Source organism: Cnephaeus nilssonii, assembly GCF_951640355.1.
Source record: "Cnephaeus nilssonii genome assembly, chromosome: 4".
Lineage (NCBI taxonomy): Eukaryota > Metazoa > Chordata > Mammalia > Chiroptera > Vespertilionidae > Cnephaeus > Cnephaeus nilssonii.
In genome coordinates this window covers 72,683,778-72,806,170 of record NC_137075.1, presented here as the reverse complement: position 1 = coordinate 72,806,170, position 122,393 = coordinate 72,683,778, and the positions used below count along the sequence as shown (strand labels likewise).

The 122,393-nt window shown below is 41.1% G+C and overlaps 2 protein-coding genes and 1 pseudogene across 4 annotated transcripts; 1 reads left to right on the top strand and 2 right to left on the bottom strand.

The window, feature by feature from the left end:
• Positions 1-47,052: 47,052 nt before the first annotated feature.
• DLGAP5 (DLG associated protein 5) lies at positions 47,053-92,703 on the top strand. 2 transcript variants are annotated; one of them, XM_079767828.1, is made up of 19 exons: positions 47,053-47,167; positions 48,932-49,170; positions 54,999-55,192; positions 56,050-56,112; positions 58,115-58,199; positions 58,292-58,414; positions 59,719-59,789; positions 62,441-62,703; positions 63,454-63,581; positions 63,963-64,086; positions 66,835-66,920; positions 67,635-67,795; positions 71,306-71,401; positions 74,377-74,596; positions 76,810-77,002; positions 82,899-82,959; positions 83,698-83,944; positions 85,288-85,337; positions 90,689-92,703. In XM_079767828.1, exons 2-19 carry the CDS (start codon positions 48,933-48,935, stop codon positions 90,827-90,829), a joined length of 2,544 nt encoding a protein of 847 aa, XP_079623954.1. In that variant the 5' UTR covers positions 47,053-47,167; position 48,932; the 3' UTR covers positions 90,830-92,703. The 2 variants fall into 2 exon arrangements, with proteins under 2 accessions (XP_079623954.1, XP_079623955.1); XM_079767829.1 differs by lacking the exon at positions 85,288-85,337 and having other exon boundaries at positions 90,689-90,846.
• LOC307097725 (E3 ubiquitin-protein ligase RNF212B-like) lies at positions 79,300-82,072 on the bottom strand (annotated as a pseudogene). The gene has a single exon. The product of its transcript is annotated as an E3 ubiquitin-protein ligase RNF212B-like (transcript).
• A 146-nt stretch (positions 92,704-92,849) lies between the features above and the next one.
• On the bottom strand, positions 92,850-106,836 carry LGALS3 (galectin 3). The gene is made up of 6 exons (XM_079767830.1): positions 106,700-106,836; positions 100,405-100,426; positions 99,423-99,767; positions 97,287-97,375; positions 94,525-94,690; positions 92,850-93,158 (listed from the first exon to the last, which is right to left on the bottom strand). The coding sequence occupies exons 2-6, from the start codon at positions 100,420-100,422 to the stop codon at positions 93,003-93,005; spliced, it is 774 nt and encodes a 257-aa protein (XP_079623956.1). The 5' UTR covers positions 100,423-100,426; positions 106,700-106,836; the 3' UTR covers positions 92,850-93,002.
• Between the last annotated feature and the right edge of the window lie 15,557 nt (positions 106,837-122,393).

Sequence of the window (122,393 nt, the reverse complement as noted above, 5' to 3'; positions counted from 1 at the left end):
AGATTGACAACAGACTTGCTCTACAGCTGGCCAGCAGGTCACTCTTAGAATAGCACTGGTCTTTGAGAAGATAAGACTATAAGGCAGTGAAACCACTTTAGGCAAGTCCTTCCCTTGATTCTATTTCTCCATTCATACATTGGGAATGATCCCAAGAAATGATGCCAGGAGGACCCATGCAGTGTGCATCAGGCCACAGGCCCTCAGGAGGGAGTCCTGGGTGGGGATGGTGTGCCACAGTGAGACCATAAGACTCTTAAGGAGCTGGAAGAGGGACGAGATTAAGGTGGCCTGCTCCTAGAGGAAGAGTCTTTCTAGTGGGATTTTCCCCAGGAGATGGTTTCTCCATGGTCAGTGGAGTAAGACCAAATGTGACAGTCCAGAAGAGGCCACAGACCCTGTAGCCTGAAGCCACTCGTGTGGGAACACAAGGTCTAAGCTAGAGGTTGCAGCTTCTTAGAGGACTAGGAGGGCTAAGAGCTGTGCTTAAGAGACTTGAAGCCAAGACAGCAATACTACCTTAAGAAACAAGGCGTGGGGGGGGGGGGGGGTGGATCACAAAAGGAGAACGCAGGTTTGCATACCCCACTAACTGTTATAGCACAAAAGGAATTAAATCCAGCTGAGAATCTTACTGCATTCCAAGTACTAAAATATAACAGGCAAAGGAAAGCAGCTCATCACACACCATCCCCAAGCCCACCAATCCTTCTTCTTGTTCTTATCATAAAATCAGAACTCTTTACTATGACCCATTATAATCAGACATGTCCTCTTCTTTAATTTCTCCATTCTCCCCCTTGTCTTGGCCAAAATGTTATCTCCTCAGAGAGCTTTCTGCAACTCTCCAATGTAGTATTTCAGCCTTGTCACTTTCCTTAGTCACCTAATTGGCACCCAATAAATACCTATTGAATTAAAAATATGCATACTTTTTCTCGCCAGACAATTTAAGCCAGGATGCAAGTGTTCATCACCAGTGAATTGCTAATAAAAGTGACAAGAGTAGAATGTATATATTAGTACATTAGAAATAGGACATGAATAATGGGGGAATCTAAGGTATTGCTGCAAGAATATGACCAAAAGTAGGAACATCTGAACTCAGTCATTCATGATTTTGGTGCTTCAACACAAATTACGCTTGATTAAATGTCCTAAATTACCAATTGGTTGTAAGGATACTTATACTATCCATTTGGCATTTAGGCAGGAATTAGATTTCACTGAGTAATACCAAGTAACTCATTCTTATATTTTTTATATTTTTAATAAAGCCCTGGACTGTTTGTTGAGAAATGGCAAGAAAGAAAATGAAGGGAGGGTAGGGAATGGTGGGGGTAAAGGGGAGAGATCAACCAAAGGACTTGTGTGCAAGCATATGAGCCTAACCAGTGGTTAAGGACAACAGGGGGGTGGGGGCATGTGTGGGGAGGGGGGTGGGATGGGAATGGGGGGATGGGGACAAATATGTGATACCTTAATCAATAAAGAAATTTAAAAAATAAATAAATAATTTAAAAAATAAGAAAATGAAGTGGGGGTGTTACTACCCACTGGCTGTACATCAAATAGCAATTTCATGGAGTGAATGCATAATGACCTAAGCCAGTGGTTCTCAAAAGGGTGATTGATTGGTTTTGTCCCCAAGGGGTAAGTGCTATTGGCATCAAATAAGGAGAGGCCAGGGATACTGCTCAATATCCTACAAGGTACATTTCAGCCCCCACAGCAAAAAATTATCCCTCCCCAAATGCCAATAGTGCCAAGGTTCAGAAACCTGGCCAATCAGTGTGGTCTTATTCTCCTCGTCAGTGATTGGTTTAGGCACAGGTGTGTGATGTAAATCTAGCCAATAAAATGCAATGGAAGTCTACTGAGATACTTCTAGGAAAGGTTTTTTTCTACCCTAAAGAAAGAAATTCATTTTCTGTTAAAATGCAGCACTTTTCTAAATAAAATATTTACCAACAATGAGAAAGAAACACACAAGAAGAGACAATCCCACATCTGCTGCTAGATGTCCGTGTGTCTGTGTGTGGTGTCCAGTGCTGCGACTGCCATCTTGGGACATGAGAGTTGTTAGCTGAGGAGAGCATAAAAGGATGGTTAAGCAGAGAGATGGAAGTAACCTGCATCTTTGATGATATCATCAAACCTCTGATTTAACCAATCCATGAGATTTCTTGTTATATGGGATAATAAATTATATTTCTATTTAAGTCATTTATAGGACTTTAAAAAATTAGAAAGTAACTGAAAACATCCTGGTGTGTGTGTGTGTGTGTGTGTGTGTGTGTGTGTGTGTGTGTGTGTGTTTGGGAGGCTGTTGAATAGGAAATAAAATGGGAGGGCAGATACTAACCTACTCTGTTGGAGGCAAGCTCTACAATAGTTTAAATAATAAAATAATTTTGTTTTGCTATGCTTCCAGAATCATCTTTAACTAATGATACCAGAAGCTGATAAAATCAGTGGGAAAAGAATCGTTGTCTATAAATGCATAAATGAGTAGGAACTCATGTGACACTTGAAATATTTCAGGAAATGACATTTTCCAGCCATTAAAATTTAATGTGAGGGAGCCTGCAGCATTAGAATGAGACTAGCAAGTCTACCCTTATTCTTCCTAAGCTCTAGCACACCTAATTCACAGGCACTTGCTATAGCAAAGGAGAGGCTGCATGGCTAAAATAACCTAGTTACAACATCTTGCTAAAATAGTCCAGAGGGATAGATTTTGCTCAGAACTGAGTTCTGTAAAAAAAAAAAAAAAAAAGCCACCCACGTATTCTACAGTTTTAGGATTTGCTGACATTTTCTACAAGGCATAACTATGCTTTTAATGCCAAATCCAGCTTGGAAATACCAAAATCACTTTTCAAAAAAGTACAGAGCTTAACTACCAGCATTTCCTTGCAAAAATCACTTGTGTTATTGATTAACGATGAACCCAAACAATATTTTCCTTGGGAGAGTGAACAATAAAAGTGTTTAGGACGCAGCACCCTCTGGACACTCACGCCACTGTATTAGTTTAATGTTACTCTAGCGGAGAGTCCCAGGGATCTTTCACCACACCTCACCTCTTGCCCCTTCCTACGACTGCTCAGCTACATGTAATTTTTGTGTGCCTTCAGCAAGAAAACATCTGTGAATTAGTAAAGTAAATTGAGCCTGTTTTGCTCTTCCTCTAGACCAGCGATTTTCAACCGGTGTGCCGCAAGAAGTTTTAGAACATGCAATACCTATTTACTAATAGTCAGGGACACTGATCTCTTTTCCCTTAGATTGTCAAATAAAAATATGGCAACAGCCAACACAATAGCCGTATGGCATGAACTAATCAAAGTTATACCTTTTTTTTTTTTTTTTTGGCAGATTGACAAAAAGTTTGGTTTTTTTTCCAGTGTGCTGCTGAATTTTAGTAATTACTTTATATGTGCCATGAGATGAAAAAGGTTGAAAATGGCTGCTCTAGATGCTCACTCCTCAACAAAGCCAAAGTGTGCCTCCAAAGTGGCAGAATGATGAACTTGTAAAAGGGTGAGGGCATCTGATTGCCTCTCCTTGTTGAGAGCTACTCTGGTTTCCTTATATCTCAGAGCCAACATTTGCACACATTATATGCTCCTTAGCCTCATGATTCCTGTGGCTTTGCGGTCTGTAACTTTTACTGTAGTTGCACTTTCCTAGCTTTCTGTATGCTTTCCTTCTCTCTTTGGGTTCTGTCCCTACTACATCTACCATATTTCTTTTTAAAAATATATTTTTTAATATGTGTGAACTCTGACCTGGGATCAAACCCAAAACCTTGTTATGTGCCCTCTTGGGAATCGAACCTTGAACCCTTCAGTACACTGGATGACTCTCAACCAACTGAGCCATACCGGCCAGGGCTCCCATATCTCTTGACTTTCTTGACAAATGGCTTGAATTTCATAGCCAAGAAGAAGACTCATTTTGGTTCATTCATGGCATCCCTGGAGTCTCCACCTATGAGTGTATGGTTTGAATCCTCTCCTCTTCTCAGTATTCCCTTCATTCCCTGATGCTGAAGGGCTACTTTTCATGGCTGCACGCATTTTCTTTTTTTACATTTCCAGTATTAGCAAAACTCCAGAGCTCCACTCTCTGAATAAAACCAATGTGTAATTAACATGTGTGGTAAGAGCCCCACATGTTAAATTCATTAAGTACTTCTTTAAATTGTCCTAAATATGTTTTCACATATGTGTTATTATGTATATTGGCACATCTGATTCCTAATTTCCTGCTTTGAGGAAGAAGTTGTGTTCTGATCATTAAAGCCCTATTAAAATATCACACACACACACACACACACACACACACACACACACACACACAAACCACCATATTTTTCAAGCTCCAAAATTACTGGCTAAACCATTCTTCCTTCAAAAGGCTATGTAAAGCATGAGATGATTAAATTAGCATTCTTCATTTTTTACCCTTTGCCATTGCTCTTACATTTGGGTGGTGATCAAGCTGCCCAGAAAAGAGACAAGAACTGTCGTACACACACGTTATCTACCTACCGCCATATCTTTGCCCTTGAATCCCTATACAGTGAGTCATCCCCATGATCTATGATCTCATGGTACTTTGTCCCACATTGGCTATTTTACTTACTACATTTCAATATAATTTATCTATGCACTGTCCCTTTGAGAGCTCTTTAAGGACGTATGCTACTGATTTGTTGAATCAGTGAATAGATGAATGATTTATGAGAACAATTTCATTGAATACATCAAAATATTCAGTGGAAAAAATACCTTTCTATTAAGTACAATATTTAAGTTGCCAAGTTTGTTGATTTTACCTAAGTGGAACTACGGGCAAAGTTTTGTGTTTCTTCCCTGGGTAGTTAACTAGTTTTCATGACTGGAATGCTGCTGGAGTGAATCGTGTGGGCCTTTCCAGAGGCCCATGTTTTCTTTAGTGCTTCCTCAAGGGTAAAATGACTGACATGTTCTCTCAGAGAGTTGGATGCCAACAGGTAACAGTTTGGGCCTTATCCTGGGTGGGACCACAATTTGTACATGGTTGTCAAAGGAAATGATGTCAATCTCCCTAAAAATTATTAAATTGCATTTAAATAAGTTTGTAGCAATGGTTATTTTATTTGTTGTTAAAGTACAATTTAATTGATTTAGGCAGCAATTGAACCAGAAAATTTAAAATTTTATTTCCTCTCCCTCTTTTCCCTGTCATTCTCATAAAATTGTCAGTCAAGTTTAAATCCATTGCAGAACTGGGAAGTAGAAGAAGGAGGAGGAGGAGGAGGAGGAGGAGGAGGAGGAGGAGGAGGAGGAGGAGGAGAAGCCGAAATCGGTTTGGCTCAGTGGATAGAGCATCGGCCTGCGGACTGCAAGGTCCCAGGTTCGATTCCGGTCAAGGGCATGTACCTTGGTTGCTGACACATCCTCAGTAGGGGTGTGCAGGAGGCAGCTGATCGATGTTTCTCTCTCATCGATGTTTCTAACTCTCTATCCCTCTCCCTTCCTTTCTGTAAAAATCAATAAAATATATTAGAAAAAAAAAAGAGGGGAAAAGAAGAAGAAGAAGAAGAAGAAGAAGACAAAGGAGGAAGTGGGGGAGGGATATGGGGAAAAGGAGGATCTGGACAAATAGGGGATAGATGACTACATGGAGTTATATTCGTGCAATGGAATAAGAAACAACATTTAAAATGAATCATCTAAGTGGTCGGCAAACCGCGGCTCGTGAGCCACATGCAGCTCTTTGGCCCCTTGAGTGTGGCTCTTCCACAAAATACCACGTGCGGGCGTGCACGTACAGTGCGATTGAAACTTCGTGGCCCATGCAGAAGTCGAGTCGGCATTCGGTCTGGGCGAGTCTATTTTGAAGAAATAGCATTAGAACACTCAAGGGGCCAAAGAGCCGCATGTGGTTCGCGAGCCGCGGTTTGCCGACCACTGATCTAGATCCATAAACAACATAGATGATCTCAGAAAATATTTGGTTCAGTGTAAAAGAAAGTTGTAGGTGAATACACACTATGTTACCATTTACACAAGTCTTAACACCCAAACAAAACAGACATGCAACAATGCCAGGTCTTGCTTATGGACAGCCTAAATGACAATAAATATAATGAAGACATGGGTGAGCAGGGTCCAAAACAACTTCAGAGTAACAGTTAACTTCTGGGGAGAAAGGGAGAATACTTGAGTAGAAAAAGGCACAGAGAAGAACTTCAATCATATTGGTAACTGTTAACATGTTTTAAAATCTAAGTGGTGAATACATAGGTATTTGTAAAATTACTCTGAAATTTTTTTGCATCTTAGCTGTATTTCATAAATATAACAATTTCAATTCACTTGAAAATTTTAGAAGCAGTTGTGATGTGAAGAATACCCTTGGGAAGAAAACCAATTATTATTATTTATTAATAATTGAATAATGTAGGAAGTTGGCTCTGTGATCCATCTTCAGCATATTCAGCTTTTAATGGAAATGGTTACTGAATTTCCCCAGGGCAAACAGAATGAAGGGAGGAGGGAAGAGGATATAAGAACAAAGAACTGTGCCCTAGCCAATTTGGCTCCATGGATAGAGCATTGGCCAGTGGACTGAAAGGTCCTGGGTTTGATTCCGGCCAAGAGCACATGCCCAGGTTGTGGGCTCGATCCCCAGTAGGGAGTGGGCAGAAGACAAGCGATCAATGATTCTCTCTCATCATTGATGTTTCTTTCTCTTTCTTCCTCTCTGAAATCAATAAAAAAAATTTTTTTTTTTTTTTAAAGAACAAAGAACTGAGCCAGTATCTTGGTGGAAACCCCTCCCCCCAGGCACCTGCTTCAACTAGACTGGAGAAAATGGAGACAACTAGAAAAGGCCTCAGCCCATTTTTTAAATGGCCCAATAGGAGACAAGACCTAGACAACATATGAGGAAACTATTAACCCCATAGTACTCAGGCAATGAGGAACTGGAAGAGGGACTCTCACACCTGGGGGGATAAATAGGCTGTGATTGCTACTCCATGTATGCCTATGGAAACCCACTCTCAAGAATGTATTAAAAGTCTCATTTTTGCCATACTTCTGTCTCTGAGTTTGATATCTGAATTCGGACAGGTTAGCCTTTCTCACAAATAGTTAAGCTTATTACCTGTAAGAAATATTGATGCAAAGCAACAAAAAAAACCACAACAAAAAAACAAAAAAAACAAAACCACCTTAGATTCTACTTTTTCCTCTTATCTGAAAGCATTTAGGAAACATAGACTCTATTAGCTAATCATGAAAAAGTCTTACTGTACAAAAATGATACTTCTTTGTGAGTGGAGGAAGTGAAGCTAAAATTTCTGTCTCTCTTTGTCTGGAATTACTGCTCTAATTTTTCCAGTGAGAAGACAATAACAAATCCCAGGCATTTATAAGCCACCTGGAATTTGAACTCTAGGGGCAAATGCTTCCATAATGCTGTTAAATGCATACACAGAACTGGCAGGGAGACAATATCAAAGTTCTCATCCCTAAATCATCCTCCTATCAGATTTTTTTCTCTGGTTGGTTCCATACCCTCCAGAGCTATACACAAAGAAAGCACAAGAATATCTGGCTAACCTAGTACAAAGCAGGACCACTCAACGGCTAAGCACAGTGAAAGATGTGTCTATGGCCACCACCCCCCCATTCAAGTGCCCAAAACCTCAACTCCTGTGCTTCATGCAAAATATGTTTCCAATATATTGTTAAGGATAATGACACCTCTGCAAACTCTAAACAGAAAGCTGAATAATCATTAAACCTTTTACTTTTGCCAAAAGGTCTTTTGAACAAAAGGAAAAGGCGCCAGTTACTTAAAATGTGTGAGTGCCAGAGACCTATGTGAAAAGCAGCATAAAGAAACCATTTTGTGATAATGTTAGATACCTGGTGGGAAGGAGAGCTAGCAACATCCAAGTATTCTCAGGAGGGATTTCCAGCCGAGAAGAGCCTTAGGCTCCACGCAGTCTTTTCACAAACCATTCTTTACGTGCCTCAGGGGAGAGAGGTCCCAGGGGCTGAGAACTCAGAACTTGAAAAGATAGATTTGTTTTTCCTTAAAGAAAGTACTAGGGAAACATCTAAAGGTCTCCTTCACAATAAACAGATCAAAGGCTGGTTGAAAGCCCGCACTTACACACATTGTTTCTGAACCTTGCCGACACATTAAAGTCATCTAGGGAGCTTTTGAAAAGTAGGATGCCAAAATGTCATCCCAGAACAATTGAATCAGAATCTCTGGGAGGAGGAGCCCAGGCATTTGTGATTCTGATGCACAGGGTTGGTTAACAATTACTGCCTTGCCCTGGCCAGTGTTTCTCAATGGTAAGAGCATCGGACTGCACGCCAAAGGGTCAATTCCGGGTCAAGGGCACGTACCAGGGTTATGGGTTCACTCCCCATCCCTGGTCAGGGTGCCTGTGGGCGGCAACCAATCTGATGTGTCTCCCTCACATTGAAGTCTCTCTCTTTCTCTCTCCCCCTCTCTCCCTCCTTTCCACTCTCTCTGAGAAGCAACAGAAAAAAATATCCTCAGGTGAGGATTAACAACAACAACAAAAAGTACTGCCTATGGCTGTCACGTATGGGACTTAATTATTCCTGGGAGCTCTGATTTATAGTGTGTGACTATTTCTTGGTGTAAATATTCCCACCATGGCCAAGTTTAAGCTACTGATGTGCAGACACTGAGTGAGGGATTGGCAAGAGATGTGCATAAGCAGCATTCACGAGTTTCTGGGCTAACTCCAGCACCCCACCTTTAGGGCCCTTTGATGATGAAGTTATATACGGGGCAAGAAAGCAATGTATTGTTTGTTTGGTCCTTTTTACATAACACAGAACTTTGTCCGAGTTCAAGCTCTCTCAGTTTAAAGAATATAAGGGGAAACTAGTATTAGATGAAATAATGATATAGCGACCATACCATCAGTTTTTGCTTGTTCCACTCTATTTTTAAAGCCAAAACATATTTGAAAATATTACTGTTATAAACACAATTATTTTTTCCCACTTTACCAATAATTAATATTTGAAATTAGCTTATTCATGCACTTATTTATGCACTCATTGGTTATTTCTTTTATGTATCCTGGCTGGGAATAGAACCCACTATTGGGAACTGAGCTAGCTGGGAACTGAGCTAGCTGGCCAGGGCCTGAAAGTCAATTTTATTTTTTTTTATTTTTTATTTTTAAATTACTTTATTGATTAAGGTATCACATATTTGTCCTCAACACCCCCACATTCCCATCCCAAATGAAAGTCAATTTTAAATAAACTACAGTTATAAAACATTATCCTGTGAACTACAATCCTATCAAGCTTATATGTTAGCAATTGTATAATCACTTAACTAAAAGAGAGTATTCAAAATCACTTCATAAAAGTGATTTAAAAATGCTGTTTCTAGATCAATAGAAGAGACTTGTTAAATAGCAATACAAAAACATGATACACTATCTAGAAATTAAATAAGATGGGAATGATTTACTAATAGGATTCACATTATGTAGGGTACAGTTAGAAAACCTATTTAAGAATTATAGTCCTACTAAGTTTCCATTTGAGCTATTGTATAATCAGTTAAACAACAAAACCAAAAGAGGGGGGAAAAATTATTTTAGAAGACAAAAAAAAATGTGTTTTTGAATTATTTTGATGAACTTATTAACAAAAATACTCTTATTATACTATCTATACTAATAAAAGGGTAATATGCTAGTTAGACCGGGTTGACCAGACATCTTCCTGACATCCGACTTCCTTCCAGGCAGTTAGGGGGCGGCCAGGCTGGCAGGAGGCCAGTTAGGGGGCGACCAGGCCGGCAAGCAGAGGCAGTTAGGGTGATCAGGCAGGTAGAATGGTTAGGAGCGATCAGGCAGGCAGGTGGAGTGGTTAGGGGTAATCAGGAAGGCAGACAAGCAAGCAGTTAGGATCCAGCAGTCCCAGATTGTGAGAGGGATGTCCGACTGCCAGTTTAGGCCCCATCCCTGTCCCGGCAGTTGGACATCCCCCGAGGGGTCCTGGATTGGAGAGGGTGCTCGGCCGGGCTGAGGGACCCCCACCCAATGCACGAATTTCGTGCACCGGGCCTCCAGTCTACAAATAAAATAGAAGCAATTAGTTTTCAAGGTTCACATTTTAAAAATCTACTGTTGGAAAATTGGACAGATACATGCAAAAAATAAATGAGACTAGACCACCAACTTACACCATACACAATAAACTCAAAATGACAAAAGACTTAAATGTAAGTCATGAAACCATAAAAATCCTAGAAGAAACCATAGGCAGCACAATCTCAGACATCTCTCATAGAAATATGTTTATGGATACATTTCCTAGGACCGTGGTTGGCAAACTGCGGCTTGTGAGCCACATGCGGCTCTTTGGCCCCTTGAGTGTGGCTCTTCCACAAAATACTACGGCCTGGGAGAGTCTATTTTGAAGAAGTGGCGTTAGAAGAAGTTTAAAAATTTGGCTCTCAAAAGAAATTTCAATCGTTGTACTGTTGATATTTGGCTCTGTTGACTAATGAGTTTGCTGACCACTGTCCTAGGACAAAGGAAACTAAGGAGAAAATAAACAAATGGAACTACATAAAAAAAAAAAGCTTCTGCACAGCAAAAGAAACCATCAACAAAATGAAAAGGGACCCCACCCTATGGTACATCTGGTAAAGAGTTAATATCCAAAATATATAAGGAACTCATACAACTTAACAAAAGGAAGACAAATAATCCAATTAAAAAATGGGCAAAGGACCTAAATAGACACTTCTCTAAAGAGGACATATAGATGGCCAAGAGACATATGAAAAAATGCTCAAAGTCACTGGTTATCAGAGAGATGCAAATTAAAATGACAATGAGGTATCACCTCACACCTGTGAGAATGGCTACCATCAACAAATCAACAAATGACAAGTCCTGGTGAGGATGTGGAGAAAAGGGAACCCTAGTACACAGCTGGTGGGAATGCAGACTGCTGCAACCATTATGGAAAACAGTTTGGAGTTTCCTCAAAATATTAAATATGGAACTGCCATTTGACCCAGTGATCCCACTTCTAGGAATATATCTTAAGAAACCCAAAGCACCAATCAGAAAGAATGTATGCACCTCTATGTTCATAGCAACACAATTTACAATAGCTTAGATCTGGAAACAGCCCATGTGCCCATCAGTAGATGGGTGGATAAAAAAAGCTGTGGTGCATTTATACCATGAAATACTGTGCAGCAGTAAAAAAGAAGACTCTCTTACCCTTTGAGACAGCATGGAGGGACCTGGAAAGTATCATGCTAAGTGGAATAAGTCAGTCAGAGAAAGATAAGTATCACATGATCTCACTCATATGTGGAATCTAAGTAACAAAATAAACTGATGAACGGAGTGGATCCAGAGACATGGAAGCATGGAACAGAGTGCGGAATCTCAGAGGGAAGGCAGGGGAGGGTTTGTAGGTGGGAGGTAATCAACCAAAGATCTTGTATGCATATATACATAACCCATGGACACAAGACACTAGGGTGCTGAAGGCCTGGGGTGGGAGGGAGCAGGGAGGTGGGGGGGGGGGACAGGTGGTCTGGAGGGAAAAGGGGGACATATTAGTATGTAATACTTTCAACAATAAATAATTATAAAAAAATTAAAAAGAAAAAATCTACTGTTGTAAAACATTATCCTAAAAGTTTATAATCCTATCAAGCTTCCATGTGAGTCATTGTATAATCACTTAGTAGCAATAAAACTAAAAGCAAAAAAATCTAATTTACTCTAGTAGCAAAGGAAAAAAATAACCTGCTGTGGTCTTGGATCTTCAGAAATAGAATCATTGAAAGGAGAGATCAACTGGAAACGTAATACACTGTTTTTAGGCTGTGTGGACTGGGACAGAGTCCAGCCTTGGGGTGCAGATACTTTTTGTTGCCAGTGGAGGATGTGCGGGGGTCAAGGAAGTGTCCCAGGGAAGGGAGGAAAGGACTCCTGGGAGCTTCAGCCAGAATAATGGAAGACTCGAGGGACCTACTTCTCAGAAATTGTTCTCGGTCTCCTCTGCAACATCTCACCCCTGACAGGACAATGAGAGAGGAATTACTTGGGTCAGAGGCTCCCGGTTCATGTGGGAAGTTGAACCAAAAAAGATCTTAAGTGATGGTCAGTGTGAGACAAACTCTGTGTTGTTCATGTAGAGAAGGTCCACATCAAGATGGAATTAGCCTGTTGGAGGGATCCTTTTTCTGGGATCCTATACCTGTGGAAATGGCACTTGGTCCATATGGGACATTGGATCCTAGGGCTCCATGACATCTTAGGCTTCTGTCAAATATCCCATTTGGAATGTCAGGAGCACGAGAATCTTTTCCTAAAACCTCCCAATGAATGTATTTTTTTAAATTATAAAAGTTTCTCTCAACGAACAGTGCTCTCAACCTATTTTCATGAGCCTATCTTTCAATGGGAATGAACTAGCTTTGATAATAACCAGCAGTTCCTTTGAATTTTTCTGAAAGAATTTAGGTTTCTATCTTAGAGGAGGATGTTCAGTTCTTCACATGCATAGCTAATCTTCATATCTGTTCTGGACAGGTCTCCTCTATCTTCACAGGGTAAATTCTCTCCAAATTGGTTATTAGGTGAAAATTCATTTTTTTATTGCAATTCAGAAAGAAGTTGAAGTTTCTGCCAGAACTCTGACCTCTCGCTTTATGTGTTTTTTTCTAACTGCAATGACACTCATTTGGACACTTTTATTACGGTCTATAAGTGTATCAATTACCTTCTTCACTTAATTTAGTGGGCATTTGGTTTCTTTTTCTTTGAGAGGTTTTAGGTAAGTATTTAACTCAACTGTATCAATCCATTTCTTTAAAATTCCTGTTATTCATTTTCTAAGACAGTGGTCGGCAAACTCATTAGTCAACAGAGCCAAATATCAACAGTACAACGATTGAAATGTCTTTTGAGAGCCGAAAACCAACTTCTGCGCACGGGCCACGAAGTTTCAGTCGCACTGTACGTGCACGCCCACACGTGGTATTTTCTGGAAGAGCCACACTCAAGGGGCCAAAGAGCCACATGTGGCTCGCAAGCCGCAGTTTGCCGACCACTGGTCTAAGAGATGGCCTTTTTCTAAAGCATTTGTCATATCCACTTCCAAGTTCCCACCTTCTTTGTTGTCTTCTCTAAGAATAGCAACCCTATCTCTTATCTTTAGCTCATGCTCACCTGAGGCTTGCACTGACTTTATCATTTACCAGTAGAACTTGTTCCATGTGTGCTTTAGCATCTCTTAACTTTTTTTTTTTCTGTTGGATTTATTTGGTCACTCTTGTTGTACAGTTTCTTGTGAGTACAGCTTTACATTTCCCCTAAAAATCAGAATTCTCATTCAAAGTATTGTTTAGTGCTTTTGAAGTTGGTTTTGATTTTTGTCATGTATTTTGAAGGCTGTTTGGGTTGTAGCTACTTGAAATATTATGTGTTTTGATGTTTCTTCTAAAGACTGAATCTTTTTTAGACTGTCAATCATCAGCTCAAGTTGTTTTAATGTTTAGCTTTCCCTATTTTCAGTCCTTTCTCTGGGAACCCCTTTCACGTCCAGCGTGGTTCAGGGTTCGGGTTCTGGAGAAGGCCGCACACAAATGAAAGAGACTAGAAAAGTATTAATTTGGGAGTATTGGGGGCCAGGCGGGAGCCCACCTCTAGTGGGAGGACTACCACCTTGCTTTGGCCTTGCCATCCCTTTTATTCAGGTTTGGGATACACCCATTGTCCTTATCTTATCAGTAAGGATTTACATGATTATTTGGCGGGGAAGTTGCCTCAGTTACCATTGTCTTAATTAGATAGGGAGTGGTTGGCTCTGACCTTTCAGAGCTTAAAGGTTGACCAGCCTTCCAGGTTCCTTGTCCACATATTTCTATTAGTGAGACAATGATTGATTTCTGGCATCTCCCTCATTTCTTTTCTTTAAAAAATCTTGCATCTGCTGACTAGAAATAAATATATAAGAACAAAAAATGTTTGAGTCCCAATTTCAATGTCCAACAGTTCTGAGTCCCAGTTTCAATGTCAAACAGTTCCTTATGTGTACATGTCAGCAATGATATCTGGATGGTGGACAAATGGTGGCAATGCAAGTCCGACCCTCTCTGGTTTGGTCCTGGGCAACCTGCAGCGACGCACAGCTGCTGACTGCTAGTATGGCAAGGCGTCTTCACCATCTTCCATCTCTGGACTGTTTCTCCTCTTGTCTTCATGGCTGGAGCATTCCTGTCAATTCCTCTCTGTTACAGGAATCCGCATGGTCTTGGAGTTGTTTTCTTAAAATATACAAACATATTCTCGACCAAAAGTTAATAAAGAAATCTTTTCTATAAATTTGACTTGGGATCCTTTTTATTTTTGCCCAAACAATTTTCCTTTGGCTTATTTTGACACCATGTGTGTTTTTCTAACTTGCTGTTAGCATTACAAATGAAAATTAATTTTCAAAGTAAAATTTTTTCTAGATGTAATTTACTTACAGGATATTTTTCCTTACATAACATTACTCCACTATCCCCCCCCCCCCTTTTTTGATTTAATTATTAGGAGGCTTTTGAAAATTTTTTATAATGCAGTCTTGATAACTTTAAATTTTAATTTTTTGCACAAAAATATGACTGCTTTAAGTTCATTGCATGTTAAACAATTTTACCATGAGATGGACTACCAATAGAAATTTTAGTTAATACTTTAGGAACAGCTTTTTGTCCAGTACAATGAAATTTTCTTGAATATTCAGTTATTTCAATTAGCCAATTTAAATTAATCTGAAAACTTGACTACTATTTTACTGTCAAATTTAATACTCTAAAAATAATCTTAGTTTACCCTATAAATATTAGTGGAAAGATTATTTGCATTCTTGAGTAGGCTCTGAGCATTCCTGGTACTAGGTTGGATTTAGATATAGGGCAGCTGCTGTCGGCCAAGTCTCTGTCTGTTACCTGGGTCCTGATCTGAGCTGGGCGTGGGAAGGGAAGCAGCCATGGGGGCAGGAGACCTCCCTCAGAAGGGGTGAGGGTTCAAGCCCCTGCAATGTTGGGGGGGTGAGGGTCTGTGCCCCACCTCTGTTGATCCCCAAGTTCACTCCTGATGGCCCCTCTGTGGCTGTGCCTGTCTTAGGTTGTTCCTTCCCTGAGGAATCTTACCCGTCTCTGTCTAACCAGCCATCCTCCGGGGCCAAGCAGGGTGATGTGAGGTTCAGTTCTGTCTCCATGGTAGCCTATGCCCCCATGGCCTCCATGCCCAGCACCTGCCTTGCGATCCCCTTGTCTGCTGGTGGGGCCCTGGCACTGATCACATATCTTGGGGAACCCAGGTTTCTTCTCCAGGGAGGACCCAGTTCACACCATTGGGCAAGAGACAGATCCATGGTACCAGCCACCACGAGGCTTCAACCTCAGCATGAACAGAAGGCTCAGGCAACAGCTGTGGGCAATTGGATTGTGAGAAGAGGGTTCCTCTTGGCAAAAAGGGCAAGAGGGGCCAATATAGAATGCTCAAGTGCCTTCCCAGGGGGCTCTCTACACAGTGGAAGGGATTAAATCCTTTCATGTTCTTTTTAAATTGCTGCCAAACATTCAAATAATTAGTTTGTAAGTTTGTTTGGGATAATTGTACAATATGCTGTTGTAAAATATCAAAAATTATAATGACATTGTAGAATAATATCAAGTAAGGATATTCTTTGCTCTAGGCCATGGCAATTCAATTTCAAACTGGCTGTCAATTTCTTTTTGTAACTTTATATAAACTTTGTCATTTCTCCTGTAGAGATCTTCAGATAAGGTCTTAACCAGTTAATGTCCCCTAATAATTTCTGAAAGTCATTTAAAGTTTTAAGACAATCTTTTCTTATCTCCACCTTCTGAGGCCTAATGCATTGGTTATCAGTTACAATCCTTACAATATTTGAAGGAAATCTCTCTTTATTTCCTTCCCAAATAATTTTCAGGTTACAGAGAGTTTCATTTAAAAATCTTTGTCACATGAAACAATTTCTCTTAAAGTTATGGTGACCACTAGTATGGATTAGATTTAATATTTTAATAACAATCTTTAGTTTATCCTGTAAATACCAGTGAAAGAAATTTCAAAATTTTCAAATTTCTCCTTTTTATTAAGCTAGAATTTTATTTTTTAAAGACTATCCCCTTAGGCTTATTTGCATCCACAAAGGGACCATAGGAGGCCTTCAGTAACTTTCTTAGAATACTTAATCAAATTGCTTACAAAGACATTGGCTTATTCAAAGGGAAGAGGTTGGCCCCTACGGCTTCCAAGATGGCGGCCCCCAGGGGACCAGCAAGCCATGTGGCCATCATGGTGGCTGTCTGATCCGTTCTTTTAAAAGACAGTCAAATTTATATTGCAGACAAACAAAAATCTCACTAGCTGTTTCTGGTCTTTATTAGAATTGTTTATAAAAATATTGGCTATTCATTTAGCTGAAAACCTTGATTATAATCTAAAAAGCTAATTTATTTATGTAATTAAAGTAGGTATCTTCATTTAAAAAGCAAAGCAAATTTAGTAACTGTTTACATCTGATTCACAAGTTGCAAATGTTGCCCTGCCTCTAGCTTAATTAAGAATGCAGGCGGCTACGGGCTTTTTGTCATTTTAAATTCTGCTGTTGGATTATAAGAAATATTTAGTTACTTTATTTTGCCCTTCTTAGAGGTCAAAACCTTCATAACATTTAAAACATATTTATTAATTTTTATTTGATAAGGCTTTCCATGCAATTTCATGTATATTAGATCTGTTAAACTTAAAAAGATTTCCTTTAAGAAGAGAGAATAAATTTCTTGTATTACTCCGGGCCCTTGGAGCTTTCCAAGAATCATCTGTTAAGGCCTTGAAATTTTAACATGGTAAAAACCATCAAACAAATATCTATATATAATTTAAATATTATAATACTTTTTATAATTATCTCAAGATATCAATTAGATTTTAAACTAGTTTTTGCATAGAAAAATTTTGGTTGGGATCACAGAATTAATCCTCTTTTTTAATTAGACCAATAATAAGCAATTTATTTTGAATTCCTAATTATTAGAAAAAAACACAACATTTTATTTTCTCAAAAATAAGTTCTTAGACTTTAGACATTTAATTACCACAACTATATAATTTCTCCCAATTTAATTTGCACTTTGAACTTTTAAAGCTGGCAAGTCAAATATATTTAGCATTTCCTAGATTAATAACACTTTAGATTTTTAAGAAAAATACAAGACATAATCAATTAATAGCTTTAATTCTGTCCTCTAGGTTTTTTATGAGGCAAATTTAAACTTTACTTTTTATTTGCCAGTAGCTCTGGAAAACCAGGTTTGGTTTATTCAAATGTAAATTACCACATTTTTCAAAGATTGTTCCTGGCAGGAAACTAGATTACCTGTCTGCTGGGGGAAGGGCGTCTACCCCTTCCTCCATTAATCAAAGGGCGTAGCCAGTTACCTGGGCTATTTAGATCTTTATAATTAATACATTATCCTATCTAATAATAGAGTAACATGTAAATTACCATCACTCCGCTACGCCCACGATTGGGCGGCGGGAGGCTGGGGGGTGGGACTCCCGGTGGCCTATCCAGCCATTGAGAGGCACGGATCTGCTGCCACTGAGGGGGGCTACCCTGCTGTTGAGAGGCACAGGGGGAGGGACTCCCGCCCCCTGTGCCTCTCAATGGCCAAATCCGCGGCCGCTGAGGGGGCCTGCCGCGGACACCCAGCTGCGCCTCTCAATGGCAGGGTAGCCAGGTGTCCGTGGCAGCCCTCCTCAGCGGCCGTTGAGAGGCGCAGGGAGTCCCGCCCCCTGCGCCTCTCAACAGCAGGGTAGCCCCCCTCAGCGGCCGCAGACCATCAAAAGTGGGGGAGCTGGGTGCCTGTCTGCTCCGGCACCAGGCCTCAGGCACCCAGCTCCACTGCGAAAAGCGAAAGCATGTAGGGGACCCCACACGTGCATGATTCAATCATGCACTGGGCCTCTAGTTTATCTATATTTCAACAATTTTTGAGATTCAAATCCAATTCCAATTATTTTAAGGCATTTACTTTGGATAAATTCTATAACAGAGACAAATTTACTTATTTTCTTGAAGGCCTTAAAAGTTAACTTTGACTGCGGTTCATTAGCATTTTAAAAACTACTCTTTATTATAGAAATGCGAATCCTGTTGCTGGAATTAGCTTGAATTTCATTCTGGGTTTTTCATTTTCTATAGCTTTTGCAGAGAGATTCCAGCTGAAGACAATCTAAATGTCCGAAATTGGACCATGCGCACATTCTGTCTTACAGCTAGGTTCTCTCCCCACAAGCACAGAAATTCCAGACACATTTCTAAATTTTTAAGACTTTTTCATGGCGAGAAAGGAAACTTTAAATTAGCACACTGGGAGAGTGGGCTTCCATATTGGATTGCCACGTGTCTCCCTTCTCCCACATCCTGCTTACTTCGGGGGAAGCATCAGCAACAGATCTGGCCACACATTTTTTCATGCTTAATAGATAAAGACAGATCTCAATTTTTTTCTTTTTCACTTTCCGAAGTAATAACTAGCACCCAATTTGGCAAGATTTGCATTTCCCTGCAAGTTCTTTTATATTTTTAAATGAAATCTTAAGTAATCTCATTGCAGGAGAGCAGATAGCCCTGCCTTCTCCTGCCATCTTTGAATTTCTCCACACCAGAGGCGGTTTCAGCAGTGGAGTTTCACTTCTTATTACAGATTTTAAATTCCAAATACCAATTAAGATTTTAATTTGAACAAGAAACCACATTCTTTTTTTTTTCTTTTTTTTTATTTTATTGATTTCTTACAGAGAGGAAGAGAGAGGGATAGAGAGTTAGAAACATCGATGAGAGAGAAACATCGATCAGCTGCCTCTTGCACACCCCCTACTGGGGATGTGCCCGCAACCAAGATACATGCCCTTGACCGGAATCGAACCTGGGACCCTTGAGTCCACAGGCCGACGCTCTATCCACTGAGCCAAACCGGTTTCGGCTGAAACCACATTCTTTAAGCATGCAAACCAAAAGTTTATAATAAAGTTTACTTTATATTTATAACCTAATTCTTCCCCATTAGCCTGGCTGAAAAAGACGTTCCCACCCTACTTACAGATCTCGACTCTGACCGTGGGCTTTGGGTGCGGTGAATTTCCCTCACCTTTTTTCGGTGAATTTTCCACTCCTTTTCTTGTTGTAATTTTTTCCTTCCTTCGCTCTAGGCATAAAATATCATCTCCTCCAGATGTCCCACGTTCAGGCGCCAGATGTGGGAACCCTTTCACTTCCCGTGTGGTTCAGGGTTCCGGTTCAGGGTTCGGGTTCTGGAGAAGGCTGCACACAAATGAAAGAGACTAGAAAAGTATTAATTTGGGAATATTGGGGGCCAGGCGGGAGCCCACCTCTACTGGGAGGACTACCGCCTTGCTTTGGCCTTGCCATCCCTTTTATTCAGGTTTGGGATACACCCATTGTCCTTAGGCAGGTAATTCCAGTAACAGGCAGATTATCTTATCAGTAAGGATTTACATGATTATTTGGCGGGGAAGTTGCCTCAGTTACCATTGTCTTAATTAGATAGGGAGTGGTTGGTTCTGACCTTTCAGAGCTTAAAGGTTGACCAGCCTTCCAGGTTCCTTGTCCACATATTTCTATTAGTGAGACAATGATCGGTTTCCAGCACCTTTCCTCAAACTCTATTTTAAACCCATGAAAAGAGTTGGAAGTTTCCAGCTCTTCATTAATGGCTTCCAGTGTTTATCTGATCATTTGTTCTCAATTGTGGCATCCATTAAAGATGGTTCAAGTCTCTAAATTATTTTCCTCTTCCTGAATTGTATCCATTATTTTGCCATAAATGATATTACTGGGACAACTAAATTTAATGGTGCCTCAGGAGTAGGTGGTATTATCAGTGTTAATTTTCTGGTCTTGGTGATTATATTGCAATTATGTAAGAGAATATCCTACATACAACCTCTAAAGTATTTTGGGGTGTTTGGGGCATCAGGTTGGTAACTTACTCTCAAATGTGTTCACGATTACCATTATCTGTACTGTACTTGTAACTTTTCTGTACCTTTCAGATTGTTTTTCTTAATTAATAAACTTTATATTTAGAGCAATATTATTTTATTTTTAATAAGATGAGCTTATTTATTTATTTTTATGTATTTATTTCAGAGAGGAAGAAAGAGGGAGATACAGAAACATCAATGATGAGAGAGAATCATTGATTAGTTGCCTCCTGCATGCCCCCCAATGGGGACCAAGCCCACAACCAGGGCATGTGCCCTGATCAGGAATCAAACCACCACCTCCTGGTTCATAGGTCAATGCTCAACCAGTGAACCATGCTGGCCAGGCTATTTTTTAGAACAATTTTAGGTTCACAGCCAAACTGAGCAGAAGATACAGAAAGTTCCTATATATCCCCTGTTCTCTTACACACATAACCACCCCCCACACCCCACTCATTATCAACCACCTTCACCAAAATGGTACGTTAGTTATAATTGATGAATCTACATCAACACATCATTATCACTAGAGTCCAGAGTTTACATTAGGGTTCACTCTTGGTGTTATGTATTCTAGGGTTTGGACAAATGGGTAAGGACACGTATCCGCCATTGTAGTATCATACAGAATAGTTTCATAGCTTTAAAAATCCTCTGTGCTCCACTGACTCATCCCTTCCTCTCCCCACCCTGGCAACCACAATCTATCGTATCCATAGTTTTGCCTTTTCCAGAATGTCATGTGCTTGGAAGCATACAGCATGTAGTCTTTTCTAAATTATTTTCAACCAGGTGAAGCTTGTAAAAAAACGTGATATTAAATCCCACAAGCTGGGGCCTCCATGATCTGCCCACCTTCCTTCCCAACCTCATCTCATACCCTCCCTTTCTCCCCACCTCCCTGCCCATAAGACACTGAATCACGGGTAGCTCCTCCTGAGTACACCAGGCATCCTTTCACCTGAGCCTTTACTCTTTTCTCTGCCCAAAACACCCTTCCCAGTCCCCTTGAAAAAAAAGAAAAAACAAAAACAAAAACAAAAAAACGTGATATTTTTCTCCAGAAGGGCAGTTCCTTGTCTCTATGTACATAAAGTAGGCTTTTAATAATTAAAAATATGACTATGGATATAATTACATCATTTTCCCAACAATCTATAAGGATCTGGTCCTGGCTTGCTCTCTGCTGTCTGTGCCTCCACCACCTGGCAGTGTCTCCAGGACAGATGTGACACAGAGCATCACAGCCATCACTCTGAACCCTTCACGTTGCCAGGGCTCTCTGTGCTGCCCAGCTATGTATGTGTTGGGCTCTGCCCTGTCTCTCATCTTCCTCCTGGAAGAGCAGGAAAGCCCAGTCATGTCTTCCCTTGGCAAAGGCAGAGGCACAAGCGAACCTTTGCATGTTAAAGCCTCCCTCAGCTGTGAGGCATTAACAATTGTTGTTTTTTTAAAAAATATATTTTATTGATTTTTTACAGAGAGGAAGAGAGAGGGATAGAGAGCTAGAAACATCAATGAGAGAGAAACATCGATCAGCTGCCTCCTGCACACCCCCTACTGGGGATGTGCCAGCAACCAAGGTACATGCCCTTGACCGGAATCGAACCTGGGACCTTTCAGTCTGCAGGCCAACGCTCTATCCACTGAGCCAAACCGGCTCCGGCAACAATTGTTTTTTTAAAATATATTTTTATTGATTTCAGAGAGGAAGGGAGAGGGAGAGAGAGATAGAAACATCAATGATGAGAGAGAATCATTGATCGGCTGTCATCTGCACGCCCCCCACTGGGGACTGAACCTGCAACCTGGGCATGTGCCCTTGACCAGAATTGAACCTGGGACCCTTCAGTTCCCAGGCCAACACTCTATCCACTGAGCCAAACTGGCTAGGGCATTAACAACTGTTTTTGATGGCCTTTTCTTTCCTTTCCATAAAGTCCTCATCCTCAGGAAGACTAAAGGCTGTTTGGACCTGGGAGATAGAGAAAGAGCAATGTGGATGCCCATTTCTTCTGTTGTTGCTCCAGAACCACCCCATCTTTGTTTGCCAGCAAAATGCATCCCCTGCACTCTCTTCTTTCCCCATGTGACTCCATTCTGAAACAAAGTCTTGAATTTGATTAGCAGAATCTACATTACATGTCTGCACCCTACCAAGAAGGGAAGCTGGAAAAGGGAAATGGTTCAGAAGACTTGAGGCAGCCATGAATGGCAGATGCTCACTACAGTGGCTCTACTTGTATCATGTGACCTGGCTTCTTAAGACATAACTTTTCATCTATAGACTAACCATAAGGGAAATGTTCACCCTTTGAGGTGGCTTGTGGGAGAACTCTTTCCAATAAGAACAGAGAAGAACAAACTGACCCAATTGAACCCTCTCTCAGGACATCTGGGAGACATATACAGAGGCAGCAGTTAGACAGCAAAAAGAGGGGTTACAAGGATGGAGAGAGACAAGAGCAGGAAGCAGAAAGCCACAATCACCAGATTTCTTCATCTTGTAAAAGCCACTGTGGTGTCACTAGATTTACCACAGTGTCTGGACTAACGTCCTACTTTTATATGGAGCCTGACATAGAACTCACATGACAAGAGAGGACCCGAACATATCTGCTCCTGCAATCCGAAACATGAAACCCGCTGCACCCACCAAAAGTATCGCAAAGTCCGAGTGTCCAGTGGTGGACCACTAGATTTGAGCTCACAAAGGAACCAATGTTTAATCAATTTACGTTTCATTCCAAAGCATCTAGTACTTACAGAAAACACTCAGGATTCGTCTGTTGAAGTGGAAATGAGGGTATACGCAGTAAGAGCTATGGGATTCAGAACAGAGAACAATCGCTGTTACAACCCCAGTATGCTAGGTGTTCTGGGTTTGCCCCCTCCCCACAGATTCACTATCTGCTCTTCTCTGCCTTGCTCTGTGTCTTGGAGGGTGACTTCCAAGGACTGCATGACCTATGCTCCCTTATCTTGTGGCTTTCCCCTGGGGATAGCCAAAGAGAAGTACTGCTCCTGAGAATGGATGGGAGGGAGACAGATGGGAATTTTGTCCCTACCACCCTATGTTCTCTTGCAAGGGCTGTGGTACCATACTATGGCCACAGCTACTGCCAGGCGTCTCTCTCCCACCGTTTTGGCTCTCAGGTTTTTGGTGGCAATGCTCACTTCCCTTGCCTCTTCAGGCCTTTGTTGTGTTCCTAAACCCTGCCCACACCTCTGAAAATAGTCCCTTTTTAAACCCTTCATATTCTAAAAAGATATTCATATTCAAGAAAAAGGAGATAGTATTATCCTTGTCCCCAAGTAGTCTTACCACTTCGAGACAGGTCAAGTTCACAAAGTCAGAAACAATATACAAAACAGTCTTTTACTTCTAGCATTGAAGATACAGGAGTGACTCCTCTGTTTTCTTCTATCAGTTCTACTCCCCAAATTCTCTCACTGGGCCCAGATCTCAACCTCTCTCTCCCTCACCCCCCTTAATCAGGGAAGCCTCCTTCTCTGTAGCTATAGATTTCTTTGTTTAGTTTTTAATCTCCCTTTCTCCTGGCTCCTGGCACCCATTGCTTCTTCTTCAGTTTGTCAGTCTTTTGACCTAGTCAAGCTCTTTGCCAGATGGTGTTGGGGTTTCTGACCCTGGAGGCTCATGATCGAAAGAGGAAAAAAAGGCCTTTTTAATGGTCTGCCCTCACGTTGTGCAGTCTGTAAAATGTCAGATCGCTCACGAATTAGGTAAACTATCCTACTGTCTTTAGTGTTTCCTGCACTTGCTGGGAGGTTTGCTAAAAGGCCAGACATCTTCTGTTAGGCTGGCCTGACATGGATCTGACTCTACAGTAAAATCAAATTTTCAAAATCATAATAAATTATATAAAGCAGTCCAAATTTCAAATATAGAGTTTTGCATAAAGAATGGAATAAGTTCAAAAGAAAATATCTCATCTGCTTTATGTTGTTTCCTTCTGTTTTGTACTGGAATTCAGTATCAACAGCTGTGAACATTAAAAATAAAAAACAGTGAAAACCAGACTTTCTTTAAAAAGAACACAAAGGGATTGAATCTGAGCCTGATAAAGCCTCTGGATTCAGCTGCCAGTTTCTAGGAAACGCGGAGGGCTCAGGGACATGCTGAACTAGATCAGGAGTGTGCAGTCGGCAAAGTCCACACTGCAAGGTACTCTGTGTGCCAACCAGACTGAGTTCCACAACAAATAAAGTACAAGAAAGGATGGGGGAGACCCTACATTAAAAGACATAACAAGGTTTGCTTTTATTTTTAAACAGGCAAGAGTAAACTACAGTGTAAAGCAGCAATTTTGGACCTTTTTCATCTCATGGCACACATAAACTAATTACTAGAACTCTGTGACACTCCAAAAGAGATTCGTTTTGCTAATCTGACAAAATCCTATATAATAAAAGGCTAATATGCAAATCTACCAAATGGCTGAACAACCGGTTGCTATGACATGCACCGACCACCAGGGGACAGATGCTCAGCGCAGGAGCTGCCCCCCTGGTGGTCAGTGCACTCCCCCTGTGGCTCACGGCTGGTGAGCACAGTGGCGGTGGCAGGACCCTCTCCCTCCTACTCCACAGTGCTAAGGACTCCTTGGGGGATGTCCGACTATTGGCTTAGGCTGGCAGTCGGACATCCCCCAAGGGGTCCCAGACTGCGAGAGGACACAGGCCAGGCTGAGGGATTCCCCCCCCCCTCCCGCCCCAGTGCATGAATGTCGTGCACTGGGCCTCTAGTAATAGATATAATGTTGATTCATTTACATCAGACGGTTGTTGTTGTGTTGGCTGTTGTGTTTCTTTTTTTTTTTTTAATAAGAAAACATCAGAGGACATCTTTTTCATTGATTTTCAAAGTGGAAAGCAGTGGGGTGGGGAGGAGAGAGAGGAAGAAGAGAGAGAGACACACCTATTGGTTGCCTGAAGCACATACCCCGACAGAGGCCGAGAATTGAACCAAGACCCTTTGATGCAAGGCCCAAGCTTCAATCACTGAGCCATACCAGCCAGGGCGCTGTTGTCATTTTTTTTATTTGACTGTCTAAGGGAAAAGAGGTCAGTGCGCTGACTAAACAGTCAGATATTGCACGTTTTAAAATTTTCAATGGGGCACACCCATTGAAAATCGTTGGTCTAAACATTTGCCTTTGACCTCACACATCTGGGGAGGCAGTTAACTCATAATTAAGATCACAGGCTTTGGGGTTAGGCAGTGTCACCCCATTCTCCTCATTTCCTTCTATTCTTATAAGAGGAAAATCTTTTTTAAAAACAGAAAAAAATTTTAACTAAATTTTATTGCTTTATTAAGAACACTCTTTTTAAAAAAATATATACTTTTATTGATTTCAAAGAGGAAGGGAGAGGGAGAGATAGAAACAACGATGGGAGAGAATCATTGATTGGCTGCCTCCTGCACACCTCACACTGGGAATCGAGCTCGCAATCCAGGCATATGCCCTGACTGGGAACCTGGTTCATAGGTTGATGCTCAACCACTGAGCCACACTGGCCAGGCTAGGAGGAAATTTTAATACCACAACACACTATGACATCATATTAGGAAAAGAACCAGAGAATGTCAGTTGAGTTAGCATGTGAACCAGAGACTCTCCCACAGGGGCTGTATTTCCATGGTGTCTCACTTTTCTGTTTATTTCAGTTTGACATTTTAACAGAAATTGTGATCTCGTGCCCGGGTGGTATGGCTCAGTAGTTGAGTGTTGATCCATGAACCTGGAGGTCACATTCAATTTCAGGTCAGGGCACATGATTGGTTTGCAGGCTTAATCCCCAGTAGGGGGCATGCAGGAGGCAGACAATGGATGATCCTCTCTTATGATTGATGTTTCTATCTCTCTCTCTCCCTCTCCCTTCCTCTCTCTGAAATCAATTTTTAAAAATCTTAAAAAAAAAAAAGTGATCTCATGAGTACAGCCTTGAACTAAAATTAGGGTACTATTTTTCATTTCCAGTACAACCTCTGATAAGCACTATTACCACAGGCAAACTATTTAACTTAAATGCACTTATTTCTTCATCTATAGCAACAGCAAAATTCTGATTTTCAAGGAAGCAGATATGATGATAAAAATAGCATAATAGGCTATTTTTATCTCAGCATATGAAGGAAGCAGCAGGGTGTGGAGGAAAGTGCAGTGGGCTAAAAGAAAATTTGTATTCTAGTTCTGATACATCGCTAGATGACTGGGTAGTCTTGTACACATTACTTAACCTCTGTGGGTGAGAATCTAGCTGCTAAATAATCTCTAGGATACTTTCCAACTTTTAAAAAAAGTTTAAGATTCTAATCATTACTTTGTGAATGACTATTGTGCATGTCTAAAACGTTTCTGTAAATTGTTTATTTTATTGCCTCATGCTGGGGCCTGTGAGGGGGACAATAACTATCACCCCTCTTTCCTGCCCTAATTCTGAACCAAATGAGATGTAATATAGAGTATAAGGCAGTAGGGGCTAGAAAAAGGCAAAATATCACCTTTATCCTATATAATAAAAGGCTAATATGCAACTTGTCCCCTCGACCGGGAGTTTGACCAGGAGTTCAACCAACCACCCACGGTCCCTTCCCCTGGCTGGCCCGGCCAGATCGGCCCCAATCAGGGCAGGCTGGCTGGACCCCACCTGTGCACAAATTCGTGACTGGGCCTCTAGCTAATAATAAAGATTAGAGTGGAAAATATGGCATATACCTGTGTGCAAGTGGACTTCTTAAAACTGAACCCCACACTTAGAAGACAGTCTCAAGCATCCAGGCTCCAGGCAGTGTACTATCCCAGACTGCCCTACATGGAATCAGTTATAAACAAAATTTTTGGAATGGAAGAACAAAGTAAAGTATAGGCTCCCCAGAGAAAATTTTTGTATATGTCCTTTAGTAGGTTGAGGAAGTTCCCTTCCATTCCTGGTTTATTGATTGTTTTTATCATAATTGAATATTATCAAATGCTTTCTCTGCATCTATTGAAATAATTATGTGGGTTTCATCCTTTATTCTATTGATATAGTGTGTTACATTAATTCATTTCAGGTATTAAACCAACCTTGCATTTGGGATAAGTTTCTCTTGGTTATAGTGTATAGGCCCAGTGCACGAGTTTGTACACCAGTGGGGTCCCTCAGCCTGGCCTGTGGGATCAGGCTGAAACCGGCTCTCTGGCATTTCCCGAGGGGTCCGGATTGCAAGAGGGTGCAGGCCAGGCTGAGGGACCCCACTGGTGCATGATCGGGTCCGGGGAGGGACGCGGGAGGTTGGCCAGCTGGAGAGGGGCCGCAGGAGGGCTCCAGGGCATGGCTGGCCCATCTAGCTCAGTCCCGATCGGCAGGACCCCAGCAGCAAGCTAACCTACCGGTTGGAGCATCTGCCCCCTGGTGATCAGTGCACGTCATAGCGAGCGGTTGAGCGGCCTTAGCATATCATTAGCATATTACGCTTTGATTGGTTGAATGGATGACTGGACACAGCATATTAGGCTTTTATTATATAGGATAATCCTTTTACATGCAGCTGGATTCAGTTTGCCAATATTTTGTTGAAAATTTTTATGTCTATATTCGTAAGAGATATTATTCTCTAATTTTCTTTTTTTCTGTTGCCTTCAATTTTGGCATGGCCATATAGAATAAGTTGAGAATTGTTCACTCCTCTTCTATATTTTAGAAGATTTTGTGAAGAATTGGTGTTAATTCTTCTTTAAATGTTTGATAGAATTCATCAGTGAAGGCAGCTGGGCCTAGACTCAGCCCTCTTTTAAAAGTCTTCCAATTGATTAAGTCAGGGCCACCCAGGATCATCTCCCTTTTGATTAACTTACAGTCAACTGTTGAGACACCTTAATTACAACTATAAAATCTTTACATAGGCCCAGCCGGTGTGGCTAAGTGGCTGAACATCGACTTATGAGCCAGGAGGTCATGGTTCAATTCCCGGTCTGGGCATATGCAAATGCCCAGTGTGGGGCATGCAGGAGGCAGCCAATGAATGATTCTCTCTCATCATTGATGTTTCTATCTCTCCCCCTTCTTCCTTCCTCTCTGAAATCAATAAAAAATATTTAAATATATATATATTTATTTAAAAATCTTTGCACAGTAACATTGAAATTGTTTGATTAAATACCTAGGAAAAGGTGTGTGCATACTATAACATCCCTGCTGCATCCTTTTTCTTTTCTTTTATTATTATTATTTTTCTTTATTGATTAAGGTATTACATATGTGTCCTTATCCCCACATTGCCCCCCCCCCCCCGCCCCACTCATGCCCTCACCCCCCCCCCCCCACCTTCCCCGCATCGGTGTCTGTGTCCATTGGTTAGGCTTATATGCATGCATACAAGTCCTTTTGTTGATCTCTCCCCCTTACCCCCACCCTCCTGTACCTTCCCTCTGAGATTTGACGGTCTAATCCAGGCGTCCTCAAACTACGGCCCGTGGGCCACATGCGGGTGTTTTTGCCGTTTTGTTTTTTTACTTCAAAATAAGATATGTGCAGTGTGCATAGGAATTTGTTCATAGTTTGTTTTTTTTAAAAAACTATAGTCCGGCCCTCCAACGGTCTGAGGGACAGTGAACTGGCCCCCTGTTTAAAAAGTTTGAGGACCCCTGGTGCTTCTCTGTCTATGGATCTGTTTTTGTTCATCAGTTTATGTTGTTCATTATATTCCACAAATGAGTGAGATCATGTGATATTTATCTTTCTCTGACTGGCTTATTTCACTTAGCATAATGCTCTCCAGTTCCATCCATGCTGTTGCAAATGGTAAGAATTCCTTCTTTTTTACTGCCGTGTAGTATTCCGTTGAGTAGATGTACCACAATTTTTAATCCACTCATCTGCTGATGGGCACTTAGGCTGTTTCCAAATCTTAACTATGGTAAATTGTTCTGGTATGAACAAATTGTGCTAGCCTGGCATATATCCTTTCTGATTGGTGTTTCTAGTTTCTTGGGATATATTCTTAGAAGTGGAATCACTGGGTCAAATGGGAGTTCCATTTTTAGTTTTTTGAGAAAATCCATACTGTTCTCCACAGTGGCTGCACCTGCATTCCCACCAGCAGTGCACAAGGGTTCCTTTTTCCCCGCATCCTCGCCAGCACTTGTCATTTATTTGCCAATGTTATAACCAATAAGGGTTTAATCTCCAACATTTACAGGAAACTCGTACAACGTAACAAAAGAAAGATAAACAACCCAATCAAAAAATGGGCAACGGACCTAAATAGATACTTTTCGAAAGAGGATATAAGGAAGGCCAAGAGACATATGAAAACATGCTCAAAGTCACTAATTATCTGAGAGATGCAAATCAAAATGACAATGCGGTACCATCTCACACCTGTCAGAATGCCTCCTTTTTCTTCTCCAATAATAACAAGAGAAGATCTCTTGTCTTCCATCTGAACAGGAAGCATACTGGAAAGGAAATACTGGGGACTAGCCAAGTTGACACATCATAAAGCCATCAGTTTCCAAACTTATAACTGCATCATTATGATGAAGAACTTATTACAAATGTAGATTTTTGATATCATATTCCAAAAGGGTGTGGTTTCCATTCCTGGTCAGAGCACATACCTAGGTTGCAGGTTTGATCCCCCATCAGGATGCATTTGGGAGGCAACCAATGTTTCTCACATCGATGTTTCTCTCTCTCTCCCTCTCTCCCTCTTTCTCCCTCCCCCCCCTCACTCTCTCTTTCTCATCTATAATAATAAAAGCGTAATATGCAAATAGACCGAACGGCTGAACAGAGGAACGACTGTCCAGAGGACCATGCTTCAGGCACCAGGCCAGCCAAAGTGGGTGAGATGCAATTGGTTGGGGCCCAGCCATTGCCCCATGATCACCCCGGCCAGTGGGGCAATCAATCGTGGGGCTCCATGATCGCCCCAAAGAGGGAGCCCAGGCTACCTGGCCGGCGGCACTGAGGCGGGTAGGTGGGGCCTCCTTTTGCAAGGTGATCAATCACAGGGCTCCCAGACTGTGAGAGGGCACAGGCCAGGCTGAGGGACCTCCCTGACCCCCTGCCAATGAACAATTTTTGTGCACTGGGCCTCTAGTCAATAATAAATCAAAATACATACCAGCCAAATGCTATGTGTAGATCTTATTTAGATCCTGAGTCAAACAAAATAATTACAAAAATTTTTATTACATACTCCAGAGGATAGAGCATTAACCCATAGGTGGACTGAAGGGTCCTGGGTTCGATTCCAGTCAAGGGCATATGCCCAGGTTGTGGGCTCGATCCCCAGTAGGGGGCATTCAGGAGGCAGCTAATCAATGATTCTCTCTCACCATCGATGTTTCTGTCTCTCTCTCTCCCTCTCCCTTCCCCTCTGAAATAAATAAAAATATATTTTTTAAAAAATTTATGGGACAATTGGGGATATGAACACTGACTGGATATTTATTAAATTTTTTAAGTATGATCATGGTTTTATAGTTATTCTTTTAAAATATATTTTACTTTTAGAGATACATACTAAAATAATTAAGGATGAGAACTACATAATATCTGGAATTGGTTTTAAAATATTTCTTTTGGAGGAAGAGGGGACATTGAATGGAGTGTAGTGAACATCACTGACCATGAGTGGATGATTGTTGAAGCTAGGTAACAGGTACATAGAATATTACCCTCTTCTCCCAACTTTAGAATATGATTGAAATTTTCAATAATTAAAAGTTTTAAAAAGGTATTTTTGTAATGCTATCCCCCCATGTATTATCTCATTTAATCATCATAACTGTCTTGTGAGGTAACAGGAATGACTCTGTTTTACAGATGAAGAATTTGAGGCTCAGAGAGATTCGGTATCATGCCTGACACAGCTAATTAGAGGCCCGGACCCAAATCCAAGCAGTATACCTTCAAATACGTTGTTATGCTATCACTCCAAACTCTGTATGAAAAACTGAATAATCATTATGGGTTGTTTGATGAACAATAAAGGGAGAAGGAGCAGAGAAACAGATTAAACATCATTACTCTTATTCAGAATGATGAATTCGTAGCATGTTCTTCTCTAATTAGGGGAGAGATTAATAACAACCATCAGCTGCTATGAGTTTACTAGTGAGCGCAAAGAGACGCAAGCTACTAAATAGGATTGATTTATAGTTCCAGATGTGAAAGAGAGGATCTATTAACTTTTTTTTTAACAAACCATCAAAGATGATAATAAAAGCAATTTAAGACATTAAATACATGAACTGACACTGCTCTTCTCAGGACTCAAAGGTTATATTATGCTCCTTTCCTTCAAAATATAGTCAATATGTGCTGAGAAAAACAAAATTTCTCAGGGTAATATCTGAAACAGGGACAAGTAATTAAATCATATTTGGATCTTGTTAATGCATCTATTGTCATATTAAATGATTTTTGTCTATGATCTCTCACAACTTTCTAGAAGGCCAGGTGCCTATTGGCATATGATGGTATGTTTACATATATAAAATTTTTACAGCAGGAATACAGCTCAGCCAATGTTTTTATTTTTAAATATATTTTTATTGATTTCAGAGAGGAAGGGAGAGGAAGAGAGAGAGATAGAAACATCAATGATGAGAGAGAATCACTGATCAACTATCTCCTACACACCTCCTACTGGGGATGGAGCCCACAACCCAGACATGTACCCTGACCAGGAATTGAACCCTGACCTCTTAGTTCATAGGTCAATGCTCAACCACTGAGCCACGCTGGCCGGGCTCAGCCAATGCTTTTAGCCAATATTTTCACTTCTTGACAATTTACAATACAGTGAAGTATCTTTCTTAAGCTGATAAATTGACCACTTCATATCTAGTAGGAACCACAAAAAGAGGTATTAACATACGAATTACTACTGTGTATCTAAATGCTTCCCTACATATAGATTGATCTTATGATAGTAGTGACTCACCAATGAATAATTTCATGTAGCTTCATCCCCTCTAAAAAGATTTGCACACCTTTGACTAATGCTGTCAAAATGTCCTAAAAGGAACAAAAAACAATGGGTTAATAGTGATGGGATTTAAACATTCAGGAAAAAAAGAGTTATGAAGTCAATCTTGAAAGAATTAAACTAAGTGTCCTACAGATACTTATTTCTGGGTTGTGTGACGACCTTGAAGAACTTTAGACTTCTTGCTCAGATCAAATGCCTGCTTCCCAAGCAGCGGTTCTAAATCCAATACCTCTATCATCTGCAGCAGCAGTCACTTCCCCCTTCAGGTCTGAATTTACCCATTTCACCTGAGAGCTGAAGGCAATGAAAGGTAGAAATGAGGAGGAACCAGGAAGGCAGACAGAAGGTAAATGGCAAGCACCAATTTATGAAACAGTGAGTTCCAATAACTACATTACCAAAAAACGGTACAGTAATCCCTCCTTATCCACAGGGAATATATTCCAACACCTCTAGTGGATGCCTGAAACTGTAGATAGTGCTGAATCCTATATATGGGCATACTATGTTTTTTCTTATACATACATAACTATGATGAAGTTTAATTTATAAATCAGGCACAGTAAGAAATGAACAACAATAACTAATAATAAAATATAGTAATTATAACAGTGTACTGTAATAAATGTTATGTGAATGTGGCCACTCATTACAGAGGACGCTTGCTGAAAGGATCATCTTCGTGTAGGCCAGTGGTCGGCAAACTCATTAGTCAACAGAGCCAAATATCAACAGTACAACGATTGAAATTTCTTTTGAGAGCCAAATTTTTTAAACTTAAACTTCTTCTAATGCCACTTCTTCAAAATAGACTCTCCCAGGCCGTGGTATTTTGTAGAAGAGCCACACTCAAGGGGCCAAAGAGCCGCAGTTTGCCAACCACGGGTGTAGGCTCAGTGCTTTTGGCGCAACACATTGCCCTCATTCAGAACACTTTTTCTGTTCATGTCTCCCACCCACAAACTTAGTGCCTTTTCCCTCTTAAGTTAGCCCTTACCGCACCCTGTGGCTGCAACCTTTGCCGTTTGAGGTCCAACAGCAACACTAGCATGGGTCTCTTTCCTTTCTTTTCTTTTCTTTTCTTTTCTTTTCTTTTCTTTTCTTTTCTTTTCTTTTCTTTTCTTTTCTTTTCTTTTCTTTCCTTTCCTTTCCTTTCCTTTTCTTTTCTTTTCTCTTTAATATATTTTTATTGATTTCAGAGAGGAAGGGAGAAGGAGAGAGAGACAGAAACATCAGTGATGAGAGAGAATCATTGATTGGCTGCCTCCTGCACACCCACCACTGGAGATTGAACCCACAGCCAGGCATGTGCCCTTGACCAGAATCCAAACAGGACCCTTCAGTACACAGGCCAACGCTCTATCCACTGAGCCAAACCAGCTAGAGCTATCATGGGTTTCTTTGTCCTTCTTCACAGTTTTATGGGTAGAAGATTCATTCTTACTGTAGATCTTAGCAGCCGCAGCATATGATTTTTTTTCTTTCCCTGTTAAGTCAAGAACTCTTGCCTTTTCACTTAAGGGAAGAACTTTATGGCTTCTCTTCTGCATATCCAGATTGCCAGCATCACCACGCTGCGCTTTGGGGCCGTTACTAAGTAAAATAAGGGTGACTTGGACACAAGCACTGCAATACCGTGCCAGTCAATCTGATAAACGAGATGGCTACTGAGTGACTAACAGGCAGGCAGCGTGTACAGTGTGGACACGCAGGACAAAGGGATGATTCACGTAAGAGTGGGGCAGAGCGGGGCAGCATGAGATTTCATCACGCTGCTCAGGACAGCGCACAATTTAAAACTTACAAATTACTTATTTCTGGAATTTTCTATTTAATATTTTCGGACCATCAGGGTCTGAGAAGGCTTGTAAATTAGTGATATCTTTCCATGTGTCTTGAGCAAAGACTTATTTGTTTTCTTTAAATTAAAAAAAACAAAACAAAAAACCCCCACAAAAACCCGCAGGTCTGTCCAAAAAGGGTGTAAAGACTTTGTCACCTTCTAAAAATCATGAATATTGAAAACAACATGACTTTCCATATGCAGGTTTTAAACTTTTCTAAAATAATTGGGCTCTCTTCAAGGGAGGTTTCCCACATACTTTGAGGGAATGCACATCTTGGGGCAAAAATTCTTCATTTAGGGACATTTAGATGGTGAAAGAAAGTACCCCTCCCCCCCACACACAGATAGTGTAATAAACAGTTGCTAGATTTTATACTATCATAAAACAATGTTTCATAAAAAAAAGATTGGACATGTAATAAAAAAGAAAATACTCCTGATTGCTCTGCATTAAGTAAAAATTATCAGTTCATGTCAAAAAGCCATTCCTGATTACCATACCTGCTCCATGCCTTGCTCACTCTGTAATGTATTGCTTGTTTTTACAGGACAGCTCAGCAGATGTGACATCTGGTTATCCTGCAGGTTTGGAGCTCTAGTTTATTTTTAGTTGGGATGGCATGAGAAAGTTTAATACCTTGGGGAAGCTTACACTGCAAAAAATTTTAGCTTGAACTTTGTTACATCTAGGACTTTCCTGAATCTTTAAGGTTGACCTGATAAGAAAGAGAAAGTGAGCACTATTCAACAGAAGTAGGACAAGGAAGATAGGGGGAAAGAAAGGTCAGTACTGAACCCCTCCAGATTCACTCACTATTCACCCTGGACCCGATACAGTTATGAATGCTGCCTCAGATAACCCCGTTATGAGCAGTGAGCAGAAACCTTTCAATGAAAAATGTCTGGCTATTCCATACAGTGTTTGGCCCAGTTTTCTGAGTTTAATTTAACTTTATTGTTAGTCCTTCTTACTCTTTGGCAGGCAAAGTGCTGTCCAACCCAATAGAATCCTGCTGCGGAATTACCAGACTTCTGGCCTATTAGCACTGTTCTCTTTTCGTTTCACTTTTGCAAAACAAAATGAGCAACAAAACTTTATGTGCACATTAAGCTGCAATAACTATTTACTACCAAAACTAAACATGACAAAAACCCTCTAAACATGACAACACACACACACGCGCGCACACACATATAACATAACATATACAGGCTAGAAGCCTAAGACAATGGTTTGGTAAATTATACTACTATCAAAATCATACACCTCCAAAACAAAAATTTGAGACAGAAAGGATATGGGTAAACAGGAACCCTCATTTACTGCTGGGAAAAGTATAAGTTGTATGATACAACGCTTTTGAAGAGCAATTTGGCAATATCCAGTAAAGAAGTGTGCAGGAATCACAACATGCAGTCTCACTTGTACATCGATACACTAGAGAAATTCTCAGACGTGTGCACAAGGAGATATGCTTGGTGCAGCATTATTTTGACTAAAAGAAACAAGGGGAATAACCTAATGTTTATTAATTTTCAAATAGAGTTTCCAAAAAGGAATACTATTCAGTAGTTAAAATGACACTCAACTTACATGTATCAACATGGATAAATTTTGAAGACACGCTGAATAACAATGATGAATTGCAGAACGATATTGTATTGCAGAATTAAATTATATTATACACATTTTTTTGTTAATCCTCACCTGAGGATATTTTTCTATTGATTTTTAGAGAGGGTGGAAGGGAGGGGAAGAGACAAAGAGAGAGAAACATCGATATGAGAGAGAGACATTGATTGGTTGCCTCCTGCTCACACTCCAACCCAGGCCAGGATCGAGCCTCCAACTGAGGTACATGCCCTTAACTAGAATTGAACCTTTGGATTGATGCTCTATTCACCAGCTAGGGCATTATACACATTTTAAAAAGACACCTAGGTCTGTGAAAAAGTATGAAGACATAGAAGTATACTGCTTAAGATGCTTGTCAAAAACCACAGGGGACTCCCTTGTTTAGACTAAGTCTAATTTGGGTTCATTAAAAAATGAGGAATGAGCCCTGGCCACTGTGGCTCAGTTGGTTGGGTGTCCTCTCATGCACCAAAAGGTTGTTGGTTCAATTCCTGGTCAGGGGACATGCCTGGGTTGCAGGCTCGATCCCTGGTAGGAGGTGTGCAGGAGGCATCCCATTGATGTTTCACTCTCACATCCATGGTTCTCTATCTCTCTCCCTCTTTCTCTAAAAGCCAATAAATTTTTTTAAATTAAATTAAAATAAGCAATAAGGTAGAAGTTTCAGAATACCAAAACACTAGAGATTACTCAAAGATTTTCATGTCTTTTAAGTCTTTCTGCAAAAATGTTCAGGCATGACCACACTGGTTTCATCACTCTGCTTATGAAATTTCTTCATTTTTTAATATGTCCAGGCATATCTGAACATCCCTAGCCCCCATGACCATCTCCTTTTATAGAGGCAGACAAGAGGGTTTTGACCCCAAGTAATGTATGCTTCAAAGTACAGAAAAAGGTATTATGGCCTTATAAAAATTACCTTCCCCTGGGGTCAAAAGAAATTATAGTATAATATCTAATACAGATCTGATTATAACTCAGTGACCTCATTTGAAGCAAGTTTGATGGGCAGATTTTTCTCTGTTCTTCATTAGCAAAATTAATCTGAAGGCTGACACCGTTTGTGAATAGCTTCTCTCGGGAACTTTACAAGCCTCACTATTGCAATAACCTGAAATTAATCTCTCTTAGAAAGATGCTTGCGGATCCTGGTGAGACTCCCTCAGGAACAACTGTTGACAGTCAATTTGTTATTGCTGTCTTTTCTTTTCCTCTGAAAGACATAGGAAAATATTTAAACCTTTGGCTGGAGGGGGTTTCCAGGGATATAGAAAGGTCTCCAAAAAGAGATGCACATCCACCTTCAAGGTGGTGTTCACCTAGAGAGAGATGGAGACCAATGGGACCAGTGAAAGCATAAAAGAAGCTGCAATTGTATCTTTAACATTGTAGTCTTTTTTAATTAAAAATGTGAAGCAAATATTGAGAAATGGTAATATTTTTAAAACCGGATGGCAGACATATACCGGATGGTATGTCCTCATTACATAATTATCTCCCGTTTTCTGTATTCTTGAATGTTTTAAAAGAAAAGAAATAAAACAATGCTGTCAGTGTGGCTCAGTGGTTGAGCATTGACTGTGAACCAGGAGGTCATGGTTCGATTCCCAGTCAGGGCACATGCCCAGGTTGTGGGCTTGATCCCCAGTGTGGGGTGTTCAGGAGGCAGCCAATCAATGATTCTCTATCAGCAGCATTGATGTTTCTATCTCTCTCTCTCTCTCCTTCTCCCTATTTCTCTGAAATCAATAAAAATATATTTAAAAAAATGAAGAGCAATTCCATTTCTAAGATGTTTTCTGTTGGATAGAGTTGCATAAACGCACAAAGATATATGTATAAAAGTATTGCTAATCATAGTAAAAAATGAAGAAAGATCACTTCTATCTAAGAAAGACAGATTAAATTGATGATGCTATGTCCAATTTACAGAATACTATGCATCAACAAATGAAGATGATCACAATATAACCTAAGTTCAAAAATGAGCAAGTGGTGGAACCTCATATACAATACAATTCTATTTGCACAAAAAGGCATGCTTTATGCCTATATGTGCAAACAAGTGTCTGAAAGAAATGTACAGTTATTATCTCTAGGAGATGAGAATGGAGCCTGGGAATGGGAAAGAAACATGTTATTTCTTCTGTGACTTTTATTACATCAGCTAGGACTCTGCTGCCAATGACAGAAAACAGAAACTCTAACTGCCCGAAGAAATGAGTGAATTCATTGCCTCAATTTAACGGAAAAATCTGTGGGGGGTTTCAGGTTAATCAATTTATTTCCTGTTGCTACCTACAAGGTAGCCCTGTGCCTAAATTTTTGGACACAGGCCTCATACAGCGCTACATGATACTGGTTTTGGGGCTTTTGGCTGCCACCACGTGGTGAGTATGCTGTACTGCTTCTAGGTTCCATTAAAGAAGGACTCAAGTAATTCAATTTCCAAAATGAAAAGTGGTAATACTACAGACTCTGATGCGACTAACAAAGTAGATGAATTAATGTTTCTATTCAAAGATAAAAAAGGATTTATCTTCCAAAAAAAGGGTTTAAGATCAGGTATATAATGACTTCATATACATTTATAGTTAAATTGAATATATTACTTTCTGCTTGTATGTTTAGCATATAAAGAAAAAATGAAGAAAAAAATGACATTGCAAATATTATGAGCCACTAACTGTAAAATGCCTTAAAACTAGTAATGCATAGAAAGTATATGAATAAAATTACATGCCAGCGATTTATTCAAACCTTTAAACCTACTAATATATTTTTTATTATTGTGCTTTATTCTGAGTACAGATTGCTGTAATTTTCTTTGGAATGATGCCATTATACAATGGCTACATAACAGTAATATCTCCTAAATTACACTGAAATTTTGAATGCTCGGTAGAGACACATCATTCAAATAGGTCTTTCCAGCGTTTTACATTTGGGGAATGGGGAGAAAAGAGAACACGAGCACTGAACATTTTAATGAAAATTAGAGGAAAAGTGTAAATTAATGAGAAATGCAATGCACACACGCAATGCACACAAAAGAGAGGGGAGCCAAAAAATGGATGGACTCTAAACGATGTTTTATTCCGCTAAATGTAAAGCTTATTATTAAGAATATCTTATAGGAAAGGCTTCAGATCAAGGTGTAGACTGTGACACGTAACTAATTCCACACCCTCCCACCGACATTCCAACATAGATATTTTTTTTAAAGTACAAACACTTTTAGAGTATCATCAGTGTACCAGAAATTTTGAAGACTACCTGGAAAATAGAAAGCAAATGGGGTTGGATTTCCTGAGAAAAATAAAAAGAGGAGAAATTGCATCTCAGGACACAAAGGCTACATAGGTTTTTTCTAAGAAGTCTCAGATTAGCTCCAGGCTCTTAGCAAATTCAAGAGAGGAGCTGACTGTGGAGCAACCATCAGTGTAGTTCATTAAAGATGCTTCCTGGTGAGAGTGTTGGGGCCTGAGAGAAAAATCAAAGCCAGACTTTAGTAACTTCATAATTTGACCCCCCCCTCAAAAAAAATTAAACAAGAGACTTTGTAATATTAAAAGCAGAATTCACAATGAAGGCATAAAATCTATGCACCAAATAACATAGCATCAATATTCATAAAGCAAAAACTCTAGAAGATACAAGGAAAATCAGAAACACAATAAAGAAAGAGACCTCAATTCACTTCCCTTAATCTATGTTGGAGCAAATAAAAAACAAGAATATGGAAGAAAAGGGAGTAATGTCTTCAAAGGCTTAAGAAAAAATTGTTGGGCTTAGCTTTATTATTAACTAATCACGAAGACAAAATAAAGGCATCTGGGAATTTAAAAGTTTACCTACATGAAAAAAATTACCTGAAGAGTTCAGCATAAAAAAAAAAAAAAGGAATCCAAGGCATCACATTTTACAATAATGGTGTCAAGTAAGTGAACCAGAACGGTGGTTGGCAAACTCATTAGTCAACAGAGCCAAATATCAACAGCACAACAATTAAAATTTCTTTTGAGAGCCAAATTTTTTAAACTTAAACTTCTTCTAACGCCATTTCTTCAAAATAGACTTGCCCAGGCCGTGATATTTTGTGGAAGAGCCACACTCAAGGGACCAAAGAGCTGCATGTGGCTCGTGAGCCGCAGTTTGCCAACCACTGAACCAGAACAAGCAAAGGAAAGATTTAAGCAGCACAGTTTTAATGTCATGGGATTCCGTTTCCTTCTAAATCCAATCATAATATTTGGTTACAGTGAATAACACTTATCTATATATATAAAAGCCCAGTGACCGAACAGCAGAATGACCAGTCACTATGATGCACACTGACCACCAGGGGGCAGACGCTCAACACAGGAGCTGCCTCGTAGTGGTGAGTGCGCTCCCACAGTGGGAGTACCACTTGCTGACCGGGATGGCAGGAGCAGCTATTCAGAGGGCGGGTCCACAGCCACTCAGCTGACCAGGATGAGTGGTGCTCCCACAGTGGGCCGATCCCACAGGCCACGCCCCCACCAGTGTACGAATCCGTGCACCAGGCCTCTATTATAATTTTAATAACTGCCATACATTTGGTTTTCACCTTTGAGTGTCAAATAATGCCCAAAGCATAGAAGAGTTAATAATTATATTACAGAGTAGCATGTAAATGTCATAAACCTTGAGAATTAAAAAAATTACATGGCAGGGTATAAATGTCAGCCAACAAACTGAAGTGTAGAAGAAATATCACTTTGTTTTCTACACTTCAATTTAATTTCTGCCTCTGATAAATGTCCCCTATCTCCTTCCACCACCCCCATACAATCTGCTGGATGGGAAATATAACCACAGACATTCTTGGGGTTTCTCTGCTCTCCCTGGGTCCCATCAAGGTACACAATTGCCAAAGCTTCAGAGAGAAGAGGGACCCTCCAGGTAACAGAGAGACTCGACAAATGATTGTTCCCAATGCAGCAGATCTCTGCTCTTTTGGGGTCCCATGAAGCAGGGGAGTCTTAGCCAAGGTTGGAAATCCTGTGCTAGGGTCCCGCCTTTCCCAGGTGTCTGACATTGCTATCTCTTCTGGGGGTTGCTCCCTTCTCAGGGCTCCTCCATGGAGCAGTGTTTGGGTCTCACATAGCTTCTCACCACCACCCAACCCTCATGGAATTTCTGGGGGAGAAGGCTCTCCCCAATTTCTGCTTCTCCTGGTCACCATGCTTCCCTCCCTCAAATCCTGTGCTCCTCAATGAGTTTAGCTCATGGAAAGCAAAAGCCAAGAAACATTTTACAGGCTAGTTTTGTTTTCCTCCCCATCCTGAGGTGATAAAATTCAGAGCCTGTTATTTGCTTGAATGGAGAAATGGAACAGAAAAATAAAAATCAATATCATACAATGTTATTCAAACACATAGTAATGTAATTAAGGAAATATTGGGATGTAGATAGAAGTAGAAAGATTAGTATTCTCATTTTTCATTGTGGGTACTTAGTCCATATTAATTGGATAAATCAAGAATTAAACATTTAAATATATTATTTAAAGTCAATAAGGCAACCATTAGAAAATAAAATAATTAGATAATAGTAAAAAAGATAAATATAATAAAATAAAATGTAAGCAGAGATGGGAGGATAGTTCACAACAATTATTAATCTTTCACAGTGGGATATTAATAGATTCTGTATTAAATTTATAAAACTTGAAATGAAAGAATGTGATATTAAATTAAAAGCAGAATCTGTTTAACAGGGGTGATTTCTGGGAAATGAATTAGGGCTGGGGAGAAACGGAGAGTTAGGAAGGAGAGGGAGAATTTTATTTTTCATTTTAAGCGTTCTTATTCTAATTTTTTATTATGTGCATGGAATTTATTTCTAACAAAAATTATATTAATTCAAAATAAATAAAACTATTTTAGCATATTGCTTCATTAATATTAATAAGATATATTTAATAAAGAACTAATTAAAATATTCATATGGCATTAGACCTTTACTTTAAAAATTGACTATTAAATTCCTCACAATATTATGAACAGCTGCTAAAAAATACACCAAAAAGACAAAAGCAAACAAAATATGAGAAAAACATCAAAATTAAATTTTTTTAATTTTAAAAGTATATATACATATATTATTAAATTGAAAATTCACATCAAAAAACAAATTTCTTTAGCCTTATATAGATAAACAAATAATTTACCCAAAAAGAAACACTTGGAAACAACTAGAAGGGAAGAAACACTAACAAAAATGATCAAGAGTGGCAAAGCAATGTTTATGAGCATGCAGTCTTTCACTCAAAACATTTCATTATTGCCCTGGTTGGTGTGGCTCAGTGGCTAGGCATCATTTCATGCACCAAAAGATTGCTGGTTCAATTCCCCGTCAAGGGCCATGCCCGGGTTATGGGCGCCATCCCTGTAGGGGCCCTGCAGGAAGCAGCCAATCAATGTTATGCTTTCACATCAGTATTTCTCTCTCTCTCTCCCTCTCTCTTCTACTCTCTCTAAAAATCAATAAACTATTCTTTTTAAAATATATATATTTTTATTGATTTCAGAGAGGAAGGGAGAGGGAGAGAGAGATATAGAAACATCAATGATGAGAGAGAATCATTGATTGGCTGCCTCTTGCGTGCCCCCCCCCACTGTGGACCGAGTCCACAACCCAGGCATGTGTCCTGGACCAGAATCAAACCGTGACCTCCTAGTTCATGGATTCATGAGTTGCTGTTCAACCACTGAGCCACAGCAGCTGACAAGATGTGTTTTTTAAATAACAAAAATCTAACATTTGATTAGATCCTCAGGGACATATAGTTAGATTCAGCTATTTGCAAGAATTTTTAAGCTATTTAGTGTACAAAAACCATTATTACAATGCTGACAGATATTAAAACACAAGAAAGTCTCAACAATTTTGCTATATCAAACAGTTCTTTCCAGGCTTTGTCAATATGTATGCATAACTTAAATAATTGTAATTTGTCAACTCTTACACATATTCAGAGATGATTTTGGAGGTATATACTTAAATTTTACAGAGATTTTTAAAAAGTGTTTTCAATCATATTTTATGAATTCATAACACCATAAAAAATGAAACAGTTGTCACTTCATATAAAACCTCTATGTCATAAAAATGTCAATCAACATATTTATTGCATAACTGCTATATTTTCTCAGACAGTTCTGAGAGAAGAATCATAAACAAATTTTAATTATTCCTAGAAGAGAGCAGCAATAAGTGGATAAGAAAAGTTTGAATAAGTTCTACATTCTTTAAATTTCAAAATGAACCTTGGGGTAGGGGTAGGATGTGGAATGCTGTAAGCAATGGCTTACAGAGTTATGAATTGTGTGAAACCTTAACCACCTTTTACACAAGTAAGACTGATTGGGGCATGAGCGGGGGTGGGTGAGTGGGTAGGGGGACAATAGGGAGATAAGGACACATATGTAATACCTTAATCAACAAAGAAAAAAATCAGAGAAGAAAAAAAGAGACTGATTGGGAAACATCTCATGTTTATTTGCTAGAAAGATTCTGCCAGTTTATAGCGGTGACCAACTAATGTTAAATTTGGTCATTATTACTAATTTTTTATAGTAATATCTCTTGCCCTTTATTTCTCAATATTTTAATTAAAAATGCACTTGGTTTCTATTGGTAAATTCAAGGATTTTGTTATTGTTGTATTTTAAAGTACCATTTATTGAAAATTATTATTTACCAGATACTTTTATATAATTTATCTTTAGCTTAAAATCCATGGGAAAGATACTGTTATCAAACTGGAGGCTCGCTGCTCTAAAATGGCTCAACAGAGGACTGGAGGATCCTCTTTCAAGACAGCTCACTTGGCCCTGGATGGTGTGTTCAGTGGTTAGAGCTTGGCTCACACACTAAAGGGTTTTTGATTTCTGGTCAGGGGCATGTATCTGGGCTGCAGGTTGGATCCCTGGCATGGTCCGGTTGGGGTGTGTGCAGGAGGCCATATGTGGTCTTTAACCTATGGATTCAGAAAATGGCAATTTGGGGATTTAAACTCAAGTCTGTGGGGCCCGAACCCACATTCTTTCCCTACTACTTTAAATTCTCATCTTGGTAGCCTGCAAATCCAAGTCCTGGTTTAAACGGATTCTGTCCCCTGGGCATTAAACGTTTATTAGGCATATAAAGTAAGAGCATCTTTAAAACATGGGAAAAAAGATATGTGATTCCTTCATCCTTTAATTGCCATGGAGAATTTAGAGCCCTTTCACCCTCCTTTCAGCTTTAACTGTTAAAGGCAAATGGATTTATTACATAATTAATTTGCCACCCAATCCCCACTCCCTGCTTTGCTGGAAATAGAGCCAGTCCAGAGAACAGAGGAATGCCCACGGGATTTGGGCTTCATCCTAACTTTCCCCCTTTTGTGGTCATCTAATGGTAATCACCATCTTTAAAGTGCTCACTCTATGCCAGCGTCTATGCTAAGCTCTTTAGGTAGGGTATTTAATTCTCGCAACAACCTTAAGAAGCAGGTATTGATATTATCCCTGTCAATGGCGATTTAAAATGGTTGGCGATTTAAAAACAGAAATGGAGCAGCTCCAGGACTAGAGCCCAGGTGGGTTGGACTCTAAAACTGCTCTCCACTCTTTACATTATAAACTTTTCTTGAATCAATCAATGATTCCACTTGTTCCTTTTTGGTAATCCATCAAGAATTTGTATATTACATTTGCTCTTTCTACCTGTGAATTGCCTACTTTCCCTTTGAAATTCCAGACCCCTGTCCCCCTTCTCCTTAATCCAGAATGGTTTTAAACTTCAATGACCCAATGCATCCTGAAGTCTCATATTCATGTATATATTTTTTATTGATTTCAAAGAGAGGATGGGAGAAGGAGAGATAGAAATATCAATGCTGAGAGAGAATCATTGATTGGCTGCGTGCCGTGACCAGGAATCGAACTGTGACCTCCTGGTTCATGGGCCAATGCTCAACCACTGAGCAAAATGGTCAGGCTTTGGGTCTCATATCCTAATGGCATTCCTGAATGTGTATCTGTAATAAGTCTTTGACATTTTCTTCTGTTAATCTAACTCATGTTGATGTAATTATTAGCCCTACCAAAAGAACTTTGAAAAGTGGGAGGAAAGTTATTTTTTGACCCTCACATCTCTTATCTGAAGTTCTGGGTTGGCAGCTGAGGGTGCTTCTGTGTGCTCAGATCTTTTGAGGAGGGGTGAGATGGTCCCTTCTCCCTGATATTTCAAATAGCAAAATTTCTTATAAACTATGACAGCATTTTCTAATAGAAGTGTAATGTGAATTACACATGTAACTTAAAATTTCCTAATAGCCACAGTAAAAAGTGACAGGAAAAAATTCTGAGATATCCTAAATTAAAATACAACTAGGGGCCCGATGCACGAAATTCATGCAAGGGGCTCAGCCCTGGCTGCCTCATCCCTCACAGCCTGGCCACGGCCCAGCTGCCTGGTCTAATTAGCATATTAGCTCTTTATTATATAGGATAGGCCAAAGAATGAAAAGAAGAGACAAGAGCGGTTGATCAGTTAACAACTGCAGGGCAAAACCAACAAAAGACTGCTCACATTCTTTTCTTTTTTTTAATATATTTTTTTGATTTTTCTACAGAGAGGAAGGGAGAGGGATAGAGAGTTAGAAACATCAATGAGAGAGAAACATCAATCAACTGCCTCCTGCACACCCCCTACTGGGGATGTGCCCGCAACCAAGGTACATGCCCTTGACTGGAATCAAACATGGGACCCTTATAGTCCGCAGACCAATTCTCTATCCACTGAGCCAAACCAGTCAGGGCTGCTCACATTCCTGAATGTTACAATAACTTGGAGTTTTTTTCATTCTGAGGCTCCTCTGAAGTTGATACTTTTCAGCATCTTGGTGGGCAGCAGAACTGGAACTGATCATTTCATTTCATCCTCCCAACATTCCTAAGAGATAGATAAGGAAAAGGATATTCAGAGAAGTACAGAAAATTTGCCCCATATAAAGTGGCAATTTAAAATCACATCTATTTGGGGTAATCGCCGCCAGGCCCCCCCTCCCCCGCCCCCACTACCTCTTCCTCTAAACAAAATTTAAAAAAATATTTAAAACAAACCAGATACTATTTCACACCTACTAGAGGGGTTTACTGTTACAACCACTTTGGAAAACTGCTCGGCAATTTCTTATAAAGTTAAGCATATACAGAATGACCCAGAAATTCCACATCTCTATTTCCCCAAGATAAAGTAAACATGCCCACAAGAATATTTACAGCAACTTGATTCATAACAGCTAAAAGCTGGAACAATCCAATGTCCATCATCAGGTGAACGGATAAAGTATTCAATAGAATACTTTTCATCAAATAACTGCTGCTTCATGCAACAGTAGGGATGAGTCTTAAAAACAATATGCTGTGAGAAAAAAGACAGACACTAATGAGTACCTACCACCTTTATTTTTGAGATGATAGGAATCAGAGGAATGGTTGCTTAAGGCATATTGGAAAGGGGTCTGTTGGGTGATGGAATTGCTCTATATCCTGATTGGCTGGCAGTCACACAGCTGTTTACATTTAGCAAAACTGATCAAATCGTGTATTAAAAAACTATGCTTTTTCACTGTATTTAAATGTTACCTCAATAAAAAAAAAAATGGACGGGGGTAAGAAAAGACTGGTGGCTTTAAAAAGTAACACTAACTCATGTAAGGAGAAATTTGGTATGGGAAGCCCTTTTTAAAACAGACTGTTGAACCTCAGAGGGAAGGCAGGGGAGGGAGTGGGAAGAGATCAACCAATGAACTTATATGCATATATGCATAACCCGTGGACACAGACAATGGGGTGGTGAGGGACTGGGGGGAGGAGGGAGGACCGACGGGACTGGAAGAGGTTAATGGGGGGGGGGGGGGGAGAGAAAGACCTATGTAATACTTTCAACAATAAAGATTTTTTTTTTAAAAAAAGGAAAACGAAACAGTCCAATAAGCTCTGCTGGATTTATGCAACCAAATAAGGACATTAAAAATCCCTGCAAACTTTCTGAGTGCCCTCTCCGTCAGAGTTCCTACATCTTTTCTTGGCTACCCGCGGGCCCCTGGGAGGTCGGGGCGGATGCAGACCCGACCTCACCCGCCCGGGTTCCCGCTCCTCTCCCACTGCCCCGCCCCCAGTCCACAGCGCGTCGCGGACCTGTCAACAACAGCGCGTCGCGGGCCCGCCCATTGATCCCGCTCACACCCATCTCAACAGTCCGCTCACCTGTCAATCAATTCAAATATCGCAAGGAGCAAACCAATCGCAAGCTTCTTCGAAGGGAAGAGGCGGGCGCGTTTCCCCGGAAGTGTTGGTTAAAATCCCTCCAATCAGAGGCTGGGTGTGGGAAGTTTGAATTTAGTTGGGGCCCGTGTTGTAGACGTTCCTGCTTTAGGGGCAGCGTTGGTTTCCAGACCGAGAGAGTTCTTTGCTCTTTGCTTGAGGTTTCACGCTGGACCTGCCTCAGGTAGGGGGGTGCTGGGGTGCCGGAGGGAGAGCGCTGGCCTGCTTCCTTCTAGAAGGTCTAGAAGGTCTAGAAGGATCTGAGGACCTGCAGCTGCGAGCTGGACGCGCCGCGGACAGGGGGAGGGTCCGCTGGCACCACGTTACCTGTCCTTCCTGAAGCTGAAAACACAGTCCTCCGGATTAAATATTTGTTTGCTTGATCTAGGTAGCTGTCAGCGTTTCACCACCGGGGCGTAATCGGCCTGTGGAGCAGGAGGATACTTAGCATCCTTGGCTCTGACAGCAGATTTCAGTAGCTCCTCTCCTCTCCTGGGACAACTGTAAACACCCGGGGTGAGAACGTGCAGGCAAGCAGGAATAAGGCATTGTAGACTGTGAAGCTGGAAGGAACCCCAGGCAGCCAGAGGCGAGAATTTACATGTATGTGAAGAGCCAGACTGCCCGGCTTGGGGTCCCAGCTGCAGCACTTGTTAGCTGTGCTCACGCGGGCAGTTAATTTACCTCATTTGTATAATGGCGAGAATACCTAATGACCCTTTAGGGTTTAGGAGAGAATAAGTAAATATGCCTTTAGTACTAGTTCTCTCTCTCTGCTGTGTATAGTGCTACGTTGTATTTCAAAATAACTAATATATGTTTTATTTCTTCTTTAATATTTAGCAAGTTAATGCTTGTGGGAGGTGGCATATCATATAGGGGAGAGTTCTTGATGAAAAGCACAGCCTTTTGTTACTTCCCCGGGGCTCCTAAAGGAGAATGTTATTAGCATCCAGGTTAGAAGAATTCTCATTTTTTTACCCTCTTGTTGATTGCTTAAAAATCATGTAACATTTGAATTTGTTGCATTTCTTGTGCGGATGTTTCTTTTATTTGGAGTTTTCTAATGGACTTCCTTAGTTGTTATTGTTGAAGAACATAGTGTGCTTATAACTTTTTAAACTTCCTAATTGCAGACCCTCCCTCTTTCCCCCACCCCCTTTTTCTTTTAAGCTGGCAATAATTTTCTCTGGAAAACCAGTCCTTTTTCTCCAGTTTGTCTTGGTTGTTCTCTATACCAGAGGCACAGGTAACTCCCTTAGACTTTCCACTTGCCTTTATTCTTTTTGTCAGTTTGGTCCATAGTTTCTTGGAACCCATGGCATCCTCTTTCTTGTCCTTCTCCCTTGTATTGCTTTAATACATTCTCCGAGGATCTTTCTATGAAAAGGGTATATGCCAACTAAACTATATAATGTCTTACATGGCCGAAAATAATTTTATTCTGCCCCCACCCCCTGGGGGGGCAAACTGATTCGATTATCCTTCTATGGCACCATGGTAATTCTTCTGAAAACCCTCCTTTTTCGTAGTCTCATATATTCAGTGCCTTCCTTACTTGTCTACTAGGCATCTCATATGTTTTTTGTTTGTTTGTTTTGGCTTGGTTTTGGCTTGAGAAAAATATAGCAGGTTGCCTGCATTCATCACTAGGGGACGGTTAAGAAACTATCCTATATTATTATTATGGACTGTAGCTTCCTGAGCTTCACTTTATCTGTCAAACAAGGTCCTATGTAGAACCCCAAAATAGGTCGTACTGTCTTATCTTTTGATTACCTCCTTCCCACTCTTCAGTGTCACATTCCATTTTGTATTTGAACATTTTTATTTCAGAAGGCGCTGAGGTTGGGACAGGAGGTAAACTGGAATCTTATTATTATTATTTTTTTACATAATAAAATGAAAAACCATGTAAGTTGGTCTCTCTCTCTCTTTTCCCTGACAGGATGGCTTCATCACATTTTGCCAGTCGACGCAGAAAGGATTTAAGTACTGATATGATTAGAACTAAAATTGCTCATAGAAAATCTCTGTCTCAAAAAGAACACAGACATAAGGAATATGAACGAAATAGACACTTTGGCTTGAAAGATGTCAACATTCCAACCTTAGAAGGTAGACATCTTCTTGAATTAGACGAGACATCTCAAGAGCTTGTTCCAGAAAAGGCCAGTGTCAAGCCAAGTAAGTAAAGGTTTATTGTAATTTTAAGTGCTTGGAAGAGCGAAGAAAAATTGATTTAATAAGTGAGGTTAAAAAAAAAAAATCCCTGACCAGAAGAATGGAGTTTTGTAATACCATTTTTGAATAACTTGATGTTTTCTACTGTCTATTTAAGGTAAAGGCTAGGCTAAAGCTATTTTAGCTAGGTTGGAGCCATTCACCTATGGAATATTATAAAACTTTATTTTCTGTATTGCCTTATAGGAATTCTAAAGTTCTTATTTCTGGAGCTTGGGTAGGATAAGTGTTGACAAGATAAATTGAAAAGGGACATAAAATAGAACTGATTGAAGAATCTATGAAATGAGATACTTTGCCAATGAAAACATTTCTTAGAAAGACAAGGAATTCTTCCTTGCAGTTTGCCTAAAAGGGTCATCAGGAAGGAAAAAAAATCAACTGATAAAAGAAATGATCTCAACAAATGATAGTGTCTTAGAAGGCAAGGGATGCTATAGAGAAGAAAGAGAACTGGGAATTAACTTTTGCATTTAACCAGAGGAGTCACTGGACTCCTATTTAGTTGTGTTCATATAGTAGGCACTAGGAGCTAGATTACAGTGAAATAAAGCAAGGATAAGGGAAGAAATGGCAGAAAGATATAAAGTCTTCTTAGATGAATTATAGAGAAAGAAATGAGATGTAAAGTTGTTTAAATGTTCACTGCTCCAATTCTATCATTTTCCAGGACCAGTGTAAAATGTGGCACTTACAAGGCATTCAACATAGAGCATTTGAGATCTTGCTTCTTGGCATATGTCATCAATTTGGCTCAAATAAACTTATAAAAATAAAAAGACATTCAACATAATTGAGCGTAATTGATTCTATAAAAGAGGGGGTTAGGCTAAAACATTTCAGATTTTTTTTTTTTTATGATTCTATCGGAAAGAGTAAAAATTGGATAAATGTGTTCAGCCAGAAGAGAGTGGCATCTTAGAAACCAAGTGAAACAAGCATGTCAAAGAGGATAGCCTGATTAATTATGTCAGTGCTTCTTGTTAGGCCAAGAAATATTAGAAATGTGAATTTGAACTTCACTGAGGAGGTCACAGGTGATCTTGGTAAGTAGTTTTTGTAGAGTGAAGTTCAGGAAGTGAAAGCCAGATTGACATGGATCAAGAGAGATTGGCAGTACCACCTAGGATGTATTCTTGCCCCCAAAGTTGAACTTGACGCTAACCAAATCCTTAGATATAATTTCCAGTTTATAGAAAACTTACCAGGGCTAGAGGAATGAGCAAGAAATAGGAGAAATCAAACAAACAAATGCAGAGTGTAGGACATTCTCTAGGACTTAACTTTTATTAACAGGATAATTGCATGAAAAGAAGGACAAGGAGGAATATCTTGATGAAGAGACTTAAAAGACAAACAGATACAATATATAGGTCTTGTTTGGTTCCTGACTTGAACAAATCAATGGTTAAAAAAAAAATAGACTTATTTGAAACAAATAGGAGTTCTAAATCTGCTCTCTGTAATAGGTGGAATTACTGCTAATTTTGTTAGGCATGTTAATGATATTGTGACTCTGAAAGAAAATGTCTTTAATTTTAGAGGTGCATACTGAAATATTTATGGATAAAGTTTTTTGAGTAGAATTTGTTTTCAAATACTTCAGAAACAAAGCAAGTGCAGCAAGTATTCGTACTTGTTGAATCTGGATGATAGGTATCCTACATAATAAAATGGTAATATGTAAATTACCATCACTCCGCTACGCCCACGATTGGGCCAGCAGGAGGCGCAGGGGGCGGGACTCAGGGTGGCCGGGGTAGCTGATTGGGCCAGCAGGACGCTGAGCTTGCCTCGAGCTCAGCGTCTGTGTCATGGCTGCGCCGGAGGCTTTCGGAAGGCCTGGGGCACCAGCGGACAGACAGACAGCCGGCTCCCCCGCGATCAAAAGCCAAAGCGGGGGAGCTGTCTGTCTGTCTGCGCCGGCGCAAGGCCTTTCGAAAGCCTCCACCGCGCTGGAGGCTTTCAGAAGGCCTGGGGCACCAGCGGACAGACAGCCAGCTGGTGCACCAGGTGCATGATTAAATCATGCACTGGGCCTCTAGTATTATTATAGTCTACTGTGTGTATATTTGAATTTTTTCATAATTTTGAAAAAAGTGAGGGGGATGGAAGGAGAAGAATTGGAAATATGGATATAAATAATTCTCTTGAAGAATTTTACCTTAAACTGAAATAGAGATATGAGGCAAGTAGCTAGGTGAGGATGTGTGTTGGGAAGAATTACTGCATGTTTGTAACTTCATGAGGGCAACAACCCAGTATAAAGAGAAAAATAGATGAGTGAGAAGGTAAATTACTGGAAGAATGTCCTTGAGTAGGTGAGAAGAAACAGAATCGAGGGGTATGTGGAGGGGGTGGCTTTTAATAGGGGCATACCTAGCTTATCTAGAAAAGAAGGTGAAGTGTGTGGGCTCGGATACCAAGGTGGGAGCTTTGAATGCAGATGGGAGAGGAGCCATTTCAAATTTGAGGAGAGGATAATGTATGAAATAGTAATTGAGGAGAATAAGAATAATGAGATGGGAAATGTAGGGTCCAGCTGAGTTTTATAGTCACAAATAGAGATGAGGTAGCATGCTTTTGTCTATTTTTCCAACCCCATTCAGTTATGCATTGCCAAGTGGAAGATAAGCAGTTGGAATTTTGCCAGGGTACAGCATAGTGAGAGAGGGGTCAAAAGTTGAAGTAGTGATTGTGATGATGAATCATGGAATCTAAATTGGTTAAGAAGAAACTTGAAAACACAAGAGAGGTAAGAGACAGTAAAAGGATGATTGTAGAGCAGTAGAGTGTAGGTCTTGGTGGGACCCAAGGATTGTTGGAAAGGTAAGATATGGTAATCAGAGTGGATTGCTTGAAATTGGGCTCATGAAGGACATATAGTTATTCATTGATAATAATGAAGTCTCAAGGGCCTAGCTGTCTCATAAATGAATACAGGTATGGCAATATATGGGTCTTCTCAGCCCTTGAAGTTTCAGGCAGGGCCTGGGTTGGTCAGAGCTCTCTCTCTTCGACTAGTTGCATTTGATCACAAGCAGCCTCTCTCTGTTCTCCAGTGTGCTGTGTAAATGTTATTTTTTATGTTTGCTATAACATGAAAAAGGTTGAAATACTGGTATGGATGTGACCCAGCTGAGGTATAGTAGAAGCAAGATCCTTGGAAGAAAGGAAGCCTAAGAATTGAGAGGCCAGGGTATTGGAGGGTTCATTAAGATTTGTACAAGAACAGTGATGGAGACAGTGACAGTGAACTAGGAGCTAAAGCTTTTGAGGAACAAGGGTGACACCTGGAGGGTCTATAGATGACTAATTGTGGTACTTGATAGTATGACCTGTGAAGCTGGCATCTTTTAGGGAAGAGGAAGAAATAGTGGGAGGCAGAGATGAGACACCTCCCCTCTTTAGGCCCAGTGATATTACCAGTGTGGGAGGAAAAAATAGTCAAACACTGGAGAGGACAACTAGGGAAGCAGGGTCTTCAAGGGAGAGCCAGTTTTACTGAGATCAAAAGATGAAGGGAACAGTCAGAGAAGTTGAGGATATAGGGGTTTTGTTGTTGATTGACCACTTCATCATCTGACCTTTTGTACGTTCTATTCTCTGTCTGGATTATCTTTTTAAAGCAACTTTATGAAGTCTGATTTCCAGCATAAAATTCACCTATTTAAATATATGCTTTTTTAAAAGTAAATTTACTGAGTTGTGCAGGTATCTTTCAGGAATTTTTTTAACCCTTAGCCAGTGGCAAACATGTACTTATTCTTCAGAACCCTTCTCAGGTAATCTCTCTTCTGAGAAACCTTTCCTGATCTCCTCAGACAGGTTTGTACCGAGTCTCTATTGAGCGTGTATTCTCCTACTATTTGATCTGTGCTAAACCAAATTGAAATTGTGTTCATTTCCCTACAATACTGTGTGAGCCCTTCAAGGGCAGAAATTCTCTTACTTATTCTTACTGCCTAAAAATGTCTGGCACATAGTAGCCACTCATATTTTTCAAACCAGTTTAAATAACATGAGAATACCTTAAGTTAAGAATAACAAGTGGGAAGACTCATACAACTTAACAATAGGAAAATAAACAACCCAATCAAAAAATGGACAACAGACTTAAATAGATACTTTTTGAAAGAGGACATAAGGAAGGCCAAGAGACATGAAAACATGCTCAAAGTCTCTAACCATCTTTAGAAAGGATATATGCACCCCTATGTTCATAGCAGCACAATTTACCATAGCTAAGATTTGGAAACAGCCTAAGTGCCCATCAGCAGATGAGTGGATTAAAAACCCGTGTTACATCTACACAATGGAATATGACATTGCACTAAAAAAGCAGGCATTCTTATCATTTGCAACAGCATGGATGGAACTGGAGAGAATTATGCTAAGCGAAATAAGCCAGTCAGAGAAAGATAAATATATCACATGATCTCACTCATTTGTGGAATATAATGAACAACATAAACTGATGAACAAAAACAGATCCAGAGACAGAGAAGCATCAATCAGACCGTCAAACATCAGAGGGAAGGTAGGGGAGGGTGGGGGTAAGAGGGAGAGATGAACCAAAGGACTTGTTTGCATACATACAAGCCTAACCAATGGACACAGACAACAGGGGGGTGAGGGCAAGAGTAGGGGAGTGGTAATGAGGGGATAAGGATACATATGTAATACCTTAATCAATAAAGAAGAAAAAAAAGAATAAGTGGGAGCTAGAGAAACTGACAAGTAGTTTTAATATCAAAGGAAAAAAATTGTAGCCCTAGCTGTTTTGCTCAGTGGATAGAGCATTGGCCTGCAGACTGAAGGGTCCCAGTTTTGATTCTGTTCAAGGGCACATGCCTGGGTTGTGGGCTCAATCCCCAGGGAGGTCGTGCAGGAGGCAGCCAATCAATCAATGATCCTCTCTCATCATTGATGTTTCTATCTCTCTCTCCCTCTCCCTTCCTCTCTGAAATCAATAAAAATATTTTTTAAAAAAGAAAACATTGTATTAGTTACCCCAAAACTTAGTGGCTTAAAACAACAAAGAATGTTATTATTTCACACAGTTTTTGTGGGTCAGGAATTTAGGGGCAGCTCAGTCGGGTATGGTAGTTCTGGAGGTTGCAGTCAAGATGTCACCCAGTAGTGCATCTGAAGGCTTGACTAAGACAGGAGAATCTGCTCTAAGATACTCACAGACTGGCAAGTTGATGCTAGCTTTTGGCAGGCAGCCTTAGTTTTTTGTCAGGTAGACATCTCCATAGGGCTGCCTAATTCTCTTTCTGGCTCCACATAGCCACTGGCTTCCCCCAAAGCAAGTGATCCAAGAGAGAGCAAGGCAAAGGCTGGAATGTCTTCCATGATCTAGTCTTGGAAGTCATACTCCTTTTCCATAGTACTTTTTTTTGTTATAGCCCTGTTCATTGATGGAGGGGACGGCAACACAGGGGCATGACTTCACCAGGAGGTTAGAATCACGGGAGGTCAGCTTAGACACTGACTGTTATAGAATTTAATTAAGTGAAAAAGGTAGTAATACACATCTTGGTACATAGCAAGCAGTTAATAAATATTTGAACAATTAAAAGCAAAAGAAATAGAAATTTTAAAAGAATAGGGATTGAAATAACTTGTGATTAGAGTGCTAAGGAGTTAAGTTTCTCAAAGCATTTCTTAGTTGCTGTTGAAATTAGACAAAATGATTTTTTTGACATTTGCATAACTTTGATCTGAAATTTTCTATATACTGTGTTTGGTTTGTTATTCCTGCTTAGAGTCAGTGAAAACTCTTCTACATGAGCAACGGAAACAAATGCTTCAGAAATACAAAGAAGAAAAGCAACTTCAAAAATTGAAAGAGCAAAGAGAGAAAGCTAAACGAGGAGTGTTTAAAGTGGGTCTTTATAGACCTGATGTGCCTTCATTTCTTTTTTCAAACCGGAATACTACGAAAGCTGAGCCAATAAAGGTAAATTTAGTATCCTAAGTAGATATAGAGGAATAGTTTCTTTTAACAGTTCCTTTTTCTTTAAGAGATTATACTCGATTTTAGCCAAAAGGCTGAGAAACAATTCTTTTAAGAGATTAAGTGACTAAAATTACCCATTCCCCTTAGTCCCTTTATTCACTCAGCTAATTACTAGGAGGTGGGAATGACAGTAGTAGCTCAAAAGATGAAAATCAGGTCTCTCATTGTAACTGTAGGTAGATTGCAATAGGATAAAACAAGGAAAGCAAGTAGATCCAGGCTGGACAATGAATGTTATGCCAGAGAACTTGGCATTTATCCTGTGAGATATGGAGAGTCAAGGGAGGCTTTTAAATGATGTTGTACCATTATCAAATTAATAATACAGGTCCAGCGGGTGTGGCTCAGTGGTGAGCGTCTCCCTATTAACCAAGAGGTCACAGTTTGATTTCCAGTCAGGGGACATGCCCAGGTTTTGGGCTTGATCACCAGGAGAGGGTGTGCAGGAGGCAGCCAATCAATGATTGATGTTTCTATGTCTCCCTCTTCCTTCCTCTCGAAATCAATAAAAAAATATATTTTTAAATTAATAATGCAGAAAGAGCCCTGGCCAGTGTGGCTCCGTTGGAACATTGTCCTGTATACCAAAAGTTGGCAGGTTCAGTTAACTTAAAGATAATTTAAATCAGGTCAGAACCAGAAAAAAATAGTAATTTATGTTAGCAAGTATCTTTTTGACATAAATGACTACAGATAAAGTTTAACTTTAAAATGAGAACTTTATTTCATAATGAAACATGGAGGTAATTTTGCAAGTTCATTTTTAAATTTTTTAATCTTGTTTTGATTGTTTTAAGGCTGTTCCATCTTTTGTACGGATGACAAGGTCAAAGACCAAAGACCAAATGGAGCAAACTAAGGTATAGTTGATAATAGATAATTGTTACTAAAATGACACATTATACTTTATTTTCTCAGAATAAGTAAATTTATTTTTAATTTGCCAGCTTCAAGTATAGTGATTATTTTACTAGAGTTAATATTACCGGAATCACTGTTATTAGTATGGTGACATAGAACAGTTTTTACTAAATGCTAAGGAAATATTCTTTTAAAATAGTCTTTGCCCACCCAGTGTGGTGTATGCAGGAGGCAGCTGATCAATGATTCTCTGTCATCACTGATGTTTCTCTCACTCCCTCACCCTTCCTCTCTGAAATCAATAAAAATTTTTTAGCCGAAACCGGTTTGGCTCAGTGGATAGAGCGTCGGTCTGCGGACTGAAGGGTCCCAGGTTCGATTCCGGTCAAGGGCATGTACATTGGTTGCGGGCACATCCCTGGTAGGGGGTGTGCAGGAGGCAGCTGGTCGATGTTTCTCTCTCATCGATGTTTCTAGCTCTCTATCCCTCTCCCTTCCTCTCTGTAAAAAATCAATAAAATATATTAAAAAAATAAAATAAATAAAAATTTTTTAAAAAGTAGTCTTTGCCAAGTCATCCCTTATGAGATCTATACCAAACTTTGTCTTTGAGTCACACCCTTTTTTGTTTGTTTGTTAGTTTACTGCTATTCTATTATGTAGTTCATGACACCATAAAATGCAGATAGGAATATATAGCATATAGGGTGGGTGTTATAAGTTATAGATTTTCAAAGCACTCTGATGGATAAAGTTACTAGGAAGATTACTAAAAGTAAAGTGAGGAAGGGGCAAGTAGCATGCCTCTTTATCAGGTGAGGAAGCTAACGTTCATGTATCTAATACATTTTGAGTCACTACCATGTTCTTCTAGGCTCTAGGTACGATATAATAGGGAACAAAATAATTCTCTTTTTATCTGAGATAGGCAATAAGAAAATAAGTACATATTATGTCAGATGGAATAAAAAAGAAGGGAGATGATGGTTACTGAATTAGGTAGAATTTTGATTGGGCCTCACTGAGATGGTAGCATCCTATCTAATAAAAAAGTAATATGCAAATTGACCATCACTCCAACACACAAGATTGCTGCCCCCATCTGGTCAAATATGGCTGCCCCCATGTGGACACAAGATGGCCACCACAAGATGGCTGGAAGGGGAGGGCAGTTGGGAGGGACCAGGCCTGCAAGGGAGGGCAGTTGGGCGGTACCAGGCCTGCAGGGGAGGACAGTTGGGGGGGGGACCAGGCCTGCAGGGGAGGACAGTTGGGGGGGACCAGGCCTGCAGGGGAGGGCAGTTGGGGATGATCAGGCCTGCAGGGGAGGACAGTTAGGGGTGACCAGGCTGGCAGAAGTGGTTAGCGGCAATCAGGCAGGCAGGCAGGCGAGTGGTTGGGAGCCAGCAGTCCTGGATTGTGAGAGGGATGTCTGACTGCCCGTTTAGGCCCAATCCCATGGTTCAGGCCTAAACGGGCAGTCTGACATCCCTCAAGGTGTCCCAGATTGGAGAGGGTGCAGGCTGGGCTGAGGGACACACACCCCCTCCTTGCACGAATTTCGTGCACTGGGCCTCTAGTTTTTAATAAAGTCTTTAAGGAAATACAAGAGAGAACTCTGGCAGAGTTTTCTATCTAGGAGAATGATTTTCTAGACAAAATTCAAAAGTCCTGAAGTAAAGACATGCCTGGTATGTTTAAGGACTCTCAGATGATTATAGTCAGTTCTTTTTAATAACTTTGATTATGTTTAAAATTTAGAATTTAGAAAAATGCTGAATTATTAGCATTTTCTAAATTTTAGGAATCTAAAAAAAGGTGGTAAGAAAATTTATAATGGAAAACTTTTTTCCTTATCTCATTTTATTTGATATAGTGGATATTTTGCTGGGTTATTTACAATAGTCAGATTTCAGATGAGGGGGTCAGTTTACAGATTAGAAATGTGGTGGTTTGATTCATTATGCAATTAAATCACATAGCACCTAATCTTTTAAATAGATTACTATTGGGAATGATGTTCAAACAACTCGGCCTGGTCAAAGACCAACTTCTGAAAAGAAAGTGTTGAACAAAGAGAAAAAAGGTAGGAATATTAGCAATTATAAGCTCTGATGTTGCCATAGCAATAATTTAATAATTACAAAAAGCATTTGATTTGATTATTTTTCCCCACAGTTGAACAGCCTGAAATGCCCACATCAATAAGAATGACTCGATCAGCTACTCTAGCAGCAAAGCAGATGGCTAGAACAGTCTCATCTACTACAACAAGAAAGCCAGTGACAAGAGCTACTAATGGTAAGAACTGCTTCTTGGTCAATGACTAAACTAGAATGTTTTGGTCCTTGAGGTATTCATCATGTACTCCCTTGAGTAAGAGAGGAGGAAATGAGAGATTCCAGTTACCTGAAGATAGGTTCTGTGCCCCAACATCGAGTTAGCAGTGGGTGCTTGAACATGGAAATACCTCAATTGGTATAAGCAGTGCTTCAAAGTGAAGAATTAATAGCCCCAATAAATTACAATCCATCTATTTGGAAAATGGGGTGGTGTAACATTTAAGAACAATGTGGAAAAATGCTTAATAACATGGTTCATGGTATATTAAGTGGGGAAAGAAAAACAGGTTAAAAGGTGAACAGTATGAGCACAGTTCTAAAATATGTATGTGAATATGTGAACATAGGAAACAACTGGAAAAATGTACCTGAGGTCAACAGTGATTATTACTGTTGGGTGATTATTTTTTATTGTTGTTTTGTGCTTTTTAAAAATTTTCCTAATTTTCTACCATATATATTTGATATTCAGAGGCAAAAGGTAAAGTACTTTAACACCTTTTTTTTCTTAAATATATTTTTATTGATTTCAGAGAGGAAGGGAGAGGGAGAGAGAGATAGAAACATCAATGATGACAAAGAACCATTGATTGGCTGCCTCCTGAACACCCCCTACTGGGTATCGAACCCACAACCCCGGGCATGTCCCCTGACCTGAATCAAACCCAGGACCCTTCAGTCTGCAGGCTGATGCTCTGTCCACTGAACCAAACCAGCTAGGGCTTGTTTTGTTTTTTAAAACAGATGGTCTATACTTGGCATGAAATTTAATTTGTTTTTACCTTATTTTATAATAAGACTTTTAATCATTAAATTCTTTAAGATATACATTCCTATTGTTACCTTTTTTTTGTTCCCTTTCCCAAATTACCTACTGCTTTTAAAAAATATATATTTTTTGGGGGAAGGTCAATGGGGGAAGAAAAGGAGACATATGTACTACTATTTGTAATACTTTAAACAATAAAATAAAATTTAAAAAAATATATATTTTTTTATTGATTTCAGAGAGGAAGGGAGAGGGAGAGAGGGTTAGAAACATTAATGATGAAAAAAGAATCATTGTTTGGCTGCCTCCTACACGCCCCCTACTGGGGATTGCAGCCACAACCTGGGCATGTGCTCTGACTTGGAATCGAACTGTGACCTCCTGGTTCATAGGTCAACACTCAACCACTGTGCTACGTTGGCCAGGCCCTAGTGCTTTAAATGAAGCATTTTCTGTCTAGTCAAAATGGATGACTTATTTTATTTTTATTTTAGCTAATGAAGCAGAAAGAAAAGCAACAAATCAAGGAAGGCCTGCGAAAAATGTAGAAACTAAACCTGACAAGGTAGTCTATAAACATCTGTTTATTTCTAGATACTTTGGAAACCTTATTGCTGCTTTCATAAGGTTGAAATTAAACATACAGAACTGCTCAAGAAGTTAGTCTACATGAGTTTTAAAAACTCTTGAATCATAAAGAAGCGTAAGAGGATTTACTGTTGTTTTCAGGTATCTTATCCTCAGAGCTTTATAGGTAGAAAAAACATAATTTTGTTAACTGGACATAGAAAAGAAAATAAGAACACGGTTGACAGAAACCTTCCTATGAGAATTAGCTTTGATGGGGAAGGGTGAAATGCATTGACTTTGGATTTAATTAAGCCTGAATTTGAATATTGTCTCCATTCCCCAATTAATTATATAACCTTGGACAAGATATGCATTTCTTTTCCCATGTCTAACATGTAATATCTATATAGACTAGTATGAAGAATTAAATAACCTAACATTTCTGGTAACATCTAGCATAGGGACTAGTAGAGTCTTCAAAAAAGCCACAGTTTTGAAGACCAATCCCTTGGTTTATAATACATACTACAATTCCATAACCTTAAAGACAAAACAAAAAAAAAACACATTATGTCAAAGTATAAAAATCTGACTAGATTCTACTGAAAATCAAACAGATCCTCCAGGAAGGCAATATAGGGTGAATCTTCACAGACAAGCAACTGTACCTCAGAGCTCCTCCCTTCAGACTGATTTTCTTCTTAAGGATTATCACTAGTTTTCTTTTGTTATTGTCTATTTTTTTTAATGAAATGTATTGGGGTGACATTGGTTTAATTGGTTTAATAAGATTACATAGGTTTCAAGTGTACATTTCTATGACACATGATCTGTATATCACTAGTTTTTACTTTCATTCTCATGCTGGCCTCAGGGATAGTGTTACCGTGAAACTCGTGTCCAGATTGAAAAAAAAAATCTGGTTTCAGTTCATAATTCATTAAGCATCAGACACATAGAAACCTCTAAAAATTATGTTTAAGTGGGTGAGTAAAAGTGGTCAAAGGTATAAACTACTAGTTATTAAATAAGTAAGTCCTGGGGATATAATGTACAGCATGGTAACTATAGTTAACTAGAGGCCTGATGCACAGATTTGTGCACCGGTGGGGTCCCTTGGCCTGAACTGCACCCTCTTGCAATCCGGGACCCTTCGGGGGATGTCGGACTGCCGGTTTCGGCCCAATCCCTGCAGGCCAGGCCCAGGGACCCCACTGATGCATGAATCTGTGCACCAGGCCTCTAGTCTATACTAATAAAAGGGTAATAAGCTAATTAGACCAGACATCTTCTGGATATCCATCCGGATGTCCTTCCAGACAAAGCCACGGTGGCGGGGGCCGAGGCAAAGTCAGTTAGGGGTGACCAGGCCAGCAGGGGAGGGCAGTTAGGGGCAACCAGGCCGGCAGGCAGAGAGGTTAGGGGCGATCAGCCAGGCAGGCAGAGGTGGTTAGGGGTGATAAGGCTGGCAGGGGAGCAGTTAGGGGTGATCAGGCCGGCAAGCAGAGGTGGTTAGGGTGATCAGGCAGGCAGGCAGAGGTGGTTAGGAATGATCAGGCAGGCAGGGGAGCAGTTACAGGCATCAGGAAGGCAGAGTAATTAAGGGCGATCAGGCAGGCAGGCAGGTGAGCAGTTAGGAGTCAGCAGTCCCGGATTGTGAGAGGGATCGGGCCTAAACTAGTAGTCAGACATCCCCCAAGGGGTCCCGGATTGGAGAGGGTGCAGGCCGGGCTGAGGGACCCCCCCCCATGCATGAATTTCATGCACCGGGCCTCTAGTATTCATATAAAATCTTTGGTTAATTTCTTTCCACCTTCCCCCTTCCCTCTGAGATTCATCAGTCTGTTCTATGTTTCCATGCCTGTGCATTGAGCGTCTGCCCCCTGGTAGTCAGTGTGCATCATAGCTACCAGTCGAACGGTCACTTAGGCTTTTTTATATAGATAGATAGATAGATATAGATTATACTGCATTATATATTTGAAAATTACCAAGGCAATAAATCTTAAAAGTTCTCATCACAAGAAAAAAAATTGTAACTATGTGTGGTGATTATTTTGCAAAATACACAAATATAGAATCATTATTCTGTACACCTGAAACTAGTATAATATTAAATGTCAATTATATTACCAGTAAAAAAATCAAGTAGCATTTAAATTGACTTGAAAAAGAAAATATGCTTCACATTTTATATGGTTAATCTTATTGTGTCACATAGAAAAATATTTTCGATGATGTGATAAAGGATTTAGTCCTTGACAATAGTAGTCATCCAATAAATTTTGGATTTATGATTCTCACACCATTGTAATGATCACTATAATTAAAGTAAAAAGATATGTGTTTGTTAGGTGAGTAAATTTTTCCACCTTAGTTTTCATATATTTCAATTTGTTGTAATACCTAAAACTTATTATTTAGTTCTTTTCATAGGATTGGTCCTCTCTCTTTCTGGATCAGAGCAATGGTTTAGTGTAGCTGATTCTCTGATTCCTTGTATACATTTAGATGTATTTGTTTTTCACTCCTAAATTATGTACATGGCACATATATCTCAACTTGCACATTTTCAGGCCTGTAAAAATTGGCCAAATATATCCTCAGAAGAGAAATTCTCACTTTATTTTGTTTATTCACATCTAGGTCATTTCTTTTCAAGTTGATAGTGAAGAAGATAATTTGGATTCGAAAACCACTGCAACAAATGATGGAGTCTTATCAAAAATGGGAAACTTACCTAACACAAATACTGCAAAAATGAAAGGAAAGAATTCCTTCGCACCTAAAGATTTTATGTTTCAGCCACTAGATGGTCTGAAGACCTATCAAGTCACACCTATGACTCCAAGAAGCGCCAATGCTTTCTTGACACCCAGTTACACCTGGACCCCTTTAAAAACAGAAGTGTAAGAATGTAATATTAATAGCAGGTTCCTTGCTAAGATGGATAACAAATGCCTTTCTTGGATTTGTCTTGTGCTTTTTAAAGTTGTTATTTAGTTAGTAAATGATGTAATTACAAATCATGAAAATTTGGTCTTTTAAAAAAATTCTTCAGAAGGCTACAATAATGTTTGACAGTTTTGACATTTCCTATGTGTTCTTATTATCATTTTTATGATACTATTTGTAGTTTTTTGCATTTAATAAATGACTTTATTATAATACTTAGAAATAATTTTTGGAAAGAAGAAGCTGCTATAATACTGTAGTTTAGACATCGTTTGGGTTTTTGTTTGTGTATTTTGCTGAGTATTACTTTAGAAAAACTATAGAGACAAAAATGCTTGGCTTGCAAAGGGGATGGGTGGGAGGAAATGAGTTGTAATCTTTAAAAGAAAGGAAAAGGTTGTTTTGCAAAGACTGGCTGGCAGCAAATTTACTAGATACTGCCCAGCAGCATCCAAGACTACTAAGTGCTTATGTTTTATTAAGAGATCCTCAGAATCTTTGGGTCTCATTACATTTAGTAAAGATGGACATTCTCGCTGTGATCTTTAAATTTTTTCCCTTATAGTTTAGACACATTTTTAAAAAAAATAGAAACTAATTTCTATTTTATCACAGGTTTTTAAAAAGCAACATATTTTTGAGATCCTTTAATCAGATATATAGGGTTCATGTTTCATGAAGTATATTTTTGCTATTGTTTTTAGTGATAAGACTCAAGACACAACAAAAGAAATCTTGGCACAAAAATGTAAAATTGACTCTGCCAAGACAGTACATCAAGATTCAAATAAATTACAGTATCCTCTGGATTCTCTAACAGTTTGGAATAAAGGTATGTGTGGTATTTCAATTAAATTTTTACTTCTCTGGATTTTTATTTACTACAGATTTGTTTTAGAGCCCCTCTTCACCATATAGTTCAGGGATGTGATCTCAGGGTCAGTAGAGGTTAGAAAGCATAGGAAAAGGTCCAGGGAGAGGGACAGTTCATATAAGGAATACAGACTGAGAAGAGCGGGCATAAATTTTAATTTGAAGAGATGAAAATATTGAAAGACACTTTAGAGATGTGTTGAATGAAATTGAAGCAGAAATAAAGCTTTGAAATTCAACTGAAAAAAATTGAAGAATTAAAAAATTTTGTCTTGTGGGGGATGTCATTTTAGGAGTTGCTGCTTTGAAATTTATATGTAATATTTTCTTTAACCTATAGAAAATGTCTTAAATACAAATGATACTACTAAAAATTCAAGTGGCTTTCCAATAAAAGAAGTCCCATCACTTGAAATAAATGAAGATCAGTTATCTCAGCCACAGCATGATGTGCCATATTTCAGGTTTGTCCATTTGTTCCTACTGTAAGAAATTTGTAATGTCTAGACATTTAAGACCAAAATTAAACTGCTTTCACCTTAATGTAATAGTTGATTTGGGAGAAACTGATTTTGGGTGATTTTCAAAAGGTAGAAAAAGGTACACATGAGAAGTCTCCTTTCCCAACTCTATCTCCCAACCCCATAGTTAAAACTTCCATGGAGGCAAATGTTATTTCTTCTGAATATTTCCAGAGATGGATAATGCATATGTAGACAAACAGAAACATGTTTTTTTGGTGTGTTTTTTTTTCCCCAAATTATAAGAGAAAGTGTCTTTAGAAAGTTACAGAGGTAGTAGAAGTGAGCCAGCTGGGCTGCGCAGGCTCAGGAAACAAGTTATAGAAACAAAAGAAGGGCCCTTGGAGCTTAGGAGAAGGAAAGGCAAAGGTAACGAGCCTGTAGAGAAGAAGAGGGGGAACAGAAAGGCGAGGGTGTGCTTCAAAGAACAACCTTGTGTTTTTCAGTTCTTTCACATAAAGATCTTTATTGACATTCCCTCCAGCAAGGTATGGGAATTTCTGTTTTCTCCACTGCCCCCCCCCCAAGAAACCAAGTTAATGTTTACTTTATAAAAGACTAGTAGCCCTGCGCATGAATCTGTGCGCCAGTAGCTTGCCAGTAGCTTGCTGCTGCCCTCCTGTAGCTCTCCACCCGCTGCCCCGCCCTCCTGTAGCTCCCTCTGTCCACCCCCACCGCTGCTCCCCATAGCCTGCCTCCTCCTGTAGCTCTCCGCCTGCTGCCCTGCCCTCCTGTAGTTCCCTCCACCCCCCTGTCCCCCCCCATAGCTTGCTCCCCTGCCCCCTCCTGTAGCTCGCCGCCGCCCACTTATAGCTCACTGCCCCACCCTCCTGCTGATCCGTCATCCAGTCATTATGCGGTTGGTCGTTACTCTTCACGGCGTAATGACCATTTGCATATTACATCTTTATTACATAGGATGGACAGTGGGAGATGGTAGGAGGCTCTTTGGCTCACTAAATAATGAGATGGGATTGTTTCTCCAACTGGGAAGAGTGAAAATTAACAGAATTCATGTCACCTAAATCTCTTGGAAACAAATCAGAGTGCTGCAATTGGAGAAAGACCCTAACACATCACATAGGAAGTGGTTACATACTATTATTCTTGAGTGAATGTAGCAGGAAAATTCTAATACCTTTTCTAATGCGATATTAATAAATTTTTGAGCTTTGCCAATCAAATAGGAATAATATCTTGCTGTAGTTTTAATATTCATTTGCTGTATGATGAATGAGTCATCTTTTTTATATGTTTGAGAGCCACTTTAATTGTTTTTATAACATAAGGTTTTAGAATTGTAAGTGATTTTAGAGATTACCTAGTCCATTGTGTTGTTCAACTGAGATGATAAGCAATGCCTCCAGACATTGCCAACTAAATAATGTCAAATCTAAGCCAAGTCTCCTTCCTCATTAATTAACCTTTTGCACTCGAATGTCGAGTGTGACTCGACACGGTTAGCATCGAGATTAAAATTACTCTTTGAATGTATCAATAATTTGAAATATTAAAAAATCCAAATAAATAAGTTTGTATGAAAAGAAACTCCAGTTTTTTATTCTACTGCCGCGCTTTGTAAAATCTGGGGTATTTAAAAAATTAAATCCCGAGTAAAATAAAGGAATCGAGAAAAAAGCAAGCGAGTGCAAAGGGTTAAATTGTTTTCTTTTATATCACATTCAGTTTACCTTAGGCCAGGGTTTCTCAACCTTGGCTTGTTGACATTTTAGACTGGATAATTCTCTTTGGGTGTGGGTATGGGGAGGGGTCCTCTACACATGTCTTGTAGCTTCCCTGGCCAGTAGCACTCCTTTAGTTCAAAACAAAACAAAACAAAACAAAAGTCTCCTAAACACACACACACACACACACACACACACACACAAACACAAACAACAAAAAATGTCTCTAGACATTGTCAGATGTCAGTGGTAAGGGGGATGAAGGTACAAATTAACTCCAATTGAGAACCACTGCCTTTGGACAGGCAAAGTTTAATAATCAGAGAATCTATAAGGCCCTATCACTGAAATTCCAGACTTAACAGTTTTTATCTTCAACTTAGTCTTGGTAGTTGGATTAGTCTTTATTCCATAGACTAGGAGCCCGTTTGCAGGAAGATTCCTGCAAGCGGCCGCTGCCGCCACTCGCGCTGCCGCTGTAGCTGCCGCCCTCCCCGCCCCACCCACGCTTTCCCTCTGGCAGCCACCTTGCTTTCCGCTTTTCCTCCCTCTTCTAAGTTGTCTTCAGTCTTCACTCCTCCCTCCCTCCCTCAGCGTATGCAAATTAACTGCCACCTTTGTTATAGGTTAATTTGCATACTCGCTCTGATTGGCTGTGGGCGTAGCGAAGGTACGGTCAATTAGCATTTTTCTCTTTTATTAGTGTAGATGGTAACAGAGAACTAAGAACTATAGGATGTCTGATTCTTTCTGTTCAGCTTCTGAAAAATAAGAATAGAAAGATTAGCGTGAAAAGTGGGTTCTTGGCATTAATCATCCACATAAGTTTTAGATGTAGAAGGATGGACATATATGTAGGATATGCACTTGTATTGTTTGGGTTTTAATATATCACAGTTCCTAAAATATCTCTGGGAAATTAACATTTTATAAGTGTCATACTGTTAATGCTTAGATATTAGTGTCAGAAACATTTGTACAACTGAAATGTATGTCATAATTTTAGAAATATTCTCCAGTCAGAAACTGAGAAATTAACTTCACACTGCCTCGAATGGGACAGGAAGCTTGAATTGGACATCCCAGATGATGGTGAGGGAAAATTTATGTATTTTTTACATTTTAGCTTTGTTCATCTTAATTTGGTTACATTGATCTGAAACTTTAAAAATCTAGTTTTGTCCAACTTTATACTTTATTCAAAAAAGCAAGAATTTTTTCATTTCTCAATATATGTTCACTAACATCTCTGTACTAAAATGATACATGATTTAAAAGATGTAAATAATTAGAATATTTTTAAACATTATATTTTATTGATTTCAGAGAGGAAGGGAGAGGAAGAGAGAGATAGAAACATCAATAATGAGAGAGAATCATTGATGGCTGCCTTTTGCATGCCCTACACTGGGGATTGAGCCCACAACCCAGGCTGACATCCTGGTTCATAGGTCGACACTCAGTCACTGAGCCACACCAGCTGGGCTAGAATATTGTCATTCCTGAGAATTAGACATTTGCCTTTTTTATTATCAGATTTCTTCATATGACTCAATGAGTGACATCCATATCTGGTATTGTTTAATTATATAAAAATATTTTCTGAATGAAAATTACTTAAATCAATATGGAACAGTATTTGTATGACAACACTTTGTAGAAGAAATTTTTGTTTTGCTTTAAGGTAAGAATTTGATTCTGCAAGCCCTAGGGTATTTGGGGTAAGGTCTTCTCATCAGTTGGTTGGCTTTGCAATAAAGGTCATGTTTTGTCCTTTAACTTTAAAAAACCTCCTATTTCCTTTAGCTAAAGATCTTATTCGCACAACAGTTGGTCAAACAAGACTCCTTATGAAAGAAAGGTTCAAACAGTTTGAAGGCCTAGTGGATGATTGTGAATATAAACGAGGTGAAAAGGAGACTACCTGTACAGATCTGGATGGATTTTGGGACATGGTTAGTTTCCAGGTAAGTGGTCAAGTGTTTTGAATACACTAACTTTGAGTCTGGCCTTTTCTTTTTTTCTTTAAGTGAGGTAACAGTAGTAAAATAGAGGTATTAGTAGTTGCTTAGATACCTATAATAGTAAATGAGATATTACATAGCACCTTTATAAACTGTAAAGCACTGTCTATATTTTTTAACTGATGTCCCCCTCCCCATATTGTCAAGATAATTTCTATATGAGTTGGAAGTTGAAATTAGTCAACTGTTGAATAGTCTATAATGATTATACATGTGAGAAAATGAGTAACTCTAGTCTTTAGTATTTCAGTTCATCTAGCCGTTGTCGAGTCCCTACTGTGCCAGGCATTGTACTAGGAGTTGTTAATAAGGCACATTAGTGAGTCAGATACAACATGCAATTCCAATCTAATGTAAAAAATGCTGCGATAGAGGGAATTACTAGGAAGATCAGTAAAGGTGTGGAGAGGATGGCACTTTCTAGCTTTTTGAGCTTATTTCAGAAACTAGAGGCCCGGTGCACAAAATTCGTGCACGGGGGTGCGGGGGAGGGGGTCCCTCAGCCCTATCTTGGTCTGCAAATACACCAGCATCCCTCACCCTGGCCTATAGCTAGAGGTACCTCCCCTCCTTCTGCACAGCCTCTGGGAAGATGCTTGTCCTGGGGCCTCCTCAAGGCCCTGGCCCACGACGCCCTGCAGTTCGGGTACCCGGGGGCTTGGGCTTTCAGGTCTGGCTTCCTCACCTGGCATAGTGAGCATCAGCTGCCATGGGAGCCTTGCCTTAGGAGTCACCCCCTTGGACCATACTACTTGCGAGTGTGTGTGTGTGTGTGTGTGTGTGTGTGTGTGTGTGGCCTCAGTGGCAGTGATTTGATGCCTGTAGCATGCCCGCTGACACCCACTACTGCGGCGCAACACTGGTCCCGTCTGGCTTCCAGTCTGTGACCTGGGCTGATGGGCTGCGACGGGGCTGCGGGTGGAGGACCCCGGCACCCATAGGGCTGTCAGCATCAGGAACTGGAAAGATTCATTTTTCTGGTTCCTCCTCTGCCATGCAGATGCTGAGCTCCGGGCCCCACAGGCCCGTTCACTCCCGCCGCAAGGCTGGCCAGGGCCGGGGCATGGGCTCGCTGCTCCAGAGGCCCCTTCTGTGCCCCAGCACAGCCATGGCGCAGACACTGAGCTCGCGCCCCCGCTGGCGATGCGAGCTCAGCATCCGGCCGGCCCCATTCGGCCACGCCCGGCCTTTGCCTCCGTTTGCCTCCGCCGCTCAGCGGCGCAGGGGGGCTCCGATCGCGTCCGGAGGGAGGCAAGGGCGGGGGGCGGGGACCCTCCGTCCCCGCCGCCAGGCCTTTGCCTCCTGCCAGCCCAATCGGCTGCCCCGGCCACCCTGAGTCCCGCCCCCTGCGCCTCTCACCGGCCCAATCGTGAGCGTAGCGGAGTGATGGTAATTTACATATTACCTTTTTATTAGGTAGGATAAGCAGATAAAATACTCTTTCAATAACTAGTAGCTAACAATCATTACTCATCATAATGCATTACTTTATACCAGTTTTAATATATTTATCAGTTTTCATAATAGTTTACTAGCATCCTTTAGTGATGACTATTTACATTTGTTTTTAAGTATCATTATTTCTGAATTTAAAGGTATTTGATGTGTTTGCATTGTTTATCCTTTTAATCGTGTTTTTTTTCAAATATTATTTTTATTGTTGACACTATTATAGATATCTCCATTGTTTCCACCCCCCCCCCCCCCTTAGCCTGTCCCCACCCAGCCCCCTATAATTATTATCTTTACTGATGCTCATTTTTCAGCTTTGGCCAGTGGGGGACCTCTTCAAGTTGGCTCCTGGGGCATTTATTTATTTATGTATGTATGTATGTATGTATGTATGTATGTATGTATGTATATACGTATGTATGTATGTTTAAAGAGCTGTATTGAGGTACCATCTACATATTATACAATTTTTTAAGGAGAGATTGTGAGTAGCTATGTGTATAGATGCATAGTAAGGGGATTCAAAACATGTTTACCAAGCTGTTGACAGTGACTACCACTTTGGAGGAGACTGGAAATACCAGAAGAATGGGGATCATATATTCTCATCCTGCTGCTAATACATTATTTGAATCTTTTAAAATGAGCTTGTGTCAAGAGAATGAGAAGGCAAGCCACAGATTGGGAGAAAATCTTTATAAAAGACATTTGATTATGGACTGGTTTCCAAAATGTACAAAGACCTCTTAAAACTCAACAATAAGAAAACAAACAACCTGATTTAAAAACAGGCAAAAGACCTGAACAGACACTTTACCAAAGAAGGTATATATGGCAGGTCAGCATATCATTACAGAATTGCCAATTATAACTACAGTGAGATACCACTACATACCTACTAGAGTTACAAAAATCTACCCCACTACTAGCTGGTTTGGCTCAGTGGATAGAGCATTGGCCTGCGGACTGAAGGGTCCTGGGTTCGATTCTGGTCAAGGGCCCATGCCCGGGTTGTGGGCTCGATCCCCAGTAGGGGGTATGCAGGAGGCAGCCGATCAATGATTCTCTCTCATCATTGATGTTTCTATCTCTCTCTCCCTCTCCCTCTCTGAAATCAGTAAAAATATATTTTAAAAAAAATCTAAACCACTGATAGCACCAAATGCTGGTGAGGATGGAGAGCAATAGGAACTCTCATTCATTGCTGGTGGGAACACAAAACAGTACGGCCCCTTTGGAAGACAGCTTGGCAGTTTCTTACAAAACTAAACATACTCTTACCATAGGATTCAGCAATTATACTTCTTCGTATTTACCCATAAGAGTTGAAAACATATGTCCACACGAAAACATGTACACAGATGTTTATAACAGCTTTAGTCTTAATTGCCCAAACTGGAAAGCAACCAATATATATCCTTGAGTAGGAGAATAGATGAACTGTTTAAAAAGAGACAGTTATTTTGTTCATCTTGCATAACTTAGAATATATCTCTTACCGTTTTAGTGATCAAAAATAATTTAGGGGAGCCCTGACCGGTTTGGCTCAGTGGATAGAGCGTCGGCCTGCGGACTCAAGGGTCCCAGGTTCGATTCCAGTCAAGGGCATGTACCTTGGTTGCGGGCACATACCCAGTAGGGAGTGTGCAGGAGGCAGCTGATCGATGTTTCTCTCTCATCTACGTTTCTAACTCTCTATCCCTCTCCCTTCCTCTCTGTAAAAAATCAATAAAATATATTTTAAAAAATAATAATTTAGGGGAGTTATTCATATATGACATGATTTTTGTAGATTGTGGAGGTTTATAAGACCAAAAGTAATGAACAATTTTACCATAAGAATTCTTCATTTGAATACTAAATTGAGAATGATTTAATCTAATTTTATATGTCACCAATCCAAGTCACTCTCAATTTTTTTTTGAAGTCTCAGTTCATTAGTTTGTTATATATAATATGGTTAGCATTAAACTGATAAGCTTGTGCTTTGTTTATTAACAGATAGAAGATGTAAACCAGAAGTTCAATAATCTGACCAAACTTGAGGACTCTGGGTGGCAAAATAATAATAATAATATAAGCAAAAAGGTCTTTCGGGTGAGTTTGTGATTTTCTAATATAGACTCTTCTACTTTAATGAATTTTTATTTTCAAGCTTTAAAAACATTTCGCTTCAGATTTTTCATCATTTTACAAAATGAGTTCCATACATTACTTACAATATACTGATGGTCTTTGAAGAAAGAATAAGGAAATGATCAACACAAAATTCAGGAAGGTTATCTTTGCAGGGGGAGAAGGAGGGGTTGTGATTGAATTAGGGCCCCCTGAGAGCTTCTAAGTTGCTAAGTAGTGAATATGTGCACTTTGTTTTACTCTTTAAACTATTCTTATGTATTTTCTGTACTACTAGTAGTAGTAGGTAATTTATATTGTACCAAATATTGTTCCAAGTACCTTACATGTATTAACTCATTTAACTTCACAACAATCCTATGAGATGTGTACTATTATCCCCATTTTACAGTTGAGGGATCTGAGGCCAGAAAGATTAAATCACTTGTCCAGGTTAGAGCTGGGTTTCTGGCCACATTTTCTCAGTCCAGAATCCTTGTTCTTAACCAGTAGGCTATGCCGCCTCTCTGTTATATATACCCTTTTGAGTAATATATTTCAAAATGGAAATAAGTTTTTAAATAGAAAAGAGGAACATCTACTTTCTTTCATTTACTTTCTTATAAAATTTCCTGTTACTTTTCTCTGAAAAATTCTCTTTGTTAACATGATAGAGTCTGTTCTTAATCTATTTGTAGTAATTTCTTTTTTCTAGTAGTGTTTTAACTCAGAATTTTTGGTTCAAATGGAAACTTCTCAAACTACCCTGGAGCATTGCCAGTTTTTCTTTTAGATTTTAGAAAAATGCCTTTGTTTATAACAGTGGTCGGCAAACTCATTAGTCAACAGAGCCAAATATCAACAGTACAACGATTGAAATTTCTTTTGAGAGCCAAATTTTTTAAACTTAAACTTCTAACGCCACTTCTTCAAAATAGACTCTCCCAGGCTGTGGTATTTTGTGGAAGAGCCACACTCAAGGGGCCAAAGAGCCGCATGTGGTTCGCGAGCCGCAGTTTGCCGACCACGGGTTTATAAAATCAGGTTTCTAGGTTGGTTTTTTTATTATGCTATGTAATCTAAATAAAAACTCTGTTTTGAATCTGTTAAAGATGTTAAAGTATTGAGAGAACCTTATTATAAAATTATTGTAGTAATTAAGTCTCATGACAAATATTCTGAGGACAGTAATGAAATAGATTGAATGAATTTCAAATCTGCTAAAGAGTGAAGGATGCTTGAATTCTTTGAAGCTACTGTGGGTATTTCTTATTGAGTCATGGAAACATTAATATCAGGGATGTAGATAATAGCTGTATGAGTATAGTATTATTTCAGAGCCTTGTAATTCTGCCCCTTATCACCAGATGTCTCTCTCCTTCTACTTTATTTTTTAGGCCACTGTTAAGATTATCAAATCAAATAAAATGAATCTTTTATCTGTACTTTGATACCATTCCCTCCTACTTCTTATTCATTGACTTCTTATTCCATCAGTTAGTTAGCTTTGTTTTCTCTCTTTCCCTTTTTCCACATCAGTTTTTAGACATGTTTAGGATCTTATATTTGTTCCAATAAAAAAAGAAAAAGAAAATTGTGTTGTCCACACCTCCCTCTAGTTATCTGTACCCCTTTTCCCATTTTTCTTGCAATGACAGACAAGCTTCCTAAAAAACTTGTCCATACTATTTGGGTTCCCATTTATTTATCCAGCTCACTGCAATTCAGCTTGACCCCTCTTTATGCCTCTAGAACAGATATCACCAAGGTTATTGATCCAGTAGTTGCTGATGTTACCAGACACTTAGTTATAAAATGATCCTTCTGCAGTATTAAACACAGTGTACTTGCTTTCTTAAAATTATATTCTACTGATTTTCTTCCTACCTCTTTAGTTATGTTTGCAAGTTTTTTTTCCTTTTTCATTTATCTCTTCAAAGTTTGTCATATTCAGAATTCCTACCTCAATTCTCTTCTCTCCTTCCATATTCTTCCTGTGAAATCCTATCCACCCTGTCATGATTCCCAAAATCAGACCATACTTAGTGCTAAGTTTCATGTATCCTGATTCACTATACCTTAAATCAGTGTATCTCAAACTGAAATCACCTCCACACACACTGATGTTTCCCTGTCTCACAGAATGCTATTACAGTCCCACCAAGATAGAAACCTGATATGTTCTTTGTTCTTTCCTTTCTCTATTGCACTATCTCCACTCCACACCCATCTAATACACTAAGTCCTCTCAGTTGGGCCTCTAAATATCTCTTCACATTTTCCCCTTTCTTCCTCAATTTAACTACCCTCATCTTTTCCCAGTATCATTGTAGCAGTTTCCTTTCTTCCTTGCTTGTAACCTTCAAGTCTATTCTCTAGGCTATAGCCAGAGTGACCTTTTTAAAATACAAATGCAATAATCTTAATCTCATGATTAAAAATCATCAGTAATCTCTATTCCTTTGTTCTCTGTATAAATGTGGCTCCGTAACATGTAAGGGATTTTATAATCTAGCTGTTGTGGGTCTCTTGCCAACTCCTCTGTGCTTTCTTTTGCTTCTGGTTTTGCAAACATACTATTTTCTCTATCTAGCCCTTCCCTCACGTCACTTTTTAGCCTGGCTAACTGTGATTTTAGCCTAGGTGCTACTTCCTGCAAGCCTTTCTTGATGCCTCTGAGATTGATTTAAGTGTTATCCCTATGTTCTACAGCCCTCTGAATTTGTCTCTAACATGACATTTGTCCCGCTCAGTGTCCTTACTTAGCTCTTCCACCGTGAAGTTATGAACTCCTTGAGAGCAAGAACTTTGTCCTTTACCTTTTGACCCCCAGCATTTTTAGCACACAGGAACTTGATAAGTATATGATGAATGTGCAAAATATTTTATGTATGCTTTATTTTTCGTATAAGGTAATAATGAGTAGCTTTAATAAATTCCATCATTTCTTTTTGCAGAAAAAAGTCATCTCGGGTATAGCAAGTAAACCAAAACAGGACGATGGTGGAAGAATTGCAGCTAGGAATCGCCTAGCTGCCATAAAAAATGCCATGAGAGAGAGAATTAAGCAGGAAGAGCATGCTGAGGCAGCAGCCTCTGTAGTGCCAAAGGAAGTTGATAAAATTGTGTTTGATGCTGGCTTTTTCAGAGTTGAAAGTCCCGTTAAATCATTCTCAGGTTGGTTTTTCTGCTGAGACTAAAGAGAAATAATTTGGGTTGGATGAGACGTTGTAAAGGAAGTGAAAGATAGTTTTCACATGAAGGGATATAAGCTCTCTGTGATTTCTGGAAAATAGAGTACATACTCACAGACACATGCAAATCTTATTTGGATGGGTACTTTAAGTGTGATATATCTTCTGAAATTGCTTTTATGTTTTCTAAGTGATTTCACAACTGTTAATATTAACCCCCACAATCCTGTGAGGTAGGTTAAGGATCCCCAGAGGTAAGAAACATAATGGGAGCATGAGAAATTAGGGATTTTCTTAGTTTGGAAGTTGGATTAGAATTTAAATGCCACGAGCTATCACATCACAGCACTAGCTGTGCTTTAAAATGAAACTTATGGGTGGTTTTGGTTTTATTTTCATTTGTATGAAAATTTTCATCTTTTGGGGACAAATAAGTATACTAATTTCCTAACTTTAAAAAATTCCAGTGAAACCAGTTTTTAGTATTTCAGGAAACAATTCTTAAAATTTTCTAACTTGGGGTATATTTTTCAATAGCAATTTTTCATAGACTATCTTTATTAGATTGGATTTATTTATCTTGATTGAATTTATTTCTATTAGTTTCAGGTGTACAGCATAGTGATTAGTAATTCTTCACAGAGTTTCGGAGTCTTGTTTACAGCCCTCTCTAAACAAGTGTAGTTTTTTTCCTTCTTGAATTATTTCTTTGATTTACTCGCCTCTGTGTTCTCTCTGATCTTTTTCTTCAGAAATACATATTTTTCCTCCTGGTAAAGAGATTACATTTATATTTCTTTCCTGTGCTTGTTTTCTCCTACTTTCTGGATTTCCTCAACTTCATGTTAGCTATCGTGTTTTTAATTCCCAATAGTTCTTTCTCATTCTTTGGATGTTTCATTTTATTACAGTCTGTACTTGTTTCGTAACTGCACTATCTTATCTTTCTGTGGGCATTAATGATAGCTTTTATGTTTCCTCCCCCTGCGTCGTCAGTGTTTGTTCCAAGATACTTTCACCTGTGTGGTTTTGGTTTCTCTCTCACATTAGAGGCTTTCCTCGGATGCTGGTGGTTCACAGCCTGCTCATGGTTGCGGGCAGGGTCCTTACTGTGGGTGGTTTAGCTGTGCCCTCATGCTGGGAACCTGCATATCACTGTTTTTGTCTTTTCTCTTGGGCTAGATTCCCCAGAGAACGTTCTTTTAGTCTGTTGCCTGGAGGGTATAATTCTGGCTGCCAGTCTTTCAGGAACCATGTGGGGAAGTAACCTGAGTGTCTCAACAGCTTATTTGCAAATGCTCACTTAATCCCCTTGTTTTCCATATAGTACCCATCTTTTAGCCTTACCTGTTATCCCTAAGCCAGAGATCCTCTGTTTCCTTTTTTGGGATAATAGGCCTCCAGTATTCTGATACTGGTGGTGGGAGGGGATGGTGACAGTTGCCCAGCTGTGCAGAATGAGGAAAGAAACCTGGGCTCTAATTGTTCTTTGAAGTGACTTTGAACCAGTCTTGTTTTAGCTCCATCTTCATCTCCACTTCCAGAGAAACTTGAGGCTACCAGCTTTTTTGAGGGGTGCTGTGGGATAAATTGGGTTCTCATCCTTCCTGACTAGTTCCTTAGGATTTCTTTTCTTGAGTCTAAGTTCTACTCACCCATCTACACCTCAGCTTCCAAAATTTTCTGGTTATTGTCTTTTTTTTAGTTTCCTAGGTCTTTGTAGCATTCTGCCTTTTAAGTTGATCTCTTTCTGCTTACAGTAGTGCAGTGGTCGGCAAACTCATTAGTCAACAGAGCCAAATATCAACAGTGCAACGATTGAAATTTCTTTTGAGAGCCAAAAACTGAATTCTGCGCATGGGCCACAAAGTTTCAATCGCACAGTACGTGCGCGCCCGCACGTGGTATTTTGTGGAAGAGCCACACTCAAGGGGCCAAAGAGCCGCATGTGGCTCACAAGCCACAGTTTGCCGACCACTGCAGTAGTGGGATGTCGAGATGAAGCAGAGTGTAATGTGCGTGTTCAATACTGTCTTTAACTGAAGGTCCTGGGCATTTGACTTTAACAAACATTATTTTACAGGAGAAAGAGAGTACTTGGTAGGGGAGTTGGAAGAATTCTCACTGCCTTTCTAGTTATAATGAAACGTAAATGAAAGAACTTTTGATATTGAGGTGATTTCTCTCATCTTCTAGGACTTTCTATCTCTTCTGAACATCTTTCTCAAAGACTTAGGACACCTACGTCTGTCAGCAAAGCTGTGTCTGGCGGCAGGGCTGATCTGGGCCTTCTAAGCCAAACTGCGTCACCAGACAATCCTGGTCCTCAGAGTACCCGAAGGGAACACGCTGATGAGAAGACTTTGCTTTCAGATATTCCTGAAAACAGGTAGTTCTTTAATGTGTTATTAAGAGTTTAATAGATATTGACATTAAATACTATTTCAGATTGTTAACCTGGTAAAATATACGAGACATATTTTTAATTTAATTTCACAATGTCCATATTACTTTGAAATAGGGGAAACAAATGAAAATTACTGTTTTGTTTTGTTTTTAATACTCACCCGAGGATATTTTTTTTCCCATTGATTTCTAGAGAGAGTAGAAGGGGAGGAAGGAGGGTGGGGAGAGAGAGAGAAAGAAAGAAACAGAAACACATCAACATGAGAGAGACACATGGATGGTTGCCTCTCGAGCGAGCCTGTACGGGGGCTGAGGAAGCTGTAACCAAGGTATGTGCCCTTGACTGGGAATTGAACCCTCTACCCTTTGGTCTGTCGGCCGATGCTCTAACCACTGAGAAAAATCGTCCAGGGCAAAAGTTGTTGTTCTTAAATAATTCATGGAGTAGGTTTTAGAATTTTTTTAAAAAAGCACATCCTCTTTCTTTTATTATCTATGTATTTTAGTCAGCTGAACATCTTGTCTCCAACTATTATCAGACAGAAAGGAAAATAAAACATTTAATAATAACTAGGCATAGAGGAAATGATGGGCAAACAGAAAAAAGTATACCAAATTAGGACAGGGAACAGAATTGTTGCTTGCTAACATTGGCAATGGGAGAATATATCCAAAACTAGAAAATGAAATGTAGAACTGAAACATGGTTGATGAGCATATTACCCTCACCCCCAAGGTTGACAAGAAATGTTTCTATAACCTTTGTTTCAAGTTGTAGGAAATAAGAGAACTACATGTCTTGTGGGAGAAATGTAATCTTCCTGAAGCACTAGCCTTACATAAGACCTAACCACTTTTCAAGGAGAGTGTACATTAAGCATGTCAAACTCAAAGGCTAACATAGGCCAAATTAAGTTTATGTGGGCCACAAAAAACCAAAAGCTTCAATTTTCATAGAAACATAGGTTTATTTCAATAGAAACATGCTGAATACAAAGGGCTGAAATAAATAAGTAATCATTAACATAAAATAATAGAATATTTTAATAAAAATTAATATTTTTTCTTGAACATTAACTTACCAGACACTGAATAACTGCACAAATTAATAAGTGTAACGCAAATAAACTTATTTTTCTTGTTCTCCAAAAGCGAAATATTTCCTGTTGTGCACACCAACAAGTCAGTCCAAGATTAATGACGTGGCATTTGGCTGCTAAAATATTCGCTGCTAGTATTAGTGGAGTGAAATGGTATGTCTGTGTGTAAGGCACATAAGAGAAATGAATGCAACATGATTATAGTAATTAGTCATTAGCGAACATTGTAGTTTGTTAATAGTAACTAGAGGCTCAGTGCACAAAATTTGTGCACAGGTAGGGTCCCTAGGCCTGGCCTGCGATCAGGACCTAGTGGGGCCTTCCTTCATCTGCGCTGCCCCCTGGTGGTCAGCACAAGTCATAGCGAGCGAGCGAACTCCTGGTCTCTCAGTCGATCTCCCAAGGGGATAATTTGCATATTAGGCTTTTATATATATACTAGAAGCCCAGTGCATGATTTAATCATGCACGTGTAAGCTGTCTGTCCGCTGGTCGGCAGCTCTGAAGTCCCTGGGCCCCTAGGGCGAGGCGGGGCGGGGGCGTGGTCCTCCTGCGGCAGGAGCCCAGGCCGGGGTCTTGCCTTTGCCTCCTGCCCAGGAAGGCTGGGGCCGCTGCCATGTGCTCCTGCGGCCCAACTGCCTCCAGACTCCTCCCCGGGGAGCCGCGCCGCCCGCCCACCGCCCGCTGCCTCCAAACCTCCAAAACGCCGGCTCGGCTCGCTGCCCCAGAGGCCTGTCTGTGCCGCAGCACAGCCATGGCGCAGACGCTGAGCTCGCGTTGCTCAGCGTCCTGCCGGCCCAATCACCACCCCAGCCACCCGAGTCCCGCCCCCTGTGTCACCCGCTGGCCCAATCATGGGCGTAGCGGAGTGATGGTAATTTATTTTTTTTTTTAATTTTTTAATGAATCTTTATTGTTCAGATTACAATTGTTTCTCCTTTTTCCCCCCATATCTCCCCACCACCCAGTTCCCACCCCCCCTCTGCCCTTACCTCCCCCCGCACTGTCCTTATCCATAGGTGTATGATTTTTGTCCAGTCTCTTCCCATACTCCCCACACAGACACCCCTTTCCCCCTGAGAATTATCAATCCACTCCCATTCTATGCCTCTCATTCTATTAAGTTCACCAGTTTATTCTGTTCCTCAGATTTTTAATTCACTTGACTTTTAGATTCACTTGTTGATAGATATGTATTTGTTGTTCATAATTTTTATCTTTCTTCTTCTTTTTCCTCTTTTTAAAGAATACCTTTCAGCATTTCATATAATACTGGTTTGGTGGTTATGAACTCCTTTAGCTTTTTCTTATCTGTGAAGCTCTTTATCTGCCCTTCAATTCTGAATGATAGCTTTGCTGGGTAGAGTAGTCTTGGTTGTAGGTTCCTGCTATTCATCACTTTGAATATTTCTTGCCACTCCCGTCTGGCCTGCATGGTTTCTGTTGAGAAATTAGCTGATAATCGTATGGGAGCTCCCTTGTAGGTAACTAACTGTTTTTCTCTTGCTGCTTGTAAGATTCTCTCTTTGTCTTTTGCCCTTGGCATTTTAATTATGATGTGTCTTGGTGTGGTCCTCTTTGGATTCCTTTTGTTTGGGGTTCTGTGTGCTTCCTGGACTTGTAAGTCTATTTCTTTCATCAGGTGGGGGAAGTTTTCATTCATTATTTCTTCAAATAGGTTTTCAGCATCTTGCTCTCTCTCTTCTTCTGGTACCCCCATAATTCTGATGTTGGTTCGCTTGAAGTTGTCCCAGAGGCTTCTTACACTATCTTCAACTTTCTGAATTCTCTTCTCTTCATGTTTCTCTGGAGGAGTGTCCTTGGCCTCTTTGTATTCCAAATCTTTGAGTTGATGCTTGCGATCCTCTAGTCTGCCGTTGGGTCTCTGTATAATATTTTTTATCTCAGTCAGTGTATGTTTAATTTCTAGTTGGTCCTTTTTCATATCCTCGAGGGTCTCATTGAATTTATCGGCCTTTTCCATGAAATTCTTGAAAAACCTTATAACCGTGGTTTTGAACTCTATGTCCAGTCGCTTGTTCTCCTCCATTTCTTTGGTTTGTGATCTGTTTCCTTGCCTCCTCATTTCGCTGCTTCCCTGAATTGGTAGAGTAGCTTTGTGTACTAGATGTCCTATTGGTTCAATGGGTCAGCCTCTCAGTTACTTGAGGTGGACACTCTTGGTGTACCCTTGTGTACTGTGTGTCCCCCAGCAGGAGCTACAGCAAGAACTAGTTTTCTCCTCCTTTGCTTGGGCGGTTTTGGAGCAGTCTGACTGGAGCTGCAGTTTATTTGGTTAAGCTGCCACAGAACAGGCCATTTATATGCAAAAGCCGCTGTGTGGAGCCTGGGCGGGTTTGTAGAATGTGCGGGGCGGGCCTCAGGGCGGGGCGGGATCTCAGGGCGTCCCTAGGCTAGGGCGTGGCCAACGGAGATGGCTGGCGTCAGCCGTCTCTGCCTTTCCACGTTTCCAAGTCCCTGCGCCCCACGTTCCAGCGCAGTAAAACAATGATTGCTGGGCGCACCTCTGCAAAAAAGTCACTCTCACTTTCTGACCCCATGGCCGAGAGTCCAGCTTCTCCCCGTAGGTGTCTGGGTCCCCCGCGAGTCCCCAGAAACTGGGTTTCAGAGTGATCGGGAGCTTGTCTCCCTGCGGGTTGAAGAAAAACCGCGCGCCCAGTCGCCCGCCGCCAGCCTGATTCGCGCGCCTCCGTACCTCAGCTTTTCAGCGTTTGTGCTCCTTTCTCTCCTTAGTTGTAAATCTTCCACTCAGCCAGCTTTCCCGTGGTTCTGGGTGGTAGACGTTTTGTCTTTTAGTTGTATTTTTGAAATTGTTGTGCGAGGCAGCAGATTAGTTGTTTAACCATGCCGCCATCTTGGTTCCTCTCCGAGTGATGGTAATTTAAATATTACCTTTTTATTATGTAAGATATAGGTTATGTATAATAGGATATTGTAAAAATTAAGTTACGAAATTTTTATTAAAACTTTCTTGTATACCATTATATCGGCTGAGCCGCAAAAATATTTGTTGTGGGCTGCATGTGGCCCATGGGCTGCAAATTTGACATGCTTGGTGTACATGGTAAAGATTGATAGGAAGCACAGAATGAAAACAGCCAGGGGCACATTTTCTAAGGCCAGCATGCCTAATGGATATTGGGTGCTACTGTCTGTCCTTCAGCAGTATGTGTAGATCAGACCTTGAAGGTGATCTGTCTGGGAGTGGCCCATGCTTCTCTCCCCCTGGCTAATCCCATCTGCTTTTGTTGGTAGAGTCTGCAGGGCTGGTAGCTGGAAACCAGGAAGCCTCTCTAGTGGGCTTCTACTTTCCCTCTGACCTGAATTGTTGGGGGTGAGTACTTGTATGTGGCCTGAATCCCTGCTATTTGGGGATGGTCTGAAAGAAAAAATCCCCAGTCCAGAGGAGGCAAATGAAGTTCTGTAAGATAGGCCGTGAGTGGAAGCTGGTGAAGGGGTTTCAGTATGAGCCTCTGGGAGAGCTCCGTCCCTGAAGGCCTCTGGCTCCTTGTCCCACGCTACTAAAGCCAGCCACCCTATAAGAGATAGACGCCACTGAGGAGGATGGACTGACCACTTGACTGCTATGCTGAGAACTGACTGTGTTCGGGAAGTAATGCCCACTGGTTGAGGTGTGGTCGGCCTGCTTCTTTGGTACCAACTTGTGATTCCTTCAGGATGGCTAGAAGTTTCTTTAGTTCTCTGTTCTCTTTCCTTAAGACTGACAGCTCTTTGTTCTGGCTGGTCAGTCCTGCATGGCTGCGCCTCTGCATGGCTGCTTCTAACTTTGTAATCTGTGTTTACAAAAGTCAGTGAGATCTGTTTGTATTCTGGAAACTCCACACCTGAGAGATGTGACTAAAATGCTGCAAAGCTGTCTCCACAGGGTTTTTGAAGTATATCTTCTCCTGAGGTTTCAGATTATCAGAAAGAGCCAGTCATGGAGCAGGTTTTAGAGTTTTTAATTTTTGATATAAATCAAAGTATATTTAGCCTTTGTGGGGACTAAAATATTTCAGATGTTCTAGAAATCTATGGATTATAAAATACCAATTTATTGTCATTTCTTAAATGCAAGTTATATTACTTTGTTTGTATGTCCTGTAGTTTATTATCTTGTTGTAAGAAGATCCATAATTGTATTTAAGTGATTAGTACAGGTACTCTTTAAAAATTTTTTTGCTTAATTCCCAAAAATAGTCTTGAAAGAAAGTATCTTGCAAATAAATGACTTTTTGCAATGAAGGCAAAATGAAGTCGAAGACTAGAAAAATTGAGTATATTAAAAAAAACACACACAAAAAAACCCACAACTTGCATGAGGTTGAGACAGATATTTTAAATAAAATTGCAAGTTAAGAACTTCAGTATTATGTACTATGTATTCTATAACTAACAAGTAAATGTAGCCAACTCCAGCTATACAATAATTGAGTTGTCGCTTTACCCCTTCTCCTTACCCCCCAGAAGTCAGCTTTCTCCTAACCTTTCTCTAGTATGTAGCTCTGGATTTTCATGAGGTTCAGAGAGTTGCTGGTGAACTGACCAGCATGGAAACAAGCTCATGAGCTTTCTGGGGAAGAATGCATTTGGTTTGTAAGACCATCCTGTAGTAGCTATAGTCCTAAACTAATCTATTTGGATCAGGCCTGATCTTGGACCAGGCGCCATCTTTGACCATAAAGGATAGTCTCAAACACAAAAGCTTGCAATATGTTTGATTATCTGAGTACAATGCTATATTTTTCTTTTTTTCAGGAACAGCATAGTAGAAGATGCTCAGTGTCCTAGATTACCGGATTTAATTGAAGTAAACCATGTAAGTCCTGTTCTAGTGTACTAGACAGCCCAGCATGTTACTTACTTATACAATTACACATAGTAACTCCATAAAAAGCCCCCAAAATTTCCATTAGAAATCTAAAGTCAGGCCTGGCCGGTGTGGCTCAGGTTGCAGGCTCGATCCCCAGTGGAGGGCGTAAAAGAGGCAGCTGATCAATGATTCTCTCTCATCATTGATGTTTCTATCCCTCTCCCTTCCTCTTTCTGAAATCAATAAAAACATATTTATAAAACGAAATCAGTAATGTTAAATGATAGTTCTTGCTTTAGCTTCTTTGAGACCATAGTGCCATTTTGTATTTTCCAACTCACATCAAGATTATTTTTGTAAATTGTTTCCTTATAGCAGAGCCACACTTGTTTGTTTATGTCTTTATGTGGTTGCTTTTGCAATAGAATAGGGTTGAATAGTTGTGGCAGAGACCCTATGGCTCAAAAAGCCTTAAAAAGATGTACTCTTTGGCCCTTCACAGAAAATGTTTGCCAGTCTCTGAAGTGAATACAGATACTTGGTGAGAAACTTCCCTTCAATCATACCGCTGCTATAATATTATCTGAACTCATTATTTAAGAAGAAAATAGTAGGATTTACAGTGTTCTTTAGCCTGTGTTCAGAATGTTATCTTTCTGTTTTTATTATTTTTAATAGCAAAATGATTTTTTATAATTGTTTCAATGTTTGATAATTAAATATAATAATCATTTTTCTTTCCAGGTTGTAAGTAAGATAAACTTTGAGATGGATTGTTTACCCAGTGAAAGAATGAGCTTGCCTCTACTTACTGGTGAAGTGGCATGTGATATTAATACTAACAAAACAGAAGGAATTTCAGATGTTGTGGAAGGAATGGAACTAAATTCTTCAATGACAACACAAGATGTTTTGATGAGTAGCCCTGAAAAAGATATACCATCACAACATAACATCTCACAGGAAGAAGAGACTAAAATTTTCCAGTCAGGTGAGGTCTTTTTAATATATTTAATGAGGCTTTGTTAAATAAATGAAATTGCACTAATGCATAGATTATTGTAAATAGCTCTGGGTACCAGTTTCTAAGAATAAAGGTTGAAAAATTGGACAAAGTCGATATTTTATGAGAATTAGTTTGTGTTGTAGTGCCCCATTCTTCACCCAGACCTTCTGAGGTAAACCTGTTAAAAATCAGCAGCAGATACTAGTCCACATTGGACATAAGTAGCATTTTACATTAGACCTAACTTTTTTTTAAAGTATATTTTTATTTGATGTCAGAGAGGAAGGGTGAAGAAGAGAGAGAGATAGGAACATCAATGATGAAAGGGAATCATTGATCAGCTGCCTCTTACATGCCTTCCATTGGGGATCGAACCTGCAACCTGGGCATGTGTCCTCACCGGGAATCGAACCATGACCTCCTGGTTCATAGGTAGATGCTCAACCACTGAGCACACTGGCCGGGCTAGACCTAACTTTTTGGGATCCTTCATTATTTATGAAAACTCAGAATTAGAAAAATTCCCTGAAGTGATTTTTAGTTCCCCTTTCAATGCACATACATCCTCAAGCCTTTCTTCAAAATGCCCTATTTTTCTTCCCTAATGTTTTTATTCCTACCTACTTTGTTGTGATTGTTCTGCAGTAGGAAACGGCTCTTGTATTTTTGGTCCTGGGAGCATGTCTGTGTAGTATCCACTTTCTCCGCCGCCATTTATAATCCTGGTTCTTGTATTTTTGTTATAATATATGACAGTTTCACCTACTGTTTACATCTGCTACTCTGTGGTGATGTCTTGGCTGGGGCCTAAGGCAAAACATCATTACTTTGGCCAGGCATTTAATACACTCCAGCTATGTTCTTCTTCTAGCATCTTTTACCTATCTTTACTATCACAAGCATGAGATTTGTTTATAGAAGACTCTTTAAAATACTAAAATTAAGGATAAGAATTTTATTAAGAAAGTCTAACATATTTTTTAAAAATATGTTTTTACTGATTTTGGAGAGAGGAAGGGAGAGAGAGAAATATCAATGATGAGAGAGAATCATTGATTGGCTGCCTCCTGCACATCCCCTACCGATCGGCATGTGCCCTGACCAGGATTCGAACAGTGATCTCCTGGTTCATGGGTCAATGCTCAGCCATTGAGCCACACCGGCTGGGCGAAAGTCAAACACATTTTTAAAAACCTTATAACATAAGATAGCCTATATTTTTGTCTTAGCATTTGATAATATGGAACTTTTCATATTTTTCAGCGCTCTATTTCTAACTGCAAGAACATTATTTAAAAAGTTAAAAATAATTCTTTTTTGTTTTTCAGTATTATTTGATAATAAAGGTCTTACTACTGAATGCCATCTTCTTGAGTCAGTAAGTTTTTCAACTTAATTTGAAAAGTGTCTTTATGTATTAGATTTGTTTTATAAAAAGAATATTACTCACTTTTTAATTTGTGTACAAAGTTTAAAATTTACATCTTTTCATTGTTTTCTTTACTGTGACATCCATTTGCTAATTTTACCAAAATGGAAACAAAGTTTTCATGTTTATATACTTTAAAATATAGTAATTTTTAGTATTAAACTCTGAAGATTTATTTTGCCATGTGATTTATGTGTCAAATTTGTTATGACAGATTGATTGAATATTTTAATATCTAATATGTGACTTGGATTATGACAGGTATTTCTAAGTGATACAGGAAAAATGTAATGCAAGGTTTCTGCCCATCTGAACTTGGGGAGATAATGTCTCTGTTACCTTCAGTCATTGGTTATTTTCATCCCATTCCTTTTAGATTACTGTGTTTGGAAGCTATTTTATTTGAAAGCTCCATTGGCTTTACTTTTGGTGATCTCTTGCCTCTAAGTCTAGTTCAGACACTAGCCTTTCTGTGAAAAGGCTTCCTATAAAACCTCTCATCTCTCCATGTTAATTAATGTATAGGCACAGGTGCATACAGTTGGACACATTTAATCTCTTCTTTTTTTAAAAAAAATTCTTTATTGTTGAAAGTATTACATGGGTCTCCTTTTCTCCCCATTGACCTCTCCCAGCCCGTTCCTGCCCCCCAGCACAGGCCCTCACTCTCCTATTGTCTGTGTCCATTGGTTATGCTTATATCCATGCATACAAGTCTTTTGGTTGCTCTCTTAACCCTCCTTCTACCTTTCCCTTCCTTCCTTCTGAGGTTTGATGGTCTGTTCGATGCTTCTGTGTCTTTGAATCTATTTTTGTTCATCAGTTTATGTTCATTATATTCCACAAATGAGTGAGATCATGTGATACTTATCTTTCTCTAACTGGCTTATTTTGCTTAGCATAATGCTCTCCAGGTCCATCCATGCTGTTACAAATGGTAAGAGTTCTTTCTTTTTTACAGCAGCATAGTATTTCATTGTGTAGGTGTACCACAGGTTTTTTAATCCACTCACCTGCTTATGGGCACTTAGGCTGTTTCCAAATCTTAGCTATTGTAAATTGTGCTGCTATGAACATAGGAGTGCATATATCCTTCCTGATTGGTATTTCTGATTTCTTGGGATATATTCCTAGAAATGGGGTTACTGAGTCAAATGAGAGTTCCATTTTTTTATTTTTGAGGAAACTCCACTGTTTTCCACAGTGGCTGCACCAGTCTTCATTCCCATTAGCCGTATAAAAGGGTTCCTTTTTCTCCACATCCTCGCCAGCAGTTGTCGTTTGTTGATTTGTTAATGATAACCATTCTGACAAGTGTGAGGCGGTACTTCATTATTGTTTTGACTAGAGGCCCGGTGCACGAAATTTGTGCACGGCGGGGAGGCGGGGTAGCGGGGGGTGTTGTCCCTCAGCCCAGCCTGCAGTCTCTCCAATCTGGGACCCCTCAAGGGACCTTCATTTTTTCCTTCAAGAGTGTGGTGGAAAAACCCTAGATTACCTTCTTGGATTCTTATAACCCAAATTACCAAGAACACTGCAATTGGTGGCCTACAGGGAGCTTAGCCAATGAGTTGTCAGAAAAGGTATTTACTCTCAAAATGGTTTGGCTCAGTGGATAGACCGTGGGCCTGCAGACAGAAGGGTCCCAGGTTTGATTCCTGTTAAGGGCATGTACCTTGGTTGGAGGCATATCCCCAGTGGGGAGTGTGCAGGAGGCAGCTAATGGATGTTTCTCTCTCATTGATATTTCTGACTGTCTATCCCTCTCCCCTCTTCTCTGTAAAAAAAAAAAAAAAAAATCAATAAAAATTTTTGTAAAAAGGTGTATCCTCTGCAGCTCATGCAGCCCCTGGGTTGTGTCCACTGGGCTAGGGGCGTGTCCCTGCCACCTGGTGGTGGCTGCCGGGGTCTCCGCACACCCCAGAGGCCAGCGGCAGCCCCAGTCCTGGGAGCCTGGCTGGGGGCGTGGCCCCAAACAGCTTGCAAAGGCTCCTGCACAAAGTGGCGGTTTGGGGCCACCCCCCCAGCCAGGCGCTCAGGCTGGGGGCTTGCAGGGACCCCGGGCAGCACACAGCAGTGGCCGCCAGGGTCTCGGCACACCCCGGAGGCCAGCGGCAGCCCCCGGTCCTGGGCGCCTGGCTGGGGGCGTGGCCCCAAACCGCCACTTTGTGCAGGAGCCTTTGCAAGCCGCTGGGGACGGGGTGGAACATCCCCGCATCGCTATAGGATGTTCCGCCCGCCAGGTTGCTTGGCGCCTACACCCATAGGCTCTGAGTGGCCAGGGGGCGTTCTGGGACCCCTGCCGCTCAGGACCTAAGCACGGGCCTACAGGCTAGGAGCGGCCTGGGTCCGGAGGATGTTTCCTGGACCCAGGCCGCTCAGCGCCCGCATATGCAAATTAACCGCCATCTTGTTCGCTCTGATTGGCTGTGGGCGTAGCGAAGGTGTGGTCAATTTGCATGTTTCTCTATTATTATTGTTTTGATTTGTATCTCTTGGATGATTAGTGACTTTGAGCATGTTTTATGTGCCTTTTGGCCTTCTGTATGTCCACTTTCGAAAAGTGTCTGTTTAGGTCCGTTGCCCATTTTTTGATTGGGTTGTTTATCTTACTTTTGTTAAGTTGTATGAGTTCCCAGTAAATTTTGGAGATTAAACCCTTATCGGAGATAACATTGGCAAATATGTTCTCCCACTCAGTGGGCTCTCTTGTTGTTTTGTTGATGGTTTCTTTTGCTGTGCAGAAGCTTTTTATTTTGATGTAGTCCCATTTGTTTATTTTCTCCTTAGTTTCCGTTGTCCATATTGCTGCAAGATATGTATGATATTTTGCTGCCTATGGATTCTTCCAAGATTTTTATGGTTTCCCGTCTTACATTTAAGTCTTTTATCTATTTTGAGTTTATTTTTGTATGTGGTATAAGTTGGTCTGGTTTCATTTTTTTTGCACATATTTGACCAATTTTCCCAGCACCATTTACTGAAGAGACTGTCTTAACTCCATTGTATGCTCTTGCTTCATTTGTCAAATATTAATTGAACATAATGTCTTGGGTCAATTTCTGGGTTCTCTGTTCTGTTCCACTGGTCTATATGTCTGTTCTTGTGCCAGTACAAGGCAGTTTTGAGAACAGTGGCTTTGTAATATAAGTTGATAGCTGGTATTGTGATCCCTCCAACTTTGTTCTTCTTTCTCAAGATTGCTGTCACTATTTGGGGTCTTTTTTTTATTCCATATGAATTTTTGGAGAGTTTGTTCTAGATCTGTGAAATATGCCGTTGGTATTTTAATGGGGATTGTATTGAATCTATAGATTGCTTTGGATAGTATGGACATTTTAGTGATGTTGATTCTACCAATCCATGAACATGGTATATTCTTCCACTTGTTTATATCTTCCTTTATCTCTTTTTTCAACGTCCTGTAGTTTTCCAAGTACAGGTCTTTTACCTCCTTAGTTATGTTTATTCCTAGGTATCCTAATTTTTTTATTGCAATGATAAATGGGGTTTTTTTTTTAGTTTCTCTTTCTGTGAGTTCATTATTGGTATATATAATCTCTTCTTAAGAGAATAATATGAATATATTATATTCTGAACTTATTATCATTTTAGGAATCTATTTCCCTTATTGACTATAAATTCCTCTATAGGCAGAGCTGATTTATATTCACTGTGGCACAAATGAAAAAGTGCTCTGTTGCCTACTCAGTGTTTACAACATTGTTTTTCAGCCCTACACCAGAGATTTTTATTTCAATGAACTGTAGTAGGTCCTTCATCAAGTGATTTTACTGGGTAGCCAGGGTTGACAACTCTGGTTTACAGCCTTACCTTGAAATTTTCCAGTGCCCACTGCCAAATGGGTCAGGGACCTTAATTAAACAGAACTGAGCAGCCTACCTGAGAAAGAGTTCAAAGTAATTTCATAAAGATGCTCACCAATCTTGCAAGAAGAATTGATTAATTCAGTGAGAACTTCCACAAGGAGATAAAAAGTGCCAAACAGCAATTATAATTGAAATGAAAAATATACTAGAGGGATTCAACAGGAGACCGGATAAAAATTAACCACAAATCAACAAGCTGAAAGACAAAGCAATGAGACAGAGCAATAAAATGAAAAGGAATTTTTAAAAGTAAAGACACTTTCAGCAACCTCTGGAACAACATCAAGCAGAATGACATCTGCATTGTAAGGGTCCCAAAAGGAGAAGAGAGGATCAGAAAAAATTATTTGAAGAAATAATAGCTGTAATCGTCTTATCTGGGAAAGAAAACATATCCAGGTCCAAGAAGCTTAGAGAATTCCAAATAAGATGAATCCAAAGAGAACCACACTAAGACATATTATAATTAAAATGGCAAAAGTTAAGGAAAAAGAGAATCTTTAGTGCAGACAGAGAAAAACAACTTATTATGTACAAGGGAATTCAGCAGAAACTTTATAAGCCTGATGGTTCTGATATATTCATAATATGATTCAAATTGTTTCATAATTATACATTATCTTATTGGTAAATCTTAGTACCTTATACTTTTTTTCTCCTTGTGAATTCTTTTCTACTTTCATAAATATTAGAAATTATATTTAAATGTTTTTATATGTTCATCTATTTTAGACCAAAATTATTACTTCAGCCTTAGCTGGTTTTGCTCAGTAGATAGAGCATTGGCCTGCGGACTGAAGGGTCCTGGGTTGGATTCCAGTCAGGGGCACATACCTCGGTTGCAGGCTCGATCCCCATCCCTAGTTAGGCCGGCGTCTGGCTGTGTGCAGGAGTCAAGTGATTGATGTGTCTCACATGAATGTTTTTCTCTCTGTCTCTCTCTCCTTTCCTCTCTAAAAAATCAATGGAAAAATATCCTCGGAGGAGGATTAACAAAAAAATATAAAAATAGGCCTTCAAGTAAAAGGCCTATTAAGTGCTGTTATATGGTTAGAGTAGGTTTGTGAAATCTGCATATGATGTAAGATATGGCCTCAATTGTATTCCTCATGCAGATGCTACTGAAGTGCATTTGCATATTACTAATCACCCTTTTAGGCATGTATTGTTAATATACCTTTTCAATGAAAAACTATTTGAAATTAGATCTACTAGTTGGTCCGACGGTTGTGGGTTATTGTTAAGCTGAAATTAGATCTACTGGAAAGTTGCACAATCATTATGTTATTAACTTATTGTTATGTGGAAATGTTATTTATGTTATTAATTTACTATTAACTTGCAATGTTGAAGTCAGTTGGTGAAACTCTTAATGGTTCCTTAAGTGACTTCTCTGAATTTATTCTCTAGACGGACCTAAACTGCAGTAATCCATTTACTCCTGTGGAGAGGAGACGTCGAGAACATGCCAGACACATTTCCTTTGGTGGTAACCTGATTACCTTTTCACCGCTAAGGGCCCTCAGTGGGGAACAACCAGAAGAACTCTGAATGTAAAAATAATTCCAAACATTTTCCTTCTTAATATCAATGCTGTGGGGTATATTCTTAGAATACCGAAAGGTTGAAGACTGTACTTTTGTTCGCTTCTATTCAACCCATTTATATGGTGTCATGTAATATTTTAATACTCAGTGTTCATCCAAGTGTGTTTTAGATATGATACTGTTTCTAAGGGAAGTGGGGATATTTTGTACAACAGCCATGCAGAATAAAAGATATACCATGCCTTGCCTCTCTTCTTTAAGATGTATAAGCTTAAAGCTAAGAACACTTACTCAGCTTATGAGTACTCTTCAGCTTAATCAAAATATAATACTAAACTTTGACAGAAATATTTGTATCCTTTCATACTTTATTTTTAGTTTGAACTTTAAATTTGTCAATGTTGAACAGCTTTGCATATTGATTTTCCAGGGTATACTGAGTTTCTTTGGATGAGCTTTCTGGCTCATCTGATGTCAGTTTACATGTTACAGTTTCAAATGGTTAACTAGGTGCCCATTAAATTCCTGCCTTTCCCATTTTCCCCTTGACATGAATGACAGGCTTTGAAGGAAATGCCTTCTTCCTTTGAAGAAAATTATGTCGATCACTTAATCTCTTTTATAAAAATCTTAGCTATAGATTTGTAGAAGGCAGGGCTGTCAGAATAACAGAGCAGCAAGAAGATTCAGAGTAGCTAAAGCTTGTACCCAGACCCAGGCCCAGTTATTTTTGCCTTCCAATGAGTTGAACAATAAGCAAGAACTTTATGGATAAACTGCCCCCCCACCCCAAGATTAGGGGTTTTCAAACAAGAAAACACATGTTGTTTTGTTGTCAGAGGAAGGGTATTAGGCTTGTGGGAAAGACAGTATTTATTAAATACATGCAAGCAATTGGGAAGCTGTGTGGGGTGCTGACTTAGAAGAATGTTCTCTAAATGCCTAAAGTCTTAGCAAAAGATGAAAATAGCTTTTATTCATTAACAGCCTGTAATTGAACAATTCAAGCAAGACAGGCAGAACAAAGTAGCATATATAAAAGTTAGGGTTTTCTAAGGGCTTAGGAATGAATATGTAAAAGATGTTGGTGCAAAGTAACCCAAGACTTAGAATCTATGGTGGTAAGTTTAGTAAGGTGTACTAGTGAATCATTTAGAAATCTTTTGCTGCTATATAATAGTAAAATGAACTCAAACTGGCTTAGCAATAAGGAAATGTATTTCATAAGTTGTCAGGGTGATTCTAGGCACTTTATAATTAACAGTTCAATGTTGGCATCAAGGTCCAACACTCTATTGTCCTTGGCACATGTCTGAGGCTGGGTCCTTTGGGGTCATAATGTGGCTGCTAGTGGTAATCAGAGCTATGTCCTTCCCTGTGGTCTAGTTAGACCAGCTAATGCCACATGTCTGTCTGCAGTAAGACTGAGGGAGTGGGGGATTGGCTTAAACTAATGATTCCCTACTGAATCTGGGATCATACCTGAATAAAATCACAATTATTAGGACATCGGGAATGGATTTTTGTGTTGGCAGCTAGCAGTGTCCCCTACAACTAGATAGTGTTCTTGGGCTATTGGACTCCAGAATTATGAGGTATTAGGAAAATCCTTAAAGACTAAATGAAAGAAAACTGCTTGGGTAGAACAAGACCCTTTCCAAAATCAAAAGGGAATTTTCATTTATTGAGGACCTATTATATCATAGCCCCTTGGCTACCTATTTCTTTTTCTTTTTTAATATATTTTATTGATTTTTTACAGAGAGGAAGGGAGAGGGATAGAGTTAGAAACATCGATGAGAGAGAAACACTGATCAGCTGCCTCCTACACACCCACAACTGGGGATGTGCCTACAACCAAGGTACATGCCCTTGACCGGAATCGAACCTGGGACCCCTCAGTCCGCAGGACGACGCTCTATTCACTGAGCCAAACCAGTTAGGGCACTACATATTTCTTTTACCCTTGAGTCCATTGTTCATTATCAAGAATAGACTGCCCCAGATAAATGATAAATAAACAGTTAACTCTTAGAATATTTATTAAATGGATGATTTATAAGAAGGATGTTGTTGAATAAAGGCAAAATTTTTTACTTACAGTGAGCATGAAACTTTTAAATGGGTAAGGTTTACATTCGTTTTTATTTTTTAAAAGATTATCTGCCCCTTTAAGATTATATCATAGTGTGTGAAACACTATTGAGACTGATGTCACCACTAACTCCCAATACTTTGATTTCACTGAGATTTTTCACCCGGTGATTGTACTGCAACAAGTGAGCATCATTGACCGCAACCTTGAAGTGGTCGGATTCAACCAGTACTTGGATCTGAAATGGCACATACACAAAACTGTTAGAAATGCCCATTGATTTTAAAACCAGTCTGTCCTGAGCTCAGGGTGTCCACATTTCATCTTTTGTGGAACAGATTAAAATCCTGAAAAAGTAACTTTACAGCAAAAATAAACTCCAGACTATTCAAAGATTTACACAAAATAAAAATGACAAAATTTTTAGAAGATATATAGTTGAAGCCACAAAGGAATAAATAAATGTCTACATAAATGATGTATCTACATAAAATAATGTGTCTACATAAAAAGTTTTCATATGGCCTACAGCATCTAAAAGTAAAAATAAACACTAAAGTAGGAATCCCCTAACAGAGCAGCAAATGCTATGAAGTTGGATAATAACCACTTTGGGCAGGAAGAGGGAAAACATAGCCTCCCAATAGTGGATGTGTTTAACCCTTACATCCTTTTGGAAGTAGCACTTTGGCAATATCTCAGTTTTAAACATGTATATTTTAATAAAATTATTCTTCTAGAAACCAAAGAAGAATAAGCAAAGTTAGTACAGTATTGTAGTAAAATAAATAAAACCTTCCCAGATTTTATTGGTAATATTTCCAAAGTTTCATCAATAGAGTACTGGTTGAATTATCACATATCTAAACAATGTAACATATCTATGTTCTGATACTGAAAGATGTCCATTAAATGTAGAATATGGTCCCTATTTGTCTCTGCCCTTAAGGAGCTTATAGTCTAGTTGCGTTATTACCCAGTCTACAGTCAATCCAACTAGTACTGTGAACCTACTAAATATGGGGTGAAGCAGTGCTTAAAAATCAAAAGTGCTGTATGTCATAGAAAATACTGGAAAGATATTCACTAAGTTGCAACCTTTAGGATGTAAAGGATAGAGAACTTTTTCAGTTAATTTAAAAATCTATATGTTTTTCTTTTCCTAAGCATGTATTAATTTTAGGATTAAAAAATTTTGACTGTGCTGTACACCTGAAACTAATATAATATTGAATGTCAACTAATTTAAGTTAATTTTTAATTTTAAAATGTTTAGTTTTGGTTTCTATGTCACTATGTTTTTTAAGGGACTAAGTCTCAGTCCTTCTGAGACTTTCTGCCTCTGCCTTTTTTTATTAAAGATGCTATTTTTCTCATTTCCAGAAAAGCTTCAATTCAGAGGTGGTCACAGTGTGGAGCTGGGGAGTGTGCCACTCCTAGCCCTGTTCCAGCCTGCTGATGATCATGGGCGCCTGGGATGGGGAGGAGCTGGTTAGGTGTCCCAGGATAGCTCCCCCAAATTCACTTCAAGTGCATCGTGATTTTAGAGTGATTTCCCCATGAGCGATATGCATTATCAATACACAACAATAGCAGTAACTTACTTTGAATGGTTTACCACTTTCAAATGGGAAAATCGTCTGTCTTTCTTCTCGTCCCCAGGTATTATTCATGTTTGAATTGCAAACAATGACTTTCTTGTTGTTCTCATTGAAGCGTGGGTTAAAGTGGAAGGCCACATCATTCCCGCTCTTGAAATCTAAAACAAGTCTGTACAAACCAAAGGCCAGAGTTAGTAAAATGATTCAAGTTGTGTATTTGCATCAAGTGAAGAACACACAGAAGAATACAGGAAAATTTTCTTGACAGAAAACAAACCAGAGAATGTGTTCCAACTGTATACTAGGCCCAATATTAGTAAAATACTAAAAGTAAGCAAAACAGTACGTGTTGAATTGTTTTGCCTTGCTGTCTTTGGTCATATCGTTCTCTTCATTTGTAATCCCCTATTTATCCTTCTACTCATGAAAACCCTTCAAGGTTTCCTTATAGAGGTTTGAAGGCCACTTTAAGGGCAGGTTATGCTTTCCATTGCAGATGACATGCCCTGCCAGGTTGCTTTTAATACCTATTGATGGCAAGCCAGTCACATAAATAAGAGGTCAACTTCCTGCCTTCCTCCTAGTTAACCAAAAACCTAGTCCTGAAACAGAAAGAATGATATTATGTACTTAATGTCCTGTTGCTAACTTGTAAAATCATGACAATGTGTTGAACTTTCCATAATGTGAAGTGGAATTGATGCAAGTGCTGGCTTAACTTTTTGACCTCTTTCCTTCTTCTTGAATGTTAACACAAAAACAAGTCCCCTGACTGTTAAAGTGCTAACCCCCCTCCACCCCCCCAATTTCTCAAAGAGTGCTCCACAGAGCACTAACATCAGAATCTGCTAGTACTCTTGTTTTAAAACAGAATCTGCACTCCTGACCCACTAATAATAATCCCCTGGGTATTTGGATTCACCCAGTGACAGACCCAACCATAGATGTATTCACAGGGAAAGGATCAAAAGAGTCAAATGGCAATAGAAATTGTATTTGACTAAATATCCAATGGCTGAAGATATGGTCATCTCTACCACCTGAAGCGTTCTCTTTTCTTCTTATTCCTTACACAGAATGTGCAGGACCAAGCAACAATTAATTTCAGTTTCCTATCACCTTGGCTATTTCAACCAAAATTAGTTTTGATCAGTCTACATCTCTGATGTAATTGGAGTTTAAGTTTCCAGTACAATAACCCTAAATAAAGACAAAGATACCAGTGTGGTTCTGTGCGATAGGGGTTGGAAGAGGGGAGCAGAACTTAACAAATTGTGCCCTAGGTGGTTTGGCTCAATGGATAGAGCATCAGCCTGCACACTGAAGGGTCCCAGGTTCAATTCCAGTCAAGGGCACATGTCTGGGTTGCGGGCTCCATCCCCCCCAGTAAGGGGTGTGCAGGAGGCAGCAGATCAACGATTCTCTCTTATCACTGATGTTTCTATCTCTCCCTCTCCCGCTCTGAAATCAATAAAGATACATTTTTTAAAAAATTAACAAATTGTGAATGCTGTATGCACAGAATACGGTGTACTTATTGGGAGGAAAGATGGATAAGAGCATAGGCAGAAGGATATATATGTTTTGTAATTTTCTGTGAGATAAGCTTTAGAGTAGAGGCCAGAGGAGGCTGGCTAGAGGTTGGAGTGAATGGGCTATTTGAATGTAAAATGAACAGATCAGAAGCCAGTCCATCTCCTGGGAACAGAGGAGGTGGTTCCTGTTGGTTCATCAGGAGCAAGGTGATAGACACTCATCGAGGCTGTCTGTGGATCCTTGAATAAGCCTGTGTACACAGCTTGAGTTAGTATCTTTTGTATACCACTTATAGGACCCAGAGACATTAATTGATGGCTGCAGGAGCTTTAGTGGTACCACTGACCTCAGCGACAGGCAGACGGGAGGGCTCCAGGATAGATATCCTTAGCCTGTTTGTATTATATGTAAGCATAGCCAGTGGTGATAACCAGAGCCAGGCGTCCCAGAACAGCCACAAGTCAGCATGGGATTTCTCTAAAGCAGTTTAAAGTCTTATCCCTCCTAACTCACCTCAGTCAAACCAGTTCCAATGGCAAAGGTTGACTTCTTTGGATGAAGTCTTTAACTTGAACAATCTTTTCAAACCTTTCAAGTAAATAGTGACTACTCAGAAGACGGGGTTCCCCATCCTGCCACTTGTCATCTGTAGACCAGGCCAACACCATGGGAATCTGTGACCCTGCAGCTGCACCCACTGTGAAGACGGGCATGGCAGCCAAGCTCGAGAGCTGAGACCGCACTGTGACCTGTGCAGCTGCAGGGAGACTTGCATGAGTGAGGACACAGTGGGATACCATCCAGGCTCTCGGATCACCTCGTCACTATGTCACGTGGGACCTCTTGCTTTGGAATCCTCACTTTTTATGGTTATCTAAAGTGCATGCTTGGCTTTTCAGACACTGTATGGTTCCGAGTGGAGGCATGGCCAAACAGGACATTACAAAGACTCTACTGGCCTTTAATGCTAAAGCCTTCCCTGCCAGGAGGAACCCTGCTCTTCCTTTCTCCTCACAATGTAGAACTCAGTTCTATTCAGGTTCTGGGAGAAAACCAAGATTTGGCGAGGGAAACCTTGTCCCCTTGGTGGGAACACGTATTGATTTATGGGATAATCCCAAGACTCTTAAATGTGTAGTTTTAAAAATTCTATTAAATTTCAATAGAGATCAGTCTTTATTCAAAAACCAATCAACAAATGTGTTAGATGTTTAAAGTTTGCTGTTTACCTGTTTGCATTGAGTTTTATTATCCCCATAACTGTTATCAGCATGCGAGGCATCACTCCTGCAGGGAAAGCCATTTCATAAGGCACAGTCTGGGGATGAAAAATATGTGTATTAATCCAGAGTCATGCTTTCTTGGGGAAAGAAAGAAAAAGATGTTGCAACCATTCAAACAATACATGTGACTAACACATAACCTTAAGTTAAGCCATCTGTCAGACTCTCGGACCACCCTGCCCAGGGCCTGAAGAGGTAAGTTCCCTATGTGCACAACTAATAATTGAGAATTAAGCCATTCGTTAATTGGTGCCAAAGGCAGAACGTAGTTCTTTTTGCAGCACTGTAGCTCTTATTACTAGGGCCATCCCAACCTGTAACTCATTCGTTTAGACTATCTTTTGAAAGGGCTTAAGCTAGACCTTGCAATCAACATTAACAATTTTGTGCCACTCTTAAGACTCTTGTCACATAACATACTTCATTATGTCACATTCTTCGGCTTCTGGGTTCTCATATGTTTTACTCTCAGCATCAGCAGAGTACTTAGTGTGTGGCAGATACTCAATATTTGTGGAATAAATATCTTCCAGTTAATACATTTCCTAGTTCATTCCGCAAATACTTATGTTCAAGGTACTGTAAATATTCCCAGAAACTCCATCATTGGCCTCTGCTTTTTCCCCTTTAAATTCCCCCCACCCTCAGGTCCAACTATCATCCAAGTCTTTTATCTCTAGCCCTGAGCAGTACCAGTCCCATACTTCCTCCTCCTGGATTTGCTACTGGTGCTGCAGATGCAACAGGTACGAACTGGAATGGTCTCTCCTGCCTCCTCCCCCACCACTCCCCTTCCTGGTGCCCTAGCTGTCCTGTCTTGAAAAGCCAGTCATGTCTGACTCCTAGGACTTAACCAGCAGATCCTAAGGTTCTTCCTCTGTAGCCTCTCTCCACCTGCCTCTCCCTTTGTACAGACTCCTTGTGCCTCTGTATCTGCAGTGGACTAACCGTCTGGGTCTAGACCCTGCCCAATGCCACCCACACCCCCAACGCTGTCTCTGCACTTTCCTCTAAGCCAGTGGTTGGCAAACCGCGGCTCGCGAGCCCTATGCGGCTCTTTGGCCCCTGGAGTGTACCTCAATCAGATTGAGGACCTTTTTAGCAAAGGCCAGCTTAGGAGTACCCTAATTAAGTTCATCACAATGTGCCTACCTATATAGTTTAAGTTTAAAAAATTTGGCTCCCAAAAGAAATTTCAATCGTTGCACTGTTGGTATTTGGCTCTGTTGACTAATGAGTTTGCCGACCACTGCTCTAGGCTGACCTAAAAGCAGATCAGATGCCACCTGTGCCACCTTCTACCTACTCCTGAAAGGGTCTGCTCCCAGGCTGTTATTGAACTCTTTCCTCATATCTGCTTACTTCCCAGCTGGACTATAACTCTAGAAGGGAAGGATCTGTGTCTGAGATGTGTCTAAAGCCCTACAGACTTAAGGTTTTGTGCGTAGAATTTATTTACTAAAATGCGTGTTAATATAAATGAAAATTCAATCCTTAGATCACAAAATTATCTTTAGAAGGTTTTTCAAAACTAGATTATCTTGGTTCCCCCTCCCACCATGTTCTCTCTATGGTCCTGGGCAAGCTAATATAATACTATTGTCCCATTTCTTCATGTGGAAAGGGGGGATAATAACAGTATCTTATCGGGTGGTTATGGGTTCAAATGAAGTCATCCATGTAGAAGCACACTGCTGGACATGCTGTCTATGTAGTGTTTATTAATACTAATAATGAAAACTTTCCCCCATTACTATGCTCTTAAATTGATTTTTATGAAAGCTGCTTTACAGATGCCTTCAAAAGACGCATTAGCTTCTCTTTATGCCAACACTGCACATGCTAAACTCAATACAAATAACGATTTTTTTCTATTGGACGAGCATACACTGTGGCTAGTCCTAGAATATGGCCCTAAGCAGTGAGAGTAAAGCTTCGGGTCTCCCTGCAACACTTTGCAGGTGTGAGTGCCCAGCCAGAGCGCTGCAGAGTGATGGCACCACAGCCCACACAATCGCCGTGTTCTCCATTAGCTTTGTCCTGGTCACAATCAAGTGCATGAAATGACTGACTCCATCTTACCAGTGGTCCAGCAGGGATGTCAGCGGGGCCGGCACCAGGGTAGGCCGCAGGCCCACTTGGTTGTCCGGGGTAGGCTCCTGGGGCATTGGGTCCGGGATAAGCAGGTGCTGTAGGGCCAGGGTAGGCGCCAGGAGGTGCCTGTCCAGGGTAGGCGCCAGGAGGTGCCTGTCCAGGGTAGGCACCAGGAGGTGCCTGTCCGGGGTAGGCAGCAGGAGGTGCCTGCCCGGGGTAGGTCCCAGGATAGGCAGCCCCCGGGTAGCCTCCTGCCCCAGCAGGCGGGTTTCCCCATGGACCGGGCCATCCTTGAGGGTTGGGGTTCCCAGACCCAGATATGGCATCATTAAGCTAGAAAAAAAGATACAAACAATTCCTGGATGAAAAACATTCACAAAAACAGAATTTTCAGGAAAACAGGAATAAGAGATCCAAAGCGGAGGGACATATGAAGATAATACAACTCATATCCATAAAAAAATTTCCATCTATTAAATAGTTTTGAGTTCCCAAGACTAAAACTAGACTTTGGGATGATATGCACTTTATCAGTACATGTTGCCCATCATCTCATATTGTGCAGGGTTGCATTTTTGTAACTTGCTAAAATAGAGCTATCCATCCTCAATGTAAAAGCATGTATTTTCTAACTGACATGAGAAAAATAATCACAAAAATCAGGATGCTCAGACTGTACCACACTTCCCATTGTCGGCTTATTTCTCAGGTCCTGGCCCACGGAATCCACCCACTTCTGTCCCAGGCCTTTTGGTTGAGGGGCTGCTCTTAGTGAGGCCCAGGCCTCTCTCTACCTGGCTTTCTTCCCAAATCTATTACTGGAAAAACATGACTTCGGCCAACAAGCCCTCATTGGACAGGTGAGGCCAGAGCAAGGCACCAAGAGTTAGAAGGGAAAGTCTGGCGTTGAAAACAAAACTCTCCACCTACATGGGATTAGAAAGGAAGAGAGCAGACATATAACACTTACCGAAAAGCTGTCTGCCATTTTCCTAGGAGAAAAAAAAAAAAAAAGATAGGTTATTATGTGATCTGAAAAGATTTCATGAGTTTCCATTTAAATTTAACATCACAAATAGTTTGTTGTGTAGTTCTAGTCCATTTACAGGCATTCTTCTAGCACAAGGCAATCTATTTCAAAAAATACGTCTAAATCAATAGCATGGAACCACAATGGGGTCTCATCAAAGAGTGGAGATGCACTCCAACTAGATTAGCAAACCCTCTTTAACCCGTAGCTTTCAGCTCCAATCCCACTAGCGGGTGTTCTGAATCCTGGGAGTGCCAGGCCGTACAATGCAGGAGAGAGAAGACTGAGGGCGAACATGTTCTGCCCCTTTCCTGGGTAACGAATGAGCACAGTCCTGGTTTCCCTTTGGTCCTCCTTCAACCGTCCTTCCTGTGTTCCTTCCCCACCACCTCTTACAAAGGGTCTGCCTGTTAATATCAACCTCCCCCCACCCCCTGGTTCTCACGGACAGCCCCTTGCCCTCTTCTGGGTTTTAGGAGGAAAGCAGAGGTGGTTGAATCTTAGGATCTGAAAGACATGCCCCTCAGATGTAGTTCTGCCGATTATTTGTTCCTTCTTATTTGTTCCTTCGTGTGCACACATTTGTTTTTTTTTTGTTGTTGTTTTTTAATATATTTTATTGATTTTTTACAGAGAGGAAGAGAGAGGGATAGAGAGTTAGAAACATCGATGAGAGAGAATCATCTATCAGCTGCCTCTTGCACACCCCCTACTGGGGATGTGCCCGCAACCAAGGTACATGCCCTTGACCGGAATCGAACCTGGGACCCTTGAGTCCGCAGGCCGACGCTCTATCCACTGAGCCAAACCGGTTTCGGCAGTGTGTGCACACATTTGTGCCTGCTCTGCACGGGCGTGGTGCAGGCTCCCGCCTGGGTGTGAAGATGGATAGGCCAAGGCCTGTGTGGTCAAAGGCTCCACAGGCCGGGGGGATCACAGCCATGCCATGAGCCAGACCGTGTGCTTCGGGAAGTCACAACCAGGCTCTTAGAAGCAAGGGGCGGGGGGGGGGGGGGGTGTTGTTTGAGCTAAGCCTTGGATGTGGAGCAATGAAAAAGACAGGCAGGCACAAAATGCTTGCTGTTTTGAAAAAGTACTTGTTGTTCCAAGTGAAATATTTGGCATTATAACAGATTCAAGTTAAAAAAAAAAAGTTGGGCAATGTGGAGGAAAATATTTTGGGGTTTGCCTTGCCCAAAGCTGCCTCAAGGGATGGCCTTGCTTGACACACCATTCCTGCCTTCTCCTGCTCCTCCCTGTAACTGCCAGATACCTGCTCCCACGGCAGACACTCCAGCACTGAGGGGAGGAGGGCGGCTTCCCAATCCTGAGGCCTGGGTGAGTTTTCTTGACTCAGGATCACCTAGGCTATGGTCAAAATTCCCTGGACCTTACACAGTCAGAATCTCTGTTTTCCTTGAGTTGCTCACTCATGATATTTACTCGATTATTTTCTTTTTTAAAATATATATTATTGATTTCAGAGAGGAAGGGAGAGGGAGAGATAGAAGCATCGATGATGAGAGAAAAATCATTGACTGGCTGCCTCCTACACGCCCCACCCTGGGGATCAAGTCTGCAACCCAGGCAGGGACTCTGACCTCCTGGTTCATAGGTCGACACTCAACCACTAAGCCACGCCAGCCGGGCTCAATTATTTTTAAAAATGACAAGGGATCCAACAAATGGTGACTATTTGATAGGTCCTAAAAATGTAAAATATTAGATTTTTTGGTAAAAACTCAGACAGAGCTCCTCTAGGACGGGAGTGGAGAATAAATACACACGGTATTTATTTCTTGCACATCTCTGTTATAATCCGGGCATTCTCAGACGTATTTGGAAGTAGGTTATCACCGTGTCCACCTCCCAAGGTGGGAAACCCCTGACCGGGAGGTACCGTGACTCTCCCAGGGCTTCCACTCACTGCGCTTCCTATAGGAATCGGCCTTTGAAAGCAAAAGGAGGGTGCTCTTCTGCCTCTGCTTCCTTCCCCAAAAGGCTGCCGCTGCCTAGGAAACCGCTGCTACCGCAGGGGGAGCTCGAGAGAAGGGTTGTTACGGAAAAGGAAAAGAAAGGACGACACTTAAGTCAAGAAAATAAAGCCCCTACCAGTATCATTTTGGATACTAGTAGAAAACAATCTTGAACTTCAAGGTGGACAGAGAGCTTAGTTCCTTTTATTGCATAAACGTCCACTCCTGGGCAACATACCAAAGACCCAGCAATAACTTGATAAGTGTCTTCACTTCTTTTAAATATCCCCCCTGTGTAGGGGCTAATTCTTAACCTCGGCACCACTGACATTTCAGGTCGGATGCTTTGTGTTTTTTGGTTGTTTGTGTGTTTGTTTGTTTGTTTGTTTGGGGGGGGGGGTTGTGCATTGTAGGATGTTTAGCAGCATCCCTGCCTGGCTTTAATGCGCAGTCAGCAGCACCCCACCCTCCCCACCAATTGTGGCAACAAAAATGTCTTCAGGCATTGCCAAATATCACTGGGGGAAGTGGGGAAAAGGCAAAATCTGTCTGGTTGAGGCCTACTGGTCTAGACTGATTCGCATGTGGTTCCCCTACATATATGTACACACACAGGTCAATAAGAAACAAGGGTAGTTTCGATGATTAAAACTAGCCAAATCTGTGCCATTGGCCTGATAAAGTGGCTTATTATCGTAACTCCAATCAAACTAAGATGTGTTTAAAGGCAACCAGAAATTCACATAAAAATGGCATTCCCAAGATGTAACATTTATTCTTTATAGAGTCTCTGCTCAAGCATATTCAGTTCATTTTCCAACGTGACCAAGACGATCTGAGGAACAAAGCCGATTTCCCTTCACGTCCACTGTGTTTCACACACGCCTGGGACGGCAGCTTGGGCTGTGCTGTGACACATTAGGCGAGCCCATCAGAATAACTGCAGCCTGCGTTTGTGCAGCGCTTTGCAGTTTACAAAGCACTTTCACATACCTTACCTATTCTGAGTCTGATAATAATCTTATGAAATGGACAGGGAGAAGTAAATATTCCCACTTTTAGAGGTGAGGCGACTGAGGCTCAGAGAGCTGACATGGTGGCCCAAAGTCATTCTGTCATTAGCAGGCCAAGGACCAGGGTCCAAGCAACTTGACCCTTAACTCAGGCTCATTTTACACTAATATTAAACCTCACACTTTGAAATTTGAAAGTGTTAATTACTTCATTTAGAAAATGATGTAGCTTATTCGTTCAGAACTACACAACATGCTGAGGTTGTAAACAAATTTAAAAAGAGATCATGTTTTTGTCAGGAACCTAGCTGGGTGACTCATTCAGTGGGCAACGATATTGAACACAGGAATGCCATTGTGCACAGTTGCTGGGCTGATTATAAACACATTTAAACCAACAACGTGTACTTTTCCAAAAATTGGGTGTGTGCTGTTTTGATTTTGTCAACTCATAACCATCAGGTCTCTTTTTTTGAAAAGGATTATACCAATGATCCTTTTTTGTTGTTAATCCTCACCTGAGAATATTTTTTTCCGTTGATTTTGAGAGAGAGAGAGAGAGAGAGAGAGAGAGAGAGAGGAAGGGAGGGGAAGAGAGACACTTTAACTGTTTGCCTCCTGTACCAATGGGCCCCAGGGATCCAGCCTGCAACTTAAGTGTGTGCTCTTCACTGGAATTGAACCTGCTACCATTCAGTTTGTGGGCCGACGCTCTATCCACTGAGCCAAATCGGCCAGGGCAACCAATGTTCTTTTGAAATCAAGGTCAGCAACCTTAGAACTTAAATAAATACAACAATAAAGAACAACATCTATTTAGATAAATACCTTCCTTACTTGCCTGGGAAATTTATTTCTTTTTCTTAGATGAGTAGTTTATATCTAGAGAGACAATCAAATGTAAGAAAACTCTCCCCATGCAACTGAATCTATAATATGTGAACTCCATTCTGGCATTTCCAGAATCAGAGGATTCTGAAGAGTCAGAAAAGAAAGACTCCATTAACGACAAACCAAAAAGGACGGGAATTACTGCTGGAGTCTTCACATTTGGAAAGTCCTGCAGGAAGTGCTTCAGTTTGGTTTGGAATAAGGAATTTAAACATGAGTCTGCAGGTTGACCGTCTGTTAATTGTAACTTTTCCCTTTAATAAAGAGCAGTGTCCACACTACTATGTTATTCTAGGCTCACCTAGCAATTAATCCAGTAGCTCCGGCTCCCAGGAGCTCTTCTGAAATTTCTGCTCACAAAGGGCCCTGACTTTTACACAAGCCGAAAGGGAAGTCGATCATGAGTGCATTTCCTCAGAACCCCAAGGCACTGCCCACACCTCTCTCCAAAGAACACAGGCGGGGCGTCTACTTCCTGTCCTTGCTGAAACACGGAGCAGGACTTGAGGAAAGTCCACTTTCCAAAGCCCAAGTCAGTGAGAATGAGCTGGAATAAAGGAAACTGGTCCCTCACTAGGATTTCTTTCTCATCATACTTCCTCAGCATCAAGAAAGGTAAAGTTACTTTGTGCCTCTCAGTGACTGATTTTCCCCCCATGGAAAAGCTGATCATCAGTCCAGATAGAACACATGATACTTAGTCAGCAGCAAATTGTAAGCCTGCAGCAAGCACTATCTGGCAGGCTTACCACTCAGGATTTAATGAGCAGAACCCGCGTAGGCACCAGACGCAATGTTACCCCGCTGTCCCCAGCAGGAGCCCGTGTTCCCCAGGAGAGGCTATCGTTCAGGTCAGTTACCACGAGTCTCAGGAACATCCAGGGACTGTCACCAAATGTGCTGATTCTAAGTGTAACCCCCCAACATAATGAATTCAGGAAGCAGCTCCAACCTCCCAAAGATCAAGCATGAGGCACAACCATCAAAGAAATGAGAAACTCTAAGGATTCAAAGTCAACGTCTTTTCCACAATGACCATCGTGGAAAAATACATTTTTATTATTAAATGTTACCTTTTATGGAAACAGACTTCCCTAGTATGAAAGAGGAATGTTATCAACTTGAGACAAGTGAGTCAGAATTTTGGAAGTTGGTGCAATTTTTTTTCTCACGTTCTGTGCCCAAGTTGTCAATTTTTATTGCTATCATTTAATTATTGTTATTACTATTGTCGGAATTAACGGAGCCTGCCTCCTATTTCTTTCCCAGAATACTAGAATCAGACTGGGTCACGGAGGACCAACTGTCCTCATTGTCCAGCAACCCAACTCCCGGGAGTCACTTTACCAATATTCCACAGTATCTGGAACAGGAATCCCTAGCTTTAAGGGCTAGCCTGAAACCAGTCACAGCCTCCTCCTATGTGTCCCTGATTCCCTGGTATTGAGCTCCTAATCCTCAGAGTTGAGGCATTGTAGTGTTTTTATTTGCATAACTGATCATTCAGAATAAATCCTCAAACGTGTTTTAACACGCGCGCACCCCCCCCCCCCCCACACACACACACACGCAACTTCAACTAGAACGCTGCACACTCGGACCAACATTTTGCCACACCCTACACATCCTCAGCACAGCTCTGCGATCCTTCATGCTCAGACAAGCCAATCTGATCAGGGATCTGCAAAAGTTTAGGGTTTTCGGTCTTTGCCCAGCCGGTCACCTGCCCCCTCAGGCCGTGGGGCAGCACCTTTTTCTGTGGGATCAGCATCCAGAGGGCAGCTGTACCCCTGACGCTGCAGGGCTTGGTAGACAGCTCGCAGCAGGATCAAGTGGCCGGGCAGCCAAGCCACGGGTGCCTGGTGGCGCCCTGGAGACCCTGGGCAGTGCGTCCTGCGTCTGGGCTCGGGCACCTAGTGCCCAGGTGGTCCCGTGGCGGGAGGCGGGGCGCGCGGCTCAGCCTCCCAGTTGCCGCAGAGGGTGCCCTGCGCCCACGCCCGGCGTCCGGACACACCCGTCCCCACCACACCCAGGAGGAGCGTGTGAGTCTCAGGGAGACGTTGCTAACTCCGCCTGAGTCCGCTTCTCGAGGGTTCTCGAGGGGTCAAAGACGAGGGACCCGCGCCCAGGCGGCGCCCACCGCTCCGCTCGGGGCTCTCCAGCCGTCCCCGCCTGCAGCCCGCCGCCCAGGGACCCGGGAAGCCAAGCCCCGCCCTAGGCATCCCCGCCCCCCTTCCCCCAGCCCTGCAAAGCGCCCCGCGCACCGAGCAGTGCCCGGTGCCCTCGCCCCTGCCCGAACCGAGCCTCCAGCAGGTCGGGTCCCCGTCCCGGGTCCTGGGCGCCCGCGCCACTCACCTTGCGCCTCGACACTCGCTCGCTTGCTCCGGGTGTGGCTCCTGGGGAGGTCGTGCTGTCCTGGACGGGGCGGCAGCTCCGCGCCTCAAATACGCCCGGCCTGGCCCGCCTCTCTCAGGGCGGGGCCGCCACCCCTGCCCACCCGGCCTCTCCCTGCGGAACAGGCTGGGCGAGCCCCAGGCCCCGCCGGGTGCAAAGGACACCCTCCGGACCCGGGAGAGGGCGGGTGGGACCCTGAAGGGCGGCCCCCTCCCCAGCCCCCCGGGCCTGGAGGGTGGTCACGTTCACCATCCTCACCTAAGACGTGCGGGGGGTTGGGGGGGGGGGAGAAGGTGGGGAGAAAGGGAGAGTCTGCAAAGCACGTAGTGCGCCTGCCTGCTTGTTTTAACGGGGTTTACTTATTTTTTTGCCTGAATTGCAGGCTATCTCATCCCTTCTGCACTGACTTGATGTACCCCTTCTCTCAGAATCAAAGCCGACCCAAGAAGTGCACAGTCACTTGCGTCGGGGGAGGGGCCCTGTCCAGTTTCCTGAGACCCCAGGTGAGTTGCTCCCATGTTCTTGGCTTTCTGAACTGGGATGGGGGCACACCCCTCTCACACTGAGAACGCATTTGCTTTTGCTCTTTGCTCCCCACTGCATCCTCGGCGTCTGCCCAGTGTTGGGTGCGTAGCAGGTTCTCCGGAAATATCTGCTTCATGAATGAATGAATGAGATAATGAATCACTTCCTAGAAAATCTGACTATCTTTTTTTCACCAAAGGTGGAGAGAGTCCTGATGAGGGAGGGAACAGTTAAATACAAGTACCTTTAGTAAAGGGAGAATAGGGCATAGCTACTCCTCCGGGAAAGGCTGTGACAAAGAATATTGATGCTTGGGAGAGAGATTGCATGTAGTATTTGGTTTCATTTAACTGGGTAATAGCTGACTGAAATGGTTAAGGATGTCCAAGATTAATTTTTAAAATATATTTTATTGATTTTCTACAGAGAAGAAGGGAGAGGGATAGAGAGTTAGAAACATCGATGAGAGAGAAACATCAATCAGCTGCCTCCTGTTAATAGGTAAACACTGTTAATAAGTAAACACCCACCACTGGGGATGTACCCGCAACCAAGGTACATGCCCTTGGCCAGAATCGAACCCGGGACCCTTGAGTCCGCAGGCCTACGCTCTCTCCACTGAGCCAAACCAGTCAGGGCAATTTTTTTTTTAAAGTTCAGATAATTAACTTTATTATCTGAAATGAATTAAGACTTGAATGTAAGACCTGAGAATATAACATTCCTATAAGAGTCCTGGCCAGATAGCTCAGTTGGTTGGAGCATGGTCCCCATATACCAAGGTTGCGGGTTCAATCCCTGGTGGGGCACATACAGGGAACAACCAGTGAATGTGTGGATAGGTGGCGATCTCTCTCTCTCCATTCCTGTCTCTCTCTAAATATCAATAAATAAAAATGTTAAAAGAAATTCCTATAAGAAAACAGGGGAAAAGCTCCCTAACATTGGTCTTGGCAATGATTTGTTTGGATAACACCAAAGCGCAAGCAACACAAGCAAAAATAAACAAGTAGGACTACATCAAACTAAACAGCTGCACAGTGTGGGGGTCCAGAATGAGTCACCCCAAGCTATGCCTCTGTAGTAAGCAAACTGTTTTGAGCTAAAGGCAACTTTAGCTTCAGGGTCAGGAGAAACATCTACCCTCTACACCCCCTTTAACTGCTTAGCGGCCTTGCCCATAGAGATTATCAGTGGTAACCTTTTCAACCGACCTATATGGAAGGCAAACTTTTATTAACTAAGCATCTGCTCTTCTTATCATCCTGGAATGACCCTTTGAAGCCCCCAAGGTGTGTTACCTCATTCCTAGCTCAGGACGTCATGTACCTCCATCCCCCTTTCTATCTCTGACCCTCTCCTACATGTGGGACCTCTGACTCTCTCATGGATGCGTGGTTCCCATACGTTTGTGTGTATTGAATTTGGTTATGTCCTCTTGCTAATCTGTCTCATGCCTATTTGATTATTAGATCAGGCAGAAGAACCTTGAGAAATTTTGTTCCTTTCCCACAATAGCAAAGGAGACAATCAATAAAATAAAAATGCAACCTACAGAAAGGGAAAGAATATTTGCAAACCATATAGTTGTAAGAGATTAGTCCTCCAAATATACATGAAACCCATACAACACAGTTGTAAAAAAAAAAATAATCCAGTTTTTTAAATGGGCAAAGGACCTGAATAGACATACAAATTGCCAACAGGTACACAAAAAGGTGCTCAACATCAGTAATCATCAGGGAAATGTAAATCACCTCACACGTGTTGGAATTGCTATCACCAAAAAAACAAGACATAACAAATCTTGGCGAAGATGTGGAGAAAAGGAAACCCTAAGTGCAGTTGGTGGGAATGTAAATTGGTACAGCCATTATGGAAAACAATATGGAGGTGCCTCAAAAAATTAAAAATAGAACTACCATATGATCAAGCAATCCTGCTTCTGGGTTTATATTCGAAGGAAATAAAATCACTATCAGGAAGAGATATCTGCACCATGCTCATTGCAGCATTATTCACAAGAGCCAAGACATGGATATATTAATGTTTTTAAAATATATGGTGCTAATGGGCTGCAATGTTTCTATGAACTTAGAAGTTACAGAAAGTGACCCAAGTAGCCTTATCATGTTGGCGATTTGGGATCCGGTGATGTCAGAGAACAACGAGTACGTGATACACAAAGCTGTAAGAAACCAGAAGAAAGCAAATATTTACATTTGGACCTTCCCTGCTATGACCCTGCCTCTCGATTACCCCACCTAGGCCATGAGGTCCCCCTAGCTGGTCTTCCTTGCACACAAGACTCACTCTTCGCTCACATCCTGGCACAGGCTGTTGCCTGTATCTGGAACTCTCTTCTCCCATTATCTACTAACTCCCTCATCTCCTTCAAGTCTTGGCTCAACTGTGACGTTCTCCATGAGTGTAAAATCACTATCGTGATGTTACCACTGTGTTTAAAATTGCAGCCCCAGGCCCTGGCTGGGTAGCTCAGTTGGTTAGAGCATCAACCTGCTATGCCAAGGTTGCGGGTTCCATCTCTGGTCAGGGCACATAAAAGAAGCAACCAATGAATGCATAAATAAGTGGAACAACAAATTGATGTTTCTCTCCCCTCCCCTTTCTCTCTCTCTCTAAAATCAATAAATAAATTTTAAAAATAAAAATAAATAAAAGATTTTTTAAAAGTTGCAGCTCCGCCGAAACCGGTTTGGCTCAGTGGATAGAGCGTCGGCCTGCGGACTGAAAGGTCCCGGGTTCGATTCCGGTCAAGGGCATGTACCTTGGTTGCGGGCACATCCCCAGTAGGGGGTGTGCAAGAGGCAGCTGGTCGATGTTTCTCTCTCATCGATGTTTCTAACTCTCTATCCCTCTCTATCCCTCTCTCTTCCTCACTGTAATAAATCAATAAAATAAATAAATAAATAAAAAAGTTGCAGCTCCAACCTTCCCCAGTTCCTCATGCTGCTGATCCTCCTTTAGGCTGTTCTACTTTTTCTTATTTTTTCATAGTATTAATCAATTTCCAGCATGCTATAGACTTTACTTCTTTCTTTTTTTTTTTTTTTTTATTGATTTTTCACAGAGAGGAAGGGAGAGGGATAGAGAGCTAGAAACATCGATGAGAGAGAAACATCGACCAGCTGCCTCCTGCACGCCCCCTACCGGGGATGTTCCCGCAACCAATGTACATGCCCTCAACCGGAATCGAACCTGGGACCTTCCAGTCCGCAGACCGACACTCTATCCACTGAGCCAAACCGGTTTCGGCTACTTATTTCTTATGTGTACTATTTATTGTTGGTTCCCCTGCCTTTCTTTCACCCTCCCCCCCCTGCCCCGTCCGAAGAGTTCTTTGCTGTTTTATTGATTGATTGATTGATTGATTATTGTTTAAAGTATTACAAATAGTAGTACATATGTCTCCTTTTTCGCCATTGACTTCTCCCCAGCCTCCCTGCCGCACCCTTTTCCCCTGCCCCCCCGCACATGCCCATGTGTCTTTGCTGTTTTATTGACTGATGGATCCAAGTGGTACATGGTAGTCATTCAATATTTGCTAAATGGTACATGGTAGGCATTCAATATTTGCTAAATGATTAAATTCATATAGTGTGGGGACTGGAAGAAAATCCTTTGGCTATTTGCTATTATCATTTTAAATGCTTTTCCCGTTAGTTAACTTTTATTTTTTTTTTAAAGTTTTATTGATTTCAGAGAGGAAGGGAGAAGAAGAGAGTGATTGAAACATCAGTGATGAGAGAGAATCGTTGATCGGCTGCCTCCTGCACGCCCCGAGTATCGAGCCCGCAACCTAAACATATGCCCTGACCAGGAATGGAATCGTGACTTCTGGTTCATAGGTCAACACTCAACCACTGAGCCACGCTGGCTGGGCTAGTTAGCTATTTAATCCCCCTTAAAAATGATAAAACATATAAGAATGAAAACTTCAATGAATGGGTTACTATGTTTGTAAAATACAATGAAAAAAATTTAACGTCTATTCCCCAGGAAACTGATTCAAGACTGACCACTTATTTTGGATAAATAGACCTAGTCTCAAAGCAACTTCCTTAGGAAGCAATTATCAACCACCTCTTTAATACATTTTGCACAGGAAATTCAAATTATGTATACTCTCTTTTCGTTGGGAGAAATAGACAGGTATTATCATCTCATTTTTACTGTCAGGGAAAGTGATTTGCTTATCCAAGGTCATCCTTCATGTCTAGGGACAGAATCCAGAGTCCTGACTTTTACAACTCAGCTGGAAAAACACTGATTAAAGAATGCTTGCAGGGACTGGCTTATGTGAACTAGGGAGAAAACCAGGTATATAATCTGGTTCCTCAGTAATTCCTGTACCCCCTAAAATAACCAAGTAATTAATAAATGGTGGAAAGACAAATTATTTCACCCAGTTTTTAGCGTAGGGGGAAATGTAGGATGAAGGACCCATTGCTGGGATTGAGAAGTCGTCTTGGCTTCCTCTAGGGTAAATTCGAAAGGTCCTTAGTGGCTGGGACTGTTCTTGCCTCGTTGTTACCTCCGGGCTGGCACACAGAAGTCACTGTGTGCTGGGGACTAATTATGAAAACATGACCTCTCCTCTGAAGAGGGAACCTGGCAATCAATTTACACGAATGGATCATCTGCAATAAATGACTAACCTATGGGTGTTGAAAATGAGTTACCCGCAGGCATGGCCTTTGTCTCTTAAGAAAATGCTGTAAATCTTAAGACTCTGAGTCATGAGGCCACATAGGCAGGAGTGGCACCCCTGCTCTTAGTGGATTAGCTGCTGGTAAATAAGAAAAAGATGACCAGTGAGTCACCCCCTTATCTTTCTCTCTGGTAATCTTTGGTGATTTCAGGGATAGGTAAAGCTCATGCTCTTATTCACTTACACCTGGGCTCACATACACCTTGCACATAATGTGATCAGACATATTTTTGGCTTCACTTCCTTACTTATACATCCCCATGTATCCTTGGGTGCCAACTTCATACCCCTTAAAGCTAACAGGATTTTGCTGTGATCTGGGTGTGCATGGGAATTTAAATTTGTACCCATGCAATAAATGGCTCATTAATACCCAACCTGAAGACTATATAAACTCTTCCAAGATAAGTGTAAAAAGCAATCTAATAAAAATGATAAAAATATTGTCAAGTAACTGTTATGTATGGACCGCTGTGCTATTTAAAATAAGGGATCAGGACCAGCTACACGGCTTAGTGGTTGAGCGTTGACCTATGAACCAGGGGGTCAAAGTCCAATTCCTGGTCAGGGCACATACCCAGTTTGTAGGCTTAGTCCCCAGTGTGGTGTGTGCAAGAGGCAGCCAATCAATGATTCTCTCTTATCATTGATGTTTCTATCTCTCTCTCCTTTTCCCTTCCCCTCTGAAATAAAAAAAAAAAATATTTATATGTAATATTTTTTTAAATAAAAACTTAAAAAATAAAATAAGGGACCAGTGTAGTATTAGCCCTCAAGCAACAGGATAGCTGATTTCTACTAATACAGAGATTTGGGGACCCTGATAAAAATCCAGAACCATAGGAGAGGCATCCCTCCAGGACTGGGAAGAAGAAGTTTGAGGGAGCTGGTGGCAATGCCAAAAGGTCAATCTGGATGAGTGGAACTTGGGTTAGAGTGAGCCAGGAGCGAGTAGGAGATGAAAATAAGAGCAAAGAAAGGGTTTTCAAGGATGATTTAAAAAGAGAAAGAAAAAAACTGGAGGAGAGAGAAGAGCTTTTTTTTTTGCAAGGCAAATATTTTTACTTCTGCAGAAGGGTACATTCCAACACAGAGTTTGGCAGCACATACACTGAGTGGGTGGTCTGCTTAGGCTTTTATTCTGATGCATGTGATCTGTCCTTCACTCTTGATTGGTCACAGAGCTTAGGCTCACACTCTTACGTGATTGGCTAATTTAAAGGGAGGGGTTGACCTTTGCAATTTCAAAATGGCAGCCCACAGGGGAGCTGCAAGTCATGCAAGCCAAAATGGCGGCTGCCTAAACTCCCTGCTTTGACAGAAAAGATTACTTGCTTATTCTCACAATTCCCCCCTTTTCTTATTTAACTCTTTTCTTCAAACTTGGTTAATATTCGTTGACTTTCATGCTCTGCAGTGTCTAAGGGAAGATTATTTTGCTGTGTGGTCAATGCAGTTTCAATTAACCTTTGGATAAGACCTCTTATACACGGGATGATATAACATCCACTACTGTCATTTCCTTCCATTTTCTGAACCATTGCTAAATCGGAGAAAGGATTCTCAATTCCAGGATTCTCAGCTGACTCATTAGCTAAAGTTGTTAATCCCTGTTGGGCCTTAGTGATGGTTTTGTCTGGAGCTGTGTTGTCAGGGATGAATGTACAACACTGGTCCTCAACATTACACAAACTCCTCCTTTTCTGCCAGAATCATATCCAAGGCCTATCTATCCTCCCACGTCGTTCTGCTGCTGGCATCTAGCTATTTAGCTATCCCTTTAACTGCGTCTTGAGTATAGTTAACAAGCCTTTGCTGGTTCTAGTAAATATAGTTAATCCAGCCACATTCTTGTTTACAGTGGACCATCAGAACAGGACAGACTCAAACCCTGCGGCAATCTGATTTCTAGCCTTAAACTCCTTGGCACTCCTCCTGGAACCCCACTAGAATATGTGTATATATGGGGATCAAAGGAGCCCCCTGAACTCTCTATCTTCTTGCTACTCTGTCCATTGAAAAAGGTTTACGATATGCCAACGTGAAAGCGATAGCCAATTGTATCAGAGCGCAAGTCCCACTCCATTTGCTGGGCAAGGCCGCAAGTAATGGTCCCCTGCAACACCACCAGACATCAGCACGGGGTATCGACAGTGCAGCATGATTGGCTTCTGAGGATACTTGGCCATTTACGCATCCGGATAAATGTCTCATAAACTCTGAGTACTGTTCCTCCCCTTGAGAAGCAGGAGGTATAGTTCACATTGGAGGACAGGGGTCAGTTTTGGGGGTCTTTGCTCTTTACCTCTGTTGGATGGGAACAACAGGGAGAGAGTCTTACAGGAAGCATTTCCCCAAGTGGTTTCCTCCTGATACAGGGCAAGCACACATTCCATCCCATTACTGTCTGAGGTCCATCCAAATGGGAATGGGACCACTTGGGCCTCTAGCCTTCTTGCTGTGCAAGCGTAACAGTCGCTTTTATTTAGGGCTCATGCAGAATATTCAATCCATTCCACCCAGGCATTCATTCCCTTATATTCTACTTCTGTTTGCATGATGGTGTTAGTGGCAGGGGATCTTGTCCTGTGACATCTATTCCTAAATCTAGTCCTAGCCAATCTTTTGGCCTAAAGGCTGAAATATCCAAGTCATTCAAGTCATCTATGATCAATAACTTAACTGGGTAAACATGATCTGGATTGTACACATTTCCCCAGCCCACATTGTAAGCCCCTGCAATTTGCCATAGCCCTAAGGCAAATAGACAGCTTACAGTTTCTTTAATGTTAATTTCAAGGGCTATGTTCTGGTATGGCCGTCCAACTTGAGGTGTCTCCACTGGAGAAGCTGGTGGTCCGCCCTTAACCCGTGTGTGATGGGTCCAGACTCGTTCTGCAGTTTGAACAGCAGTTTCCGTGGTAAGCTAGACAAGGTAGAGTCTTTCCCAGGAGAGTTCCAACTTGTTTCCCTTCCAAGTCTTGATTAGAATGAATGTAGTCTCCCAGTGGATGCTAATGAACTGGAAACTCAAGAGGAGGGCTTTGAGCCAGGAGGCCTTCTAACCTGAGAGACGTTAAAGTAGAAGAGATGCCCAGTATATAGTTCTTAAGAAATTGGTCCCTAGTCTCCATTTTAGGAAGATCTTGAGGCATTCCAGGGCCTAATGGAATCACCGAAGGCCAATTCTAGGTCAATAATAAAAGTTTAACTCCATTTGTCCTTGGGTATGGTCAGCAAATGACACTAATTGGACTTCTGCTATCTGTCTCCCTGAGTATTTTGATATAAGCTTATTAGCCCTCTGGTTAGGGAGGAAAAATGCAAATCATTTACTCTTAAGTGTCCTTGGTTTAGGGAAGATGGGATTTACTAGGTAGCTCCAAATTGCCCTTTAACCATCTCAGTTTCCCTATTCTACTTGTCCTGGCTTACTGGTATGTGTCATTTATATAACTTACAAACATTACCCTTCCTCACAAGCCTTACAACTTTCAGAACCCACTTTTTCCTTCAAAATGACACCAGGAGAGTCAATTTTTTTATTGATCTCAAAGAGGAAGGGAGAGGGGGAGAGAGAGATAGAAACATCAATGATGAGAGAGAATCACTGATCGGCTGCCTCCTGCACACCCCCTACTGGGGATTGAGCCAGCAACCCCAGGCATGTGCTTTTCACCGGAATCGAACCTGGGACCTTTCAGTCGGCAGGCCAACGCTCTATCCACTGAGCCAAACCAGTCAGGGCAGGAGAGCCAATTTTTAAGTTGGAAAATAGAATTGTGAAGTAGAGATGAGCACAACAAGACCAAATAAGGAAAGAAGATCTCACAAAGATGAAGCTCTTATGAGGTATAAACAAAAGTAGTATATTGATGGTAAGTCTTGTAGACAGCAGAATACAGGAATGGCCAGAAAAGGGGAAACAAACAGATCTTTCCAGTTTTTACATTTGAACGCTCAGGAACTGATGGCAAGTTTAGCAATTCTGTGTCCACAGACTGTCGACACTTCCAGGTGACAAGTGAGAAGCTGAGTCAGGCATTGGGACATTTGGTCTATTTGATGCCAACACTGGATTCGGAGTTTGAAACATGTGGAACATGTGGCTGGCAGATGGAGGATTGAAGGAGGTGCTGGGTGTCATGGGGACACAATTTATGCTTTGAAGACAGAGCAATTTCCAAATCCAGAACAAAATGACTGGGCCTGTTGCTGTTTCTATTTCGTTATGTGCACATATGCTCTTCATTTCAGAGGTGTTTAGTGGGGGTCCTAACATATGCCTCAACCATTTCACAAAACCCACCCCTTCCAGCTCATCAAATGAACAGGTTCAGCAAAACCTGGTCAACAAATGAAATGGGGTCGGTGGCAGTGACATGCCAAATGCTGGTGTGCAAGGTTCCCTGCCACACTGCATACCCTCCGGGGGGTGCAGAGGAGGTCATAACCTGCTTAGGAGGGGACCCTTCCCCGTTCTTGGATGGGGAAGCAGCAGCACCAGGGAGTGAAAGGTCTCCCTGATGCGACAGCAGGTCCTTCCCCAGCCCAGCCTCAGTCCTTTCTTGTCTGTCTTTCAAGCCGGACCGCAGGCCTGCCTTCTGCATTAGCTACCACCAGAACCCACATTCCAACCACAGCCGCTTCTCTACGCCCACAGATCTCTGGCATACCCACCAGACCCGTCATAGCTTCTGCTAGTCCTGTTGACTGAGCCCAGATCTAGGGTGTATGCACTTGACCACTATGCAAACTGCCTCTTTGAGGAAACATAAAATGAGGGGAAGGGATAGAGTGTATTAGTTTGTTAGCGCTGCTGTAACAAAGTACCACCGAATAGGTGGTTTAAAGAACAGAAATGTGTTTTCTCCCAGTTCTGGAGGCTGGAAGTTGGAGATCAGTGGATTGGCAGGGCTGGTTTCTTTCAGAGGCCTTTCTCCTTGGCTTGCGGATGGCTGTCTTCTCCCTGTATTCTCACGTGGTCTTCCCTCTGCCCATGTCTTTGTCCAAATTTCCTCTTCCTGTAAGAAGACCAGTCATATTGGATTAAGACCCACTCTAATAACCTAATTTTAATTTCATTACCTCTTTAAAGACCTTATCTTCAAATACAGTCACATTCTGCGATACTGAGTGTTAGGACTTCAACACCTGAATGTTGGAGTGGCACAATTCAGCCCATAACAGGGAGAGAATGGAAAGGGGGGGGGAGAGGAAGTTGTTATTTTAGCAAGTGTGCTCAGGGGACATTTCTCCAAGGAGGTGATATTGGAGTGGAGACCTCAGTAGTGAGAAGGGTGCCGCCATGTAAAGGTCTCAGGAAAGAGAGGGCAGCAAGAACAACACTGAGAGCGGCAACAGAGACAAGGGACAGAATAGACATCGGTTGGACATTTCTCCTGCCCACTTGTCTCAGAACTCCCTCCATGCCATCCTCACAGGGGTGGCTCCTGCCAGCCATGTTGGCACTTGGTGACCTTGCACCCCAGCTGGAGTTGATAAAAATCAGGAGTGAGCTCTTGAAGCAAGCTGGCCATTTGGATTCTCTCACCTGGGAGCTTGGGTTTGGGCCCCGGAGAGACCATCAGTCAGTTGGTATATGTGGCAGCGTCTGTACCAGGAAACTTGGGAACCGCAGGAAACTCTCTGCCCCGAGAAATGAGGAGCAGAGAAAGATGGTCGGCAGAGACAAATCAAGAATCTGCGCAGGAAAAGGGGAAAAAAAACATCTGCATGGGGAGGAAGACGAGACCCACAGAGAGTTCTGAAGTATTTCAGTCCCTGTTTCCAGGCCCTTGCGGGGGCCTAGTCTCATTTCTGCATTTGGATTTTATATGTCACTTTTGCCCCGCCCACCCCTGCCCTTTTCTGTTGGGGCTTGCTGAAGCTGGTCGCTTGCAGCAGGAAGCCCCAACACAGCCCTCAAGGGACCTCAGGGAGGGCCATGTGACTTGTGGGAGGCTGGGTCCTCTGCGTGTATTGCTCCAGACTTGAGCCAGACAGAGCTGGCTTTCAGTGTTGTTGCCATCGCTACTGCTCTTTGACTCATGTTCCAGAATTTCCCCACTGAATCCCACACTGCCACCCATGGCTCAGGGGCCCTAGAGACACCCTGCTCCTGGGAAGGCTTTAATGGGAACTGCATTGGGCTGGGCCGTCTCTGCTAAGCTGCCTGTCCACTGGTGGCTCAGGCTTGTTCAGATCCACGATGTTCTGGTCTTCACCCCTAACAAATCCTCCTGAGTCTGGCCTCCACTTGGCTGCATTCTCCAGGACTGTCATTCTGCTTACCACTCCCTCAGCAGATTCTGTCTTATTTTCTCTCCCCTAAAATCATACTCTCCACTCCCCAAACACACAGGCATACTTTATATGGATTTCCCCCAGCATTTTACTAAAAGTGGAACAGTCAAAAATATTCTCAGGGTACGTCTTTTCCAACCTGCCTGTTAGGTTAGGAGAAGCAGAGAGGAGTCAGCTAGAAAGCCGTCTGCCACCAGCTATTGATAAGCATCTCTTGCCTCCACCTCGGGAGCCCGGTTCTCTCAAAGCAAACAGCTCTGCCTCCAGTGCGGTGGCGGGGTGGGGCGGATCAGGACTGACAGGTTCCTGCTCAGAGATCCGTCCAGATATGCACATCGGGAACACGCTGTGCATATTTTCAGTGCATCTGGTACTTAGCAACTATAAATGTTTGGGGGATGTGGTTTATGCAGAAAGTAGGAGAACCTAGAGAGAGATTTTCTCTTTGCACTTTTGAAGGGCAGGCCAGGTGCTCTGAATCTACAAAGGCAGAACTGAAGTCACAAACCTTATAGAGAAGCTAAGAGGTAGATTGTTATGCCTGGATGCTTTCGGACAAACTGTGAAGTCTGTTGCCCACAAAAGCACATTCTAAATCACACCCAGAAAATGTGGCAGCAGAGTGGTAGGTATTTTTCAGGAGCGGGCTGATTCTTTCTCTTCCAACTTGTAAGTCAAAGCTCTCCAAGTCCCTTGTTATTGATATTAATTGCAATGATATTCTGCACTGACCCTCAGACCTCAGGCCCATCGTGCCATCAGGACTAAAGGTCAAGAGTCTTACAATCAAATAGCGAGCTTCTGGTTTTTTGTTCTAAATCTAGCACAGAATCGGTGGGGTTGGAATTGGGTTAGGAGAAATGCAGTGCATGTTTCTAGAGATGAGAATGAGCATTATAGCCGAAACCGGTTTGGCTCAGTGGATAGAGCGTCGGCCTGTGGGCTCGGGGGTCCGGGGTTCGATTCCGGTCAAGGGCACGTGCCTTGGTTGCGGGCACATCCCCGGTGGGGGGTGTGCAGGAGGCAGCTGGTCGATGTTTCTCTCTCATCGTTGTTTCTGACTCTCTGTCCCTCTCTCTTCCTCTCTGTGAGAAATCAATAAAATATATTTTTAAAAAAATATGCTGAGAATGAGCATTATAACATTTAAGTTAGTAAAAGCCCTTGATGGTGGTGGGGGGCGGGGGGCGGGGAGAAAAAGTCCGAGGTGAGTAATTGGTTCCTGGCGATGTACTGGTAGATCAGGAGAAAATTTACCTGCTACTGCGATAGTATTCCAGAAGATAAACTATTATTTAGTATTTAGGATCTACCCCATGCTAGAAGTGGAGGGTATAAAAGTAAGTAAGACACGTTCCCTGCCTTCAAGGAACCCCCAACTATTGAGTCAGACAAATACGCTACAATGTGATAGCTGCTGGCACAGAGGGGTGTGGCATGTGCTATGGGAGGACAGAGCAAGGAACAATGCATTCTTCCTGGGAGTGGGGAGAGTGGGGCAGGGCAGTGGAAACAACAGGGCATCCAAGAGTACAGGTTGAGATGGAAATGCGGATCTGAACTCAGGAGAGATCAGACTGGAGCTATGATTACAGAGAGTGTCACTGGAGCCTGGAAAGTGAGGGCCACCTCCCAGAATGGACAGAGACAGGGACAGTTGAAGACAGAACTCTAGGAGCACCGCTCTCTCAGCGGTGTAAGGAGAGAGAAAAAGCACTATCCGATAAGGAAAGAAGATTAGCAGGTGGAGGTAGTCAAGGTGTTAGACACTGTGGGGAGGTTGAGGATTCAGTAATGGGGAGATCCTTGTCGCCAGTATTGAGGGAGCGTTTTCAGTGGTGTGGTGTCAGTGGGAACCAGCTTACACGGTTTTGAGGCTGCCAAGAAGGTGAAGAATCTAAAACTACTCTTTCAAGATGTTTGGAGGCAGGATTAAAGGGGGACAGCAGAGCATGCTGGGAGGAAGGATCTAGTGAACAGGAAGAGATTGAAGTTGGAGAGGGGAAGCCACGGGTATACAAGGAAGCAAGAGGGATGAATTAAGAACAAGGGGTACTTCTTCTTAGGAAAAGTAAGCAGTTACAGAGTGTAATTTTACATCTACTGGTGTGGTTCTTATCACTAGTTCAAAGCTCTCTCTTTTTTCCCCAGCCTGGTCACCCCTAACTGCCCTCCCCTGCTGGCCTGGAGCTTTGATCTGCCCCAAGGGACTACACCCTTTCATGTTGGCATATCATAAACCTTTTTCCCCCCAAAGCTCCTCTCCACCCGGTTCCCACCCTACCCCATGCCCTCCCCCGCCGCCACTGTCCTTGTCCATAGGTGTAAGATTTCTGTCCAATCTCTTCCTGCACCTCCCCCACCCCCTTTCCCCCGAGAATTATCAGTCCACTCCCATTCTATGCCCCTGATTCTATTATATTCACCAGTTTATTCTGATCATCAGATTTTTTATTCACTTGATTTTTAGATTCACTTGTTGATAGGTATGTATATGTTGTCACTTTGTTGTTCATAATTTTTATCTTTACCTTTTTCTTCTTCTTCCTCTTCTTAAAGAATACCCTTCAGCATTTCATATAATCCTGGTTTGGTGGTGATGAACTCCTTTAGCTTTTTCTTATCTGTGAAGATCTTTATCTGACCTTCAATTCTAAATGATAGCTTTGCTGGGTAGAGTAATCTTGGTTGTAGGTTCTTGCTATTAATCACTTTGAATATTTTTTGCCACTCCCTTCTGGCCTGCATAGTTTCTATTGAGAAAACAGCTGACAGTTGTATGGGTACTCCCTTGTAGGTAACTAACTGTTTTTCTCTTGCTGCTTTTAAGATTCTTTCTTTGTCTTTTGCCCTTGGCATGTTAATTATGATGTGTCTTGGTGTGGTCCTCTTTGGATTTCTCTTGTTTGGGGTTCTCTGTGCTTCCTGGACTTGTAAGTCTATTTCTTTCACCAGGTAGGGGAAGTTTTCTGTCATTATTTCTTCAAATAGGTTTTCAATATCTTGCTCTCTCTCTTCTTCTGGCACCCCCATAATTCGACTCCTTACACTATCTTCATATTTTTGGATTCTTTTTTATTTTTGTTTTTCCAGTTGGGTATGTTTTGCTTCTTCGTATTTCAAATCTTTGACTTGATTCTTACGGTCCTCTAGTCTGCTGTTGGATCTCTGTATATTATTCTTTATTTCAGTCAGTGTATGCTTAATTTCTGATTGGTCTTTTTTTCATATCCTTGAGGGTCTCACTAAATTTCTCGGAGGTTTCTAGAAGATTCTTGAGTAACCTTATAACCATGGTTTTGAACTCTATATCCAGCAGTTTGCTTTCCTCCATTTCTTTCATTTGTGACCTGTTTCTTTGTCTCCGCATTTTGGCTGCTTCCCTGTGTTGATAGAGTGGCCTTGTGTGCTAGGTGTCCTATAGGGCCCAGTGGCTCAGCCTCTCCAATTACCTGAGGTGAACACTCTTGGTGCACCCCTTTGTGGGCTGTGTGCACAGTCTTGTTGTAGTTAAGCCTTGATTGCTGTTGGTATCACTGGGAGGAATTGACCTCCAGGTCAATTGGCTGTGAGGACCAGCTGTGTCTACAATGGGAGAACTGCTGTGCTGGAGACACCCTTATGGGGCAGGACTTGCTTCAGTGGGGCTTTGGTGCTCACTGAGTCTGCCCCTTGAGTGTGTTGCTTATGGATGTGAAGAGTTGTAATCTGGATGGTCCCACTCTGACCCCTGGGTAAACTGGCTCTTGGATTTCCAAGGAGGTGCTAATTTAGCCTCCGCCTGAGGCCACCCTGCAGGTGCTACAGAGAGATCTGCAGATTCCTCCTCTTTGTTTGGGGTTTGGAAGTGCCCAGATGAGGCCCAGCTGTGAAGCAATGCAGGCTGCTGCTGCAGGGCCTTAGGCCTTCTTTTGGATGCTTTGGAGCCCTCTGACCCAGCTGCAGTTTGTTAGGTTTTAGGTTGCAAGAGGGACAGGCCATTCATATGCAAAAGCCTCTGCGAACAGCTTGGATGGGGTTGTAAATTGGGTAGGGTGGGGTCTCAGGGAATCACCAGGGCAGAGCAAACAGCAATGGCTGCCAGTCTGCCCT

What these genes read in the sequence shown, in the direction of transcription:
- DLGAP5 (XM_079767828.1), top strand. Translation starts at nt 48,933, where the DNA reads ATGGCTTCATCACATTTTGCCAGTCGACGCAGAAAGGATTTAAGTACT. An exon ending in TCTAACAGTTTGGAATAAAG is followed by an intron (nt 63,582 to 63,962) that starts GTATGTGTGGTA and finishes TTTAACCTATAG; the next exon opens with AAAATGTCTTAAATACAAAT. An exon ending in ATTTAATTGAAGTAAACCAT is followed by an intron (nt 82,960 to 83,697) that starts GTAAGTCCTGTT and finishes TTTTCTTTCCAG; the next exon opens with GTTGTAAGTAAGATAAACTT.
- LGALS3 (XM_079767830.1), bottom strand. An exon ending in ACATCCCTGCTGGACCACTG is followed by an intron (nt 97,376 to 99,422) that starts GTAAGATGGAGT and finishes TTTCATCCCCAG; the next exon opens with ACTGTGCCTTATGAAATGGC. An exon ending in ATAAAACTCAATGCAAACAG is followed by an intron (nt 94,691 to 97,286) that starts GTAAACAGCAAA and finishes TGGTTTGTACAG; the next exon opens with ACTTGTTTTAGATTTCAAGA.